A 144,179-nucleotide genomic window follows, 5' to 3' on the forward strand; every position below is an offset into this window, starting at 1 on the left:
AAACCCTAACCCTAATGTAAAACCCTAGTTTGAAGCAGTAACCCTAATGTAAAACCCTAGTTTGAAACTCTAACCCTAATTTGAAACCCTAGTTTGAAACTCTAACCCTAATTTGAAACCCTAGTTTGAAACCCTAACCCTAATGTAAAACCCTAGTTTGAAAGCGTAACCCTAATGTAAAACCCTAGTTTGAAGCATTAACCCTAATGTAAAACCCTAGGTTGAAACCCTAACCCTAACGTTAAACCCTAGTTTGAAACCCTAACCCGAATGTAAAACCCTAGTTTGAAAACCTAACCCTAATGATAAACCCTAGTTTGAAACCCTAACCCTAAATTGAAAACCTAGTTTGAAACCCTAACCCTAATGTAAAACCCTTGTTTGAAACCCTAACCCTAATGTAAAACCCTAGTTTGAAACCCTAAGCCCAATTTAAAACCCTAGTTTGAAACCCTAACCCTAATGTAAAACCCTAGTTTGAAGCAGTAACCCTAATGTAAAACCCCTGAGTTTGAAACTCTAACCCTAATTTGAAACCCTAGTTTGAAAGCGTAACCCTAATGTAAAACCCTAGTTTGAAAGCGTAACCCTAATGTAAAACCCTAGTTTGAAGCATTAACCCTAATGTAAAACCCTAGTTTGAAACCCTAACCATAATGTTAAACCCTAGTTTGAAAGCCTAATCCTAATGTAAAACCTTAGTTTGAAACCCTAACCATAATGATAAACCCTATTTTGAAACCCTAACCCTAAATTGAAAACCTAGTTTGAAACCCTAACCCTAATGTAAAACCCTAGTTTGAAACCCTAACCCTAATGATAAACCCTAGTTTGAAACCCCAAACCTAATTTGAATCCATAGTTTGAAACCCTAACCCTAATGTAAAACCCTACTTTGAAACCTGAACTCTAATGTAAAACCCTAGTGTGAAACCCTAACCCTAATTTTAAACCCCTGTTTTGAAACCCTAACCCTAATTTGAAACCCTAGTTTGTAACCCTAACCATAATGTAAAACCCTAGTTTGTAACCCTAACCATAATGTAAAACCCTAGTTTGAAACCCTAACCCTAATGTAAAACCCTAGTTTGAAACCCTAACCCTAATTTGAAACCCTAACCCTAATTTAAAACCCCTGTTTTGAAACCCTAACCCTAATGTAAAACCCTTGTTTGAAACCCTAACCCTAATGTAAAACCCTAGTTTGAAACCCTAACCCTAATGTTAAACCGTAGTTTGAAAGCGTAACCCGAATGTAAAACCCTAGTTTGAAGCACTAACCCTAATGTAAAACCCCTGAGTTTGAAACTCTAACCCTAATTTGAAACCCTAGTTTGAAAGCGTAACCCTAATGTAAAACCCTAGTTTGAAAGCGTAACCCTAATGTAAAACCCTAGTTTGAAGCATTAACCCTAATGTAAAACCCTAGTTTGAAACCCTAACCCTAACGTTAAACCCTACTTTGTAACCCTAACCCTAATGTAAAACCATAGTTTGAAACCCTTACCTTAATGTAAAACCCTAGTTTGAAACCCTAACCCTAAAGTAAAACCCTAGTTTGAAGCACTAACCCTAATGTCAAAGCCTAGTTTGAAACCCTAACCCTAATGTAAAACCCTAGTTTGAAACCCCAAACCTAATTTGAAACCATAGTTTGAAACCCTAACCCTAATGTAAAACCCTAGTTTGTAAACCTAATCCTAATGTAAAACCTCAAATTGAAACCCAAACCCTAATTTGAAACCCTAGTTTGAAACCCTAAACCTAATGTAAAACCCTAGTTTGAAACCCTAACCCTAATTTAAAACCCCTGTTTTGAAACCCTAACCCTAATGTAAAACCCTTGTTTGAAACCCTAACCCTAATGTAAAACCCTTGTTTGAAACACTAACCCTAAAATAAACCCTAGTTTATAACCTTAACCCTAATGTAAAACTCTAGTTTGAAACCCTAACCCTAATGTTAAACCCTAGTTTGAAACCCTAACCCTAATGTAAAACCCTAGTGTGAAACCCGAACCCTAATTTTAAACCCGTTTTGAAACACTAAACCTAATGTAAAACCCTTGTTTGAAACACTAACCCTAATGTAAAACCCTAGTTTGAAACCCTAACCCTAACGTTAAACCCTAGTTTGAAACCCTAACCCTAATGTAAAACCCTAGTTTGAAACCCTAACCCTAAATTGAAAACCTAGTTTGAAACCCTAACCCTAATGTAAAACCCTAGTTTGAAACCCTAACCCTAATTATAAACCCTAGTTTGAAACCCTAACCCTAAATTGAAAACCTAGTTTGAAACCCTAACCTTAATGTAAAACCCTAGTTTGAAACCCTAACCCTAATGTAAAACTTTAGTTTGAAGCACTAAACCTAATGTAAAACACTAGTTTGAAACCCTTACCCTAATGTAAAACCCTAGTTTGAAAACCTAACCTTAATGTAAAACCCTAGTTTGAAACCCTAACCCTAATGATAAACCCTAGTTTGAAACCCTAACCCTAATTTGAAACCCTAGTTTGAAACCCTAACCCTAATGTAAAACCCTAGTTTGAAACCCTAACCCTAATTTGAAACCCTAGTTTGAAACCTTAACCCTAATATAAAACCCTTGTTTGAAACCCTAACCCTAATGTAAAACCCTAGTTTGAAACCCTAACCTTAATGTTAAACCCTAGTTTGAAACCCTAACCCTAATGTAAAACCCTAGTGTGAAACCCTAACCCTAATTTTAAACCCCTGTTTTGAAACCCTAACACTAATGTAAAACCCTTGTTTGAAACCCTAACCCTAATGTAAAACCCTAGTTTGAAACCCTAAGCCTAATTTAAAACCCTAGTTTGAAACCCTAACCCTAATGTAAAACCCTAGTTTAAAGCAGTAACCCTAATGTAAAACCCCTGAGTTTGAAACTCTAACCCTAATTTGAAACCCTAGTTTGAAAGCGTAACCCTAATGTAAAACCCTAGTTTGAAAGCGTAACCCTAATGTAAAACCCTAGTTTAAAGCATTAACCCTAATGTAAAACCCTAGTTTGAAACACTAACCTTAATGTTAAACCCTAGTTTGAAACCCTAATCCTAATGTAAAACCCTAGTTTGAAACCCTAACCATAATGATAAACCCTATTTTGAAACCCTAATCCTAAATTGAAAACCTAGTTTGAAACCCTAACCCTAATGTAAAACCCGAGTTTGAAACCCCAAACCTAATTTGAAACCATAGTTTGAAACACTAACCCTAATGTAAAACCCTAGTTTGAAACCCTAACCTTAATGTAAAACCCTAGTTTGAAACCCCAAACCTAATTTGAAACCATAGTTTGAAACCCTAACCCTAATGTAAAACCCTACTTTGAAACCCGAACTCTAATGTAAAACCCTAGTGTGAAACCCTAACCCTAATTTTAAACCCCTGTTTTGAAACCCTAACCTTAATTTGAAACCCTAGTTTGTAACCCTAACCATAATGTAAAACCCTAGTTTGTAACACTAACCATAATGTAAAACCCTAGTTTGAAACCCTAACCCTAATGTAAAAGCCTAGTTTGAAACCCTAACCCTAATTTGAAACCCTAACCCTAATTTAAAACCCCTGTTTTGAAACCCTAACCCTAATGTAAAACCCTTGTTTGAAACCCTAACCCTAATGTAAAACCCTAGTTTGAAACCCTAACCCTAATGTAAAACGCTTGTTTGAAACCCTAACCCTAATGTCAAACCCTAGTTTGAAACCCTAACCCTAATGTTAAACCGTAGTTTGAAACCATAACCCTAATGTAAAAACCTAGTTTGAAGCACTAACCCTAATGTAAAACCCTAGTTTGAAGCACTAACCCTAATGTAAAACCCTAGTTTGAAACCCTAACCCTAATGTAAAACCCTAGTTTGAAACCCCAAACCTAATTTAAAACCATAGTTTGAAACCCTAACCCTTGTCAGAAGGCGGGGGCTTTAGGACCCAGATGCGGGAAAATAAATGGAACTAACAAAACATGAATCTATACATGGCAAAACAACTTAGGCAAAACAAACAGCATGACAAGGTTCCTGACAAGGCAAAAAGGTCAGCGTGACGTGACGTAGCGAAAGACTTACGACAATGGCAACAACAACAGCAACAATGAACCGACACAGACAGGGGGGAAAAAAGCTGACAAAATACACCAACACTAATGACATAACAAGACACACCTGGCTGAGGGCACTGATTGGATGACACATGAGGGTAATGGGGAAACAATCACGAATCAGGGTTTACACACACACAACATGAGGAAGGGCAAGTGACCAGAAACGAGAGGAATCAATTTTCAAACTAAAACAGGAAATGACAAGACAAGGGGAACACACAAGGAAAACAGAAGCTAAACATGACCAGACTAAACAAGACTGAAAATAAACATGACAACCCTAATGTAAAACCCTAGTTTGAAACCCCAAACCTAATTTGAAACCATAGTTTGAAACACTAACCCTAATGTAAAACCCTACTTTGAAACCCTAACCCTAATGTAAAACCCGTGTGAAACCCTAACCCTAATTTTAAACCCCTGTTTTGAAACCCTAACCGTAATGTAAAACCCTAGTTTGAAACCCTACCCCTAATTTGAAACCCGAGTTTGAAACCCTAACGCTAATGTAAAACCCTAGTTTGCAACCCTAACCCTAATTTGAAACCCTAGTTTGAAACCCCAACCCTAATGTAAAACCCTAGTTTGAAACCCCAAACCTAATTTGAAACCATAGTTTGAAACCCTAACCCTAATGTAAAACCCTAGTTTGTAACCCTAATCCTAATGTAAAACCTCAATTTGAAACCCAAACCCTAATTTGAAACCCTAGTTTTAAACCCAAATCTAATGTAAAAGCCTAGTTTGAAACCCTAACCCTAATTTAAAACCCCTGTTTTGAAACCCTAACCCTAATGTAAAACCCTTGTTTGAAATCCTAACCCTAATGTAAAACCCTTGTTTGAAACCCAAACCCTAATTTGAAACCCTAGTTTGAAACCCTAACCCTAATATAAAACCCTAGTTTGAAACCCTAACCCTAATTAGAAACCCTAGTTTGAAACCCTAACCCTAATGTAAAACCCTAGTTTGAAACCCTAACCCTAATGATAAACCCTAGTTTAAAACCCTAACCCTAATTTGAAACCCTAGTTTGAAACCCTAACCCTAATGTAAAACGCTAGTTTGAAACCCTAACCCTAATGTAAAACCCTAGTTTGTAACCCTAACCCTAATGTAAAACCCTAGTTTGAAAGCCTAACCCTATTGTAAAACCCTAGTTTGAAGCATTAACCCTAATGTAAAACCCTAGTTTGAAACCCTAACCCTAATGTTAAACCCTAGTTTGAAACCCTAACCCTAATGTAAAACCCTAGTTTGAAACGCTAACCCTAATGATAAACCCTAGTTTGAAACCCTAACCCTAAATTGAAACCCTAGTTTGAAACACTAACCCTAATGTAAAACCCTAGTTTGAAACCCTAACCCTAATGTAAAACCCTAATTTGTAACCCTAACCCTAATGTAAAACCCTAGTTTGAAACCCTAACCCTAATGATAAACCCTAGTTTGAAACCCTAAACCTTAATTGAAAACCTAGTTTGAAACCCTAACCTTAATGTAAAACCCTAGTTTGAAACCCCAAACCTAATTTGAAACCATAGTTTGAAACCCTAACCCTAATGTAAAACCCTACTTTGAAACCCGAACTCTAATGTAAAACCCTAGTGTGAAACCCTAACCCTAATTTGAAACCCTAGTTTGTAACACTAACCATAATGTAAAACCCTAGTTTGTAACCCTAACCATAATGTAAAACCCTAGTTTGAAACCCTAACCCTAATGTAAAAGCCTAGTTTGAAACCCTAACCCTAATTTGAAACCCTAACCCTAATTTAAAACCCCTGTTTTGAAACCCTAACCCTAATGTAAAACCCTTGTTTGAAACCCTAACCCTAATGTAAAACCCTAGTTTGAAACCCTAACCCTAATGTTAAACCGTAGTTTGAAACCATAACCCTAATGTAAAACCATAGTTTGAAGCACTAACCCTAATGTAAAACCCCTGAGTTTGAAACTCTAACCCTAATTTGAAACCCTAGTTTGAAAGCGTAACCCTAATGTAAAACCCTAGTTTGAAAGCGTAACCCTAATGTAAAACCCTAGTTTGAAGCATTAACCCTAATGTAAAACCCTAGTTTGAAACCCTAACCCTAACGTTAAACCCTACTTTGTAACCCTAACCCTAATGTAAAACCATAGTTTGAAACCCTTACCTTAATGTAAAACCCTAGTTTGAAACCCTAACCCTAATTAAAACCTTAGTTTGAAGCACTAACCCTAATGTCAAAGCCTAGTTTGAAACCCTAACCCTAATGTAAAACCCTAGTTTGAAACCCCAAACCTAATTTGAAACCCTAGTTTGAAACCCTAACCCTAATGTAAAACCCTAGTTTGTAAACCTAATCCTAATGTAAAACCTCAAATTGAAACCCAAACCCTAATTTGAAACCCTAGTTTGAAACCCTAAACCTAATGTAAAACCCTAGTTTGAAACCCTAACCCTAATTTAAAACCCCTGTTTTGAAACCCTAACCCTAATGTAAAACCCTAGTTTGAAGCACTTATCCTAATGTAAAACCCTAGTTTGAACCCCTAAACCTAAATTGAAAACCTAGTTTGAAACTCTAACCCTAATGTTAAACCCTAGTTTGATACCCTAATCTTAATATAAAACCCTACTTTGAAACCCTAACTCTAATGTAAAACCCTAGTGTGAAACCCTAACCCTAATTTTAAACCCCTGTTTTGAAACCCTAACCCTAATTTGAAACCCTAGTTTGTAACCCTAACCATAATGTAAAACCCTAGTTTGTAACCCTAACCATAATGTAAAACCCTAGTTTGAAACCCTAACCCTAATGTAAAACCCTAGTTTGAAACCCTAACCCTAATTTGAAATCCTAACCCTTATTTAAAACCCCTGTTTTGAAACCCTAACCCTAATGTAAAACGCTTGTTTGAAACCCTAACCCTAATGTCAAACCCTAGTTTGAAACCCTAACCCTAATGTTAAACCGTAGTTTGAAACCATAACCCTAATGTAAAACCCTAGTTTGAAGCACTTATCCTAATGTAAAACCCTAGTTTGAAGCACTAACCCTAATGTAAAACCCTAGTTTGAAACCCTAATCCTAATTTGAAACCATAGTTTGAAACCCAAACCCTAATGTAAAACCCTAGTTTGTAACCCTAATCCTAATGTAAAACCTCAATTTGAAACCCTAACCCTAATTTGAAACCCTAGTTTGAAACCCTAATCCTAATTTGAAACCATAGTTTGAAACCCAAACCCTAATGTAAAACCCTAGTTTGTAACCCTAACCCTAATGTAAAACCCTAGTTTGAAAGCATAACCCTATCGTAAAACCCTAGTTTGAAGCATTAACCCTAATGTAAAACCCTAGTTTTAAACCCTAACCCTAATGTTAAACCCTAGTTTGAAACCCTAACCCTAATGTAAAACCCTCGTTTGAAACCCTAACCCTAATGATAAACCCTAGTTTGAAACCCTAACCCTAAATTGAAACCCTAGTTTGAAACACTAACCCTAATGTAAAACCCTAGTTTGAAACCCTAACCCTAATGTAAAACCCTAATTTGTAACCCTAACCCTAAATTGAAACCCTAGTTTGAAACACTAACCCTAATGTAAAACCCTAGTTTGAAACCCTAACCCGAATGTAAAACCTTAGTTTGAAGCACTAATCCTAATGTAAAACCCTAGTTTGAAACCCTAACCCTAATTTGAAACCCTAGTTTGAAACCCTAACCCTAATTTGAAACCCTAGTTTGAAACCCTAACCCTAATGTAAAACCCTACTTTGAAACCCTAACCCTAATGTAAAACCCGTGTGAAACCCTAACCCTAATTTTAAACCCCTGTTTTGAAACCCTTACCGTAATGTAAAACCCTAGTTTGAAACCCTACCCCTAATTTGAAACCCGAGTTTGAAACCCTAACGCTAATGTAAAACCCTAGTTTGCAACCCTAACCCTAATTTGAAACCCTAGTTTGAAACCCTAACCTTAATGTTAAACCCTATTTTGAAACCCTAACCCTAATGTAAAACCCTAGTTTGAAACCCCAACCCTAATGTAAAACCCTAGTTTGAAACCCCAAACCTAATTTGAAACCATAATTTGAAACCCTAACCCTAATGTAAAACCCTAGTTTGTAACCCTAATCCTAATGTAAAACCTCAATTTTAAACCCAAACCCTAATTTGAAACCCTAGTTTGAAACCCAAATCTAATGTAAAACCCTAGTTTGAAACCCTAAACCTAATTTAAAAGCCCTGTTTTGAAACCCTAACCCTAATGTAAAACCCTTGTTTGAAACCCTAACCCTAATGTAAAACCCTTGTTTGAAACCCAAACCCTAATTTGAAACCCTAGTTTGAAACCCTAACCCTAATATAAAACCCTAGTTTGAAACCCTAACCCTAATTAGAAACCCTAGTTTGAAACCCTAACCCTAATGTAAAACCCTAGTTTGAAACCCTAACCCTAATGATAAACCCTAGTTTAAAACCCTAACCCTAATTTGAAACCCTAGTTTGAAACCCTAACCCTAATGTAAATCCCTAGTTTGAAACCCTAACCCTAATGTAAAACCCTAGTTTGTAACCCTAACCCTAATGTAAAACCCTAGTTTGAAAGCCTAACCCTATCGTAAAACCCTAGTTTGAAGCATTAACCCTAATGTAAAACCCTAGTTTGAAACCCTAACCCTAATGTTAAACCCTAGTTTGAAACCCTAACCCTAATGATAAACCCTAGTTTGAAACCCTAACCCTAAATTGAAACCCTAGTTTGAAACACTAACCCTAATGTAAAACCCTAGTTTGAAACCCTAACCCTAATGTAAAACCCTAATTTGTAACCCTAACCCTAATGTAAAACCCTAGTTTGAAACCCTAACCCTAATGTAAAACCTTAGTTTGAAGCACTAATCCTAATGTAAAACCCTAGTTTGAAACCCTAACCCTAATTTGAAACCCTAGTTTGAAACCCTAACCCTAATTTGAAACCCTAGTTTGAAACGCTAACCCTAATGTAAAACCCTAGTTTGAAACCCTAACCCTAATTTGAAACCCTAGTTTGAAACCTTAACCCTAATATAAAACCCTAAATTGAAACCCTAACCCTAATTTGAAACCCTAGTTTGAAACCCTAACCCTAATGTAAAACCCTTTTTTGAAACCCTAACCCTAATGTAAAACCCTAGTTTGGCACCCTAACCCTAAAGTTAAACCCTAGTTTGAAACCCTAACCCTAATGTAAAACCCTATTGTGAAACCCTAACCCTAATTTTAAACCCCTGTTTTGAAACCCTAACCCTAATGTAAAACCCTAGTTTGAAGCAGTAACCCTAATGTAAAACCCTAGTTTGAAACTCTAACCCTAATTTGAAACCCTAGTTTGAAACTCTAACCCTAATTTGAAACCCTAGTTTGAAACCCTAACCCTAATGTAAAACCCTAGTTTGAAAGCGTAACCCTAATGTAAAACCCTAGTTTGAAGCATTAACCCTAATGTAAAACCCTAGGTTGAAACCCTAACCCTAACGTTAAACCCTAGTTTGAAACCCTAACCCGAATGTAAAACCCTAGTTTGAAAACCTAACCCTAATGATAAACCCTAGTTTGAAACCCTAACCCTAAATTGAAAACCTAGTTTGAAACCCTAACCCTAATGTAAAACCCTAGTTTGAAACCCTAACCCTAATGATAAACCCTAGTTTGAAACCCTAACCCTAAATTGAAAACCTAGTTTGAAACCCTAACCTTAATGTAAAACCCTAGTTTGAAACCCTAACCCTAATGTAAAACTTTAGTTTGAAGCACTAAACCTAATGTAAAACACTAGTTTGAAACCCTTACCCTAATGTAAAACCCTAGTTTGAAACCCTAACCTTAATGTAAAACCCTAGTTTGAAACCCTAACCCTAATGATAAACCCTAGTTTGAAACCCTAACCCTAATTTGAAACCCTAGTTTGAAACCCTATCCCTAATGTTAAACCCTAGTTTGAAACCCTAACCCTAATTTGAAACCCTAGTTTGAAACCTTAACCCTAATATAAAACCCTAGTTTGAAACCCCAACCCTAATTTGAAACCCTAACCCTAATGTAAAACCCTTGTTTGAAACCCTAACCCTAATGTAAAAACCCTAGTTTGTAACCTTAACCCTAATGTAAAACCCTAGTTTGAAACCCTAACCTTAATGTTAAACCCTAGTTTGAAACCCTAACCCTAATGTAAAACCCTAGTGTGAAACCCTAACCCTAAATTTAAACCCCTGTTTTGTAACCCTAACCCTAATGTAAAACCCTTGTTTGAAACCCTAACCCTAATGTAAAACCCTAGTTTGAAACCCTAAGCCCAATTTAAAACCCTAGTTTGAAACCCTAACCCTAATGTAAAACCCTAGTTTGAAGCAGTAACCCTAATGTAAAACCCCTGAGTTTGAAACTCTAACCCTAATTTGAAACCCTAGTTTGAAAGCGTAACCCTAATGTAAAACCCTAGTTTGAAAGCGTAACCCTAATGTAAAACCCTAGTTTGAAGCATTAACCCTAATGTAAAACCCTAGTTTGAAACCCTAACCATAATGTTAAACCCTAGTTTGAAAGCCTAATCCTAATGTAAAACCCTAGTTTGAAACCCTAACCATAATGATAAACCCTATTTTGAAACCCTAACCCTAAATTGAAAACCTAGTTTGAAACCCTAACCCTAATGTAAAACCCTAGTTTGAAACCCTAACCCTAATGATAAACCCTAGTTTGAAACCCCAAACCTAATTTGAATCCATAGTTTGAAACCCTAACCCTAATGTAAAACCCTACTTTGAAACCTGAACTCTAATGTAAAACCCTAGTGTGAAACCCTAACCCTAATTTTAAACCCCTGTTTTGAAACCCTAACCCTAATTTGAAACCCTAGTTTGTAACCCTAACCATAATGTAAAACCCTAGTTTGTAACCCTAACCATAATGTAAAACCCTAGTTTGAAACCCTAACCCTAATGTAAAACCCTAGTTTGAAACCCTAACCCTAATTTGAAACCCTAACCCTAATTTAAAACCCCTGTTTTGAAACCCTAACCCTAATGTAAAACCCTTGTTTGAAACCCTAACCCTAATGTAAAACCCTAGTTTGAAACCCTAACCCTAATGTTAAACCGTAGTTTGAAAGCGTAACCCGAATGTAAAACCCTAGTTTGAAGCACTAACCCTAATGTAAAACCCCTGAGTTTGAAACTCTAACCCTAATTTGAAACCCTAGTTTGAAAGCGTAACCCTAATGTAAAACCCTAGTTTGAAAGCGTAACCCTAATGTAAAACCCTAGTTTGAAGCATTAACCCTAATGTAAAACCCTAGTTTGAAACCCTAACCCTAACGTTAAACCCTACTTTGTAACCCTAACCCTAATGTAAAACCATAGTTTGAAACCCTTACCTTAATGTAAAACCCTAGTTTGAAACCCTAACCCTAAAGTAAAACCCTAGTTTGAAGCACTAACCCTAATGTCAAAGCCTAGTTTGAAACCCTAACCCTAATGTAAAACCCTAGTTTGAAACCCCAAACCTAATTTGAAACCATAGTTTGAAACCCTAACCCTAATGTAAAACCCTAGTTTGTAAACCTAATCCTAATGTAAAACCTCAAATTGAAACCCAAACCCTAATTTGAAACCCTAGTTTGAAACCCTAAACCTAATGTAAAACCCTAGTTTGAAACCCTAACCCTAATTTAAAACCCCTGTTTTGAAACCCTAACCCTAATGTAAAACCCTTGTTTGAAACCCTAACCCTAATGTAAAACCCTTGTTTGAAACACTAACCCTAAAATAAACCCTAGTTTATAACCTTAACCCTAATGTAAAACTCTAGTTTGAAACCCTAACCCTAATGTTAAACCCTAGTTTGAAACCCTAACCCTAATGTAAAACCCTAGTGTGAAACCCGAACCCTAATTTTAAACCCGTTTTGAAACACTAAACCTAATGTAAAACCCTTGTTTGAAACACTAACCCTAATGTAAAACCCTAGTTTGAAACCCTAACCCTAACGTTAAACCCTAGTTTGAAACCCTAACCCTAATGTAAAACCCTAGTTTGAAACCCTAACCCTAAATTGAAAACCTAGTTTGAAACCCTAACCCTAATTTGAAACCCTAGTTTGAAACCTTAACCCTAATATAAAACCCTAGTTTGAAACCCTAACCCTAATTTGAAACCCTAGTTTGAAACCTTAACCCTAATATAAAACCCTTGTTTGAAACCCTAACCCTAATGTAAAACCCTAGTTTGAAACCCTAACCTTAATGTTAAACCCTAGTTTGAAACCCTAACCCTAATGTAAAACCCTAGTGTGAAACCCTAACCCTAATTTTAAACCCCTGTTTTGAAACCCTAACACTAATGTAAAACCCTTGTTTGAAACCCTAACCCTAATGTAAAACCCTAGTTTGAAACCCTAAGCCTAATTTAAAACCCTAGTTTGAAACCCTAACCCTAATGTAAAACCCTAGTTTAAAGCAGTAACCCTAATGTAAAACCCCTGAGTTTGAAACTCTAACCCTAATTTGAAACCCTAGTTTGAAAGCGTAACCCTAATGTAAAACCCTAGTTTGAAAGCGTAACCCTAATGTAAAACCCTAGTTTAAAGCATTAACCCTAATGTAAAACCCTAGTTTGAAACACTAACCTTAATGTTAAACCCTAGTTTGAAACCCTAATCCTAATGTAAAACCCTAGTTTGAAACCCTAACCATAATGATAAACCCTATTTTGAAACCCTAATCCTAAATTGAAAACCTAGTTTGAAACCCTAACCCTAATGTAAAACCCGAGTTTGAAACCCCAAACCTAATTTGAAACCATAGTTTGAAACACTAACCCTAATGTAAAACCCTAGTTTGAAACCCTAACCTTAATGTAAAACCCTAGTTTGAAACCCCAAACCTAATTTGAAACCATAGTTTGAAACCCTAACCCTAATGTAAAACCCTACTTTGAAACCCGAACTCTAATGTAAAACCCTAGTGTGAAACCCTAACCCTAATTTTAAACCCCTGTTTTGAAACCCTAACCTTAATTTGAAACCCTAGTTTGTAACCCTAACCATAATGTAAAACCCTAGTTTGTAACACTAACCATAATGTAAAACCCTAGTTTGAAACCCTAACCCTAATGTAAAAGCCTAGTTTGAAACCCTAACCCTAATTTGAAACCCTAACCCTAATTTAAAACCCCTGTTTTGCAACCCTAACCCTAATGTAAAACCCTTGTTTGAAACCCTAACCCTAATGTAAAACCCTAGTTTGAAACCCTAACCCTAATGTAAAACGCTTGTTTGAAACCCTAACCCTAATGTCAAACCCTAGTTTGAAACCCTAACCCTAATGTTAAACCGTAGTTTGAAACCATAACCCTAATGTAAAAACCTAGTTTGAAGCACTAACCCTCATGTAAAACCCTAGTTTGAAGCACTAACCCTAATGTAAAACCCTAGTTTGAAACCCTAACCCTAATGTAAAACCCTAGTTTGAAACCCCAAACCTAATTTAAAACCATAGTTTGAAACCCTAACCCTTGTCAGAAGGCGGGGGCTTTAGGACCCAGATGCGGGAAAATAAATGGAACTAACAAAACATGAATCTATACATGGCAAAACAACTTAGGCAAAACAAACAGCATGACAAGGTTCCTGACAAGGCAAAAAGGTCAGCGTGACGTGACGTAGCGAAAGACTTACGACAATGGCAACAACAACAGCAACAATGAACCGACACAGACAGGGGGGAAAAAAGCTGACAAAATACACCAACACTAATGACATAACAAGACACACCTGGCTGAGGGCACTGATTGGATGACACATGAGGGTAATGGGGAAACAATCACGAATCAGGGTTTACACACACACAACATGAGGAAGGGCAAGTGACCAGAAACGAGAGGAATCAATTTTCAAACTAAAACAGGAAATGACAAGACAAGGGGAACACACAAGGAAAACAGAAGCTAAACATGACCAGACTAAACAAGACTGAAAATAAACATGACAACCCTAATGTAAAACCCTAGTTTGAAACCCCAAACCTAATTTGAAACCATAGTTTGAAACACTAACCCTAATGTAAAACCCTACTTTGAAACCCTAACCCTAATGTAAAACCCGTGTGAAACCCTAACCCTAATTTTAAACCCCTGTTTTGAAACCCTAACCGTAATGTAAAACCCTAGTTTGAAACCCTACCCCTAATTTGAAACCCGAGTTTGAAACCCTAACGCTAATGTAAAACCCTAGTTTGCAACCCTAACCCTAATTTGAAACCCTAGTTTGAAACCCCAACCCTAATGTAAAACCCTAGTTTGAAACCCCAAACCTAATTTGAAACCATAGTTTGAAACCCTAACCCTAATGTAAAACTCTAGTTTGTAACCCTAATCCTAATGTAAAACCTCAATTTGAAACCCAAACCCTAATTTGAAACCCTAGTTTTAAACCCAAATCTAATGTAAAAGCCTAGTTTGAAACCCTAACCCTAATTTAAAACCCCTGTTTTGAAACCCTAACCCTAATGTAAAACCCTTGTTTGAAATCCTAACCCTAATGTAAAACCCTTGTTTGAAACCCAAACCCTAATTTGAAACCCTAGTTTGAAACCCTAACCCTAATATAAAACCCTAGTTTGAAACCCTAACCCTAATTAGAAACCCTAGTTTGAAACCCTAACCCTAATGTAAAACCCTAGTTTGAAACCCTAACCCTAATGATAAACCCTAGTTTAAAACCCTAACCCTAATTTGAAACCCTAGTTTGAAACCCTAACCCTAATGTAAAACGCTAGTTTGAAACCCTAACCCTAATGTATAACCCTAGTTTGTAACCCTAACCCTAATGTAAAACCCTAGTTTGAAAGCCTAACCCTATTGTAAAACCCTAGTTTGAAGCATTAACCCTAATGTAAAACCCTAGTTTGAAACCCTAACCCTAATGTTAAACCCTAGTTTGAAACCCTAACCCTAATGTAAAACCCTAGTTTGAAACGCTAACCCTAATGATAAACCCTAGTTTGAAACCCTAACCCTAAATTGAAACCCTAGTTTGAAACACTAACCCTAATGTAAAACCCTAGTTTGAAACCCTAACCCTAATGTAAAACCCTAATTTGTAACCCTAACCCTAATGTAAAACCCTAGTTTGAAACCCTAACCCTAATGATAAACCCTAGTTTGAAACCCTAAACCTTAATTGAAAACCTAGTTTGAAACCCTAACCTTAATGTAAAACCCTAGTTTGAAACCCCAAACCTAATTTGAAACCATAGTTTGAAACCCTAACCCTAATGTAAAACCCTACTTTGAAACCCGAACTCTAATGTAAAACCCTAGTGTGAAACCCTAACCCTAATTTGAAACCCTAGTTTGTAACACTAACCATAATGTAAAACCCTAGTTTGTAACCCTAACCATAATGTAAAACCCTAGTTTGAAACCCTAACCCTAATGTAAAAGCCTAGTTTGAAACCCTAACCCTAATTTGAAACCCTAACCCTAATTTAAAACCCCTGTTTTGAAACCCTAACCCTAATGTAAAACCCTTGTTTGAAACCCTAACCCTAATGTAAAACCCTAGTTTGAAACCCTAACCCTAATGTTAAACCGTAGTTTGAAACCATAACCCTAATGTAAAACCATAGTTTGAAGCACTAACCCTAATGTAAAACCCCTGAGTTTGAAACTCTAACCCTAATTTGAAACCCTAGTTTGAAAGCGTAACCCTAATGTAAAACCCTAGTTTGAAAGCGTAACCCTAATGTAAAACCCTAGTTTGAAGCATTAACCCTAATGTAAAACCCTAGTTTGAAACCCTAACCCTAACGTTAAACCCTACTTTGTAACCCTAACCCTAATGTAAAACCATAGTTTGAAACCCTTACCTTAATGTAAAACCCTAGTTTGAAACCCTAACCCTAATTAAAACCTTAGTTTGAAGCACTAACCCTAATGTCAAAGCCTAGTTTGAAACCCTAACCCTAATGTAAAACCCTAGTTTGAAACCCCAAACCTAATTTGAAACCCTAGTTTGAAACCCTAACCCTAATGTAAAACCCTAGTTTGTAAACCTAATCCTAATGTAAAACCTCAAATTGAAACCCAAACCCTAATTTGAAACCCTAGTTTGAAACCCTAAACCTAATGTAAAACCCTAGTTTGAAATCCTAACCCTAATTTAAAACCCCTGTTTTGAAACCCTAACCCTAATGTAAAACCCTAGTTTGTAAACCTAATCCTAATGTAAAACCTCAAATTGAAACCCAAACCCTAATTTGAAACCCTAGTTTGAAACCCTAACCCTAATATAAAACCCTATTTTGAAACCCTAACCCTAATTTGAAACCCTAACCCTAATGTAAAACCCTTGTTTGAAACACTAACCCTAATGTAAACCCTAGTTTATAACATTAACCCTAATGTAAAACTCTAGTTTGAAACCCTAACCCTAATGTTAAACCCTAGTTTGAAACCCTTACCCTAATGTAAAACCCTAGTGTGAAACCCTAACCCTAATTTTAAACCCGTTTTGAAACACTAAACCTAATGTAAAACCCTTGTTTGAAACACTAACCCTAATGTAAAACCCTAGTTTGAAACCCTAACCCTAATTTGAAAACCTAGTTTGAAACCCTAACCCTAATATAAAACCCTAGTTTGAAACCCTAACCCTAATTTGAAAACCTAGTTTGAAACCTTAACCCTAATATAAAACCCTAGTTTGAAAGTCTAACCCTAATTTGAAACCCTAGTTTGAAACCCTAACCCTAATGTTAAACCCTAGTTTGAAACCCTAACCCTAATGTAAAACCCTAGGGTGAAACCCTAACCCTAATTTTAAACCCCTGTTTTGAAACCCTAACCCTAATGTAAAACCCTTGTTTGAAACCCTAACCCTAATGTAAAACCCTAGTTTGAAACCCTAAGCCTAATTTGAAACCCTTGTTTGAAACCCTAACCCTAATGTAAAACCCTAGTTTGAAACCCTAACCCTAATTTGAAACCCTAGTTTGAAACCTTAACCCTAATATAAAACCCTAGTTTGAAACCCTAACCCTAATGTTAAACCCTAGTTTGAAACCCTAACCCTAATGTAAAACCCTAGTGTGAAACCCTGACCCTAATTTTAAACCCGTTTTGAAACACTAAACCTAATGTAAAACCCTTGTTTGAAACACTAACCCTAATGTAAAACCCTAGTTTGAAACCCTAACCCTAACGTTAAACCCTTGTTTGAAACCCTAACCCTAATGTAAAACCCTAGTTTGAAACCCTAACCCTAATGATAAACCCTAGTTTGAAACCCTAACCCTAAATTGAAAACCTAGTTTGAAACCCTAACCCTAATGTAAAACCCTAGTTTGAAACACTAACCCTAATTATAAACCCTAGTTTGAAACCCTAACCTTAAATTGAAAACCTAGTTTGAAACCCTAACCTTAATGCAAAACCCTAGTTTGAAACACTTACCCTAATGTAAAACCCTAGTTTGAAAACCTAACCTTAATGTAAAACCCTAGTTTGAAACCCTAACCCTAATGATAAACCCTAGTTTGAAACCCTAACCCTAATTTGAAACCCTAGTTTGAAACCCTAACCCTAATGTAAAACCCTAGTTTGAAACCCTAACCCTAATTTGAAACCCTAGTTTGAAACCTTAACCCTAATATAAAACCCTTGTTTGAAACCCTAACCCTAATGTAAAACCCTAGTTTGAAACCCTAACCTTAATGTTAAACCCTAGTTTGAAACCCTAACCCTAATGTAAAACCCTAGTGTGAAACCCTAACCCTAATTTTAAACCCCTGTTTTGAAACCCTAACCCTAATGTAAAACCCTTGTTTGAAACCCTAACCCTAATGTAAAACCCTAGTTTGAAACCCTAAGCCTAATTTAAAACCCTAGTTTGAAACCCTAACCCTAATGTAAAACCCTAGTTTGAAGCAGTAACCCTAATGTAAAACCCCTGAGTTTGAAACTCTAACCCTAATTTGAAACCCTAGTTTGAAAGCGTAACCCTAATGTAAAACCCTAGTTTGAAAGCGTAACCATAATGTAAAACCCTAGTTTGAAGCATTAACCCTAATGTTAAACCCTAGTTTGAAACCCTAATCCTAATGTAAAACCCTAGTTTGAAACCCTAAACCTAAATTGAAAACCTAGTTTGAAACCCTAACCCTAATGTAAAACCCTAGTTTGAAACCCTAACCCTAATGATAAACCCTAGTTTGAAACCCTAAACCTAAATTGAAAACCTAGTTTGAAACCCTAACCCTAATGTAAAACCCTAGTTTGGAACCCTAACCTTAATGTAAAACCCTAGTTTGAAACCCCAAACCTAATTTGAAACCATAGTTTGAAACCCTAACCCTAATGTAAAACCCTACTTTGAAACCCGAACTCTAATGTAAAACCCTAGTGTGAAACCCTAACCCTAATTTTAAACCCCTGTTTTGAAACCCTAACCCTAATTTGAAACCCTAGTTTGTAACACTAACCATAATGTAAAACCCTAGTTTGTAACCCTAACCATAATGTAAAACCCTAGTTTGAAACCCTAACCCTAATGTAAAAGCCTAGTTTGAAACCCTAACCCTAATTTGAAACCCTAACCCTAATTTAAAACCCCTGTTTTGAAACCCTAACCCTAATGTAAAACCCTTGTTTGAAACCCTAACCCTAATGTAAAACCCTAGTTTGAAACCCTAACCCTAATGTTAAACCGTAGTTTGAAACCATAACCCTAATGTAAAACCATAGTTTGAAGCTCTAACCCTAATGTAAAACCCCTGAGTTTGAAACTCTAACCCTAATTTGAAACCCTAGTTTGAAAGCGTAACCCTAATGTAAAACCCTAGTTTGAAAGCGTAACCCTAATTTTAAACCCGTTTTGAAACACTAAACCTAATGTAAAACCCTTGTTTGAAACACTAACCCTAATGTAAAACCCTAGTTTGAAACCCTAAGCCTAATTTGAAACCCTAGTTTGAAACCCTAACCCTAATGTAAAACCCTAGTTTGAAACCCAAACCCTAATTTGAAACCCGAGTTTGAAACCCTAACCCTAATTTTAAACCCCTGTTTTGAAGCATTAACCCTAATGTAAAACCCTAGTTTGAAACCCTAACCCTAACGTTAAACCCTACTTTGTAACCCTAACCCTAATGTAAAACCATAGTTTGAAACCCTTACCTTAATGTAAAACCCTAGTTTGAAACCCTAACCCTAATGTAAAACCTTAGTTTGAAGCACTAACCCTAATGTCAAAGCCTAGTTTGAAACCCTAACCCTAATGTAAAACCCTAGTTTGAAACCCCAAACCTAATTTGAAACCCTAGTTTGAAACCCTAACCCTAATGTAAAACCCTAGTTTGTAAACCTAATCCTAATGTAAAACCTCAAATTGAAACACAAACCATAATTTGAAACCCTAGTTTGAAACCCTAAACCTAATGTAAAACCCTAGTTTGAAACCCTAACCCTAATTTAAAACCCCTGTTTTGAAACCCTAACCCTAATGTAAAACCCTTGTTTGAATCCCTAACCCTAATTTGAAACCCTAGTTTGAAACCCTAACCCTAATATAAAACCCTATTTTGAAACCCAAACCCTAATTTGAAACCCTAACCCTAATGTAAAACCCTTGTTTGAAACACTAACCCTAATGTAAACCCTAGTTTATAACATTAACCCTAATGTAAAACTCTAGTTTGAAACCCTAACCCTAATGTTAAACCCTAGTTTGAAACCCTAACCCTAATGTAAAACCCTAGTGTGAAACCCTAACCCTAATTTTAAACCTGTTTTGAAACACTAAACCTAATGTAAAACCCTTGTTTGAAACACTAACCCTAATGTAAAACCCTAGTTTGAAACCCTAAGCCTAATTTGAAACCCTAGTTTGAAACCCTAACCCTAATGTAAAACCCTAGTTTGAAACCCAAACCCTAATTTGAAACCCGAGTTTGAAACCCTAACCCTAATTTTAAACCCCTGTTTTGAATCCCTAACCCTAATGTAAAACCCTTGTTTGAAACCCTTACCCTAATGTAAAACCCTATTTTGAAACCCTAGTTTGAAACCCTAACCCTAATTTGAAAACCTAGTTTGAAACCTTAACCCTAATATAAAACCCTAGTTTGAAAGTCTAACCCTAATTTGAAACCCTAGTTTGAAACCCTAACCCTAATGTTAAACCCTAGTTTGAAACCCTAACCCTAATGTAAAACCCTAGGGTGAAACCCTAACCCTAATTTTAAACCCCTGTTTTGAAACCCTAACCCTAATGTAAAAACCTTGTTTGAAACCCTAACCCTAATGTAAAACCCTAGTTTGAAACACTAACCTTAATGTTAAAACCTAGTTTGAAACCCTAACCCTAATGTAAAACCCTAGTGTGAAACCCTAACCCTATTTTTAAACCCCTGTTTTGAAACCCTAACCCTAATGTAAAACCCTAGTTTGAAACCCTAAGCCTAATTTAAAACCCTAGTTTGAAAACCTAACCCTAATGTAAAACCCTAGTTTGAAACCCTAACCATAATGATAAACCCTATTTTGAAACCCTAACCCTAAATTGAAAACCTAGTTTGAAACCCTAACCCTAATGTAAAACCCTAGTTTGAAACCCTAACCCTAATGATAAACCCTAGTTTGAAACCCTAAACCTAAATTGAAAACCTAGTTTGAAACCCTAACCCTAATGTAAAACCCTAGTTTGAAACCCTAACCCTAATGTAAAACCCTAATTTGTAACCCTAACCCTAATGTAAAACCCTAGTTTGAAACCCTAACCCTAATTTGAAACCCTAGTTTGAAACCTTAACCCTAATATAAAACCCTTGTTTGAAACCCTAACCCTAATGTAAAACCCTAGTTTGAAACCCTAACCTTAATGTTAAACCCTAGTTTGAAACCCTAACCCTAATGTAAAACCCTAGTGTGAAACACTAACCCTAATTTTAAACCCCTGTTTTGAAACCCTAACCCTAATGTAAAACCCTAGTTTGAAACCCTAAGCCTAATTTAAAACCCTAGTTTGAAACCCTAACCCTAATGTAAAACCCTAGTTTGAAGCAGTAACCCTAATGTAAAACCCCTGAGTTTGAAACTCTAACCCTAATTTGAAACCCTAGTTTGAAAGCGTAACCCTAATGTAAAACCCTAGTTTGAAAGCGTAACCCTAATGTAAAACCCTAGTTTGAAGCATTAACCCTAATGTAAAACCCTAGTTTGAAACCCTAACCTTAATGTTAAACCCTAGTTTGAAACCCTAATCCTAATGTAAAACCCTAGTTTGAAACCCTAACCATAATGATAAACCCTATTTTGAAACCCTAACCCTAAATTGAAAACCTAGTTTGAAACCCTAACCCTAATGTAAAACCCGAGTTTGAAACCCTAACCCTAATGATAAACCCTAGTTTGAAACCCTTAACCTAAATTGAAAACCTAGTTTGAAACCCTAACCCTAATGTAAAACCCTAGTTTGAAACCCTAACCTTAATGTAAAACCCTAGTTTGAAACCCCAAACCTAATTTGAAACCCTAACCCTAATGTAAAACCCTACTTTGAAACCCGAACTCTAATGTAAAACCCTAGTGTGAAACCCTAACCCTAATTTTAAACCCCTGTTTTGAAACCCTAACCCTAATTTGAAACCCTAGTTTGTAACCCTAACCATAATGTAAAACCCTAGTTTGTAACCCTAACCATAATGTAAAACCCTAGTTTGAAACCCTAACCCTAATGTAAAAGCCTAGTTTGAAACCCTAACCCTAATTTGAAACCCTAACCCTAATTTAAAACCCCTGTTTTGAAACCCTAACCCTAATGTAAAACCCTTGTTTGAAACCCTAACCCTAATGTAAAACCCTAGTTTGAAACCCTACCCCTAATTTTAAACCGTAGTTTGAAACCATAACCCTAATGTTAAACCATAGTTTGAAGCACTAACCCTAATGTAAAACCCCTGAGTTTGAAACTCTAACCCTAATTTGAAACCCTAGTTTGAAAGCGTAACCCTAATGTAAAACCCTAGTTTGAAAGCGTAACCCTAATGTAAAACCCTAGTTTGAAGCATTAACCCTAATGTAAAACCCTAGTTTGAAACCCTAACCCTAACGTTAAACCCTACTTTGTAACCCTAACCCTAATGTAAAACCATAGTTTGAAACCCTTACCTTAATGTAAAACCCTAGTTTGAAACCCTAACCCTAATGTAAAACCTTAGTTTGAAGCACTAACCCTAATGTCAAAGCCTAGTTTGAAACCCTAACCCTAATGTAAAACCCTAGTTTGAAACCCCAAATCTAATTTGAAACCATAGTTTGAAACCCTAACCCTAATGTAAAACCCTAGTTTGTAAACCTAATCCTAATGTAAAACCTCAAATTGAAACCCAAACCCTAATTTGAAACCCTAGTTTGAAACCCTAAACCTAATGTAAAACCCTAGTTTGAAACCCTAACCCTAATTTAAAACCCCTGTTTTGAAACCCTAACCCTAATGTAAAACCCTTGTTTGAATCCCTAACCCTAATTTAAAACCCTAGTTGGAAACCCTAACCCTAATATAAAACCCTATTTTGAAACCCTAACACTAATTTGAAACCCTAACCCTAATGTAAAACCCTTGTTTGAAACACTAACCCTAATGTAAACCCTAGTTTATAACCCTAACCCTAATGTAAAACTCTAGTTTGAAACCCTAACCCTAACGTTAAACCCTACTTTGTAACCCTAACCCTAATGTAAAACCATAGTTTGAAACCCTTACCTTAATGTAAAACCCTAGTTTGAAACCCTAACCCTAATGTAAAACCTTAGTTTGAAGCACTAACCCTAATGTCAAAGCCTAGTTTGAAACCCTAACCCTAATGTAAAACCCTAGTTTGAAGCATTAACCCTAATGTAAAACCCTAGTTTGAAACCCTAACCTTAATGTTAAACCCTAGTTTGAAACCCTAATCCTAATGTAAAACCCTAGTTTGAAACCCTAACCATAATGATAAACCCTATTTTGAAACCCTAACCCTAAATTGAAAACCTAGTTTGAAACCCTAACCCTAATGTAAAACCCGAGTTTGAAACCCTAACCCTAATGATAAACCCTAGTTTGAAACCCTAAACCTAAATTGAAAACCTAGTTTGAAACCCTAACCCTAATGTAAAACCCTAGTTTGAAACCCTAACCTTAATGTAAAACCCTAGTTTGAAACCCCAAACCTAATTTGAAACCCTAACCCTAATGTAAAACCCTACTTTGAAACCCGAACTCTAATGTAAAACCCTAGTGTGAAACCCTAACCCTAATTTTAAACCCCTGTTTTGAAACCCTAACCCTAATTTGAAACCCTAGTTTGTAACCCTAACCATAATGTAAAACCCTAGTTTGTAACCCTAACCATAATGTAAAACCCTAGTTTGAAACCCTAACCCTAATGTAAAAGCCTAGTTTGAAACCCTAACCCTAATTTGAAACCCTAACCCTAATTTAAAACCCCTGTTTTGAAACCCTAACCCTAATGTAAAACCCTTGTTTGAAACCCTAACCCTAATGTAAAACCCTAGTTTGAAACCCTAACCCTAATTTTAAACCGTAGTTTGAAACCATAACCCTAATGTTAAACCATAGTTTGAAGCACTAACCCTAATGTAAAACCCCTGAGTTTGAAACTCTAACCCTAATTTGAAACCCTAGTTTGAAAGCGTAACCCTAATGTAAAACCCTAGTTTGAAAGCGTAACCCTAATGTAAAACCCTAGTTTGAAGCATTAACCCTAATGTAAAACCCTAGTTTGAAACCCTAACCCTAACGTTAAACCCTACTTTGTAACCCTAACCCTAATGTAAAACCATAGTTTGAAACCCTTACCTTAATTTAAAACCCTAGTTTGAAACCCTAACCCTAATGTAAAACCTTAGTTTGAAGCACTAACCCTAATGTCAAAGCCTAGTTTGAAACCCTAACCCTAATGTAAAACCCTAGTTTGAAACCCCAAATCTAATTTGAAACCATAATTTGAAACCCTAACCCTAATGTAAAACCCTAGTTTGTAAACCTAATCCTAATGTAAAATCTCAAATTGAAACCCAAACCCTAATTTGAAACCCTAGTTTGAAACCCTAAACCTAATGTAAAACCCTAGTTTGAAACCCTAACCCTAATTTAAAACCCCTGTTTTGAAAAACTAACCCTAATGTAAAACCCTTGTTTGAATCCCTAACCCTAATTTAAAACCCTAGTTGGAAACCCTAACCCTAATATAAAACCCTATTTTGAAACCCTAACCCTAATTTGAAACCCTAACCCTAATGTAAAACCCTTGTTTGAAACACTAACCCTAATGTAAACCCTAGTTTATAACCTTAACCCTAATGTAAAACTCTAGTTTGAAACCCTAACCCTAACGTTAAACCCTACTTTGTAACCCTAACCCTAATGTAAAACCATAGTTTGAAACCCTTACCTTAATGTAAAACCCTAGTTTGAAACCCTAACCCTAATGTAAAACCTTAGTTTGAAGCACTAACCCTAATGTCAAAGCCTAGTTTGAAACCCTAACCCTAATGTAAAACCCTAGTTTGAAACCCCAAACCTAATTTGAAGCCCTAGTTTGAAACCCTAACCCTAATGTAAAACCCTAGTTTGTAAACCTAATCCTAATGTAAAACCTCAAATTGAAACCCAAACCATAATTTGAAACCCTAGTTTGAAACCCTAAACCTAATGTAAAACCCTAGTTTGAAACCCTAACCCTAATTTAAAACCCCTGTTTTGAAACCCTAACCCTAATGTAAAACCCTTGTTTGAATCCCTAACCCTAATTTGAAACCCTAGTTTGAAACCCTAACCCTAATATAAAACCCTATTTTGAAACCCAAACCCTAATTTGAAACCCTAACCCTAATGTTAAACCCTAGTTTGAAACCCTAACCCTAATGTAAAACCCTAGTGTGAAACCCTAACCCTAATTTTAAACCTGTTTTGAAACACTAAACCTAATGTAAAACCCTTGTTTGAAACACTAACCCTAATGTAAAACCCTAGTTTGAAACCCTAAGCCTAATTTGAAACCCTAGTTTGAAACCCTAACCCTAATGTAAAACCCTAGTTTGAAACCCAAACCCTAATTTGAAACCCGAGTTTGAAACCCTAACCCTAATTTTAAACCCCTGTTTTGAATCCCTAACCCTAATGTAAAACCCTTGTTTGAAACCCTTACCCTAATGTAAAACCCTATTTTGAAACCCTATTTTGAAACCCTAACCCTAATTTGAAAACCTAGTTTGAAACCTTAACCCTAATATAAAACCCTAGTTTGAAAGTCTAACCCTAATTTGAAACCCTAGTTTGAAACCCTAACCCTAATGTTAAACCCTAGTTTGAAACCCTAACCCTAATGTAAAACCCTAGGGTGAAACCCTAACCCTAATTTTAAACCCCTGGTTTGAAACCCTAACCCTAATGTAAAAACCTTGTTTGAAACCCTAACCCTAATGTAAAACCCTAGTTTGAAACACTAACCTTAATGTTAAACCCTAGTTTGAAACCCTAACCCTAATGTAAAACCCTAGTGTGAAACCCTAACCCTATTTTTAAACCCCTGTTTTGAAACCCTAACCCTAATGTAAAACCCTAGTTTGAAACCCTAAGCCTAATTTAAAACCCTAGTTTGAAAACCTAACCCTAATGTAAAACCCTAGTTTGAAACCCTAACCATAATGATAAACCCTATTTTGAAACCCTAACCCTAAATTGAAAACCTAGTTTGAAACCCTAACCCTAATGTAAAACCCTAGTTTGAAACCCTAACCCTAATGATAAACCCTAGTTTGAAACCCTAAACCTAAATTGAAAACCTAGTTTGAAAACCTAACCCTAATGTAAAACCCTAGTTTGAAACCCTAACCCTAATGTAAAACCCTAATTTGTAACCCTAACCCTAATGTAAAACCCTAGTTTGAAACCCTAACCCTAATTTGAAACCCTAGTTTGAAACCTTAACCCTAATATAAAACCCTTGTTTGAAACCCTAACCCTAATGTAAAACCCTAGTTTGAAACCCTAACCTTAATGTTAAACCCTAGTTTGAAACCCTAACCCTAATGTAAAACCCTAGTGTGAAACACTAACCCTAATTTTAAACCCCTGTTTTGAAACCCTAACCCTAATGTAAAACCCTAGTTTGAAACCCTAAGCCTAATTTAAAACCCTAGTTTGAAACCCTAACCCTAATGTAAAACCCTAGTTTGAAGCAGTAACCCTAATGTAAAACCCCTGAGTTTGAAACTCTAACCCTAATTTGAAACCCTAGTTTGAAAGCGTAACCCTAATGTAAAACCCTAGTTTGAAAGCGTAACCCTAATGTAAAACCCTAGTTTGAAGCATTAACCCTAATGTAAAACCCTAGTTTGAAACCCTAACCTTAATGTTAAACCCTAGTTTGAAACCCTAATCCTAATGTAAAACCCTAGTTTGAAACCCTAACCATAATGATAAACCCTATTTTGAAACCCTAACCCTAAATTGAAAACCTAGTTTGAAACCCTAACCCTAATGTAAAACCCGAGTTTGAAACCCTAACCCTAATGATAAACCCTAGTTTGAAACCCTAAACCTAAATTGAAAACCTAGTTTGAAACCCTAACCCTAATGTAAAACCCTAGTTTGAAACCCTAACCTTAATGTAAAACCCTAGTTTGAAACCCCAAACCTAATTTGAAACCCTAACCCTAATGTAAAACCCTACTTTGAAACCCGAACTCTAATGTAAAACCCTAGTGTGAAACCCAAACCCTAATTTTAAACCCCTGTTTTGAAACCCTAACCCTAATTTGAAACCCTAGTTTGTAACCCTAACCATAATGTAAAACCCTAGTTTGTAACCCTAACCATAATGTAAAACCCTAGTTTGAAACCCTAACCCTAATGTAAAAGCCTAGTTTGAAACCCTAACCCTAATTTGAAACCCTAACCCTAATTTAAAACCCCTGTTTTGAAACCCTAACCCTAATGTAAAACCCTTGTTTGAAACCCTAACCCTAATGTAAAACCCTAGTTTGAAACCCTAACCCTAATTTTAAACCGTAGTTTGAAACCATAACCCTAATGTTAAACCATAGTTTGAAGCACTAACCCTAATGTAAAACCCCTGAGTTTGAAACTCTAACCCTAATTTGAAACCCTAGTTTGAAAGCGTAACCCTAATGTAAAACACTAGTTTGAAAGCGTAACCCTAATGTAAAACCCTAGTTTGAAGCAATAACCCTAATGTAAAACCCTAGTTTGAAACCCTAACCCTAACGTTAAACCCTACTTTGTAACCCTAACCCTAATGTAAAACCATAGTTTGAAACCCTTACCTTAATGTAAAACCCTAGTTTGAAACCCTAACCCTAATGTAAAACCTTAGTTTGAAGCACTAACCCTAATGTCAAAGCCTAGTTTGAAACCCTAACCCTAATGTAAAACCCTAGTTTGAAACCCCAAATCTAATTTGAAACCATAGTTTGAAACCCTAACCCTAATGTAAAACCCTAGTTTGTAAACCTAATCCTAATGTAAAACCTCAAATTGAAACCCAAACCCTAATTTTAATCCCTAGTTTGAAACCCTAAACCTAATGTAAAACCCTAGTTTGAAACCCTAACCCTAATTTAAAACCCCTGTTTTGAAACCCTAACCCTAATGTAAAACCTTTGTTTGAATCCCTAACCCTAATTTAAAACCCTAGTTGGAAACCCTAACCCTAATATAAAACCCTATTTTGAAACCCTAACCCTAATTTGAAACCCTAACCCTAATGTAAAACCCTTGTTTGAAACACTAACCCTAATGTAAACCCTAGTTTATAACCTTAACCCTAATGCAAAACTCTAGTTTGAAAGTCTAACCCTAATTTGAAACCCTAGTTTGAAACCCTAACCCTAATGTTAAACCCTAGTTTGAAACCCTAACCCTAATGTAAAACCCTTGTTTGAAACCCTTACCCTAATGTAAAACCCTATTTTGAAACCCTAGTTTGAAACCCTAACCCTAATTTGAAAACCTAGTTTGAAACCTTAACCCTAATATAAAACCCTAGTTTGAAAGTCTAACCCTAATTTGAAACCCTAGTTTGAAACCCTAACCCTAATGTTAAACCCTAGTTTGAAACCCTAACCCTAATGTAAAACCCTAGGGTGAAACCCTAACCCTAATTTTAAACCCCTGGTTTGAAACCCTAACCCTAATGTAAAAACCTTGTTTGAAACCCTAACCCTAATGTAAAACCCTAGTTTGAAACACTAACCTTAATGTTAAACCCTAGTTTGAAACCCTAACCCTAATGTAAAACCCTAGTGTGAAACCCTAACCCTATTTTTAAACCCCTGTTTTGAAACCCTAACCCTAATGTAAAACCCTAGTTTGAAACCCTAAGCCTAATTTAAAACCCTAGTTTGAAAACCTAACCCTAATGTAAAACCCTAGTTTGAAACCCTAACCATAATGATAAACCCTATTTTGAAACCCTAACCCTAAATTGAAAACCTAGTTTGAAACCCTAACCCTAATGTAAAACCCTAGTTTGAAACCCTAACCCTAATGATAAACCCTAGTTTGAAACCCTAAACCTAAATTGAAAACCTAGTTTGAAAACCTAACCCTAATGTAAAACCCTAGTTTGAAACCCTAACCCTAATGTAAAACCCTAATTTGTAACCCTAACCCTAATGTAAAACCCTAGTTTGAAACCCTAACCCTAATTTGAAACCCTAGTTTGAAACCTTAACCCTAATATAAAACCCTTGTTTGAAACCCTAACCCTAATGTAAAACCCTAGTTTGAAACCCTAACCTTAATGTTAAACCCTAGTTTGAAACCCTAACCCTAATGTAAAACCCTAGTGTGAAACACTAACCCTAATTTTAAACCCCTGTTTTGAAACCCTAACCCTAATGTAAAACCCTAGTTTGAAACCCTAAGCCTAATTTAAAACCCTAGTTTGAAACCCTAACCCTAATGTAAAACCCTAGTTTGAAGCAGTAACCCTAATGTAAAACCCCTGAGTTTGAAACTCTAACCCTAATTTGAAACCCTAGTTTGAAAGCGTAACCCTAATGTAAAACCCTAGTTTGAAAGCGTAACCCTAATGTAAAACCCTAGTTTGAAGCATTAACCCTAATGTAAAACCCTAGTTTGAAACCCTAACCTTAATGTTAAACCCTAGTTTGAAACCCTAATCCTAATGTAAAACCCTAGTTTGAAACCCTAACCATAATGATAAACCCTATTTTGAAACCCTAACCCTAAATTGAAAACCTAGTTTGAAACCCTAACCCTAATGTAAAACCCGAGTTTGAAACCCTAACCCTAATGATAAACCCTAGTTTGAAACCCTAAACCTAAATTGAAAACCTAGTTTGAAACCCTAACCCTAATGTAAAACCCTAGTTTGAAACCCTAACCTTAATGTAAAACCCTAGTTTGAAACCCCAAACCTAATTTGAAACCCTAACCCTAATGTAAAACCCTACTTTGAAACCCGAACTCTAATGTAAAACCCTAGTGTGAAACCCTAACCCTAATTTTAAACCCCTGTTTTGAAACCCTAACCCTAATTTGAAACCCTAGTTTGTAACCCTAACCATAATGTAAAACCCTAGTTTGTAACCCTAACCATAATGTAAAACCCTAGTTTGAAACCCTAACCCTAATGTAAAAGCCTAGTTTGAAACCCTAACCCTAATTTGAAACCCTAACCCTAATTTAAAACCCCTGTTTTGAAACCCTAACCCTAATGTAAAACCCTTGTTTGAAACCCTAACCCTAATGTAAAACCCTAGTTTGAAACCCTAACCCTAATTTTAAACCGTAGTTTGAAACCATAACCCTAATGTTAAACCATAGTTTGAAGCACTAACCCTAATGTAAAACCCCTGAGTTTGAAACTCTAACCCTAATTTGAAACCCTAGTTTGAAAGCGTAACCCTAATGTAAAACCCTAGTTTGAAAGCGTAACCCTAATGTAAAACCCTAGTTTGAAGCAATAACCCTAATGTAAAACCCTAGTTTGAAACCCTAACCCTAACGTTAAACCCTACTTTGTAACCCTAACCCTAATGTAAAACCATAGTTTGAAACCCTTACCTTAATGTAAAACCCTAGTTTGAAACCCTAACCCTAATGTAAAACCTTAGTTTGAAGCACTAACCCTAATGTCAAAGCCTAGTTTGAAACCCTAACCCTAATGTAAAACCCTAGTTTGAAACCCCAAATCTAATTTGAAACCATAGTTTGAAACCCTAACCCTAATGTAAAACCCTAGTTTGTAAACCTAATCCTAATGTAAAACCTCAAATTGAAACCCAAACCCTAATTTTAATCCCTAGTTTGAAACCCTAAACCTAATGTAAAACCCTAGTTTGAAACCCTAACCCTAATTTAAAACCCCTGTTTTGAAACCCTAACCCTAATGTAAAACCTTTGTTTGAATCCCTAACCCTAATTTAAAACCCTAGTTGGAAACCCTAACCCTAATATAAAACCCTATTTTGAAACCCTAACCCTAATTTGAAACCCTAACCCTAATGTAAAACCCTTGTTTGAAACACTAACCCTAATGTAAACCCTAGTTTATAACCTTAACCCTAATGTAAAACTCTAGTTTGAAACCCTAACCCTAATGTTAAACCCTAGTTTGAAACCCTAACCCTAATGTAAAACCCTAGTGTGAAACCCTAACCCTAATTTTAAACCCGTTTTGAAACACTAAACCTAATGTAAAACCCTTGTTTGAAACACTAACCCTAATGTAAAACCCTAGTTTGAAACCCTAAGCCTAATTTGAAACCCTAGTTTGAAACCCTAACCCTAATGTAAAACCCTAGTTTGAAACCCAAACCCTAATTTGAAACCCGAGTTTGAAACCCTAACCCTAATTTTAAACCCCTGTTTTGAATCCCTAACCCTAATGTAAAACCCTTGTTTGAAACCCTTACCCTAATGTAAAACCCTATTTTGAAACCCTAGTTTGAAACCCTAACCCTAATATAAAACCCTAGTTTGAAACCCTAACCCTAAGTTGAAAACCTAGTTTGAAACCTTAACCCTAATATAAAACCCTAGTTTGAAAGTCTAACCCTAATTTGAAACCCTAGTTTGAAACCCTAACCCTAATGTTAAACCCCTGTTTTGAAACCCTAACCCTAATGTAAAACCCTTCTTTGAAACCCTAACCCTAATGTAAAACCCTAGTTTGAAACCCTAAGCCTAATTTGAAACCCTTGTTTCAAACCCTAACCCTAATGTAAAACCCTAGTTTGAAACCCTAACCCTAATTTGAAACCCTAGTTTGAAACCTTAACCCTAATATAAAACCCTAGTTTGAAACCCTAACCCTAATGTTAAACCCTAGTTTGAAACCCTAACCCTAATGTAAAACCCTAGTGTGAAACCCTAACCCTAATTTTAAACCCGTTTTGAAACACTAAACCTAATGTAAAACCCTTGTTTGAAACACTAACCCTAATGTAAAACCCTAGTTTGAAACCCTAACCCTAAAGTTAAACCCTTGTTTGAAACCCTAACCCTAATTTTAAACCCCTGTTTTGAAACCCTAACCCTAATGTAAAACCCTAGTTTGAAACCCTAAGCCTAATTTAAAACCCTAGTTTGAAACCCTAACCCTAATGTAAAACCCTAGTTTGAAGCAGTAACCCTAATGTAAAACCCCTGAGTTTGAAACTCTAACCCTAATTTGAAACCCTAGTTTGAAAGCGTAACCCTAATGTAAAACCCTAGTTTGAAAGCGTAACCCTAATGTAAAACCCTAGTTTGAAGCATTAACCCTAATGTAAAACCCTAGTTTGAAACCCTAACCTTAATGTTAAACCCTAGTTTGAAACCCTAATCCTAATGTAAAACCCTAGTTTGAAGCATTAACCCTAATGTAAAACCCTAGTTTGAAACCCTAACCTTAATGTTAAACCCTAGTTTGAAACCCTAATCCTAATGTAAAACCCTAGTTTGAAACCCTAACCATAATGATAAACCCTATTTTGAAACCCTAACCCTAAATTGAAAACCTAGTTTGAAACCCTAACCCTAATGTAAAACCCGAGTTTGAAACCCTAACCCTAATGATAAACCCTAGTTTGAAACCCTAAACCTAAATTGAAAACCTAGTTTGAAACCCTAACCCTAATGTAAAACCCTAGTTTGAAACCCTAACCTTAATGTAAAACCCTAGTTTGAAACCCCAAACCTAATTTGAAACCCTAACGCTAATGTAAAACCCTACTTTGAAACCCGAACTCTAATGTAAAACCCTAGTGTGAAACCCTAACCCTAATTTTAAACCCCTGTTTTGAAACCCTAACCCTAATTTGAAACCCTAGTTTGTAACCCTAACCATAATGTAAAACCCTAGTTTGTAACCCTAACCATAATGTAAAACCCTAGTTTGAAACCCTAACCCTAATGTAAAAGCCTAGTTTGAAACCCTAACCCTAATTTGAAACCCTAACCCTAATTTAAAACCCCTGTTTTGAAACCCTAACCCTAATGTAAAACCCTTGTTTGAAACCCTAACCCTAATGTAAAACCCTAGTTTGAAACCCTAACCCTAATTTTAAACCGTAGTTTGAAACCATAACCCTAATGTTAAACCATAGTTTGAAGCACTAACCCTAATGTAAAACCCCTGAGTTTGAAACTCTAACCCTAATTTGAAACCCTAGTTTGAAAGCGTAACCCTAATGTAAAACCCTAGTTTGAAAGCGTAACCCTAATGTAAAACCCTAGTTTGAAGCATTAACCCTAATGTAAAACCCTAGTTTGAAACCCTAACCCTAACGTTAAACCCTACTTTGTAACCCTAACCCTAATGTAAAACCATAGTTTGAAACCCTTACCTTAATGTAAAACCCTAGTTTGAAACCCTAACCCTAATGTAAAACCTTAGTTTGAAGCACTAACCCTAATGTCAAAGCCTAGTTTGAAACCCTAACCCTAATGTAAAACCCTAGTTTGAAACCCCAAATCTAATTTGAAACCATAGTTTGAAACCCTAACCCTAATGTAAAACCCTAGTTTGTAAACCTAATCCTAATGTAAAACCTCAAATTGAAACCCAAACCCTAATTTGAAACCCTAGTTTGAAACCCTAAACCTAATGTAAAACCCTAGTTTGAAACCCTAACCCTAATTTAAAACCCCTGTTTTGAAACCCTAACCCTAATGTAAAACCCTTGTTTGAATCCCTAACCCTAATTTAAAACCCTAGTTGGAAACCCTAACCCTAATATAAAACCCTATTTTGAAACCCTAACCCTAATTTGAAACCCTAACCCTAATGTAAAACCCTTGTTTGAAACACTAACCCTAATGTAAACCCTAGTTTATAACCTTAACCCTAATGTAAAACTCTAGTTTGAAACCCTAACCCTAATGTTAAACCCTAGTTTGAAACCCTAACCCTAATGTAAAACCCTAGTGTGAAACCCTAACCCTAATTTTAAACCCGTTTTGAAACACTAAACCTAATGTAAAACCCTTGTTTGAAACACTAACCCTAATGTAAAACCCTAGTTTGAAACCCTAAGCCTAATTTGAAACCCTAGTTTGAAACCCTAACCCTAATGTAAAACCCTAGTTTGAAACCCAAACCCTAATTTGAAACCCGAGTTTGAAACCCTAACCCTAATTTTAAACCCCTGTTTTGAATCCCTAACCCTAATGTAAAACCCTTGTTTGAAACCCTTACCCTAATGTAAAACCCTATTTTGAAACCCTAGTTTGAAACCCTAACCCTAATATAAAACCCTAGTTTGAAACCCTAACCCTAAGTTGAAAACCTAGTTTGAAACCTTAACCCTAATATAAAACCCTAGTTTGAAAGTCTAACCCTAATTTGAAACCCTAGTTTGAAACCCTAACCCTAATGTTAAACCCCTGTTTTGAAACCCTAACCCTAATGTAAAACCCTTCTTTGAAACCCTAACCCTAATGTAAAACCCTAGTTTGAAACCCTAAGCCTAATTTGAAACCCTTGTTTCAAACCCTAACCCTAATGTAAAACCCTAGTTTGAAACCCTAACCCTAATTTGAAACCCTAGTTTGAAACCTTAACCCTAATATAAAACCCTAGTTTGAAACCCTAACCCTAATGTTAAACCCTAGTTTGAAACCCTAACCCTAATGTAAAACCCTAGTGTGAAACCCTAACCCTAATTTTAAACCCGTTTTGAAACACTAAACCTAATGTAAAACCCTTGTTTGAAACACTAACCCTAATGTAAAACCCTAGTTTGAAACCCTAACCCTAACGTTAAACCCTTGTTTGAAACCCTAACCCTAATTTTAAACCCCTGTTTTGAAACCCTAACCCTAATGTAAAACCCTAGTTTGAAACCCTAAGCCTAATTTAAAACCCTAGTTTGAAACCCTAACCCTAATGTAAAACCCTAGTTTGAAGCAGTAACCCTAATGTAAAACCCCTGAGTTTGAAACTCTAACCCTAATTTGAAACCCTAGTTTGAAAGCGTAACCCTAATGTAAAACCCTAGTTTGAAAGCGTAACCCTAATGTAAAACCCTAGTTTGAAGCATTAACCCTAATGTAAAACCCTAGTTTGAAACCCTAACCTTAATGTTAAACCCTAGTTTGAAACCCTAATCCTAATGTAAAACCCTAGTTTGAAGCATTAACCCTAATGTAAAACCCTAGTTTGAAACCCTAACCTTAATGTTAAACCCTAGTTTGAAGCCCTAATCCTAATGTAAAACCCTAGTTTGAAACCCTAACCATAATGATAAACCCTATTTTGAAACCCTAACCCTAAATTGAAAACCTAGTTTGAAACCCTAACCCTAATGTAAAACCCGAGTTTGAAACCCTAACCCTAATGATAAACCCTAGTTTGAAACCCTAAACCTAAATTGAAAACCTAGTTTGAAACCCTAACCCTAATGTAAAACCCTAGTTTGAAACCCTAACCTTAATGTAAAACCCTAGTTTGAAACCCCAAACCTAATTTGAAACCCTAACCCTAATGTAAAACCCTACTTTGAAACCCGAACTCTAATGTAAAACTCTAGTGTGAAACCCTAACCCTAATTTTAAACCCCTGTTTTGAAACCCTAACCCTAATTTGAAACCCTAGTTTGTAACCCTAACCATAATGTAAAACCCTAGTTTGTAACCCTAACCATAATGTAAAACCCTAGTTTGAAACCCTAACCCTAATGTAAAAGCCTAGTTTGAAACCCTAACCCTAATTTGAAACCCTAACCCTAATTTAAAACCCCTGTTTTGAAACCCTAACCCTAATGTAAAACCCTTGTTTGAAACCCTAACCCTAATGTAAAACCCTAGTTTGAAACCCTAACCCTAATTTTAAACCGTAGTTTGAAACCATAACCCTAATGTTAAACCATAGTTTGAAGCACTAACCCTAATGTAAAACCCCTGAGTTTGAAACTCTAACCCTAATTTGAAACCCTAGTTTGAAAGCGTAACCCTAATGTAAAACCCTAGTTTGAAAGCGTAACCCTAATGTAAAACCCTAGTTTGAAGCATTAACCCTAATGTAAAACCCTAGTTTGAAACCCTAACCCTAACGTTAAACCCTACTTTGTAACCCTAACCCTAATGTAAAACCATAGTTTGAAACCCTTACCTTAATGTAAAACCCTAGTTTGAAACCCTAACCCTAATGTAAAACCTTAGTTTGAAGCACTAACCCTAATGTCAAAGCCTAGTTTGAAACCCTAACCCTAATGTAAAACCCTAGTTTGAAACCCCAAATCTAATTTGAAACCATAGTTTGAAACCCTAACCCTAATGTAAAACCCTAGTTTGTAAACCTAATCCTAATGTAAAACCTCAAATTGAAACCCAAACCCTAATTTGAAACCCTAGTTTGAAACCCTAAACCTAATGTAAAACCCTAGTTTGAAACCCTAACCCTAATTTAAAACCCCTGTTTTGAAACCCTAACCCTAATGTAAAACCCTTGTTTGAATCCCTAACCCTAATTTAAAACCCTAGTTGGAAACCCTAACCCTAATATAAAACCCTATTTTGAAACCCTAACCCTAATTTGAAACCCTAACCCTAATGTAAAACCCTTGTTTGAAACACTAACCCTAATGTAAACCCTAGTTTATAACCTTAACCCTAATGTAAAACTCTAGTTTGAAACCCTAACCCTAATGTTAAACCCTAGTTTGAAACCCTAACCCTAATGTAAAACCCTAGTGTGAAACCCTAACCCTAATTTTAAACCCGTTTTGAAACACTAAACCTAATGTAAAACCCTTGTTTGAAACACTAACCCTAATGTAAAACCCTAGTTTGAAACCCTAAGCCTAATTTGAAACCCTAGTTTGAAACCCTAACCCTAATGTAAAACCCTAGTTTGAAACCCAAACCCTAATTTGAAACCCGAGTTTGAAACCCTAACCCTAATTTTAAACCCCTGTTTTGAATCCCTAACCCTAATGTAAAACCCTTGTTTGAAACCCTTACCCTAATGTAAAACCCTATTTTGAAACCCTAGTTTGAAACCCTAACCCTAATATAAAACCCTAGTTTGAAACCCTAACCCTAAGTTGAAAACCTAGTTTGAAACCTTAACCCTAATATAAAACCCTAGTTTGAAAGTCTAACCCTAATTTGAAACCCTAGTTTGAAACCCTAACCCTAATGTTAAACCCTAGTTTGAAACCCTAACCCTAATGTAAAACCCTAGGGTGAAACCCTAACCCTAATTTTAAACCCCTGTTTTGAAACCCTAACCCTAATGTAAAACCCTTCTTTGAAACCCTAACCCTAATGTAAAACCCTAGTTTGAAACCCTAAGCCTAATTTGAAACCCTTGTTTCAAACCCTAACCCTAATGTAAAACCCTAGTTTGAAACCCTAACCCTAATTTGAAACCCTAGTTTGAAACCTTAACCCTAATATAAAACCCTAGTTTGAAACCCTAACCCTAATGTTAAACCCTAGTTTGAAACCCTAACCCTAATGTAAAACCCTAGTGTGAAACCCTAACCCTAATTTTAAACCCGTTTTGAAACACTAAACCTAATGTAAAACCCTTGTTTGAAACACTAACCCTAATGTAAAACCCTAGTTTGAAACCCTAACCCTAACGTTAAACCCTTGTTTGAAACCCTAACCCTAATGTAAAACCCTAGTTTGAAACCCTAACCCTAATGATAAACCCTAGTTTGAAACCCTAACCCTAAATTGAAAACCTAGTTTGAAACCCTAACCCTAATGTAAAACCCTAGTTTGAAACCCTAACCCTAATTATAAACCCTAGTTTGAAACCCTAACCCTAAATTGAAAACCTAGTTTGAAACCCTAACCTTAATGTAAAACCCTAGTTTGAAACCCTAACCCTAATGTAAAACTTTAGTTTGAAGCACTAAACCTAATGTAAAACACTAGTTTGAAACACTTACCCTAATGTAAAACCCTAGTTTGAAACCCTAACCCTAATTTAAAACCCCTGTTTTGAAACCCTAACCCTAATGTAAAACCCTTGTTTGAATCCCTAACCCTAATTTAAAACCCTAGTTGGAAACCCTAACCCTAATATAAAACCCTATTTTGAAACCCTAACCCTAATTTGAAACCCTAACCCTAATGTAAAACCCTTGTTTGAAACACTAACCCTAATGTAAACCCTAGTTTATAACCTTAACCCTAATGTAAAACTCTAGTTTGAAACCCTAACCCTAATGTTAAACCCTAGTTTGAAACCCTAACCCTAATGTAAAACCCTAGTGTGAAACCCTAACCCTAATTTTAAACCCGTTTTGAAACACTAAACCTAATGTAAAACCCTTGTTTGAAACACTAACCCTAATGTAAAACCCTAGTTTGAAACCCTAAGCCTAATTTGAAACCCTAGTTTGAAACCCTAACCCTAATGTAAAACCCTAGTTTGAAACCCAAACCCTAATTTGAAACCCGAGTTTGAAACCCTAACCCTAATTTTAAACCCCTGTTTTGAATCCCTAACCCTAATGTAAAACCCTTGTTTGAAACCCTTACCCTAATGTAAAACCCTATTTTGAAACCCTAGTTTGAAACCCTAACCCTAATATAAAACCCTAGTTTGAAACCCTAACCCTAAGTTGAAAACCTAGTTTGAAACCTTAACCCTAATATAAAACCCTAGTTTGAAAGTCTAACCCTAATTTGAAACCCTAGTTTGAAACCCTAACCCTAATGTTAAACCCCTGTTTTGAAACCCTAACCCTAATGTAAAACCCTTCTTTGAAACCCTAACCCTAATGTAAAACCCTAGTTTGAAACCCTAAGCCTAATTTGAAACCCTTGTTTCAAACCCTAACCCTAATGTAAAACCCTAGTTTGAAACCCTAACCCTAATTTGAAACCCTAGTTTGAAACCTTAACCCTAATATAAAACCCTAGTTTGAAACCCTAACCCTAATGTTAAACCATAGTTTGAAACCCTAACCCTAATGTAAAACCCTAGTGTGAAACCCTAACCCTAATTTTAAACCCGTTTTGAAACACTAAACCTAATGTAAAACCCTTGTTTGAAACACTAACCCTAATGTAAAACCCTAGTTTGAAACCCTAACCCTAACGTTAAACCCTTGTTTGAAACCCTAACCCTAATTTTAAACCCCTGTTTTGAAACCCTAACCCTAATGTAAAACCCTAGTTTGAAACCCTAAGCCTAATTTAAAACCCTAGTTTGAAACCCTAACCCTAATGTAAAACCCTAGTTTGAAGCAGTAACCCTAATGTAAAACCCCTGAGTTTGAAACTCTAACCCTAATTTGAAACCCTAGTTTGAAAGCGTAACCCTAATGTAAAACCCTAGTTTGAAAGCGTAACCCTAATGTAAAACCCTAGTTTGAAGCATTAACCCTAATGTAAAACCCTAGTTTGAAACCCTAACCTTAATGTTAAACCCTAGTTTGAAACCCTAATCCTAATGTAAAACCCTAGTTTGAAGCATTAACCCTAATGTAAAACCCTAGTTTGAAACCCTAACCTTAATGTTAAACCCTAGTTTGAAACCCTAATCCTAATGTAAAACCCTAGTTTGAAACCCTAACCATAATGATAAACCCTATTTTGAAACCCTAACCCTAAATTGAAAACCTAGTTTGAAACCCTAACCCTAATGTAAAACCCGAGTTTGAAACCCTAACCCTAATGATAAACCCTAGTATGAAACCCTAAACCTAAATTGAAAACCTAGTTTGAAACCCTAACCCTAATGTAAAACCCTAGTTTGAAACCCTAACCTTAATGTAAAACCCTAGTTTGAAACCCCAAACCTAATTTGAAACCCTAACCCTAATGTAAAACCCTACTTTGAAACCCGAACTCTAATGTAAAACCCTAGTGTGAAACCCTAACCCTAATTTTAAACCCCTGTTTTGAAACCCTAACCCTAATTTGAAACCCTAGTTTGTAACCCTAACCATAATGTAAAACCCTAGTTTGTAACCCTAACCATAATGTAAAACCCTAGTTTGAAACCCTAACCCTAATGTAAAAGCCTAGTTTGAAACCCTAACCCTAATTTGAAACCCTAACCCTAATTTAAAACCCCTGTTTTGAAACCCTAACCCTAATGTAAAACCCTTGTTTGAAACCCTAACCCTAATGTAAAACCCTAGTTTGAAACCCTAACCCTAATTTTAAACCGTAGTTTGAAACCATAACCCTAATGTTAAACCATAGTTTGAAGCACTAACCCTAATGTAAAACCCCTGAGTTTGAAACTCTAACCCTAATTTGAAACCCTAGTTTGAAAGCGCAACCCTAATGTAAAACCCTAGTTTGAAAGCGTAACCCTAATGTAAAACCCTAGTTTGAAGCATTAACCCTAATGTAAAACCCTAGTTTGAAACCCTAACCCTAACGTTAAACCCTACTTTGTAACCCTAACCCTAATGTAAAACCATAGTTTGAAACCCTTACCTTAATGTAAAACCCTAGTTTGAAACCCTAACCCTAATGTAAAACCTTAGTTTGAAGCACTAACCCTAATGTCAAAGCCTAGTTTGAAACCCTAACCCTAATGTAAAACCCTAGTTTGAAACCCCAAATCTAATTTGAAACCATAGTTTGAAACCCTAACCCTAATGTAAAACCCTAGTTTGTAAACCTAATCCTAATGTAAAACCTCAAATTGAAACCCAAACCCTAATTTGAAACCCTAGTTTGAAACCCTAAACCTAATGTAAAACCCTAGTTTGAAACCCTAACCCTAATTTAAAACCCCTGTTTTGAAACCCTAACCCTAATGTAAAACCCTTGTTTGAATCCCTAACCCTAATTTAAAACCCTAGTTGGAAACCCTAACCCTAATATAAAACCCTATTTTGAAACCCTAACCCTAATTTGAAACCCTAACCCTAATGTAAAACCCTTGTTTGAAACACTAACCCTAATGTAAACCCTAGTTTATAACCTTAACCCTAATGTAAAACTCTAGTTTGAAACCCTAACCCTAATGTTAAACCCTAGTTTGAAACCCTAACCCTAATGTAAAACCCTAGTGTGAAACCCTAACCCTAATTTTAAACCCGTTTTGAAACACTAAACCTAATGTAAAACCCTTGTTTGAAACACTAACCCTAATGTAAAACCCTAGTTTGAAACCCTAAGCCTAATTTGAAACCCTAGTTTGAAACCCTAACCCTAATGTAAAACCCTAGTTTGAAACCCAAACCCTAATTTGAAACCCGAGTTTGAAACCCTAACCCTAATTTTAAACCCCTGTTTTGAATCCCTAACCCTAATGTAAAACCCTTGTTTGAAACCCTTACCCTAATGTAAAACCCTATTTTGAAACCCTAGTTTGAAACCCTAACCCTAATATAAAACCCTAGTTTGAAACCCTAACCCTAAGTTGAAAACCTAGTTTGAAACCTTAACCCTAATATAAAACCCTAGTTTGAAAGTCTAACCCTAATTTGAAACCCTAGTTTGAAACCCTAACCCTAATGTTAAACCCTAGTTTGAAACCCTAACCCTAATGTAAAACCCTAGGGTGAAACCCTAACCCTAATTTTAAACCCCTGTTTTGAAACCCTAACCCTAATGTAAAACCCTTCTTTGAAACCCTAACCCTAATGTAAAACCCTAGTTTGAAACCCTAAGCCTAATTTGAAACCCTTGTTTCAAACCCTAACCCTAATGTAAAACCCTAGTTTGAAACCCTAACCCTAATTTGAAACCCTAGTTTGAAACCTTAACCCTAATATAAAACCCTAGTTTGAAACCCTAACCCTAATGTTAAACCCTAGTTTGAAACCCTAACCCTAATGTAAAACCCTAGTGTGAAACCCTAACCCTAATTTTAAACCCGTTTTGAAACACTAAACCTAATGTAAAACCCTTGTTTGAAACACTAACCCTAATGTAAAACCCTAGTTTGAAACCCTAACCCTAACGTTAAACCCTTGTTTGAAACCCTAACCCTAATGTAAAACCCTAGTTTGAAACCCTAACCCTAATGATAAACCCTAGTTTGAAACCCTAAATTGAAAACCTAGTTTGAAACCCTAACCCTAATGTAAAACCCTAGTTTGAAACCCTAACCCTAATTATAAACCCTAGTTTGAAACCCTAACCCTAAATTGAAAACCTAGTTTGAAACCCTAACCTTAATGTAAAACCCTAGTTTGAAACCCTAACCCTAATGTAAAACTTTAGTTTGAAGCACTAAACCTAATGTAAAACACTAGTTTGAAACACTTACCCTAATGTAAAACCCTAGTTTGAAAACCTAACCTTAATGTAAAACCCTAGTTTGAAACCCTAACCCTAATGATAAACCCTAGTTTGAAACCCTAACCCTAATTTGAAACCCTAGTTTGAAACCCTAACCCTAATGTAAAACCCTAGTTTGAAACCCTAACCCTAATTTGAAACCCTAGTTTGAAACCTTAACCCTAATATAAAACCCTTGTTTGAAACCCTAACCCTAATGTAAAACCCTAGTTTGAAACCCTAACCTTAATGTTAAACCCTAGTTTGAAACCCTAACCCTAATGTAAAACCCTAGTGTGAAACCCCAACCCTAATTTTAAACCCCTGTTTTGAAACCCTAACCCTAATGTAAAACCCTTGTTTAAAACCCTAACCCTAATGTAAAAGCCTAGTTTGAAACCCTAAGCCTAATTTAAAACCCTAGTTTGAAACCCTAACCCTAATGTAAAACCCTAGTTTGAAGCAGTAACCCTAATGTAAAACCCCTGAGTTTGAAACTCTAACTCTAATTTGAAACCCTAGTTTGAAAGCGTAACCCTAATGTAAAACCCTAGTTTGAAAGCGTAACCCGAATGTAAAACCCTAATTTGAAGCATTAACCCTAATGTAAAACCCTAGTTTGAAACCCTAACCTTAATGTTAAACCCTAGTTTGAAACCCTAATCCTAATGTAAAACCCTAGTTTGAAACCCTAACCATAATGATAAACCCTATTTTGAAACCCTAACCCTAAATTAAAAACCTAGTTTGAAACCCTAACCCTAATGTAAAACCCGAGTTTGAAACCCTAACCCAAATGATAAACCCTAGTTTGAAACCCTAAACCTAAATTGAAAACCTAGTTTGAAACCCTAACCCTAATGTAAAACCCTAGTTTGAAACCCTAACCTTAATGTAAAACCCTAGTTTGAAACCCCAAACCTAATTTGAAACCATAGTTTGAAACCCTAACCCTAATGTAAAACCCTACTTTGAAACCCGAACTCTAATGTAAAACCCTAGTGTGAAACCCTAACCCTAATTTTAAACCCCTGTTTTGAAACCCTAACCCTAATTTGAAACCCTAGTTTGTAACACTAACCATAATGTAAAACCCTAGTTTGTAACCCTAACCATAATGTAAAACCCTAGTTTGAAACCCTAACCCTAATGTAAAAGCCTAGTTTGAAACCCTAACCCTAATTTGAAACCCTAACCCTAATTTAAAACCCCTGTTTTGAAACCCTAACCCTAATGTAAAACCCTAGTTTGAAACCCTAACCCTAATGTTAAACCGTAGTTTGAAACCATAACCCTAATGTAAAACCATAGTTTGAAGCACTAACCCTAATGTAAAACCCCTGAGTTTGAAACTCTAACCCTAATTTGAAACCCTAGTTTGAAAGCGTAACCCTAATGTAAAACCCTAGTTTGAAAGCGTAACCCTAATGTAAAACCCTAGTTTGAAGCATTAACCCTAATGTAAAACCCTAGTTTGAAACCCTAACCCTAACGTTAAACCCTACTTTGTAACCCTAACCCTAATGTAAAACCATAGTTTGAAACCCTTACCTTAATGTAAAACCCTAGTTTGAAACCCTAACCCTAATGTAAAACCTTAGTTTGAAGCACTAACCCTAATGTCAAAGCCTTGTTTGAAACCCTAACCCTAATGTAAAACCCTAGTTTGAAACCCCAAACCTAATTTGAAACCCTAGTTTGAAACCCTAACCCTAATGTAAAACCCTAGTTTGAAACCCCAAACCTAATTTGAAACCCTAGTTTGAAACCCTAACCCTAATGTAAAACCCTAGTTTGTAAACCTAATCCTAATGTAAAACCTCAAATTGAAACCCAAACCCCAATTTGAAACCCTAGTTTGAAACCCTAAACCTAATGTAAAACCCTAGTTTGAAACCCTAACCCTAATTTAAAACCCCTGTTTTGAAACCCTAACCCTAATGTAAAACCCTTGTTTGAATCCCTAACCCTAATTTGAAACCCTAGTTTGAAACCCTAACCCTAATATAAAACCCTATTTTGAAACCCTAACCCTAATTTGAAACCCTAACCCTAATGTAAAACCCTTGTTTGAAACACTAACCCTAATGTAAACCCTAGTTTATAACATTAACCCTAATGTAAAACTCTAGTTTGAAACCCTAACCCTAATGTTAAACCCTAGTTTGAAACCCTAACCCTAATGTAAAACCCTAGTGTGAAACCCTAACCCTAATTTTAAACCCGTTTTGAAACACTAAACCTAATGTAAAACCCTAGTTTGAAACCCTAAGCCTAATTTGAAACCCTAGTTTGAAACCCTTACCCTAATGTAAAACCCTAGTTTGAAACCCAAACCCTAATTTGAAACCCGAGTTTGAAACCCTAACCCTAATTTTAAACCCCTGTTTTGAATCCCTAGCCCTAATGTAAAACCCTTGTTTGAAACCCTTACCCTAATGTAAAACCCTAGTTTGAAACCCAAACCCTAATTTGAAACCCGAGTTTGAAACCCTAACCCTAATTTTAAACCCCTGTTTTGAATCCCTAACCCTAATGTAAAACCCTTGTTTGAAACCCTTACCCTAATGTAAAACCCTATTTTGAAACCCTATTTTGAAACCCTAACCCTAATATAAAACCCTAGTTTGAAACCCTAACCCTAATTTGAAAACCTAGTTTGAAACCTTAACCCTAATATAAAACCCTAGTTTGAAAGTCTAACCCTAATTTGAAACCCTAGTTTTAAACCCTAACCCTAATGTTAAACCCTAGTTTGAAACCCCAACCCTAATGTAAAACCCTAGGGTGAAACCCTAACCCTAATTTTAAACCCCTGTTTTGAAACCCTAACCCTAATGTAAAACCCTTGTTTGAAACCCTAACCCTAATGTAAAACCCTAGTTTGAAACCCTAAGCCTAATTTGAAACCCTTGTTTGAAACCCTAACCCTAATGTAAAACCCTAGTTTGAAACCCTAACCCTAATTTGAAACCCTAGTTTGAAACCTTAACCCTAATATAAAACCCTAGTTTGAAACCCTAACCCTAATTTGAAACCCTAGTTTGAAACCCTAACCCTAATGTAAAACCCTAGTTTGGAACCCAAACCCTAAAGTTAAACCCTAGTTTGAAACCCTAACCCTAATGTAAAACCCTAGTGTGAAACCCTAACCTTAATGTTAAACCCTAGTTTGAAACCCTAACCCTAATTTTAAACCCCTGTTTTGAAACACTAACCTTAATGTTAAACCCTAGTTTGAAACCCTAACCCTAATGTAAAACCCTAGTGTGAAACCCTAACCCTAATTTTAAACCCCTGTTTTGAAACCCTAACCCTAATGTAAAACCCTAGTTTGAAACCCTAAGCCTAATTTAAAACCCTAGTTTGAAACCCTAACCCTAATGTAAAACCCTAGTTTGAAACCCTAACCATAATGATAAACCCTATTTTGAAACCCTAACCCTAAATTGAAAACCTAGTTTGAAACCCTAACCCTAATGTAAAACCCTAGTTTGAAACCCTAACCCTAATGATAAACCCTAGTTTGAAACCCTAAACCTAAATTGAAAACCTAGTTTGAAACCCTAACCCTAATGTAAAACCCTAGTTTGAAACCCTAACCCTAATGTAAAACCCTAATTTGTAACCCTAACCCTAATGTAAAACCCTAGTTTGAAACCCTAACCCTAATTTGAAACCCTAGTTTGAAACATTAACCCTAATATAAAACCCTTGTTTGAAACCCTAACCCTAATGTAAAACCCTAGTTTGAAACCCTAACCTTAATGTTAAACCCTAGTTTGAAATCCTAACCCTAATGTAAAACCCTAGTTTGAAACCCTAACCCTAACGTTAAACCCTACTTTGTAACCCTAACCCTAATGTAAAACCATAGTTTGAAACCCTTACCTTAATGTAAAACCCTAGTTTGAAACCCTAACCCTAATGTAAAACCTTAGTTTGAAGCACTAACCCTAATGTCAAAGCCTAGTTTGAAACCCTAAACCTAATGTAAAACCCTAGTTTGAAACCCTAACCCTAATTTAAAACCCCTGTTTTGAAACCCTAACCCTAATGTAAAACCCTTGTTTGAATCCCTAACCCTAATTTGAAACCCTAGTTTGAAACCCTAACCCTAATATAAAACCCTATTTTGAAACCCTAACCCTAATTTGAAACCCTAACCCTAATGTAAACCCCTGTTTTGAATCCCTAACCCTAATGTAAAACCCTTGTTTGAAACCCTTACCCTAATGTAAAACCCTATTTTGAAACCCTAGTTTGAAACCCTAACCCTAATATAAAACGGATGCAGAAAAAGCTTTCGACAAAGTTAACTGGTCCTTCCTCTTTGCTGTTTTAAATAAATTTGGCTTTGGGAAATCATTTATCCACTGGGTATCAGTATTATATGATTCTCCAAAAGCTACAGTTACTACTAATGGGATTATATCTCAGAGCTTTACTTTACAGAGAGGCACAAGACAGGGATGCCCACTATCCCCTTTATTATTTGCAATATTTATTGAGCCACTTGCATTAGCCATACGCCAGGAAAGAAGGATTCAAGGAATTCACTCTGGGGTAACAGAACATAAAATTAATCTATATGCCGATGACATCTTACTTTATTTAGAAAAGCCGGCTACTTCGCTAGGGGAAGTATTTAATTTAACAACTAAATTCTCACAGTTATCAGATTATTCTATTAACTGGACAAAATCAACACTTCTACCTATTACAGAAAATTCATGGAACCCTGCAAGCCAGGACCCACACTACTCATTTCCTATAGGTAATTTAAAATACTTAGGCATAAAAATCTCACCTAAATTAACTGATTTAATTCATTTAAACTTTTCTCCACTTCTGGATAACATTTATAGTGACTTGGAGCGCTGGAATAATCTTCCTATTTCTCTAATAGGACGAATAGCCACCATTAAAATGAAAGTTTTACCTAAAATAAACTATTTTTTCTCAATGATTCCATTTAAACCTACGGCTAAATGGTTCCAGTTGTTGGACTCAGCCGTAACAAAATTTTACTGGAATAAAAAAAAAGCAAAGATTAGTCTATCTACTCTTCAGAAAAGCAAATCCAAAGGTGGTCTAGAGGCACCAAATTTTATGTACTACTATATAGCTAACCAGCTACAATATATCGTTCTATGGGCACAACCCAACAGAGACACTAACTGTTGGTTGGAACTAGAACAGAAGGATTGTAATAACCTCAGACTTCGAGATTTACTCTTTATTACAACATCGATTAAGCGCCATAATTGTTTTAAAAACCCAATGATTTCCGCCACCGTGACTGCCTGGTGGAAGGCACTAGAATTGACAAAAGCCCAAGTGGAGCCCTGTGGACTTTCTCCCCTATGGCATAACCCCGACTTTCAACTTAACAACCAACCGTTTCATTTAGCTGTGTGGGAGCAGAAAGGAATTACACATCTCCACCATCTCTTCTCAGATAATATGTTTATATCATATACATCCTTGCTCCAAAAATACAATATAAAAAACGGAAATTTTTTACATTATCTACAAGTTAAAAATATGATAAAGAAAAAAATTCCAACACTTCGGGGTACGCTCCAACCGCCTGTTTTAGCTAAAGATATTAACAAGCTTTCTCCGACAACAACAAAAAAACTTTCAAAAATATATAAGTTACTTTCATATACTGATAAAATGTCTTTACCCATCTCGAAATGGGAGACAGACTTGTCTATAGCACCGGAACCTGACTTTTGGATTCAAGTTTGTGAAAATGCATTTAAAATGACAAAACACACAAATTTACAACTTATCCAATATAAAGTTATTCACAGAACATACATTACTCAATATATGATGAAGAAAATGGGACTCTCAGACTCCGACATTTGTCTCCAATGCTTACAAAACACTACAGACACTTATGTTCATGCTTTATGGTTATGTACTCCGGTTATGTATTTCTGGACTAAAGTCTTAGAAAAACTTTCCGCTATTTTGGACTGTAGGATACCTTTATCTCCAAACTTGTGTTTGCTAGGTGACCTAACAACAACTGATTTACCACATAAACAATTTCAATCTACACTTGTAGCCCTTACTATCGCTAAAAAAACAATTCTTGTTAACTGGAAAAATAAACAAACTCTGAATATCGACCAATGGTCTAACCTCCTCATAAATCACATTTTAATGGAAAAAATATCTGCCTCAAATAAAAACCAAATATCAAAATTTATAGAAACATGGTCTACGTATATAGAATTTTTTAACCTAATTCCGGTTACTTAATTCTGTCTGTTAGAGAGAGCCACTACATCGTGATAACTTACATTGATGTTTCTGCATTTGGCAATTTATTATTATATTATATTATTAGTATGGGATTTTTTTTTAATGGGCTTTAGGTGAACTGATGAATACACACACGCTCGCACGCACGCACGCACACACACACGCACATACACATACTCACCCACATACAAAAAAAAAAGTATATATATGTATATATATATATATATATATATATATATATATATATATATGTGTGTATGTGTATATATATATGTATATGTATTTAAAAAAAAAAAAAAAAAAAAAAAAAACATTTATTAAAATTTTTTTAATTGATTTGTTGTTTTTTAAAAAAAAAAAAAAAAAGAGGAGAGCAATGATGATGTCAAATCGTATGAACAATACTGAGCTCTTCTGTAAAAAGAAAAAAAAAAAGAAAAAAATAAAAAAAATGAAAACCTAGTTTGAAACCTTAACCCTAATATAAAACCCTAGTTTGAAAGTCTAACCCTAATTTGAAACCCTAGTTTGAAACCCTAACCCTAATGTTAAACCCTAGTTTGAAACCCTAACCCTAATGTAAAACCCTAGGGTGAAACCCTAACCCTAATTTTAAACCCCTGTTTTGAAACCCTAACCCTAATGTAAAACCCTTGTTTGAAACCCTAACCCTAATGTAAAACCCTAGTTTGAAACCCTAAGCCTAATTTGAAACCCTTGTTTGAAACCCTAACCCTAATGTAAAACCCTAGTTTGAAACCCTAACCCTAATTTGAAACCCTAGTTTGAAACCTTAACCCTAATATAAAACCCTAGTTTGAAACCCTAACCCTAATTTGAAACCCTAGTTTGAAACACTAACCCTAATGTAAAACCCTAGTTTGGAACCCTAACCCTAAAGTTAAACCCTAGTTTGAAACCCTAACCCTAATGTAAAACCCTAGTGTGAAACCCTAACCTTAATGTTAAACCCTAGTTTGAAACCCTAACCCTAATGTAAAACCCTAGTGTGAAACCCTAACCCTAATTTTAAACCCCTGTTTTGAAACCCTAACCCTAATGTAAAACCCTTGTTTGAAACCTTAACCCTAATGTAAAACCCTAGTTTGAAACACTAACCTTAATGTTAAACCCTAGTTTGAAACCCTAACCCTAATGTAAAACCCTAGTGTGAAACCCTAACCCTAATTTTAAACCCCTGTTTTGAAACCCTAACCCTAATGTAAAACCCTAGTTTGAAACCCTAAGCCTAATTTAAAACCCTAGTTTGAAACCCTAACCCTAATGTAAAACCCTAGTTTGAAACCCTAACCATAATGATAAACCCTATTTTGAAACCCTAACCCTAAATTGAAAACCTAGTTTGAAACCCTAACCCTAATGTAAAACCCTAGTTTGAAACCCTAACCCTAATGTAAAACCCTAATTTGTAACCCTAACCCTAATGTAAAACCCTAGTTTGAAACCCTAACCCTAATTTGAAACCCTAGTTTGAAACATTAACCCTAATATAAAACCCTTGTTTGAAACCCTAACCCTAATGTAAAACCCTAGTTTGAAACCCTAACCTTAATGTTAAACCCTAGTTTGAAACCCTAACCCTAATGTAAAACCCTAGTGTGAAACCCTAACCCTAATTTTAAACCCCTGTTTTGAAACCCTAACCCTAATGTAAAACCCTTGTTTGAAACCCTAACCCTAATGTAAAACCCTAGTTTGAAACCCTAAGCCTAATATAAAACCCTAGTTTGAAACCCTAACCCTAATGTAAAACCCTAGTTTGAAGCAGTAACCCTAATGTAAAACCCCTGAGTTTGAAACTCTAACCCTAATTTGAAACCCTAGTTTGAAAGCGTAACCCTAATGTAAAACCCTAGTTTGAAAGCGTAACCCTAATGTAAAACCCTAGTTTGAAGCATTAACCCTAATGTAAAACCCTAGTTTGAAACCCTAACCTTAATGTTAAACCCTAGTTTGAAACCCTAATCCTAATGTAAAACCCTAGTTTGAAACCCTAACCATAATGATAAACCCTATTTTGAAACCCTAACCCTAAATTGAAAACCTAGTTTGAAACCCTAACCCTAATGTAAAACCCGAGTTTGAAACCCTAACCCTAATGATAAACCCTAGTTTGAAACCCTAAACCTAAATTGAAAACCTAGTTTGAAACCCTAACCCTAATGTAAAACCCTAGTTTGAAACCCTAACCTTAATGTAAAACCCTAGTTTGAAACCCCAAACCTAATTTGAAACCATAGTTTGAAACCCTAACCCTAATGTAAAACCCTACTTTGAAACCCGAACTCTAATGTAAAACCCTAGTGTGAAACCCTAACCCTAATTTTAAACCCCTGTTTTGAAACCCTAACCCTAATTTGAAACCCTAGTTTGTAACCCTAACCATAATGTAAAACCCTAGTTTGTAACCCTAACCATAATGTAAAACCCTAGTTTGAAACCCTAACCCTAATGTTAAAGCCTAGTTTGAAACCCTAACCCTAATTTGAAACCCTAACCCTAATTTAAAACCCCTGTTTTGAAACCCTAACCCTAATGTTAAACCGTAGTTTGAAACCATAACCCTAATGTAAAACCATAGTTTGAAGCACTAACCCTAATGTAAAACCCCTGAGTTTGAAACTCTAACCCTAATTTGAAACCCTAGTTTGAAAGCGTAACCCTAATGTAAAACCCTAGTTTGAAAGCGTAGCCCTAATGTAAAACCCTAGTTTGAAGCATTAACCCTAATGTAAAACCCTAGTTTGAAACCCTAACCCTAACGTTAAACCCTACTTTGTAACCCTAACCCTAATGTAAAACCATAGGTTGAAACCCTTACCTTAATGTAAAACCCTAGTTTGAAACCCTAACCCTAATGTAAAACCTTAGTTTGAAGCACTAACCCTAATGTAAAACCCTAGTTTGAAACCCCAAACCTAATTTGAAACCATAGTTTGAAACCCTAACCCTAATGTAAAACCCTAGTTTGTAAACCTAATCCTAATGTAAAACCTCAAATTGAAACCCAAACCCTAATTTGAAACCCTAGTTTGAAACCCTAAACCTAATGTAAAACCCTAGTTTGAAACCCTAACCCTAATTTAAAACCCCTGTTTTGAAACCCTAACCCTAATGGAAAACCCTTGTTTGAATCCCTAACCCTAATTTGAAACCCTAGTTTGAAACCCTAACCCTAATATAAAACCCTATTTTGAAACCCTAACCCTAATTTGAAACCCTAACCCTAATGTAAAACCCTTGTTTGAAACACTAACCCTAATGTAAACCCTAGTTTATAACCTTAACCCTAATGTAAAACTCTAGTTTGAAACCCTAACCCTAATGTTAAACCCTAGTTTGAAACCCTAACCCTAATGTAAAACCCTAGTGTGAAACCCTAACCCTAATTTTAAACCCGTTTTGAAACACTAAATCTAATGTAAAACCCTTGTTTGAAACACTAACCCTAATGTAAAACCCTAGTTTGAAACCCTAAGCCTAATTTGAAACCCTAGTTTGAAACCCTAACCCTAATGTAAAACCCTAGTTTGAAACCCAAACCCTAATTTGAAACCCGAGTTTGAAACCCTAACCCTAATTTTAAACCCCTGTTTTGAATCCCTAACCCTAATGTAAAACCCTTGTTTGAAACCCTTACCCTAATGTAAAACCCTATTTTGAAACCCTAGTTTGAAACCCTACACCTAATATAAAACCCTAGTTTGAAACCCTAACCCTAATTTGAAAACCTAGTTTGAAACCTTAACCCTAATATAAAACCCTAGTTTGAAAGTCTAACCCTAATTTGAAACCCTAGTTTGAAACCCTAACCCTAATGTTAAACCCTAGTTTGAAACCCTAACCTTAATGTAAAACCCTAGTTTGAAACCCCAAACCTAATTTGAAACCATAGTTTGAAACCCTAACCCTAATGTAAAACCCTACTTTGAAACCCGAACTCTAATGTAAAACCCTAGTGTGAAACCCTAACCCTAATTTTAAACCCCTGTTTTGAAACCCTAACCCTAATTTGAAACCCTAGTTTGTAACCCTAACCATAATGTAAAACCCTAGTTTGTAACCCTAACCATAATGTAAAACCCTAGTTTGAAACCCTAACCCTAATGTTAAAGCCTAGTTTGAAACCCTAACCCTAATTTGAAACCCTAACCCTAATTTAAAACCCCTGTTTTGAAACCCTAACCCTAATGTTAAACCGTAGTTTGAAACCATAACCCTAATGTAAAACCATAGTTTGAAGCACTAACCCTAATGTAAAACCCCTGAGTTTGAAACTCTAACCCTAATTTGAAACCCTAGTTTGAAAGCGTAACCCTAATGTAAAACCCTAGTTTGAAAGCGTAGCCCTAATGTAAAACCCTAGTTTGAAGCATTAACCCTAATGTAAAACCCTAGTTTGAAACCCTAACCCTAACGTTAAACCCTACTTTGTAACCCTAACCCTAATGTAAAACCATAGTTTGAAACCCTTACCTTAATGTAAAACCCTAGTTTGAAACCCTAACCCTAATGTAAAACCTTAGTTTGAAGCACTAACCCTAATGTAAAACCCTAGTTTGAAACCCCAAACCTAATTTGAAACCATAGTTTGAAACCCTAACCCTAATGTAAAACCCTAGTTTGTAAACCTAATCCTAATGTAAAACCTCAAATTGAAACCCAAACCCTAATTTGAAACCCTAGTTTGAAACCCTAAACCTAATGTAAAACCCTAGTTTGAAACCCTAACCCTAATTTAAAACCCCTGTTTTGAAACCCTAACCCTAATGGAAAACCCTTGTTTGAATCCCTAACCCTAATTTGAAACCCTAGTTTGAAACCCTAACCCTAATATAAAACCCTATTTTGAAACCCTAACCCTAATTTGAAACCCTAACCCTAATGTAAAACCCTTGTTTGAAACACTAACCCTAATGTAAACCCTAGTTTATAACCTTAACCCTAATGTAAAACTCTAGTTTGAAACCCTAACCCTAATGTTAAACCCTAGTTTGAAACCCTAACCCTAATGTAAAACCCTAGTGTGAAACCCTAACCCTAATTTTAAACCCGTTTTGAAACACTAAATCTAATGTAAAACCCTTGTTTGAAACACTAACCCTAATGTAAAACCCTAGTTTGAAACCCTAAGCCTAATTTGAAACCCTAGTTTGAAACCCTAACCCTAATGTAAAACCCTAGTTTGAAACCCAAACCCTAATTTGAAACCCGAGTTTGAAACCCTAACCCTAATTTTAAACCCCTGTTTTGAATCCCTAACCCTAATGTAAAACCCTTGTTTGAAACCCTTACCCTAATGTAAAACCCTATTTTGAAACCCTAGTTTGAAACCCTACACCTAATATAAAACCCTAGTTTGAAACCCTAACCCTAATTTGAAAACCTAGTTTGAAACCTTAACCCTAATATAAAACCCTAGTTTGAAAGTCTAACCCTAATTTGAAACCCTAGTTTGAAACCCTAACCCTAATGTTAAACCCTAGTTTGAAACCCTAACCCTAATGTAAAACCCTAGTGTGAAACCCTAACCCTAATTTTAAACCCCTGTTTTGAAACCCTAACCCTAATGTAAAACCCTTGTTTGAAACCCTAACCCTAATGTAAAACCCTAGTTTGAAACCCTAAGCCTAATTTGAAACCCTTGTTTGAAACCCTAACCCTAATGTAAAACCCTAGTTTGAAACCCTATCCCTGTTTTGAAACCCTAACCCTAATGTAAAACCCTTGTTTGAAACCCTAACCCTAATGTAAAACCCTAGTTTGAAACCCTAACCCTAATGTTAAACCGTAGTTTGAAACCATAACCCTAATGTAAAACCATAGTTTGAAGCACTAACCCTAATGTAAAACCCCTGAGTTTGAAACTCTAACCCTAATTTGAAACCCTAGTTTGAAAGCGTAACCCTAATGTAAAACCCTAGTTTGAAAGCGTAACCCTAATGTAAAACCCTAGTTTGAAGCATTAACCCTAATGTAAAACCCTAGTTTAAAACCCTAACCCTAACGTTAAACCCTACTTTATAACCCTAACCCTAATGTAAAACCATAGTTTGAAACCCTTACCTTAATGTAAAACCCTAGTTTGAAACCCTAACCCTAATGTAAAACCTTAGTATGAAGCACTAACCCTAATGTCAAAGCCTAGTTTGAAACCCTAACCCTAATGTAAAACCCTAGTTTGAAATCCCAAACCTAATTTGAAACCATAGTTTGAAACCCTAACCCTAATGTAAAACCCTAGTTTGTAAACCTAATCCTAATGTAAAACCTCAAATTGAAACCCAAACCCTAATTTGAAACCCTAGTTTGAAACCCTAAACCTAATGTAAAACCCTAGTTTGAAACCCTAACCCTAATTTAAAACCCCTGTTTTGAAACCCTAACCCTAATGTAAAACCCTTCTTTGAATCCCTAAGCCTAATTTGAAACCCTAGTTTGAAACCCTAACCCTAATGTAAAACCCTAGTTTGAAACCCAAACCCTAATTTGAAACCCGAGTTTGAAACCCTAACCCTAATTTTAAACCCCTGTTTTGAATCCCTATCCCTAATGTAAAACCCTTGTTTGAAACCCTTACCCTAATGTAAAACCCTATTTTGAAACCCTAGTTTGAAACCCTAACCCTAATATAAAACCCTAGTTTGAAACCCTAACCATAATTTGAAAACCTTGTTTGAAACCTTAACCCTAATATAAAACCCTAGTTTGAAAGTCTAACCCTAATTTGAAACCCTAGTTTGAAACCCTAACCCTAATGTTAAACCCTAGTTTGAAACCCTAACCCTAATGTAAAACCCTAGTGTGAAACCCTAACCCTAATTTTAAACCCCTGATTTGAAACCCTAACCCCAATTTAAAACCCTTGTTTGAAACCCTAACCCTAATGTAAAACCCTAGTTTGAAACCCTAACCCTAATTTGAAACCCTAGTTTGAAACCTTAACCCTAATATAAAACCCTAGTTTGAAACCCAAACCCTAATTTGAAACCCTAATTTGAAACCCTAACCCTAATGTAAAACCCTAGTTTGGAACCCTAACCCTAAAGTTAAACCCTAGTTTGAAACCCTAACCCTAATGTAAAACCCTAGTGTGAAACCCTAACCTTAATGTTAAACCCTAGTTTGAAACCCTAACCCTAATGTAAAACCCTAGTGTGAAACCCTAACCCTAATTTTAAACCCCTGTTTTGAAACCCTAACCCTAATGTAAAACCCTTGTTTGAAACCTTAACCCTAATGTAAAACCCTAGTTTGAAACACTAACCTTAATGTTAAACCCTAGTTTGAAACCCTAACCCTAATGTAAAACCCTAGTGTGAAACCCTAACCCTAATTTTAAACCCCTGTTTTGAAACCCTAACCCTAATGTAAAACCCTTGTTTGAAACCCTAACCCTAATGTAAAACCCTAGTTTGAAACCCTAGGCCTAATTTAAAACCCTAGTTTGAAACCCTAACCCTAATGTAAAACCCTAGTTTGAAACCCTAACCATAATGATAAACCCTATTTTGAAACCCTAACCCTAAATTGAAAACCTAGTTTGAAACCCTAACCCTAATGTAAAACCCTAGTTTGAAACCCTAACCCTAATGATAAACCCTAGTTTGAAACCCTAAACCTAAATTGAAAACCTAGTTTGAAACCCTAACCCTAATGTAAAACCCTAGTTTGAAACCCTAACTCTAATGTAAAACCCTAATTTGTAACCCTAACCCTAATGTAAAACCCTAGTTTGAAACCCTAACCCTAATTTGAAACCCTAGTTTGAAACCTTAACCCTAATATAAAACCCTTGTTTGAAACCCTAACCCTAATGTAAAACCCTAGTTTGAAACCCTAACCTTAATGTTAAACCCTAGTTTGAAACCCTAACCCTAATGTAAAACCCTAGTGTGAAACCCTAACCGTAATTTTAAACCCCTGTTTTGAAACACTAACCCTAATGTAAAACCCTTTTTTGAAACCCTAACCCTAATGTAAAACCCTAGTTTGAAACCCTAACCCTAATGTAAAACCCTAGTTTGAAGCAGTAACCCTAATGTAAACCCCCTGAGTTTGAAACTCTAACCCTAATTTGAAACCCTAGTTTGAAAGCGTAACCCTAATGTAAAACCCTAGTTTGAAAGCGTAACCCTAATGTAAAACCCTAGTTTGAAGCATTAACCCTAATGTAAAACCCTAGATTGAAACCCTAACCTTAATGTTAAACCCTAGTTTGAAACCCTAATCCTAATGTAAAACCCTAGTTTGAAACCCTAACCATAATGATAAACCCTATTTTGAAACCCAAACCCTAAATTGAAAACCTAGTTTGAAACCCTAACCCTAATGTAAAACCCGAGTTTGAAACCCTAACCCTAATGATAAACCCTAGTTTGAAACTCTAAACCTAAATTGAAAACCTAGTTTGAAACCCTAACCCTAATGTAAAACCCTAGTTTGAAACCCTAACCTTAATGTAAAACCCTAGTTTGAAACCCCAAACCTAATTTGAAACCATAGTTTGAAACCCTAACCCTAATGTAAAACCCTACTTTGAAACCCGAACTCTAATGTAAAACCCTAGTGTGAAACCCTAACCCTAATTTTAAACCCCTGTTTTGAAACCCTAACCCTAATTTGAAACCCTAGTTTGTAACCCTAACCATAATGTAAAACCCTAGTTTGTAACCCTAACCATAATGTAAAACCCTAGTTTGAAACCCTAACCCTAATGTAAAAGCCGAGTTTGAAACCCTAACCCTAATTTGAAACCCTAACCCTAATTTAAAATCCTAGTTTGAAACCTTAACCCTAATATAAAACCCTTGTTTGAAACCCTTACCCTAATGTAAAACCCTAGTTTGTAAACTTAATCCTAATGTAAAACCTCAAATTGAAACCCAAACCCTAATTTGAAACCCTAGTTTGAAACCCTAAACCTAATGTAAAACCCTAGTTTGAAACCCTAACCCTAATTTAAAACCCCTGTTTTGAAACCCTAACCCTAATGTAAAACCCTTCTTTGAATCCCTAACCCTAATGTAAAACCCTTGTTTGAAACACTAACCCTAATGTAAAACCCTAGTTTGAAACCCTAAGCCTAATTTGAAACCCTAGTTTGAAACCCTAACCCTAATGTAAAACCCTAGTTTGAAACCCAAACCCTAATTTGAAACCCGAGTTTGAAACCATAACCCTAATTTTAAACCCCTGTTTTGAATCCCTAACCCTAATGTAAAACCCTTGTTTGAAACCCTTACCCTAATGTAAAACCCTATTTTGAAACCCTAGTTTGAAACCCTAACCCTAATATAAAACCCTAGTTTGAAACCCTAACCATAATTTGAAAACCTTGTTTGAAACCTTAACCCTAATATAAAACCCTAGTTTGAAAGTCTAACCCTAATTTAAAACCCTAGTTTGAAACCCTAACCCTAATGTTAAACCCTAGTTTGAAACCCTAACCCTAATGTAAAACCCTAGTGTGAAACCCTACTCCTAATTTTAAACCCCTGATTTGAAACCCTAACCCCAATTTAAAACCCTTGTTTGAAACCCTAACCCTAATGTAAAACCCTAGTTTGAAACCCTAAGCCTAATTTGAAACCCTTGTTTGAAACCCTAACCCTAATGTAAAACCCTAGTTTGAAACCCTAACCCTAATTTGAAACCCTAGTTTGAAACCTTAACCCTAATATAAAACCCTAGTTTGAAACCCTAACCCTAATGTAAAAACCCTAGTTTGTAACCCTAACCCTAATTTGAAACCCTAGTTTGAAACCCTAACCCTAATATAAAACCCTAGTTTGAAACCCTAACCCTAATTAGAAACCCTAGTTTGAAACCCTAACCCTATTGTTAAACCCTAGTTTGAAACCCTAACCCTAATGTAAAACCCTAGTTTGAAGCACTAACCCTAAATTATAACCCTAGTTTGAAACTCTTACCCTAATGTAAAACCCCAGTTTGAAACCCTAACCGTAATGTAAAACCCTAGTTTGTAACCCTAACCCTAATGTTAAACCCTAGTTTGAAACCCTAACCCTAATGTAAAACCCTAGTTTGAAACCCTAACCCTAATGATAAACCCTAGTTTGAAACCCTAACCCTAATGCAAAACCCCAGTTTGAAACCCTAACCGTAGTGTAAAACCCTAGTTTGTAACCCTAACCCTAATGTTAAACCCTAGTTTGAAACCCTAACCCTAATGTAAAACCCTAGTTTGAAACCCTAACCCTAATGATAAACCCTAGTTTGAAACCCTAACCCTAATGCAAAACCCTAGTTTGAAACCCAACCCTAATGTAAAACCCTAGTTTGAAGCATTAACCCTAATGTAAAACACTAGTTTGAAACCCTAAACCTAATTATAAGCCCTAGTTTGAAACCCTAACCCTAATGTAAAACCCTAGTTTGAAACCCTAACCCTAATGATAAACCCTAGTTTGAAGCATTAACCCTAATGTAAAACCCTAGTTTGTAACCCTAACCCTAATGTAAAACCTTAGTGTGAAACCCTAACCCTAAATTGAAACCCTAGTTTGAAACCCTAGTTTGAAACCCTAACCCTAATGTAAAACCCTAGTTTGTAACCCTAACCCTAATGTAAATCCTTAGTGTGAAACCCTAACCCAAATTTGAAACCCTAGTTTGAAACCCTAACCCTAATGTAAAACCCTAGTTTGAAACCCTAACCCTAATGTAAAACCCTAGTTTATAACCCTAACCCTAATGTAAAATGACTGTTTTGAAACCCTAACCCTAATGTAAAACCCTTGTTTGAAACCCTAACCCTAATGTAAATCCCTAGTTTGAAAAACTAACCCTAATGTAAAACCCTAGTGTGAAACCCTAACCCTAATTTTTAACCCCTGTTTTGAAACACTTACCCTAATGTAAAACCGCTGTTTGAAACCCTAACCCTAATGTAAAACCCTAGTTTGAAACCCTAAGCCTTATTTGAAACCCTAGTTTGAAACCCTAACCCTAATGTAAAACCCTAGTTTGAAACCCTAACCCTAATGTAAAACCCTAGTTTGTAACCCTAACCCTAATGTAAAACCATAGTTTGAAACCCTAACCCTAATTTAAAACCCTAGTTTGAAACCCTATCCCTAATGTAAAACCCTAGTTTGAAGCACTAACCCTAAATTATAACCCTAGTTTGAAACTCTTACCCTAATGTAAAACCCCAGTTTGAAACCCTAACCGTAATGTAAAACCCTAGTTTGTAACCCTAACCCTAATGTTAAACCCTAGTTTGAAACCCTAACCCTAATGTAAAACCCTAGTTTGAAACCCTAACCCTAATGATAAACCCTAGTTTGAAACCCTAACCCTAATGCAAAACCCTAGTTTGAAACCCTAACCCTAATGTAAAACCCTTGTTTGTAACCCTAACCCAAATGTAAAACCCTAGTTTGAAACCCAACCCTAATGTAAAACCCTAGTTTGAAGCATTAACCCTAATGTAAAACACTAGTTTGAAACCCTAACCCTAACCCTAACCCTAACCCTAACCCTAACCCTAACCCCTAACCCTAACCCTAACCCTAATATAAGACCCTAGTTTGAAACCCTAACCCTAATTAGAAACCCTAGTTTAAAACCCTAACCCTAATGTAAAACCCTAGTTTGAAGCATTAACCCTAATGTAAAACACTAGTTTGAAACGCTAACCCTAATGTTAAACCCTAATTTGAAACCCTAACCCTAATGTAAAACCCTAGTTTGAAACCCTAACCCTAATGATAAACCCTAGTTTGAAACACTAACCCTAAATTTAAATCCTAGTTTGAAACCCTAACCCTAAATTTAAACCCTATTTTGAAACACTAACCCTAATGTAAAACCCTATTTTGAAACCCTAACACTAATATAAAACCCTAGTTTGTAACCCTAACCCTAATGTAAAACCCTAGTTTGAAACCCTAACCCTAATGTAAAACCCTAGTTTGAAGCCCTAACCGTAATTTGAAACCCTAGTTTGAAACCCTAACCCTAATGTAAAACCCTAGTTTGAAACCCTAACCCTAACGTTAAACCCTAGTTTGAAACCCTAACCGTAATGTAAAACCCTAGTTTGAAACCCTACCCCTAATTTGAAACCCGAGTTTGAAACCCTAGCGCTAATGTAAAACCCTAGTTTGCAACCCTAACCCTAATTTGAAACCCTAGTTTGAAACCCTAACCCTAATGTTAAACCCTATTTTGAAACCCTAACCCTAATGTAAAACCATATTTTGAAACCCTAACCCTAATGTAAAACCCTAGTTTGAAACCCTAACCCTAATGTAAAACCCTAGTTTGAAACCCCAAACCTAATTTGAAACCATAGTTTGAAACCCTAACCCTAATGTAAAACCCTAGTTTGTAACCCTAATCCTAATGTAAAACCTCAATTTGAATCCCAAACCCTAATTTGAAACCCTAGTTTGAAACCCTAAACCTAATGTAAAACCCAAGTTTGAAACCCTAACCCTAATTTAAAACCCCTGTTTTGAAACCCTAACCCTAATGTAAAACCCTTGTTTGAAACCCTAACCCTAATGTAAAACCCTTGTTTGAAACCCTAACCCTAATTTGAAACCCTAGTTTGAAACCCTAACCCTAATATAAAACCCTAGTTTGAAACCCTAACCCTAATTAGAAACCCTAGTTTGAAACCCTAACCCTATTGTTAAACCCTAGTTTGAAACCCTAACCCTAATGATAAACCCTAGTTTAAAACCCTAACCCTAATTAGAAAGCCTAGTTTGAAACCCTAACCCTAATGTAAAACCCTAGTTTGAAACCCTAACCCTAATGATAAACCCTAGTTTAAAACCCTAACCCTAATTTGAAACCCTTGTTTGAAACCCTAACCCTAATGTAAATCCCTAGTTTGAAAAACTAACCCTAAAGTAAAACCTTAGTGTGAAACCCTAACCCAAATTTGAAACCCTAGTTTGAAACCCTAACCCAAATGTAAAACCCTAGTTTGAAACCCTAACCCTAATGTAAAACCCTGGTTTAAAACCCTAAGCCTTATTTGAAACCCTAGTTTATAACCCTAACCCTAATGTAAAATGACTGTTTTGAAACCCTAACCCTAATGTAAAACCCTTGTTTGAAACCCTAACCCTAATGTAAATCCCTAGTTTGAAAAACTAACCCTAATGTAAAACCCTAGTGTGAAACCCTAACCCTAATTTTTAACCCCTGTTTTGAAACACTTACCCTAATGTAAAACCCCTGTTTGAAACCCTAACCCTAATGTAAAACCCTGGTTTGAAACCCTAAGCCTTATTTGAAACCCTAGTTTGAAACCCTAACCCTAATGTAAAACCCTAGTTTGAAACCCTAACCCTAATGTAAAACCCTAGTTTGTAACCCTAACCCTAATGTAAAATGACTGTTTTGAAACCCTAACCCTAATGTAAAACCCTTGTTTGAAACCCTAACCCTAATGTAAAACCCTAGTTTGAAACCCTAATCCTAATGTTAAACCCTAGTTTGTAACCCTAACCCTAATGTAAAACCCTAGTTTGAAACCCTAACCCTAATGTTAAACACTAGTTTGAAACCCTAACCCTAATGTAAAACCCTTGTTTGAATCCCTAACTCTAATGTAAAACCCTAGTTTGAAACCCTAAGCCTAATTTGAAACCCTAGTTTGAAACCCTAAACCTAATGTAAAACCCTAGTTTGTAACCCTAACCCAAATGTAAAAGCCTAGTTTGAAGCATTAACCCTAATGTAAAACCCTAGTTTGAAGCACTAACCCTAATGTAAAACACTAGTTTGAAACGCTAACCCTAATGTAAAACCCTAGTTTGAAACCCCAAATCTAATTTGAAACCATAGTTTAAAACCCTAACCCTAATGTAAAACCCTAGTTTGAAGCATTAACCCTAATGTAAAACACTAGTTTGAAACGCTAACCCTAATGTTAAACCCTAATTTGAAACCCTAACCCTAATGTAAAACCCTAGTTTGAAACCCTAACCCTAATGATAAACCCTAGTTTGAAACACTAACCCTAAATTTAAATCCTAGTTTGAAACCCTAACCCTAAATTTAAACCCTATTTTGAAACACTAACCCTAATGTAAAACCCTATTTTGAAACCCTAACACTAATATAAAACCCTAGTTTGTAACCCTAACCCTAATGTAAAACCCTAGTTTGAAACCCTAACCCTAATGTAAAACCCTAGTTTGAAGCCCTAACCGTAATTTGAAACCCTAACCCTAATGTAAAACCCTAGTTTGAAACCCTAACCCTAACGTTAAACCCTAGTTTGAAACCCTAACCGTAATGTAAAACCCTAGTTTGAAACCCTACCCCTAATTTGAAACCCGAGTTTGAAACCCTAGCGCTAATGTAAAACCCTAGTTTGCAACCCTAACCCTAATTTGAAACCCTAGTTTGAAACCCTAACCCTAATGTTAAACCCTATTTTGAAACCCTAACCCTAATGTAAAACCATATTTTGAAACCCTAACCCTAATGTAAAACCCTAGTTTGAAACCCTAACCCTAATGTAAAACCCTAGTTTGAAACCCCAAACCTAATTTAAAACCCCTGTTTTGAAACCCTAACCCTAATGTAAAACCCTTGTTTGAAACCCTAACCCTAATGTAAAACCCTTGTTTGAAACCCTAACCCTAATTTGAAACCCTAGTTTGAAACCCTAACCCTAATATAAAACCCTAGTTTGAAACCCTAACCCTAATTAGAAACCCTAGTTTGAAACCCTAACCCTATTGTTAAACCCTAGTTTGAAACCCTAACCCTAATGATAAACCCTAGTTTAAAACCCTAACCCTAATTAGAAAGCCTAGTTTGAAACCCTAACCCTAATGTAAAACCCTAGTTTGAAACCCTAACCCTAATGATAAACCCTAGTTTAAAACCCTAACCCTAATTTGAAACCCTTGTTTGAAACCCTAACCCTAATGTAAAACCCTAGTTTGAAGCAGTAACCCTAATGTAAAACCCTAGTTTGAAACTCTAACCCTAATTTGAAACCCTAGTTTGAAACCCTAACCCTAATGTTAAACCCTAGTTTGAAACCCTAACCCTAATGTAAAACCCTAGTTTGAAACCCTAACCCTAACCCTAATTTGAAACCCCTGTTTGAAATCCTAACTCTAATGTGAAACCTTAGTTTGAAACCCTAACCCTCATAAAAAACCCTAGTTTGTAACCCTAACCCTAATGTAAAATCCTAGTTTGAAACCCTAACACTAATGTTAAACCCTAGTTTGAAACCCTAACCCTAATGTAAAACCCTAGTTTGAAACCCTAACCCTAATGATAAACCCTAGTTTGAAACCCTAACCCTAATGCAAAACCCTAGTTTGAAGCATTAACCCTAAAGTAAACACTAGTTTGAAACCCTAACCCTAATGTTAAACCCTAGTTTGAAACCCTAACCCTAATGTAAAACCCTAGTTTGAAACCCTAACCCTAATGATAAACCCTAGTTTGCAACCCTAACCCTAAATTGAAACCCTAGTTTGAAACCCTAACCCTAATGTAAAACCCTAGTTTGAAACCCTAACCCTAATGTAAAACCCTAGTTTGTAACCCTAACCCTAATGTAAAACCCTAGTTTGAAACCCTAACCCTAATGTAAAACCCTAGTTTGAAACCCTAACCCTAATGTAAAACCCTAGTTTGAAGCACTAACCCTAATGTAAAACACTAGTTTGAAACGCTAACCCTAATGTAAAACCCTGGTTTGAAGAATTAACCCTAATGTTAAACCCTAGTTTGAAACCCTAACACTAAATTGAAACCCCAGTTTGAAACCCTAACCCTAATGTAAAACCCTAGTTTGAAATCCTAACCCTAATGTAAAACCCTAGTTTGTACCCCTAACCCTAATGTAAAACCTTAGTGTGAAACCCTAACCCTAATGTAAAACCCTAGTTTGAAACCCTAACCCTAATGTAAAACCCTAGTTTGTAACCATAACCCTAATGTAAAACCATAGTTTGAAACCCTAACCCTAATTTAAAACCCTAGTTTGAAACCCTAACCCTAATGTAAAACCCTAGTTTGAAACCCTAACCCTAATGTAAAGCCCTAGTTTGGAAATACCTAACCCTAGTTTGAAACCCGAGATTGAAACCCTAACCCTAATGTAAAACCCTAGTTTGAAACCCTAACCCTAATGTAAAACCCCTTGTTTGTAACCCTAACCCTAATTTGAAACCCTAGTTTGAAACCCTAACCCTAATGTTAAACCCTAGTTTGAAACCCTAACCCTAATGTAAAACCCTAGTTTGAAACCCTAACTCTAATTTGAAACCCTAGTTTGATAACCTAACCCTAATGTAAAACCCTAGTTTGAAACCTTAACCCTAATATAAAACCCTTGTTTGAAACCCTAACCCTAATGTAAAACCCTAGTTTGAAACCCTAACCTTAATGTTAAACCCTAGTTTGAAACCCTAACCCTAATGTAAAACCCTAGTGTGAAACCCTAACCGTAATTTTAAACCCCTGTTTTGAAACACTAACCCTAATGTAAAACCCTTTTTTGAAACCCTAACCCTAATGTAAAACCCTAGTTTGAAACCCTAACCCTAATGTAAAACCCTAGTTTGAAGCAGTAACCCTAATGTAAACCCCCTGAGTTTGAAACTCTAACCCTAATTTGAAACCCTAGTTTGAAAGCGTAACCCTAATGTAAAACCCTAGTTTGAAAGCGTAACCCTAATGTAAAACCCTAGTTTGAAGCATTAACCCTAATGTAAAACCCTAGATTGAAACCCTAACCTTAATGTTAAACCCTAGTTTGAAACCCTAATCCTAATGTAAAACCCTAGTTTGAAACCCTAACCATAATGATAAACCCTATTTTGAAACCCAAACCCTAAATTGAAAACCTAGTTTGAAACCCTTACCCTAATGTAAAACCCGAGTTTGAAACCCTAACCCTAATGATAAACCCTAGTTTGAAACTCTAAACCTAAATTGAAAACCTAGTTTGAAACCCTAACCCTAATGTAAAACCCTAGTTTGAAACCCTAACCTTAATGTAAAACCCTAGTTTGAAACCCCAAACCTAATTTGAAACCATAGTTTGAAACCCTAACCCTAATGTAAAACCCTACTTTGAAACCCGAACTCTAATGTAAAACCCTAGTGTGAAACCCTAACCCTAATTTTAAACCCCTGTTTTGAAACCCTAACCCTAATTTGAAACCCTAGTTTGTAACCCTAACCATAATGTAAAACCCTAGTTTGTAACCCTAACCATAATGTAAAACCCTAGTTTGAAACCCTAACCCTAATGTAAAAGCCGAGTTTGAAACCCTAACCCTAATTTGAAACCCTAACCCTAATTTAAAATCCTAGTTTGAAACCTTAACCCTAATATAAAACCCTTGTTTGAAACCCTAACCCTAATGTAAAACCCTAGTTTGTAAACTTAATCCTAATGTAAAACCTCAAATTGAAACCCAAACCCTAATTTGAAACCCTAGTTTGAAACCCTAAACCTAATGTAAAACCCTAGTTTGAAACCCTAACCCTAATTTAAAACCCCTGTTTTGAAACCCTAACCCTAATGTAAAACCCTTCTTTGAATCCCTAACCCTAATGTAAAACCCTTGTTTGAAACACTAACCCTAATGTAAAACCCTAGTTTGAAACCCTAAGCCTAATTTGAAACCCTAGTTTGAAACCCTAACCCTAATGTAAAACCCTAGTTTGAAACCCAAACCCTAATTTGAAACCCGAGTTTGAAACCATAACCCTAATTTTAAACCCCTGTTTTGAATCCCTAACCCTAATGTAAAACCCTTGTTTGAAACCCTTACCCTAATGTAAAACCCTATTTTGAAACCCTAGTTTGAAACCCTAACCCTAATATAAAACCCTAGTTTGAAACCCTAACCATAATTTGAAAACCTTGTTTGAAACCTTAACCCTAATATAAAACCCTAGTTTGAAAGTCTAACCCTAATTTGAAACCCTAGTTTGAAACCCTAACCCTAATGTTAAACCCTAGTTTGAAACCCTAACCCTAATGTAAAACCCTAGTGTGAAACCCTAACCCTAATTTTAAACCCCTGATTTGAAACCCTAACCCCAATTTAAAACCCTTGTTTGAAACCCTAACCCTAATGTAAAACCCTAGTTTGAAACCCTAAGCCTAATTTGAAACCCTTGTTTGAAACCCTAACCCTAATGTAAAACCCTAGTTTGAAACCCTAACCCTAATTTGAAACCCTGGTTTGAAACCTTAACCCTAATATAAAACCCTAGTTTGAAACCCTAACCCTAATGTAAAAACCCTAGTTTGTAACCCTAACCCTAATGTAAAACCCTTGTTTGAAACCCAAACCCTAATGTAAATCCCTAGTTTGAAAAACTAACCCTAATGTAAAACCCTAGTGTGAAACCCTAACCCTAATTTTTAACCCCTGTTTTGAAACACTTACCCTAATGTAAAACCGCTGTTTGAAACCCTAACCCTAATGTAAAACCCTAGTTTGAAACCCTAAGCCTTATTTGAAACCCTAGTTTGAAACCCTAACCCTAATGTAAAACCCTAGTTTGAAACCCTAACCCTAATGTAAAACCCTAGTTTGTAACCCTAACCCTAATGTAAAACCATAGTTTGAAACCCTAACCCTAATTTAAAACCCTAGTTTGAAACCCTATCCCTAATGTAAAACCCTAGTTTGAAGCACTAACCCTAAATTATAACCCTAGTTTGAAACTCTTACCCTAATGTAAAACCCCAGTTTGAAACCCTAACCGTAATGTAAAACCCTAGTTTGTAACCCTAACCCTAATGTTAAACCCTAGTTTGAAACCCTAACCCTAATGTAAAACCCTAGTTTGAAACCCTAACCCTAATGATAAACCCTAGTTTGAAACCCTAACCCTAATGCAAAACCCTAGTTTGAAACCCTAACCCTAATGTAAAACCCTTGTTTGTAACCCTAACCCAAATGTAAAACCCTAGTTTGAAACCCAACCCTAATGTAAAACCCTAGTTTGAAGCATTAACCCTAATGTAAAACACTAGTTTGAAACCCTAACCCTAACCCTAACCCTAACCCTAACCCTAACCCCTAACCCTAACCCTAACCCTAATATAAAACCCTAGTTTGAAACCCTAACCCTAATTAGAAACCCTAGTTTGAAACCCTAACCCTATTGTAAAACCCTAGTTTGAAACCCTAACCCTAATGATAAACCCTAGTTTAAAACCCTAACCCTAATTAGAAAGCCTAGTTTGAAACCCTAACCCTAATGTTAAACCCTAGTTTGAAACCCTAACCCTAATGATAAACCCTAGTTTAAAACCCTAACCCTAATTTGAAACCCTTGTTTGAAACCCTAACCCTAAGGTAAAACCCTAGTTTGAAGCAGAAACCCTAATGTAAAACCCTAGTTTGAAACTCTAACCCTAAATTGAAACCCTAGTTTGAAACCCCAAATCTAATTTGAAACCATAGTTTAAAACCCTAAACCTAATATAAAACCCTAGTTTGAAGCATTAACCCTAATGTAAAACACTAGTTTGAAACGCTAACCCTAATGATAAACCCTAGTTTGAAACCCTAACCCTAAATTTAAACCCTAGTTTGAAACCCTAACCCTAAGGTAAAACCCTAGTTTGAAACCCTAACCCTAATGTAAAAACCCTAGTTTGTAACCCTAACCCTAATGTAAAACCATAGTTTGAAACCCTAACCCTAATTTAAAACCCTAGTTTGAAACCCTATCCCTAATGTAAAACCCTAGTTTGAAGCACTAACCCTAAATTATAACCCTAGTTTGAAACTCTTACCCTAATGTAAAACCCCAGTTTGAAACCCTAACCGTAATGTAAAACCCTAGTTTGTAACCCTAACCCTAATGTTAAACCCTAGTTTGAAACCCTAACCCTAATGTAAAACCCTAGTTTGAAACCCTAACCCTAATGATAAACCCTAGTTTGAAACCCTAACCCTAATGCAAAACCCCAGTTTGAAACCCTAACCGTAATGTAAAACCCTAGTTTGTAACCCTAACCCTAATGTTAAACCCTAGTTTGAAACCCTAACCCTAATGTAAAACCCTAGTTTGAAACCCTAACCCTAATGATAAACCCTAGTTTGAAACCCTAACCCTAATGCAAAACCCTAGTTTGAAACCCAACCCTAATGTAAAACCCTAGTTTGAAGCATTAACCCTAATGTAAAACACTAGTTTGAAACCCTAACCCTAATTATAAGCCCTAGTTTGAAACCCTAACCCTAATGTAAAACCCTAGTTTGAAACCCTAACCCTAATGATAAACCCTAGTTTGAAGCATTAACCCTAATGTAAAACCCTAGTTTGTAACCCTAACCCTAATGTAAAACCTTAGTGTGAAACCCTAACCCTAAATTGAAACCCTAGTTTGAAACCCTAGTTTGAAACCCTAACCCTAATGTAAAACCCTAGTTTGTAACCCTAACCCTAATGTAAATCCTTAGTGTGAAACCCTAACCCAAATTTGAAACCCTAGTTTGAAACCCTAACCCTAATGTAAAACCCTAGTTTGAAACCCTAACCCTAATGTAAAACCCTAGTTTATAACCCTAACCCTAATGTAAAATGACTGTTTTGAAACCCTAACCCTAATGTAAAACCCTTGTTTGAAACCCTAACCCTAATGTAAATCCCTAGTTTGAAAAACTAACCCTAATATAAAACCCTAGTGTGAAACCCTAACCCTAATTTTTAACCCCTGTTTTGAAACACTTACCCTAATGTAAAACCGCTGTTTGAAACCCTAACCCTAATGTAAAACCCTAGTTTGAAACCCTAAGCCTTATTTGAAACCCTAGTTTGAAACCCTAACCCTAATGTAAAACCCTAGTTTGAAACCCTAACCCTAATGTAAAACCCTAGTTTGTAACCCTAACCCTAATGTAAAACCATAGTTTGAAACCCTAACCCTAATTTAAAACCCTAGTTTGAAACCCTATCCCTAATGTAAAACCCTAGTTTGAAGCACTAACCCTAAATTATAACCCTAGTTTGAAACTCTTACCCTAATGTAAAACCCCAGTTTGAAACCCTAACCGTAATGTAAAACCCTAGTTTGTAACCCTAACCCTAATGTTAAACCCTAGTTTGAAACCCTAACCCTAATGTAAAACCCTAGTTTGAAACCCTAACCCTAATGATAAACCCTAGTTTGAAACCCTAACCCTAATGCAAAACCCTAGTTTGAAACCCTAACCCTAATGTAAAACCCTTGTTTGTAACCCTAACCCAAATGTAAAACCCTAGTTTGAAACCCAACCCTAATGTAAAACCCTAGTTTGAAGCATTAACCCTAATGTAAAACACTAGTTTGAAACCCTAACCCTAACCCTAACCCTAACCCTAACCCTAACCCCTAACCCTAACCCTAACCCTAACCCTAACCCTAACCCTAACCCTAACCCTAACCCTATAAGCCCTAGTTTGAAACCCTAACCCTAATGTAAAACCCTAGTTTGAAACCCTAACCCTAAATTGAAACCCTAGTTTGAAACCCTAACCCTAATGTAAAACCCTAGTTTGAAACCCTAACCCTAATGTAAAACCCTAGTTTGAAGCATTAACCCTAATGTAAAACCCTAGTTTGTAACCCTAACCCTAATGTAAAACCTTAGTGTGAAACCCTAACCCTAAATTGAAACCCTAGTTTGAAACCCTAACCCTAAATTGAAACCCTAGTTTGAAACCCTAACCCTAATGTAAAACCCTAGTTTGTAACCCTAACCCTAATGTAAAACCTTAGTGTGAAACCCTAACCCAAATTTGAAACCCTAGTTTGAAACCCTAACCCTAATGTAAAACCCTAGTTTGAAACCCTAACCCTAATGTAAAACCCTAGTTTATAACCCTAACCCTAATGTAAAATGACTGTTTTGAAACCCTAACCCTAATGTAAAACCCTTGTTTGAAACCCTAACCCTAATGTAAATCCCTAGTTTGAAAAACTAAACCTAATGTAAAACCCTAGTGTGAAACCCTAACCCTAATTTTTAACCCCTGTTTTGAAACACTTACCCTAATGTAAAACCCCTGTTTGAAACCCTAACCCTAATGTAAAACCCTGGTTTGAAACCCTAAGCCTTATTTGAAACCCTAGTTTGAAACCCTAACCATAATGTAAAACCCTAGTTTGAAACCCTAACCCTAATGTAAAACCCTAGTTTGTAACCCTAACCCTAATGTAAAATGACTGTTTTGAAACCCTAACCCTAATGTAAAACCCTTGTTTGAAACCCTAACCCTAATGTAAAACCCTAGTTTGAAACCCTAATCCTAATGTTAAACCCTAGTTTGTAACCCTAACCCTAATGTAAAACCCTAGTTTGAAGCATTAACCCTAATGTAAAACCCTAGTTTGAAGCACTAACCCTAATGTAAAACACTAGTTTGAAACGCTAACCCTAATGTAAAACCCTACTTTGAAACCCCAAATCTAATTTGAAACCATAGTTTAAAACCCTAACCCTAACGTAAAACCCTAGTTTGAAGCATTAACCCTAATGTAAAACACTAGTTTGAAACGCTAACCCTAATGTTAAACCCTAATTTGAAACCCTAACCCTAATGTAAAACCCTAGTTTGAAACCCTAACCCTAATGATAAACCCTAGTTTGAAACACTAACCCTAAATTTAAATCCTAGTTTGAAACCCTAACCCTAAATTTAAACCCTATTTTGAAACACTAACCCTAATGTAAAACCCTATTTTGAAACCCTAACACTAATATAAAACCCTAGTTTGTAACCCTAACCCTAATGTAAAACCCTAGTTTGAAACCCTAACCCTAATGTAAAACCCTAGTTTGAAGCCCTAACCGTAATTTGAAACCCTAGTTTGAAACCCTAACCCTAATGTAAAACCCTAGTTTGAAACCCTAACCCTAACGTTAAACCCTAGTTTGAAACCCTAACCGTAATGTAAAACCCTAGTTTGAAACCCTACCCCTAATTTGAAACCCGAGTTTGAAACCCTAGCGCTAATGTAAAACCCTAGTTTGCAACCCTAACCCTAATTTGAAACCCTAGTTTGAAACCCTAACCCTAATGTAAAACCCTAGTTTGAAACCCCAAACCTAATTTGAAACCATAGTTTGAAACCCTAACCCTAATGTAAAACCCTAGTTTGTAACCCTAATCCTAATGTAAAACCTCAATTTGAATCCCAAACCCTAATTTGAAACCCTAGTTTGAAACCCTAAACCTAATGTAAAACCCAAGTTTGAAACCCTAACCCTAATTTAAAACCCCTGTTTTGAAACCCTAACCCTAATGTAAAACCCTTGTTTGAAACCCTAACCCTAATGTAAAACCCTTGTTTGAAACCCTAACCCTAATTTGAAACCCTAGTTTGAAACCCTAACCCTAATATAAAACCCTAGTTTGAAACCCTAACCCTAATTAGAAACCCTAGTTTGAAACCCTAACCCTATTGTTAAACCCTAGTTTGAAACCCTAACCCTAATGATAAACCCTAGTTTAAAACCCTAACCCTAATTAGAAAGCCTAGTTTGAAACCCTAACCCTAATGTAAAACCCTAGTTTGAAACCCTAACCCTAATGATAAACCCTAGTTTAAAACCCTAACCCTAATTTGAAACCCTTGTTTGAAACCCTAACCCTAATGTAAATCCCTAGTTTGAAAAACTAACCCTAAAGTAAAACCTTAGTGTGAAACCCTAACCCAAATTTGAAACCCTAGTTTGAAACCCTAACCCAAATGTAAAACCCTAGTTTGAAACCCTAACCCTAATGTAAAACCCTGGTTTGAAACCCTAAGCCTTATTTGAAACCCTAGTTTATAACCCTAACCCTAATGTAAAATGACTGTTTTGAAACCCTAACCCTAATGTAAAACCCTTGTTTGAAACCCTAACCCTAATGTAAATCCCTAGTTTGAAAAACTAACCCTAATGTAAAACCCTAGTGTGAAACCCTAACCCTAATTTTTAACCCCTGTTTTGAAACACTTACCCTAATGTAAAACCCCTGTTTGAAACCCTAACCCTAATGTAAAACCCTGGTTTGAAACCCTAAGCCTTATTTGAAACCCTAGTTTGAAACCCTAACCCTAATGTAAAACCCTAGTTTGAAACCCTAACCCTAATGTAAAACCCTAGTTTGTAACCCTAACCCTAATGTAAAATGACTGTTTTGAAACCCTAACCCTAATGTAAAACCCTTGTTTGAAACCCTAACCCTAATGTAAAACCCTAGTTTGAAACCCTAATCCTAATGTTAAACCCTAGTTTGTAACCCTAACCCTAATGTAAAACCCTAGTTTGAAACCCTAACCCTAATGTTAAACACTAGTTTGAAACCCTAACCCTAATGTAAAACCCTTGTTTGAATCCCTAACTCTAATGTAAAACCCTAGTTTGAAACCCTAAGCCTAATTTGAAACCCTAGTTTGAAACCCTAAACCTAATGTAAAACCCTAGTTTGTAACCCTAACCCAAATGTAAAAGCCTAGTTTGAAGCATTAACCCTAATGTAAAACCCTAGTTTGAAGCACTAACCCTAATGTAAAACACTAGTTTGAAACGCTAACCCTAATGTAAAACCCTAGTTTGAAACCCCAAATCTAATTTGAAACCATAGTTTAAAACCCTAACCCTAATGTAAAACCCTAGTTTGAAGCATTAACCCTAATGTAAAACACTAGTTTGAAACGCTAACCCTAATGTTAAACCCTAATTTGAAACCCTAACCCTAATGTAAAACCCTAGTTTGAAACCCTAACCCTAATGATAAACCCTAGTTTGAAACACTAACCCTAAATTTATATCCTAGTTTGAAACCCTAACCCTAAATTTAAACCCTATTTTGAAACACTAACCCTAATGTAAAACCCTATTTTGAAACCCTAACACTAATATAAAACCCTAGTTTGTAACCCTAACCCTAATGTAAAACCCTAGTTTGAAACCCTAACCCTAATGTAAAACCCTAGTTTGAAGCCCTAACCGTAATTTGAAACCCTAACCCTAATGTAAAACCCTAGTTTGAAACCCTAACCCTAACGTTAAACCCTAGTTTGAAACCCTAACCGTAATGTAAAACCCTAGTTTGAAACCCTACCCCTAATTTGAAACCCGAGTTTGAAACCCTAGCGCTAATGTAAAACCCTAGTTTGCAACCCTAACCCTAATTTGAAACCCTAGTTTGAAACCCTAACCCTAATGTTAAACCCTATTTTGAAACCCTAACCCTAATGTAAAACCATATTTTGAAACCCTAACCCTAATGTAAAACCCTAGTTTGAAACCCTAACCCTAATGTAAAACCCTAGTTTGAAACCCCAAACCTAATTTAAAACCCCTGTTTTGAAACCCTAACCCTAATGTAAAACCCTTGTTTGAAACCCTAACCCTAATGTAAAACCCTTGTTTGAAACCCTAACCCTAATTTGAAACCCTAGTTTGAAACCCTAACCCTAATATAAAACCCTAGTTTGAAACCCTAACCCTAATTAGAAACCCTAGTTTGAAACCCTAACCCTATTAATAAACCCTAGTTTGAAACCCTAACCCTAATGATAAACCCTAGTTTAAAACCCTAACCCTACTTAGAAAGCCTAGTTTGAAACCCTAACCCTAATGTAAAACCCTAGTTTGAAACCCTAACCCTAATGATAAACCCTAGTTTAAAACCCTAACCCTAATTTGAAACCCTTGTTTGAAACCCTAACCCTAATGTAAAACCCTAGTTTGAAGCAGTAACCCTAATGTAAAACCCTAGTTTGAAACTCTAACCCTAATTTGAAACCCTAGTTTGAAACCCTAACCCTAATGTTAAACCCTAGTTTGAAACCCTAACCCTAATGTAAAACCCTAGTTTGAAACCCTAACCCTAACCCTAATTTGAAACCCCTGTTTGAAATCCTAACTCTAATGTGAAACCTTAGTTTGAAACCCTAACCCTCATAAAAAACCCTAGTTTGTAACCCTAACCCTAATGTAAAATCCTAGTTTGAAACCCTAACACTAATGTTAAACCCTAGTTTGAAACCCTAACCCTAATGTAAAACCCTAGTTTGAAACCCTAACCCTAATGATAAACCCTAGTTTGAAACCCTAACCCTAATGCAAAACCCTAGTTTGAAACCCTAACCCTAATGTAAAACCCTAGTTTGAAGCATTAACCCTAAAGTAAACACTAGTTTGAAACCCTAACCCTAATGTTAAACCCTAGTTTGAAACCCTAACCCTAATGTAAAACCCTAGTTTGAAACCCTAACCCTAATGATAAACCCTAGTTTGCAACCCTAACCCTAAATTGAAACCCTAGTTTGAAACCCTAACCCTAATGTAAAACCCTAGTTTGAAACCCTAACCCTAATGTAAAACCCTAGTTTGTAACCCTAACCCTAATGTAAAACCCTAGTTTGAAACCCTAACCCTAATGTAAAACCCTAGTTTGAAACCCTAACCCTAATGTAAAACCCTAGTTTGAAGCACTAACCCTAATGTAAAACACTAGTTTGAAACGCTAACCCTAATGTAAAACCCTGGTTTGAAGAATTAACCCTAATGTTAAACCCTAGTTTGAAACCCTAACACTAAATTGAAACCCCAGTTTGAAACCCTAACCCTAATGTAAAACCCTAGTTTGAAATCCTAACCCTAATGTAAAACCCTAGTTTGTACCCCTAACCCTAATGTAAAACCTTAGTGTGAAACCCTAACCCTAATGTAAAACCCTAGTTTGAAACCCTAACCCTAATGTATAACCCTAGTTTGTAACCCTAACCCTAATGTAAAACCATAGTTTGAAACCCTAACCCTAATTTAAAACCCTAGTTTGAAACCCTAACCCTAATGTAAAACCCTAGTTTGTAACCCTTTTTCTAATGTAAAACCCTAGTTTGAAACCCTAACCCTAATGTAAAACCCTAGTTTGAAACCCTAACCCTAATGTAAAGCCCTAGTTTGGAAATACCTAACCCTAGTTTGAAACCCGAGATTGAAACCCTAACCCTAATGTAAAACCCTAGTTTGAAACCCTAACCCTAATGTAAAACCCCTTGTTTGTAACCCTAACCCTAATTTGAAACCCTAGTTTGAAACCCTAACCCTAATGTTAAACCCTAGTTTGAAACCCTAACCCTAATGTAAAACCCTAGTTTGAAACCCTAACTCTAATTTGAAACCCTAGTTTGATAACCTAACCCTAATGTAAAACCCTAGTTTGAAACCCTAACCCTAATGATAAACCCTAGTTTGAAACCGTAACCCTAATTTGAAACCCTAGTTTGAAACCCTAACCCTAATTTGAAACCCCTGTTTGAAATCCTAACTCTAATGTGAAACCTTAGTTTGAAACCCTAACCCTCATAAAAAACCCTAGTTTGTAACCCTAACCCTAATGTAAAATCCTAGTTTGAAACCCTAACACTAATGTTAAACCCTAGTTTGAAACCCTAACCCTAATGTAAAACCCTAGTTTGAAACCCTAACCCTAATGATAAACCCTAGTTTGAAACCCAAACCCTAATGCAAAACCCTAGTTTGAAACCCTAACCCTAATGTAAAACCCTAGTTTGAAGCATTAACCCTAAAGTAAAACACTAGTTTGAAACCCTAACCCTAATGTTAAACCCTAGTTTGAAACCCTAACCCTAATGTAAAACCCTAGTTTGAAACCCTAACCCTAATGATAAACCCTAGTTTGCAACCCTAACCCTAAATTGAAACCCTAGTTTGAAACCCTAACCCTAATGTAAAACCCTAGTTTGAAACCCTAACCCTAATGTAAAACCCTAGTTTGTAACCCTAACCCTAATGTAAAACCCTAGTTTGAAACCCTAACCCTAATGTAAAACCCTAGTTTGAAACCCTAACCCTAATGTAAAACCCTAGTTTGAAGCACTAACCCTAATGTAAAACACTAGTTTGAAACGCTAACCCTAATGTAAAACCCTGGTTTGAAGAATTAACCCTAATGTTAAACCCTAGTTTGAAACCCTAACACTAAATTGAAACCCCAGTTTGAAACCCTAACCCTAATGTAAAACCCTAGTTTGAAATCCTAACCCTAATGTAAAACCCTAGTTTGTACCCCTAACCCTAATGTAAAACCTTAGTGTGAAACCCTAACCCTAATGTAAAACCCTAGTTTGAAACCCTAACCCTAATGTAAAACCCTAGTTTGTAACCCTAACCCTAATGTAAAACCATAGTTTGAAACCCTAACCCTAATTTAAAACCCTAGTTTGAAACCCTAACCCTAATGTAAAACCCTAGTTTGTAACCCTTTTTCTAATGTAAAACCCTAGTTTGAAACCCTAACCCTAATGTAAAACCCTAGTTTGAAACCCTAACCCTAATGTAAAGCCCTAGTTTGGAAATACCTAACCCTAGTTTGAAACCCGAGATTGAAACCCTAACCCTAATGTAAAACCCTAGTTTGAAACCCTAACCCTAATGTAAAACCCCTTGTTTGTAACCCTAACCCTAATTTGAAACCCTAGTTTGAAACCCTAACCCTAATGTTAAACCCTAGTTTGAAACCCTAACCCTAATGTAAAACCCTAGTTTGAAACCCTAACTCTAATTTGAAACCCTAGTTTGATAACCTAACCCTAATGTAAAACCCTAGTTTGAAACCCTAACCCTAATGATAAACCCTAGTTTGAAACCGTAACCCTAATTTGAAACCCTAGTTTGAAACCCTAACCCTAATTTGAAACCCCTGTTTGAAATCCTAACTCTAATGTGAAACCTTAGTTTGAAACCCTAACCCTAATGATAAACCCTAGTTTGCAACCCTAACCCTAAATTGAAACCCTAGTTTGAAACCCTAACCCTAATGTAAAACCCTAGTTTGAAACCCTAACCCTAATGTAAAACCCTAGTTTGTAACCCTAACCCTAATGTAAAACCCTAGTTTGTAACCCTAACCCAAATGTAAAACCCTAGTTTAAAACCCTAACCCTAATGTAAAACCCTAGTTTGAAGCACTAACCCTAATGTAAAACACTAGTTTGAAACGCTAACCCTAATGTAAAACCCTGGTTTGAAGAATTAACCCTAATGTTAAACCCTAGTTTGAAACCCTAACACTAAATTGAAACCCCAGTTTGAAACCCTAACCCTAATGTAAAACCCTAGTTTGAAACCCTAACCCTAATGTAAAACCCTAGTTTGTACCCCTAACCCTAATGTAAAACCTTAGTGTGAAACCCTAACCCTAATGTAAAACCCTAGTTTGAAACCCTAACCCTAATGTAAAACCCTAGTTTGAAACCCTAACCCTAATTTGAAACCCTAGTTTAAAACCCTAACCCTAATGTAAAACCCTTGTTTGAAACCCTAACCCTAATGTAAAACCCTAGTTTGAAAACCTAACCCTAATGTTAAAGCCTAGTTTGTAACCCTAACCCTAATGTAAAACCCTAGTTTGAAACCCTAACCCTAATGTAAAACCCTAGTTTGTAACCCTAACCCTAATGTAAAATGACTGTTTTGAAACCCTAACCCTAATGTAAAACCCTTGTTTGAAACCCTAACCCTAATGTAAAACCCTAGTTTGAAACCCTAATCCTAATGTTAAACCCTAGTTTGTAACCCTAACCCTAATGTAAAACCCTAGTTTGAAACCCTAACCCTAATGTTAAACCCTAGTTTGAAACCCTAACCCTAATGTAAAACCCTTGTTTGAAACCCTAACCATAATGTAAAACCCTAGTTTGAAACCCTAAGCCTAATTTTAAACCCTAGTTTGAAACCCTAAACCTAATGTAAAACCCTAGTTTGTAACCCTAACCCAAATGTAAAACCCTAGTTTGAAACCCTAACCCTAATGTAAAACCCTAGTTTGAAGCATTAACCCTAATGTAAAACCCTAGTTTGAAGCACTAACCCTAATGTAAAACACTAGTTTGAAACGCTAACCCTAATGTAAAACCCTAGTTTGAAACCCCAAATCTAATTTGAAACCATAGTTTAAAACCCTAACCCTAATGTAAAACCCTAGTTTGAAGCATTAACCCTAAGGTAAAACCCTAGTTTGAAACCCTAACCCTAATGTAAAACCCTAGTTTGAAACACTAACCCTAAATTTAAACCCTAGTTTGAAACCCTAACCCTAAGGTAAAACCCTAGTTTGAAACCCTAACCCTAATGTAAAACCATAGTTTGAAACCCTAACCCGAATTTAAAACCCTAGTTTGAAACCCTAACCCTAATGTAAAACCCTAGTTTGTAACCCTAACCCTAATGTAAAACCATAGTTTGAAACCCTAACCCTAATTTAAAACCCTAGTTTGAAACCCTAACCCTAATGTAAAACCCTAGTTTGTAACCCTTTTTCTAATGTAAAACCCTAGTTTGAAACCCTAACCCTAATGTAAAACCCTAGTTTGAAATCCTAACCCTAATGTAAAACCCTAGTTTGAAATCCTAACCCTAATGTAAAACCCTAGTTTGTAACCCTAACCCTAATGTAAAACCATAGTTTGAAACCCTAACCCTAATTTAAAACCCTAGTTTGAAACCCTAACCCTAATGTAAAACCCTAGTTTGTAACCCTAACCCTAATGTAAAACCATAGTTTGAAACCCTAACCCTAATTTAAAACCCTAGTTTGAAACCCTAACCCTAATGTAAAACCCTAGTTTGTAACCCTTTTTCTAATGTAAAACCCTAGTTTGAAACCCTAACCCTAATGTAAAACCCTAGTTTGAAACCCTAACCCTAATGTAAAGCCCTAGTTTGGAAAACCCTAACCCTAGTTTGAAACCCGAGATTGAAACCCTAACCCTAATGTAAAACCCTAGTTTGAAACCCTAACCCTAATGTAAAACCCCTTGTTTGTAACCCTAACCCTAATTTGAAACCCTAGTTTGAAACCCTAACCCTAATGTTAAACCCTAGTTTGAAACCCTAACCCTAATGTAAAACCCTAGTTTGAAACCCTAACTCTAATTTGAAACCCTAGTTTGATAACCTAACCCTAATGTAAAACCCTAGTTTGAAACCCTAACCCTAATGATAAACCCTAGTTTGCAACCCTAACCCTAAATTGAAACCCTAGTTTGAAACCCTAACCCTAATGTAAAACCCTAGTTTGAAACCCTAACCCTAATGTAAAACCCTAGTTTGTAACCCTAACCCTAATGTAAAACCCTAGTTTGAAACCCTAACCCTAATGTAAAACCCTAGTTTGAAACCCTAACCCTAATGTAAAACCCTAGTTTGAAGCACTAACCCTAATGTAAAACACTGGTTTGAAACGCTAACCCTAATGTAAAACCCTGGTTTGAAGAATTAACCCTAATGTTAAACCCTAGTTTGAAACCCTAACACTAAATTGAAACCCCAGTTTGAAACCCTAACCCTAATGTAAAACCCTAGTTTGAAACCCTAACCCTAATTTGAAACCCTAGTTTGAAACCCTAACCCTAATGTAAAACCCTTGTTTGAAACCCTAACCCTAATGTAAAACCCTAGTTTGAAACCCTAACCCTAATGTTAAAGCCTAGTTTGTAACCCTAACCCTAATGTAAAACCCTAGTTTGAAACCCTAACCCTAATGTAAAACCCTAGTTTGTAACCCTAACCCTAATGTAAAATGACTGTTTTGAAACCCTAACCCTAATGTAAAACCCTTGTTTGAAACCCTAATCCTAATGTTAAACCCTAGTTTGTAACCCTAACCCTAATGTAAAACCCTAGTTTGAAACCCTAACCCTAATGTTAAACCCTAGTTTGAAACCCTAACCCTAATGTAAAACCCTTGTTTGAAACCCTAACCATAATGTAAAACCCTAGTTTGAAACCCTAAGCCTAATTTGAAACCCTAGTTTGAAACCCTAAACCTAATGTAAAACCCTAGTTTGTAACCCTAACCCAAATGTAAAACCCTAGTTTGAAACCCTAACCCTAATGTAAAACCCTAGTTTGAAGCATTAACCCTAATGTAAAACCCTAGTTTGAAGCACTAACCCTAATGTAAAACACTAGTTTGAAACGCTAACCCTAATGTAAAACCCTAGTTTGAAACCCCAAATCTAATTTGAAACCATAGTTTAAAACACTAACCCTAAATTTAAACCCTAGTTTGAAACACTAACCCTAAGGTAAAACCCTAGTTTGAAACCCTAACCCTAATGTAAAACCCTAGTTTGTAACCCTAACCCTAATGTAAAACCCTAGTTTGAAACCATAACCCTAATGTAAAACCCTAGTTTGAAGCAATAACCCTAAATTATAACCCTAGTTTGAAACTCTTACCCTAATGTAAAACCCTAGTTTGAAACCCTAACCGTAATGTAAAACCCTAGTTTGTAACCCTAACCCTAATGTTAAACCCTAGTTTGTAACCCTAACCCTAATGTAAAACCCTAGTTTGAAACCCTAACCCTAATGTAAAACCCTAGTTTGAAACCCTAACCCTAATGTAAAACCCTAGTTTGAAGCACTAACCCTAATGTAAAACACTAGTTTGAAACGCTAACCCTAATGTAAAACCCTGGTTTGAAGAATTAACCCTAATGTTAAACCCTAGTTTGAAACCCTAACACTAAATTGAAACCCCAGTTTGAAACCCTAACCCTAATGTAAAACCCTAGTTTGAAACCCTAACCCTAATGTAAAACCTTAGTTTGTACCCCTAACCCTAATGTAAAACCTTAGTGTGAAACCCTAACCCTAATGTAAAACCCTAGTTTGAAACCCTAACCCTAATGTAAAACCCTAGTTTGAAACCCTAACCCTAATTTGAAACCCTAGTTTGAAACCCTAACCCTAATGTAAAACCCTTGTTTGAAACCCTAACCCTAATGTAAAACCCTAGTTTGAAAACCTAACCCTAATGTTAAAGCCTAGTTTGTAACCCTAACCCTAATGTAAAACCCTAGTTTGAAACCCTAACCCTAATGTAAAACCCTAGTTTGTAACCCTAACCCTAATGTAAAATGACTGTTTTGAAACCCTAACCCTAATGTAAAACCCTTGTTTGAAACCCTAACCCTAATGTAAAACCCTAGTTTGAAACCCTAACCCTAATGTAAAACCATAGTTTGAAACCCTAACCCTAATGTAAAACCCTAGTTTGAAACCCTAACCCTAATGTAAAACCCTAGTTTGTAACCCTTTTTCTAATGTAAAACCCTAGTTTGAAACCCTAACCCTAATGTAAAACCCTAGTTTGAAACCCTAACCCTAATATAAAGCCCTAGTTTGGAAAACCCTAACCCTAGTTTGAAACCCGAGATTGAAACCCTAACCCTAATGTAAAACCCTAGTTTGAAACCCTAACCCTAATGTAAAACCCCTTGTTTGTAATCCTAACCCTAATTTGAAACCCTAGTTTGAAACCCTAACCCTAATGTTAAACCCTAGTTTGAAACCCTAACCCTAATGTAAAACCCTAGTTTGAAACCCTAACTCTAATTTGAAACCCTAGTTTGATAACCTAACCCTAATGTAAAACCCTAGTTTGAAACCCTAACCCTAATGATAAACCCTAGTTTGAAACCGTAACCCTAATTTGAAACCCTAGTTTGAAACCCTAACCCTAATTTGAAACCCCTGTTTGAAATCCTAACTCTAATGTGAAACCTTAGTTTGAAACCCTAACCCTAATGATAAACCCTAGTTTGCAACCCTAACCCTAAATTGAAACCCTAGTTTGAAACCCTAACCCTAATGTAAAACCCTAGTTTGAAACCCTAACCCTAATGTAAAACCCTAGTTTGTAACCCTAACCCTAATGTAAAACCCTAGTTTGAAACCCTAACCCTAATGTAAAACCCTAGTTTGAAACCCTAACCCTAATGTAAAACCCTAGTTTGAAGCACTAACCCTAATGTAAAACACTAGTTTGAAACGCTAACCCTAATGTAAAACCCTGGTTTGAAGAATTAACCCTAATGTTAAACCCTAGTTTGAAACCCTAACACTAATTTGAAACCCCAGTTTGAAACCCTAACCCTAATGTAAAACCCTTGTTTGAAACCCTAACCCTAATGTAAAACCCTAGTTTGAAACCCTAACCCTAATGTTAAAGCCTAGTTTGTAACCCTAACCCTAATGTAAAACCCTAGTTTGAAACCCTAACCCTAATGTAAAACCCTAGTTTGTAACCCTAACCCTAATGTAAAATGACTGTTTTGAAACCCTAACCCTAATGTAAAACCCTTGTTTGAAACCCTAATCCTAATGTTAAACCCTAGTTTGTAACCCTAACCCTAATGTAAAACCCTAGTTTGAAACCCTAACCCTAATGTTAAACCCTAGTTTGAAACCCTAACCCTAATGTAAAACCCTTGTTTGAAACCCTAACCATAATGTAAAACCCTAGTTTGAAACCCTAAGCCTAATTTGAAACCCTAGTTTGAAACCCTAAACCTAATGTAAAACCCTAGTTTGTAACCCTAACCCAAATGTAAAACCCTAGTTTGAAACCCTAACCCTAATGTAAAACCCTAGTTTGAAGCATTAACCCTAATGTAAAACCCTAGTTTGAAGCACTAACCCTAATGTAAAACACTAGTTTGAAACGCTAACCCTAATGTAAAACCCTAGTTTGAAACCCCAAATCTAATTTGAAACCATAGTTTAAAACCCTAACCCTAAATTTAAACCCTAGTTTGAAACACTAACCCTAAGGTAAAACCCTAGTTTGAAACCCTAACCCTAATGTAAAACCCTAGTTTGTAACCCTAACCCTAATGTAAAACCCTAGTTTGAAACCATAACCCTAATGTAAAACCCTAGTTTGAAGCAATAACCCTAAATTATAACCCTAGTTTGAAACTCTTACCCTAATGTAAAACCCTAGTTTGAAACCCTAACCGTAATGTAAAACCCTAGTTTGTAACCCTAACCCTAATGTTAAACCCTAGTTTGAAACCCTAACCCTAATGTAAAACCCTAGTTTGAAACCCTAACCCTAATGCAAAACCCTAGTTTGAAACCCTAACCCTAATGTAAAACCCTTGTTTGTAACCCTAACCCAAATGTAAAGCCCTAGTTTGAAACCCAACCCTAATGTAAAACCCTAGTTTGAAGCATTAACCCTAATGTAAAACACTAGTTTGAAACCCTAACCCTAATTATAAGCCCTAGTTTGAAACCCTAACCCTAATGTAAAACCCTAGTTTGAAACCCTAACCCTAATGTAAAACCCTAGTTTGTAACCCTAACCATAATGTAAAACCCTAGTTTGAAACCCTAAACCTAATGTAAAACCCTAGTTTGAAACCCTAACACTAATGTAAAACCCTTGTTTTAAACCCTAACCCTAAAACAAAACCCTAGATTGAAACCCTAAGCCTAATTTGAAACCCTAGTTTGAAAGCCTAACCCTAATTTGAAACCCTAGTTTGAAACCCTAACCCTAATGTAAAACCCTAGTTTGCAACCCTAACCCTAATGTAAAACCCTTGTTTGAAACCCTAACCCTAATGTAAAACCCTAGTTTGAAAACTTAACCCTAATGTAAAACCCTAGTGTGAAACCCTAACCCTAAATTTAAACCCTAGTCTGAAACCCTAACCCTAATGTAAAACCCTAGTTTGAAACCCTAAACCTAATGTAAAACCCTAGTTTAAAACCATAACCCTAATGTAAAACCCTAGTTTGAAACCCTAACCCTAATGTAAAACCCTAGTTTGCAACCCTAACCCTAATGTAAAATGACTGTTTTGAAACCCTTACCCCAATGTAAAACCCTTGTTTGAAAACCTAACCCTAATGTAAAACCCTAGTTTGAAACCCTAAGCCTAATTTGAAACCCTAGTTTGAAACCCTAACCCTAATGTAAAACCCTAGTTTGAAACCCTAACCCTAATGTAAAACCCTAGTTTGTAACCCTAACCCTAATGTAAAATGACATTTTTGAAATCCTAACCCTAATGTAAAACCCTTGTTTGAAACTCTAACCCTAATGTAAAACCCTAGTTTGAAACCCTAATCCTAATGTTAAACCCAAGTTTGTAACCCTAACCCTAATGTAAAACCCTAGTTTGAAACCCTAACCCTAATGTTAAACCCTAGTTTGAAACCCTAACCCTAATGTAAAACCCTAGTTTGAAACCCTAAGCCTAATTTGAAACCCTAGTTTGAAACCCTAACCCTAATGTAAAACCCTAGTTTGTAACCCTAACCAAAATGTAAAACCCTAGTTTGAAACCCTAACCCTAATGTAAAACCCTAGTTTGAAACCCTAACCCTAATGTAAAACCATAGTTTGAAGAATTAACCCGAATGTAATACCCTAGTTTGAAGCACTAACCCTAATGTAAAACACTAGTTTGAAACGCTAACCCTAATGTAAAACCCTAGTTTGAAACCCCAAATCTAATTTGAAACCATAGTTTAAAACCCTAACCCTAATGTAAAACCCTAGTTTGAAGCATTAACCCTAATGTAAAACACTAGTTTGAAACGCTAACCCTAATGTTAAACCCTAATTTGAAACCCTAACCCTAATGTAAAGCCCTAGTTTGAAACCCTAACCCTAATGATAAACCCTAGTTTGAAACACTAACCCTAAATTTAAACCCTAGTTTGAAACCCTAAACCTAAGGTAAAACCCTAGTTTGAAACCCTAACCCTAATGTAAAACCCTAGTTTGTAACCCTAACCCTAATGTAAAACCATAGTTTGAAACCCTAACCCTAATGTAAAACCCTAGTTTGAAACCCTAACCCTAATGTAAAACCCTAGTTTGTAACCCTAACTCTAATGTAAAACCCTAGTTTGAAACCCTAACCCTAATGTAAAACCCTAGTTTGAAAGCCTAACCCTAATGTAAAACCCTTGTTTGAAACCCTAACCCTAATTTTAAACCCGAGTTTGAAACCCTAACCCTAATGTAAAACCCTAGTTTGAAACCCTAACCCTAATGTAAAACCCCTTGTTTGTAACCCTAACCCTAATTTGAAACCCTAGTTTGAAACCCTAACCCTAATGTTAAACCCTAGTTTGAAACCCTAACCCTAATGTAAAACCCTAGTTTGAAACCCTAACCCTAATTTGAAACCCTAGTTTGAAACCCTAACCCTAATGTAAAACCCCTTGCTTGTAACCCTAACCCTAATTTGAAACCCTAGTTTGAAACCCTAACCCTAATGTTAAACCCTAGTTTGAAACCCTAACCCTAATGTAAAACCCTAGTTTGAAACCCTAACCCTAACCCTAATTTGAAACCCCTGTTTGAAATCCTAACTCTAATGTGAAACCTTAGTTTGAAACCCTAACCCTCATAAAAAACCCTAGTTTGTAACCCTAACCCTAATGTAAAATCCTAGTTTGAAACCCTAACACTAATGTTAAACCCTAGTTTGAAACCCTAACCCTAATGTAAAACCCTAGTTTGAAACCCTAACCCTAATGATAAACCCTAGTTTGAAACCCTAACCCTAATGCAAAACCCTAGTTTGAAACCCTAACCCTAATGTAAAACCCTAGTTTGTAAACCTAACCCAAATGTAAAACCCTAGTTTGAAACACTAACCCTAATGTAAAACCCTAGTTTGAAACGCTAAACCTAATGTAAAACCCTAGTTTGAAGCATTTACCCTAAAGTAAAACACTAGTTTAAAACCCTAACCCTAATGTTAAACCCTAGTTTGAAACTCTAACCCTAATGTAAAACCCTAGTTTGAAACCCTAACCCTAATGATAAACCCTAGTTTGAAACCCTAACCCTAAATTGAAACCCTAGTTTGAAACCCTAACCCTAATGTAAAACCCTAGTTTGAAACCCTAACCCTAATGTAAAACCCTAGTTTGAAACCCTAACCCTAATGTAAAACCATAGTTTGAAGCACTAACCCTAATGTAAAACACTAGTTTGAAACGCTAACCCTAATGTAAAACCCTAGTTTGAAGCATTAACCCTAATGTTAAACCCTAGTTTGAAACCCTAACACTAAATTGAAACCCCAGTTTGAAACCCTAACACTAATATAAAACCCTAGTTTGTAACCCTAACCCTAATGTAAAACCTTAGTGTGAAAGCCTAACCCTAATGTAAAACCCTAGTTTGAAACCCTAACCCTAATGTAAAACCCTAGTTTGAAACCCTAACCGTAATTTGAAACCCTAGTTTGAAACCCTAATCCTAATGTAAAACCCTAGTTTGAAACCCTAACCCTAACGTTAAACCCTAGTTTGAAACCCTAACCGTAATGTAAAACCCTAGTTTGAAACACTACCCCTAATTTGAAACCCGAGTTTGAAACCCTAGCGCTAATGTAAAACCCTAGTTTGCAACCCTAACCCTAATTTGAAACCCTAGTTTGAAACCCTAACCCTAATGTTAAACCCTATTTTGAAACCCTAACCCTAATGTAAAACCATATTTTGAAACCCTAACCCTAATGTAAAACCCTAGTGTGAAACCCTAACCCTAATGTAAAACTCTAGTTTGAAACCCCAAACCTAATTTGAAACCATAGTTTGAAACCCTAACCCTAATGTAAAACCCTAGTTTGTAACCCTAATCCTAATGTAAAACCTCAATTTGAAGCCCAAACCCTAATTTGAAACCCTAGTTTGAAACCCTAAACCTAATGTAAAACCCAAGTTTGAAACCCTAACCCTAATTTAAAACCCCTGTTTTGAAACCCTAACCCTGATGTAAAACCCTTGTTTGAAACCCTAACCCTAATGTCAAACCCTTGTTTGAAACCCTAACCCTAATTTGAAACCCTAGTTTGAAACCCTAACCCTAATATAAAACCCTAGTTTGAAACCCTAACCCTAATTAGAAACCCTAGTTTGAAACCCTAACCCTATTGTAAAACCCTAGTTTGAAACCCTAACCCTAATGATAAACCCTAGTTTAAAACCCTAACCCTAATTAGAAAGCCTAGTTTGAAACCCTAACCCTAATGTTAAACCCTAGTTTGAAACCCTAACCCTAATGATAAACCCTAGTTTAAAACCCTAACCCTAATTTGAAACCCTTGTTTGAAACCCTAAACCTAATATAAAACCCTAGTTTGAAGCATTAACCCTAATGTAAAACACTAGTTTGAAACGCTAACCCTAATGATAAACCCTAGTTTGAAACCCTAACCCTAAATTTAAACCCTAGTTTGAAACCCTAACCCTAAGGTAAAACCCTAGTTTGAAACCCTAACCCTAATGTAAAAACCCTAGTTTGTAACCCTAACCCTAATGTAAAACCATAGTTTGAAACCCTAACCCTAATTTAAAACCCTAGTTTGAAACCCTATCCCTAATGTAAAACCCTAGTTTGAAGCACTAACCCTAAATTATAACCCTAGTTTGAAACTCTTACCCTAATGTAAAACCCCAGTTTGAAACCCTAACCGTAATGTAAAACCCTAGTTTGTAACCCTAACCCTAATGTTAAACCCTAGTTTGAAACCCTAACCCTAATGTAAAACCCTAGTTTGAAACCCTAACCCTAATGATAAACCCTAGTTTGAAACCCTAACCCTAATGCAAAACCCCAGTTTGAAACCCTAACCGTAATGTAAAACCCTAGTTTGTAACCCTAACCCTAATGTTAAACCCTAGTTTGAAACCCTAACCCTAATGTAAAACCCTAGTTTGAAACCCTAACCCTAATGATAAACCCTAGTTTGAAACCCTAACCCTAATGCAAAACCCTAGTTTGAAACCCAACCCTAATGTAAAACCCAAGTTTGAAGCATTAACCCTAATGTAAAACACTAGTTTGAAACCCTAACCCTAATTATAAGCCCTAGTTTGAAACCCTAACCCTAATGTAAAACCCTAGTTTGAAACCCTAACCCTAATGATAAACCCTAGTTTGAAGCATTAACCCTAATGTAAAACCCTAGTTTGTAACCCTAACCCTAATGTAAAACCTTAGTGTGAAACCCTAACCCTAAATTGAAACCCTAGTTTGAAACCCTAGTTTGAAACCCTAACCCTAATGTAAAACCCTAGTTTGTAACCCTAACCCTAATGTAAAACCTTAGTGTGAAACCCTAACCCAAATTTGAAACCCTAGTTTGAAACCCTAACCCTAATGTAAAACCCTAGTTTGAAACCCTAACCCTAATGTAAAACCCTAGTTTATAACCCTAACCCTAATGTAAAATGACTGTTTTGAAACCCTAACCCTAATGTAAAACCCTTGTTTGAAACCCTAACCCTAATGTAAATCCCTAGTTTGAAAAACTAACCCTAATGTAAAACCCTAGTGTGAAACCCTAACCCTAATTTTTAACCCCTGTTTTGAAACACTTACCCTAATGTAAAACCGCTGTTTGAAACCCTAACCCTAATGTAAAACCCTAGTTTGAAACCCTAAGCCTTATTTGAAACCCTAGTTTGAAACCCTAACCCTAATGTAAAACCCTAGTTTGAAACCCTAACCCTAATGTAAAACCCTAGTTTGTAACCCTAACCCTAATGTAAAACCATAGTTTGAAACCCTAACCCTAATTTAAAACCCTAGTTTGAAACCCTATCCCTAATGTAAAACCCTAGTTTGAAGCACTAACCCTAAATTATAACCCTAGTTTGAAACTCTTACCCTAATGTAAAACCCCAGTTTGAAACCCTAACCGTAATGTAAAACCCTAGTTTGTAACCCTAACCCTAATGTTAAACCCTAGTTTGAAACCCTAACCCTAATGTAAAACCCTAGTTTGAAACCCTAACCCTAATGATAAACCCTAGTTTGAAACCCTAACCCTAATGCAAAACCCTAGTTTGAAACCCTAACCCTAATGTAAAACCCTTGTTTGTAACCCTAACCCAAATGTAAAACCCTAGTTTGAAACCCAACCCTAATGTAAAACCCTAGTTTGAAGCATTAACCCTAATGTAAAACACTAGTTTGAAACCCTAACCCTAACCCTAACCCTAACCCTAACCCTAACCCCTAACCCTAACCCTAACCCTAACCCTATAAGCCCTAGTTTGAAACCCTAACCCTAATGTAAAACCCTAGTTTGAAACCCTAACCCTAATGATAAACCCTAGTTTGAAACCCTAACCCTAAATTGAAACCCTAGTTTGAAACCCTAACCCTAATGTAAAACCCTATCTTGAAACCCTAACCCTAATGTAAAACCCTAGTTTGAAGCATTAACCCTAATGTAAAACCCTAGTTTGTAACCCTAACCCTAATGTAAAACCTTAGTGTGAAACCCTAACCCTAAATTGAAACCCTAGTTTGAAACCCTAGTTTGAAACCCTAACCCTAATGTAAAACCCTAGTTTGTAACCCTAACCCTAATGTAAAACCTTAGTGTGAAACCCTAACCCAAATTTGAAACCCTAGTTTGAAACCCTAACCCTAATGTAAAACCCTAGTTTGAAACCCTAACCCTAATGTAAAACCCTAGTTTATAACCCTAACCCTAATGTAAAATGACTGTTTTGAAACCCTAACCCTAATGTAAAACCCTTGTTTGAAACCCTAACCCTAATGTAAATCCCTAGTTTGAAAAACTAAACCTAATGTAAAACCCTAGTGTGAAACCCTAACCCTAATTTTTAACCCCTGTTTTGAAACACTTACCCTAATGTAAAACCCCTGTTTGAAACCCTAACCCTAATGTAAAACCCTGGTTTGAAACCCTAAGCCTTATTTGAAACCCTAGTTTGAAACCCTAACCATAATGTAAAACCCTAGTTTGAAACCCTAACCCTAATGTAAAACCCTAGTTTGTAACCCTAACCCTAATGTAAAATGACTGTTTTGAAACCCTAACCCTAATGTAAAACCCTTGTTTGAAACCCTAACCCTAATGTAAAACCCTAGTTTGAAACCCTAATCCTAATGTTAAACCCTAGTTTGTAAACCTAACCCTAATGTAAAACCCTAGTTTGAAGCATTAACCCTAATGTAAAACCCTAGTTTGAAGCACTAACCCTAATGTAAAACACTAGTTTGAAACGCTAACCCTAATGTAAAACCCTAGTTTGAAACCCCAAATCTAATTTGAAACCATAGTTTAAAACCCTAACCCTAATGTAAAACCCTAGTTTGAAGCATTAACCCTAATGTAAAACACTAGTTTGAAACGCTAACCCTAATGTTAAACCCTAATTTGAAACCCTAACCCTAATGTAAAACCCTAGTTTGAAACCCTAACCCTAATGATAAACCCTAGTTTGAAACACTAACCCTAAATTTAAATCCTAGTTTGAAACCCTAACCCTAAATTTAAACCCTATTTTGAAACACTAACCCTAATGTAAAACCCTATTTTGAAACCCTAACACTAATATAAAACCCTAGTTTGTAACCCTAACCCTAATGTAAAACCCTAGTTTGAAACCCTATCCCTAATGTAAAACCCTAGTTTGAAGCCCTAACCGTAATTTGAAACCCTAGTTTGAAACCCTAACCCTAATGTAAAACCCTAGTTTGAAACCCTAACCCTAACGTTAAACCCTAGTTTGAAACCCTAACCGTAATGTAAAACCCTAGTTTGAAACCCTACCCCTAATTTGAAACCCGAGTTTGAAACCCTAGCGCTAATGTAAAACCCTAGTTTGCAACCCTAACCCTAATTTGAAACCCTAGTTTGAAACCCTAACCCTAATGTTAAACCCTATTTTGAAACCCTAACCCTAATGTAAAACCATATTTTGAAACCCTAACCCTAATGTAAAACCCTAGTTTGAAACCCTAACCCTAATGTAAAACCCTAGTTTGAAACCCCAAACCTAATTTGAAACCATAGTTTGAAACCCTAACCCTAATGTAAAACCCTAGTTTGTAACCCTAATCCTAATGTAAAACCTCAATTTGAATCCCAAACCCTAATTTGAAACCCTAGTTTGAAACCCTAAACCTAATGTAAAACCCAAGTTTGAAACCCTAACCCTAATTTAAAACCCCTGTTTTGAAACCCTAACCCTAATGTAAAACCCTTGTTTGAAACCCTAACCCTAATGTAAAACCCTTGTTTGAAACCCTAACCCTATTTTGAAACCCTAGTTTGAAACCCTAACCCTAATATAAAACCCTAGTTTGAAACCCTAACCCTAATTAGAAACCCTAGTTTGAAACCCTAACCCTATTGTTAAACCCTAGTTTGAAACCCTAACCCTAATGATAAACCCTAGTTTAAAACCCTAACCCTAATTAGAAAGCCTAGTTTGAAACCCTAACCCTAATGTAAAACCCTAGTTTGAAACCCTAACCCTAATGATAAACCCTAGTTTAAAACCCTAACCCTAATTTGAAACCCTTGTTTGAAACCCTAACCCTAATGTAAATCCCTAGTTTGAAAAACTAACCCTAAAGTAAAACCTTAGTGTGAAACCCTAACCCAAATTTGAAACCCTAGTTTGAAACCCTAACCCAAATGTAAAACCCTAGTTTGAAACCCTAACCCTAATGTAAAACCCTAGTTTATAACCCTAACCCTAATGTAAAATGACTGTTTTGAAACCCTAACCCTAATGTAAAACCCTTGTTTGAAACCCTAACCCTAATGTAAATCCCTAGTTTGAAAAACTAACCCTAATGTAAAACCCTAGTGTGAAACCCTAACCCTAATTTTTAACCCCTGTTTTGAAACACTTACCCTAATGTAAAACCCCTGTTTGAAACCCTAACCCTAATGTAAAACCCTGGTTTGAAACCCTAAGCCTTATTTGAAACCCTAGTTTGAAACCCTAACCCTAATGTAAAACCCTAGTTTGAAACCCTAACCCTAATGTAAAACCCTAGTTTGTAACCCTAACCCTAATGTAAAATGACTGTTTTGAAACCCTAACCCTAATGTAAAACCCTTGTTTGAAACCCTAACCCTAATGTAAAACCCTAGTTTGAAACCCTAATCCTAATGTTAAACCCTAGTTTGTAACCCTAACCCTAATGTAAAACCCTAGTTTGAAACCCTAACCCTAATGTTAAACACTAGTTTGAAACCCTAACCCTAATGTAAAACCCTTTTTTGAATCCCTAACTCTAATGTAAAACCCTAGTTTGAAACCCTAAGCCTAATTTGAAACCCTAGTTTGAAACCCTAAACCTAATGTAAAACCCTAGTTTGTAACCCTAACCCAAATGTAAAAGCCTAGTTTGAAGCATTAACCCTAATGTAAAACCCTAGTTTGAAGCACTAACCCTAATGTAAAACACTAGTTTGAAACGCTAACCCTAATGTAAAACCCTAGTTTGAAACCCCAAATCTAATTTGAAACCATAGTTTAAAACCCTAACCCTAATGTAAAACCCTAGTTTGAAGCATTAACCCTAATGTAAAACACTAGTTTGAAACGCTAACCCTAATGTTAAACCCTAATTTGAAACCCTAACCCTAATGTAAAACCCTAGTTTGAAACCCTAACCCTAATGATAAACCCTAGTTTGAAACACTAACCCTAAATTTAAATCCTAGTTTGAAACCCTAACCCTAAATTTAAACCCTATTTTGAAACACTAACCCTAATGTAAAACCCTATTTTGAAACCCTAACACTAATATAAAACCCTAGTTTGTAACCCTAACCCTAATGTAAAACCCTAGTTTGAAACCCTAACCCTAATGTAAAACCCTAGTTTGAAGCCCTAACCGTAATTTGAAACCCTAACCCTAATGTAAAACCCTAGTTTGAAACCCTAACCCTAACGTTAAACCCTAGTTTGAAACCCTAACCGTAATGTAAAACCCTAGTTTGAAACCCTACCCCTAATTTGAAACCCGAGTTTGAAACCCTAGCGCTAATGTAAAACCCTAGTTTGCAACCCTAACCCTAATTTGAAACCCTAGTTTGAAACCCTAACCCTAATGTTAAACCCTATTTTGAAACCCTAACCCTAATGTAAAACCATATTTTGAAACCCTAACCCTAATGTAAAACCCTAGTTTGAAACCCTAACCCTAATGTAAAACCCTAGTTTGAAACCCCAAACCTAATTTGAAACCATAGTTTGAAACCCTAACCCTAATGTAAAACCCTAGTTTGTAACCCTAATCCTAATGTAAAACCTCAATTTGAATCCCAAACCCTAATTTGAAACCCTAGTTTGAAACCCTAAACCTAATGTAAAACCCAAGTTTGAAAACCTAACCCTAATTTAAAACCCCTGTTTTGAAACCCTAACCCTAATGATAAACCCTAGTTTAAAACCCTAACCCTAATTAGAAAGCCTAGTTTGAAACCCTAACCCTAATGTAAAACCCTAGTTTGAAACCCTAACCCTAATGATAAACCCTAGTTTAAAACCCTAACCCTAATTTGAAACCCTTGTTTGAAACCCTAACCCTAATGTAAAACCCTAGTTTGAAGCAGTAACCCTAATGTAAAACCCTAGTTTGAAACTCTAACCCTAATTTGAAACCCTAGTTTGAAACCCTAACCCTAATGTTAAACCCTAGTTTGAAACCCTAACCCTAATGTAAAACCCTAGTTTGAAACCCTAACCCTAACCCTAATTTGAAACCCCTGTTTGAAATCCTATTTCTAATGTGAAACCTTAGTTTGAAACCCTAACCCTCATAAAAAACCCTAGTTTGTAACCCTAACCCTAATGTAAAATCCTAGTTTGAAACCCTAACACTAATGTTAAACCCTAGTTTGAAACCCTAACCCTAATGTAAAACCCTAGTTTGAAACCCTAACCCTAATGATAAACCCTAGTTTGAAACCCTAACCCTAATGCAAAACCCTAGTTTGAAACCCTAACCCTAATGTAAAACCCTAGTTTGAAGCATTAACCCTAAAGTAAAACACTAGTTTGAAACCCTAACCCTAATGTTAAACCCTAGTTTGAAACCCTAACCCTAATGTAAAACCCTAGTTTGAAACCCTAACCCTAATGATAAACCCTAGTTTGCAACCCTAACCCTAAATTGAAACCCTAGTTTGAAACCCTAACCCTAATGTAAAACCCTAGTTTGAAACCCTAACCCTAATGTAAAACCCTAGTTTGTAACCCTAACCCTAATGTAAAACCCTAGTTTGAAATCCTAACCCTAATGTAAAACCCTAGTTTGAAACCCTTACCCTAATGTAAAACCCTAGTTTGAAGCACTAACCCTAATGTAAAACACTAGTTTGAAACGCTAACCCTAATGTAAAACCCTGGTTTGAAGAATTAACCCTAATGTTAAACCCTAGTTTGAAACCCTAAAACTAAATTGAAACCCCAGTTTGAAACCCTAACCCTAATGTAAAACCCTAGTTTGAAATCCTAACCCTAATGTAAAACCCTAGTTTGTACCCCTAACCCTAATGTAAAACCTTAGTGTGAAACCCTAACCCTAATGTAAAACCCTAGTTTGAAACCCTAACCCTAATGTAAAACCCTAGTTTGAAACCCTAACCCTAATGTAAAACCATAGTTTGAAACCCTAACCCTAATTTAAAACCCTAGTTTGAAACCCTAACCCTAATGTAAAACCCTAGTTTGTAACCCTTTTTCTAATGTAAAACCCTAGTTTGAAACCCTAACACTAATGTAAAACCCTAGTTTGAAACCCTAACCCTAATGTAAAGCCCTAGTTTGGAAATACCTAACCCTAGTTTGAAACCCGAGATTGAAACCCTAACCCTAATGTAAAACCCTAGTTTGAAACCCTAACCCTAATGTAAAACCCCTTGTTTGTAACCCTAACTCTAATTTGAAACCCTAGTTTGAAACCCTAACCCTAATGTTAAACCCTAGTTTGAAACCCTAACCCTAATGTAAAACCCTAGTTTGAAACCCTAACTCTAATTTGAAACCCTAGTTTGATAACCTAACCCTAATGTAAAACCCTAGTTTGAAACCCTAACCCTAATGATAAACCCTAGTTTGAAACCGTAACCCTAATTTGAAACCCTAGTTTGAAACCCTAACCCTAATTTGAAACCCCTGTTTGAAATCCTAACTCTAATGTGAAACCTTAGTTTGAAACCCTAACCCTAATGATAAACCCTAGTTTGCAACCCTAACCCTAAATTGAAACCCTAGTTTGAAACCCTAACCCTAATGTAAAACCCTAGTTTGAAACCCTAACCCTAATGTAAAACCCTAGTTTGTAACCCTAACCCTAATGTAAAACCCTAGTTTGTAACCCTAACCCTAATGTAAAACCCTAGTTTGAAACCCTAACCCTAATGTAAAACCCTAGTTTGAAACCCTAACCCTAATGTAAAACCCTAGTTTGAAGCACTAACTCTAATGTAAAACACTAGTTTGAAACGCTAACCCTAATGTAAAACCCTGGTTTGAAGAATTAACCCTAATGTTAAACCCTAGTTTGAAACCCTAACACTAAATTGAAACCCCAGTTTGAAACCCTAACCCTAATGTAAAACCCTAGTTTGAAACCCTAACCCTAATGTAAAACCCTAGTTTGTAACCCTAACCCTAATGTAAAACCCTAGTTTGTAACCCTAACCCTAATGTTAAACCCTAGTTTGTACCCCTAACCCTAATGTAAAACCTTAGTGTGAAACCCTAACCCTAATGTAAAACCCTAGTTTGAAACCCTAACCCTAATGTAAAACCCTAGTTTGAAACCCTAACCCTAATTTGAAACCCTAGTTTGAAACCCTAAGCCTAATGTAAAACCCTTGTTTTAAACCCTAACCCTAATGTAAAACCCTAGTTTGAAAACCTAACCCTAATGTTAAAGCCTAGTTTGTAACCCTAACCCTAATGTAAAACCCTAGTTTGAAACCCTAACCCTAATGTAAAACCCTAGTTTGTAACCCTAACCCTAATGTAAAATGACTGTTTTGAAACCCTAACCCTAATGTAAAACCCTTGTTTGAAACCCTAACCCTAATGTAAAACCCTAGTTTGAAACCCTAATCCTAATGTTAAACCCTAGTTTGTAACCCTAACCCTAATGTAAAACCCTAGTTTGAAACCCTAACCCTAATGTTAAACCCTAGTTTGAAACCCTAACCCTAATGTAAAACCCTTGTTTGAAACCCTAACCATAATGTAAAACCCTAGTTTGAAACCCTAAGCCTAATTTTAAACCCTAGTTTGAAACCCTAAACCTAATGTAAAACCCTAGTTTGTAACCCTAACCCAAATGTAAAACCCTAGTTTGAAACCCTAACCCTAATGTAAAACCCTAGTTTGAAGCATTAACCCTAATGTAAAACCCTAGTTTGAAGCACTAACCCTAATGTAAAACACTAGTTTGAAACGCTAACCCTAATGTAAAACCCTAGTTTGAAACCCCAAATCTAATTTGAAACCATAGTTTAAAACCCTAACCCTAATGTAAAACCCTAGTTTGAAGCATTAACCCTAAGGTAAAACCCTAGTTTGAAACCCTAACCCTAATGTAAAACCCTAGTTTGAAACACTAACCCTAAATTTAAACCCTAGTTTGAAACCCTAACCCTAAGGTAAAACCCTAGTTTGAAACCCTAACCCTAATGTAAAACCCTAGTTTGTAACCCTAACCCTAATGTAAAACCATAGTTTGAAACCCTAACCCTAATGTAAAACCCTAGTTTGAAACCCTAACCCTAATGTAAAACCCTAGTTTGTAACCCTAACTCTAATGTGAAACCCTAGTTTGAAACCCTAACCCTAATTTGAAACCCCTGTTTGAAATCCTAACTCTAATGTGAAACCTTAGTTTGAAACCCTAACCCTCATAAAAAACCCTAGTTTGTAACCCTAACCCAAATGTAAAACCCTAGTTTGAAACACTAACCCTAATGTAAAACCCTAGTTTGAAACGCTAACCCTAATGTAAAACCCTAGTTTTAAGCATTAACCCTAAAGTAAAACACTAGTTTGAAACCCTAACCCTAATGTTAAACCCTAGTTTGAAACCCTAACCCTAATGTAAAACCCTAGTTTGAAACCCTAACCCTAATGATAAACCCTAGTTTGCAACCCTAACCCTAAATTGAAACCCTAGTTTGAAACCCTAACCCTAATGTAAAACCCTAGTTTGAAACCCTAACCCTAATGTAAAACCCTAGTTTGTAACCCTAACCCTAATGTAAAACCCTAGTTTGAAACCCTAACCCTAATGTTAAACCCTAGTTTGAAACCCTAACACTAATGTAAAACCCTAGTTTGAAGCACTAATCCTAATGTAAAACACTAGTTTGAAACGCTAACCCTAATGTAAAACCCTGGTTTGAAGAATTAACCCTAATGTTAAACCCTAGTTTGAAACCCTAACACTAAATTGAAACCCCAGTTTGAAACCCTAACCCTAATGTAAAACCCTAGTTTAAAATCCTAACCCTAATGTAAAACCCTAGTTTGTACCCCTAACCCTAATGTAAAACCTTAGTGTGAAACCCTAACCCTAATGTAAAACCCTAGTTTGAAACCCTAACCCTAATGTAAAACCCTAGTTTGTAACCCTAACCCTAATGTAAAACCATAGTTTGAAACCCTAACCCTAATGTAAAACCCTAGTTTGTAACCCTAAATCTAATGTAAAACCCTAGTTTGAAACCCTAACCCTAATGTAAAACCCTAGTTTGAAACCCTAACCCTAATGTAAAGCCCTAGTTTGGAAAACCCTAACCCTAGTTTGAAACCCGAGATTGAAACCCTAACCCTAATGTAAAACCCTAGTTTGAAACCCTAACCCTAATGTAAAACCCCTTGTTTGTAACCCTAACCCTAATTTGAAACCCTAGTTTGAAACCCTAACCCTAATGTTAAACCCTAGTTTGAAACCCTAACCCTAATGTAAAACCCTAGTTTGAAACCCTAACTCTAATTTGAAACCCTAGTTTGAAAACCTAACCCTAATGTAAAACCCTAGTTTGAAACCCTAACCCTAATGATAAACCCTAGTTTGAAACCGTAACCCTAATTTGAAACCCTAGTTTGAAACCCTAACCCTAATTTGAAACCCCTGTTTGAAATCCTAACTCTAATGTGAAACCTTAGTTTGAAACCCTAACCCTCATAAAAAACCCTAGTTTGTAACCCTAACCCAAATGTAAAACCCTAGTTTGAAACACTAACCCTAATGTAAAACCCTAGTTTGAAACGCTAACCCTAATGTAAAACCCTAGTTTGAAGCATTAACCCTAAAGTAAAACACTAGTTTTTAACCCTAACCCTAATGTTAAACCCTAGTTTGAAACCCTAACCCTAATGATAAACCCTAGTTTGCAACCCTAACCCTAAATTGAAACCCTAGTTTGAAACCCTAACCCTAATGTAAAACCCTAGTTTGAAACCCTAACCCTAATGTTAAACCCTAGTTTGTAACCCTAACCCTAATGTAAAACCCTAGTTTGAAACCCTAACCCTAATGTAAAACCCTAGTTTGAAACCCTAACCCTAATGTAAAACCCTAGTTTGAAGCACTAACCCTAATGTAAAACACTAGTTTGAACTGCTAACACTAATGTAAAACCCTGGTTTGAAGAATTAACCCTAATGTTAAACCCTAGTTTGAAACCCTAACACTAAATTGAAACCCCAGTTTGAAACCCTAACCCTAATGTAAAACCCTAGTTTGAAATCCTAACCCTAATGTAAAACCCTAGTTTGTAACCCTAACCCTAATGTAAAACCATAGTTTGAAACCCTTACCCTAATTTAAAACCCTAGTTTGAAACCCTAACCCTAATGTAAAACCCTAGTTTGTAACCCTAACCCTAATGTAAAACCATAGTTTGAAACCCTAACCCTAATTTAAAACCCTAGTTTGAAACCCTAACCCTAATGTAAAACCCTAGTTTGTAACCCTTTTTCTAATGTAAAACCCTAGTTTGAAACCCTAACCCTAATGTAAAACCCTTGTTTGAAACCCTAACCCTAATGTAAATCCCTAGTTTGAAAAACTAACCCTAATGTAAAACCCTAGTGTGAAACCCTAACCCTAATTTTTAACCCCTGTTTTGAAACACTTACCCTAATGTAAAACCCCTGTTTGAAACCCTAACCCTAATGTAAAACCCTGGTTTGAAACCCTAAGCCTTATTTGAAACCCTAGTTTGAAACCCTAACCCTAATGTAAAACCCTAGTTTGAAACCCTAACCCTAATGTAAAACCCTAGTTTGTAACCCTAACCCTAATGTAAAATGACTGTTTTGAAACCCTAACCCTAATGTAAAACCCTTGTTTGAAACCCTAACCCTAATGTAAAACCCTAGTTTGAAACCCTAATCCTAATGTTAAACCCTAGTTTGTAACCCTAACCCTAATGTAAAACCCTAGTTTGAAACCCTAACCCTAATGTTAAACACTAGTTTGAAACCCTAACCCTAATGTAAAACCCTTGTTTGAATCCGTAACTCTAATGTAAAACCCTAGTTTGAAACCCTAAGCCTAATTTGAAACCCTAGTTTGAAACCCTAAACCTAATGTAAAACCCTAGTTTGTAACCCTAACCCAAATGTAAAAGCCTAGTTTGAAGCATTAACCCTAATGTAAAACCCTAGTTTGAAGCACTAACCCTAATGTAAAACACTAGTTTGAAACGCTAACCCTAATGTAAAACCCTAGTTTGAAACCCCAAATCTAATTTGAAACCATAGTTTAAAACCCTAACCCTAATGTAAAACCCTAGTTTGAAGCATTAACCCTAATGTAAAACACTAGTTTGAAACGCTAACCCTAATGTTAAACCCTAATTTGAAACCCTAACCCTAATGTAAAACCCTAGTTTGAAACCCTAACCCTAATGATAAACCCTAGTTTGAAACACTAACCCTAAATTTAAATCCTAGTTTGAAACCCTAACCCTAAATTTAAACCCTATTTTGAAACACTAACCCTAATGTAAAACCCTATTTTGAAACCCTAACACTAATATAAAACCCTAGTTTGTAACCCTAACCCTAATGTAAAACCCTAGTTTGAAACCCTAACCCTAATGTAAAACCCTAGTTTGAAGCCCTAACCGTAATTTGAAACCCTAACCCTAATGTAAAACCCTAGTTTGAAACCCTAACCCTAACGTTAAACCCTAGTTTGAAACCCTAACCGTAATGTAAAACCCTAGTTTGAAACCCTACCCCTAATTTGAAACCCGAGTTTGAAACCCTAGCGCTAATGTAAAACCCTAGTTTGCAACCCTAACCCTAATTTGAAACCCTAGTTTGAAACCCTAACCCTAATGTTAAACCCTATTTTGAAACCCTAACCCTAATGTAAAACCATATTTTGAAACCCTAATCCTAATGTAAAACCCTAGTTTGAAACCCTAACCCTAATGTAAAACCCTAGTTTGAAACCCCAAACCTAATTTGAAACCATAGTTTGAAACCCTAACCCTAATGTAAAACCCTAGTTTGTAACCCTAATCCTAATGTAAAACCTCAATTTGAATCCCAAACCCTAATTTGAAACCCTAGTTTGAAACCCTAAACCTAATGTAAAACCCAAGTTTGAAAACCTAACCCTAATTTAAAACCCCTGTTTTGAAACCCTAACCCTAATGTAAAACCCTTGTTTGAAACCCTAACCCTAATGTAAAACCCTTGTTTGAAACCCTAACCCTAATTTGAAACCCTAGTTTGAAACCCTAACCCTAATATAAAACCCTAGTTTGAAACCCTAACCCTAATTAGAAACCCTAGTTTGAAACCCTAACCCTATTGTTAAACCCTAGTTTGAAACCCTAACCCTAATGATAAACCCTAGTTTAAAACCCTAACCCTAATTAGAAAGCCTAGTTTGAAACCCTAACCCTAATGTAAAACCCTAGTTTGAAACCCTAACCCTAATGATAAACCCTAGTTTAAAACCCTAACCCTAATTTGAAACCCTTGTTTGAAACCCTAACCCTAATGTAAAACCCTAGTTTGAAGCAGTAACCCTAATGTAAAACCCTAGTTTGAATTCTAACCCTAATTTGAAACCCTAGTTTGAAACCCTAACCCTAATGTTAAACCCTAGTTTGAAACCCTAACCCTAATGTAAAACCCTAGTTTGAAACCCTAACCCTAACCCTAATTTGAAACCCCTGTTTGAAATCCTAACTCTAATGTGAAACCTTAGTTTGAAACCCTAACCCTCATAAAAAACCCTAGTTTGTAACCCTAACCCTAATGTAAAATCCTAGTTTGAAACCCTAACACTAATGTTAAACCCTAGTTTGAAACCCTAACCCTAATGTAAAACCCTAGTTTGAAACCCTAACCCTAATGATAAACCCTAGTTTGAAACCCTAACCCTAATGCAAAACCCTAGTTTGAAACCCTAACCCTAATGTAAAACCCTAGTTTGAAGCATTAACCCTAAAGTAAAACACTAGTTTGAAACCCTAACCCTAATGTTAAACCCTAGTTTGAAACCCTAACCCTAATGTAAAACCCTAGTTTGAAACCCTAACCCTAATGATAAACCCTAGTTTGCAACCCTAACCCTAAATTGAAACCCTAGTTTGATACCCTAACCCTAATGTAAAACCCTAGTTTGAAACCCTAACCCTAATGTAAAACCCTAGTTTGTAACCCTAACCCTAATGTAAAACCCTAGTTTGAAACCCTAACCCTAATGTAAAACCCTAGTTTGAAACCCTTACCCTAATGTAAAACCCTAGTTTGAAGCACTAACCCTAATGTAAAACACTAGTTTGAAACGCTAACCCTAATGTAAAACCCTGGTTTGAAGAATTAACCCTAATGTTAAACCCTAGATTGAAACCCTAACACTAAATTGAAACCCCAGTTTGAAACCCTAACCCTAATGTAAAACCCTAGTTTGAAATCCTAACCCTAATGTAAAACCCTAGTTTGTACCCCTAACCCTAATGTAAAACCTTAGTGTGAAACCCTAACCCTAATGTAAAACCCTAGTGTGAAACCCTAACCCTAATTTTTAACCCCTGTTTTGAAACACTTACCCTAATGTAAAACCCCTGTTTGAAACCCTAACCCTAATGTAAAACCCTGGTTTGAAACCCTAAGCCTTATTTGAAACCCTAGTTTGAAACCCTAACCCTAATGTAAAACCCTAGTTTGAAACCCTAACCCTAATGTAAAACCCTAGTTTGTAACCCTAACCCTAATGTAAAATGACTGTTTTGAAACCCTAACCCTAATGTAAAACCCTTGTTTGAAACCCTAACCCTAATGTAAAACCCTAGTTTGAAACCCTAATCCTAATGTTAAACCCTAGTTTGTAACCCTAACCCTAATGTAAAACCCTAGTTTGAAACCCTAACCCTAATGTTAAACACTAGTTTGAAACCCTAACCCTAATGTAAAACCCTTGTTTGAATCCCTAACTCTAATGTAAAACCCTAGTTTGAAACCCTAAGCCTAATTTGAAACCCTAGTTTGAAACCCTAAACCTAATGTAAAACCCTAGTTTGTAACCCTAACCCAAATGTAAAAGCCTAGTTTGAAGCATTAACCCTAATGTAAAACCCTAGTTTGAAGCACTAACCCTAATGTAAAACACTAGTTTGAAACGCTAACCCTAATGTAAAACCCTAGTTTGAAACCCCAAATCTAATTTGAAACCATAGTTTAAAACCCTAACCCTAATGTAAAACCCTAGTTTGAAGCATTAACCCTAATGTAAAACACTAGTTTGAAACGCTAACCCTAATGTTAAACCCTAATTTGAAACCCTAACCCTAATGTAAAACCCTAGTTTGAAACCCTAACCCTAATGATAAACCCTAGTTTGAAACACTAACCCTAAATTTAAATCCTAGTTTGAAACCCTAACCCTAAATTTAAACCCTATTTTGAAACACTAACCCTAATGTAAAACCCTATTTTGAAACCCTAACACTAATATAAAACCCTAGTTTGTAACCCTAACCCTAATGTAAAACCCTAGTTTGAAACCCTAACCCTAATGTAAAACCCTAGTTTGAAGCCCTAACCGTAATTTGAAACCCTAACCCTAATGTAAAACCCTAGTTTGAAACCCTAACCCTAACGTTAAACCCTAGTTTGAAACCCTAACCGTAATGTAAAACCCTAGTTTGAAACCCTACCCCTAATTTGAAACCCGAGTTTGAAACCCTAGCGCTAATGTAAAACCCTAGTTTGCAACCCTAACCCTAATTTGAAACCCTAGTTTGAAACCCTAACCCTAATGTTAAACCCTATTTTGAAACCCTAACCCTAATGTAAAACCATATTTTGAAACCCTAATCCTAATGTAAAACCCTAGTTTGAAACCCTAACCCTAATGTAAAACCCTAGTTTGAAACCCCAAACCTAATTTGAAACCATAGTTTGAAACCCTAATCCTAATGTAAAACCCTAGTTTGAAACCCTAACCCTAATGTAAAACCCTAGTTTGAAACCCCAAACCTAATTTGAAACCATAGTTTGAAACCCTAACCCTAATGTAAAACCCTAGTTTGTAACCCTAATCCTAATGTAAAACCTCAATTTGAATCCCAAACCCTAATTTGAAACCCTAGTTTGAAACCCTAAACCTAATGTAAAACCCAAGTTTGAAAACCTAACCCTAATTTAAAACCCCTGTTTTGAAACCCTAACCCTAATGTAAAACCCTTGTTTGAAACCCTAACCCTAATGTAAAACCCTTGTTTGAAACCCTAACCCTAATTTGAAACCCTAGTTTGAAACCCTAACCCTAATATAAAACCCTAGTTTGAAACCCTAACCCTAATTAGAAACCCTAGTTTGAAACCCTAACCCTATTGTTAAACCCTAGTTTGAAACCCTAACCCTAATGATAAACCCTAGTTTAAAACCCTAACCCTAATTAGAAAGCCTAGTTTGAAACCCTAACCCTAATGTAAAACCCTAGTTTGAAACCCTAACCCTAATGATAAACCCTAGTTTAAAACCCTAACCCTAATTTGAAACCCTTGTTTGAAACCCTAACCCTAATGTAAAACCCTAGTTTGAAGCAGTAACCCTAATGTAAAACCCTAGTTTGAAACTCTAACCCTAATTTGAAACCCTAGTTTGAAACCCTAACCCTAATGTTAAACCCTAGTTTGAAACCCTAACCCTAATGTAAAACCCTAGTTTGAAACCCTAACCCTAACCCTAATTTGAAACCCCTGTTTGAAATCCTAACTCTAATGTGAAACCTTAGTTTGAAACCCTAACCCTCATAAAAAACCCTAGTTTGTAACCCTAACCCTAATGTAAAATCCTAGTTTGAAACCCTAACACTAATGTTAAACCCTAGTTTGAAACCCTAACCCTAATGTAAAACCCTAGTTTGAAACCCTAACCCTAATGATAAACCCTAGTTTGAAACCCTAACCCTAATGCAAAACCCTAGTTTGAAACCCTAACCCTAATGTAAAACCCTAGTTTGAAGCATTAACCCTAAAGTAAAACACTAGTTTGAAACCCTAACCCTAATGTTAAACCCTAGTTTGAAACCCTAACCCTAATGTAAAACCCTAGTTTGAAACCCTAACCCTAATGATAAACCCTAGTTTGAAACCCTAACCCTAATGTAAAACCCTAGTTTGAAACCCCAAACCTAATTTGAAACCATAGTTTGAAACCCTAACCCTAATGTAAAACCCTAGTTTGTAACCCTAATCCTAATGTAAAACCTCAATTTGAATCCCAAACCCTAATTTGAAACCCTAGTTTGAAACCCTAAACCTAATGTAAAATCCAAGTTTGAAAACCTAACCCTAATTTAAATCCCCTGTTTTGAAACCCTAACCCTAATGTAAAACCCTTGTTTGAAACCCTAACCCTAATGTAAAACCCTTGTTTGAAACCCTAACCCTAATTTCAAACCCTAGTTTGAAACCCTAACCCTAATATAAAACCCTAGTTTGAAACCCTAACCCTAATTAGAAACCCTAGTTTGAAACCCTAACCCTATTGTTAAACCCTAGTTTGAAACCCTAACCCTAATGATAAACCCTAGTTTAAAACCCTAACCCTAATTAGAAAGCCTAGTTTGAAACCCTAACCCTAATGTAAAACCCTAGTTTGAAACCCTAACCCTAATGATAAACCCTAGTTTAAAACCCTAACCCTAATTTGAAACCCTTGTTTGAAACCCTAACCCTAATGTAAAACCCTAGTTTGAAGCAGTAACCCTAATGTAAAACCCTAGTTTGAAACTCTAACCCTAATTTGAAACCCTAGTTTGAAACCCTAACCCTAATGTTAAACCCTAGTTTGAAACCCTAACCCTAATGTAAAACCCTAGTTTGAAACCCTAACCCTAACCCTAATTTGAAACCCCTGTTTGAAATCCTAACTCTAATGTGAAACCTTAGTTTGAAACCCTAACCCTCATAAAAAACCCTAGTTTGTAACCCTAACCCTAATGTAAAATCCTAGTTTGAAACCCTAACACTAATGTTAAACCCTAGTTTGAAACCCTAACCCTAATGTAAAACCCTAGTTTGAAACCCTAACCCTAATGATAAACCCTAGTTTGAAACCCTAACCCTAATGCAAAACCCTAGTTTGAAACCCTAACCCTAATGTAAAACCCTAGTTTGAAGCATTAACCCTAAAGTAAAACACTAGTTTGAAACCCTAACCCTAATGTTAAACCCTAGTTTGAAACCCTAACCCTAATGTAAAACCCTAGTTTGAAACCCTAACCCTAATGATAAACCCTAGTTTGCAACCCTAACCCTAAATTGAAACCCTAGTTTGATACCCTAACCCTAATGTAAAACCCTAGTTTGAAACCCTAACCCTAATGTAAAACCCTAGTTTGTAACCCTAACCCTAATGTAAAACCCTAGTTTGAAACCCTAACCCTAATGTAAAACCCTAGTTTGAAACCCTTACCCTAATGTAAAACCCTAGTTTGAAGCACTAACCCTAATGTAAAACACTAGTTTGAAACGCTAACCCTAATGTAAAACCCTGGTTTGAAGAATTAACCCTAATGTTAAACCCTAGATTGAAACCCTAACACTAAATTGAAACCCCAGTTTGAAACCCTAACCCTAATGTAAAACCCTAGTTTGAAATCCTAACCCTAATATAAAACCCTAGTTTGTACCCCTAACCCTAATGTAAAACCTTAGTGTGAAACCCTAACCCTAATGTAAAACCCTAGTTTAAAACCCTAACCCTAATGTAAAACCCTAGTTTGTAACCCTAACCCTAATGTAAAACCATAGTTTGAAACCCTAACCCTAATTTAAAACCCTAGTTTGAAACCCTAACCCTAATGTAAAACCCTAGTTTGTAACCCTTTTTCTAATGTAAAACCCTAGTTTGAAACCCTAACACTAATGTAAAACCCTAGTTTGAAACCCTAACCCTAATGTAAAGCCCTAGTTTGGAAATACCTAACCCTAGTTTGAAACCCGAGATTGAAACCCTAACCCTAATGTAAAACCCTAGTTTGAAACCCTAACCCTAATGTAAAACCCCTTGTTTGTAACCCTAACTCTAATTTGAAACCCTAGTTTGAAACCCTAACCCTAATGTTAAACCCTAGTTTGAAACCCTAACCCTAATGTAAAACCCTAGTTTGAAACCCTAACTCTAATTTGAAACCCTAGTTTGATAACCTAACCCTAATGTAAAACCCTAGTTTGAAACCCTAACCCTAATGATAAACCCTAGTTTGAAACCGTAACCCTAATTTGAAACCCTAGTTTGAAACCCTAACCCTAATTTGAAACCCCTGTTTGAAATCCTAACTCTAATGTGAAACCTTAGTTTGAAACCCTAACCCTAATGATAAACCCTAGTTTGCAACCCTAACCCTAAATTGAAACCCTAGTTTGAAACCCTAACCCTAATGTAAAACCCTAGTTTGTAACCCTAACCCTAATGTAAAACCCTAGTTTGAAACCCTAACCCTAATGTAAAACCCTAGTTTGAAACCCTAACCCTAATGTAAAACCCTAGTTTGAAGCACTAACCCTAATGTAAAACACTAGTTTGAAACGCTAACCCTAATGTAAAACCCTGGTTTGAAGAATTAACCCTAATGTTAAACCCTAGTTTGAAACCCTAACACTAAATTGAAACCCCAGTTTGAAACCCTAACCCTAATGTAAAACCCTAGTTTGAAACCCTAAGCCTAATTTTAAACCCTAGTTTGAAACCCTAAACCTAATGTAAAACCCTAGTTTGTAACCCTAACCCAAATGTAAAACCCTAGTTTGAAACCCTAACCCTAATGTAAAACCCTAGTTTGAAGCATTAACCCTAATGTAAAACCCTAGTTTGAAGCACTAACCCTAATGTAAAACACTAGTTTGAAACGCTAACCCTAATGTAAAACCCTAGTTTGAAACCCCAAATCTAATTTGAAACCATAGTTTAAAACCCTAACCCTAATGTAAAACCCTAGTTTGAAGCATTAACCCTAAGGTAAAACCCTAGTTTGAAACCCTAACCCTAATGTAAAACCCTAGTTTGAAACACTAACCCTAAATTTAAACCCTAGTTTGAAACCCTAACCCTAAGGTAAAACCCTAGTTTGAAACCCTAACCCTAATGTAAAACCCTAGTTTGTAACCCTAACCCTAATGTAAAACCATAGTTTGAAACCCTAACCCTAATGTAAAACCCTAGTTTGAAACCCTAACCCTAATGTAAAACCCTAGTTTGTAACCCTAACTCTAATGTGAAACCCTAGTTTGAAACCCTAACCCTAATTTGAAACCCCTGTTTGAAATCCTAACTCTAATGTGAAACCTTAGTTTGAAACCCTAACCCTCATAAAAAACCCTAGTTTGTAACCCTAACCCAAATGTAAAACCCTAGTTTGAAACACTAACCCTAATGTAAAACCCTAGTTTGAAACGCTAACCCTAATGTAAAACCCTAGTTTGAAACCCTAACCCTAATGTAAAACCCTAGTTTGAAACCCTAACCCTAATGTAAAACCCTAGTTTGAAACCCTAACCCTAATGTTAAACCCTAGTTTGTAACCCTAACCCTAATGTAAAACCCTAGTTTGAAACCCTAACCCTAATGTTAAACCCTAGTTTGAAACCCTAACACTAATGTAAAACCCTAGTTTGAAGCACTAATCCTAATGTAAAACACTAGTTTGAAACGCTAACCCTAATGTAAAACCCTGGTTTGAAGAATTAACCCTAATGTTAAACCCTAGTTTGAAACCCTAACACTAAATTGAAACCCCAGTTTGAAACCCTAACCCTAATGTAAAACCCTAGTTTGAAATCCTAACCCTAATGTAAAACCCTAGTTTGTACCCCTAACCCTAATGTAAAACCTTAGTGTGAAACCCTAACCCTAATGTAAAACCCTAGTTTGAAACCCTAACCCTAATGTAAAACCCTAGTTTGTAACCCTAACCCTAATGTAAAACCATAGTTTGAAACCCTAACCCTAATGTAAAACCCTAGTTTGAAACCCTAACCCTAATGTAAAACCCTAGTTTGTAACCATAACTCTAATGTAAAACCCTAGTTTGAAACCCTAACCCTAATGTAAAACCCTAGTTTGAAACCCTAACCCTAATGTAAAGCCCTAGTTTGGAAAACCCTAACCCTAGTTTGAAACCCGAGATTGAAACCCTAACCCTAATGTAAAACCCTAGTTTGAAACCCTAACCCTAATGTAAAACCCCTTGTTTGTAACCCTAACCCTAATTTGAAACCCTAGTTTGAAACCCTAACCCTAATGTTAAACCCTAGTTTGAAACCCTAACCCTAATGTAAAACCCTAGTTTGAAACCCTAACTCTAATTTGAAACCCTAGTTTGATAACCTAACCCTAATGTAAAACCCTAGTTTGAAACCCTAACCCTAATGATAAACCCTAGTTTGAAACCGTAACCCTAATTTGAAACCCTAGTTTGAAACCCTAACCCTAATTTGAAACCCCTGTTTGAAATCCTAACTCTAATGTGAAACCTTAGTTTGAAACCCTAACCCTAATGATAAACCCTAGTTTGCAACCCTAACCCTAAATTGAAACCCTAGTTTGAAACCCTTACCCTAATGTAAAACCCTAGTTTGAAACCCTAACCCTAATATAAAACCCTAGTTTGTAACCCTAACCCTAATGTAAAACCCTAGTTTGAAACCCTAACCCTAATGTAAAACCCTAGTTTGAAACCCTAACCCTAATGTAAAACCCTAGTTTGAAGCACTAACCCTAATGTAAAACACTAGTTTGAAACGCTAACCCTAATGTAAAACCCTGGTTTGAAGAATTAACCCTAATGTTAAACCCTAGTTTGAAACCCTAACACTAAATTGAAACCCCAGTTTGAAACCCTAACCCTAATGTAAAACCCTAGTTTGAAACCCTAACCCTAATGTAAAACCCTAGTTTGTACCCCTAACCCTAATGTAAAACCTTAGTGTGAAACCCTAACCCTAATGTAAAACCCTAGTTTGAAACCCTAACCCTAATGTAAAACCCTAGTTTGAAACCCTAACCCTAATTTGAAACCCTAGTTTGAAACCCTAACCCTAATGTAAAACCCTTGTTTGAAACCCTAACCCTAATGTAAAACCCTAGTTTGACACCCTAACCCTAATGTAAAACCCTAGTTTGTAACCCTAACCCTAATGTAAAATGACTGTTTTGAAACCCTAACCCTAATGTAAAACCCTAGTTAGAAACCCTAACCCTAATGTTAAAGCCTAGTTTGTAACCCTAACCCTAATGTAAAACCCTAGTTTAAAACCCTAACCCTAATGTTAAACCCTAGTTTGAAACCCTAACCCTAATGTAAAACCCTTGTTTGAAACCCTAACCCTAATGTAAAACCCTAGTTTGAAACCCTAACCCTAATGTAAAACCCTAGTTTGAAACCCTAACCCTAATGTAAAACCCTAGTTTGTAACCCTAACCCAAATGTAAAACCCTAGTTTGAAACCCTAACCCTAATGTAAAACCCTAGTTTGAAGCATTAACCCTAATGTAAAACCCTAGTTTGAAGCACTAACCCTAATGTAAAACACTAGTTTGAAACGCTAACCCTAATGTAAAACCCTAGTTTGAAACCCCAAATCTAATTTGAAACCATAGTTTAAAACCCTAACCCTAAATTTAAACCCTAGTTTGAAACACTAACCCTAAGGTAAAACCCTAGTTTGAAACCCTAACCCTAATGTAAAACCCTAGTTTGTAACCCTAACCCTAATGTAAAACCCTAGTTTGAAACCATAACCCTAATGTAAAACCCTAGTTTGAAGCAATAACCCTAAATTATAACCCTAGTTTGAAACTCTTACCCTAATGTAAAACCCTAGTTTGAAACCCTAACCGTAATGTAAAACCCTAGTTTGTAACCCTAACCCTAATGTTAAACCCTAGTTTGAAACCCTAACCCTAATATAAAACCCTAGTTTGAAACCCTAACCCTAATGTAAAACCCTAGTTTGTAACCCTAACCCTAATGTAAAACCTTAGTGTGAAACCCTAACCCTAATGTAAAACCCTAGTTTGAAACCCTAACCCTAATGTAAAACCCTAGTTTGTAACCCTAACCCTAATGTAAAACCATAGTTTGAAACCCTAACCCTAATGTAAAACCCTAGTTTGAAACCCTAACCCTAATGTAAAACCCTAGTTTGTAACCCTAACTCTAATGTAAAACCCTAGTTTGAAACCCTAACCCTAATGTAAAACCCTAGTTTGAAACCCTAACCCTAATGTAAAGCCCTAGTTTGGAAAACCCTAACCCTAGTTTGAAACCCGAGATTGAAACCCTTACCCTAATGTAAAACCCTAGTTTGAAACCCTAACCCTAATGTAAAACCCCTTGTTTGTAACCCTAACCCTAATTTGAAACCCTAGTTTGAAACCCTAACCCTAATGTTAAACCCTAGTTTGAAACCCTAACCCTAATGTAAAACCCTAGTTTGAAACCCTAACTCTAATTTGAAACCCTAGTTTGAAAACCTAACCCTAATGTAAAACCCTAGTTTGAAACCCTAACCCTAATGATAAACCCTAGTTTGAAACCGTAACCCTAATTTGAAACCCTAGTTTGAAACCCTAACCCTAATTTGAAACCCCTGTTTGAAATCCTAACTCTAATGTGAAACCTTAGTTTGAAACCCTAACCCTCATAAAAAACCCTAGTTTGTAACCCTAACCCAAATGTAAAACCCTAGTTTGAAACACTAACCCTAATGTAAAACCCTAGTTTGAAACGCTAACCCTAATGTAAAACCCTAGTTTGAAGCATTAACCCTAAAGTAAAACACTAGTTTTTAACCCTAACCCTAATGTTAAACCCTAGTTTGAAACCCTAACCCTAATGATAAACCCTAGTTTGCAACCCTAACCCTAAATTGAAACCCTAGTTTGAAACCCTAACCCTAATGTAAAACCCTAGTTTGAAACCCTAACCCTAATGTAAAACCCTAGTTTGTAACCCTAACCCTAATGTAAAACCCTAGTTTGAAACCCTAACCCTAATGTAAAACCCTAGTTTGAAACCCTAACCCTAATGTAAAACCCTAGTTTGAAGCACTAACCCTAATGTAAAACACTAGTTTGAACTGCTAACCCTAATGTAAAACCCTGGTTTGAAGAATTAACCCTAATGTTAAACCCTAGTTTGAAACCCTAACACTAAATTGAAACCCCAGTTTGAAACCCTAACCCTAATGTAAAACCCTAGTTTGAAATCCTAACCCTAATGTAAAACCCTAGTTTGTAACCCTAACCCTAATGTAAAACCATAGTTTGAAACCCTAACCCTAATTTAAAACCCTAGTTTGAAACCCTAACCCTAATGTAAAACCCTAGTTTGTAACCCTAACCCTAATGTAAAACCATAGTTTGAAACCCTAACCCTAATTTAAAACCCTAGTTTGAAACCCTAACCCTAATGTAAAACCCTAGTTTGTAACCCTTTTTCTAATGTAAAACCCTAGTTTGAAACCCTAACCCTAATGTAAAACCCTAGTTTGAAACCCTAACCCTAATGTAAAGCCCTAGTTTGGAAAACCCTAACCCTAGTTTGAAACCCGAGATTGAAACCCTAACCCTAATGTAAAACCCTAGTTTGAAACCCTAACCCTAATGTAAAACCCCTTGTTTGTAACCCTAACCCTAATTTGAAACCCTAGTTTGAAACCCTAACCCTAATGTTAAACCCTAGTTTGAAACCCTAACCCTAATGTAAAACCCTAGTTTGAAACCCTAACTCTAATTTGAAACCCTAGTTTGATAACCTAACCCTAATGTAAAACCCTAGTTTGAAACCCTAACCCTAATGATAAATCCTAGTTTGAAACCGTAACCCTAATTTGAAACCCTAGTTTGAAACCCTAACCCTAATTTGAAACCCCTGTTTGAAATCCTAACTCTAATGTGAAACCTTAGTTTGAAACCCTAACCCTAATGATAAACCCTAGTTTGCAACCCTAACCCTAAATTGAAACCCTAGTTTGAAACCCTTACCCTAATGTAAAACCCTAGTTTGAAACCCTAACCCTAATGTAAAACCCTAGTTTGTAACCCTAACCCTAATGTAAAACCCTAGTTTGAAACCCTAACCCTAATGTAAAACCCTAGTTTGAAACCCTAACCCTAATGTAAAACCCTAGTTTGAAGCACTAACCCTAATGTAAAACACTAGTTTGAAACGCTAACCCTAATGTAAAACCCTGGTTTGAAGAATTAACCCTAATGTTAAACCCTAGTTTGAAACCCTAACACTAAATTGAAACCCCAGTTTGAAACCCTAACCCTAATGTAAAACCCTAGTTTGAAACCCTAACCCTAATGTAAAACCCTAGTTTGTACCCCTAACCCTAATGTAAAACCTTAGTGTGAAACCCTAACCCTAATGTAAAACCCTAGTTTGAAACCCTAACCCTAATGTAAAACCCTAGTTTGAAACCCTAACCCTAATTTGAAACCCTAGTTTGAAACCCTAACCCTAATGTAAAACCCTTGTTTGAAACCCTAACCCTAATGTAAAACCCTAGTTTGAAACCCTAACCCTAATGTTAAAGCCTAGTTTGTAACCCTAACCCTAATGTAAAACCCTAGTTTGAAACCCTAACCCTAATGTAAAACCCTAGTTTGTAACCCTAACCCTAATGTAAAATGACTGTTTTGAAACCCTAACCCTAATGTAAAACCCTAGTTAGAAACCCTAACCCTAATGTTAAAGCCTAGTTTGTAACCCTAACCCTAATGTAAAACCCTAGTTTGAAACCCTAACCCTAATGTTAAACCCTAGTTTGAAACCCTAACCCTAATGTAAAACCCTTGTTTGAAACCCTAACCATAATGTAAAACCCTAGTTTGAAACCCTAAGCCGAATTTGAAACCCTAGTTTGAAACCCTAAACCTAATGTAAAACCCTAGTTTGTAACCCTAACCCAAATGTAAAACCCTAGTTTGAAACCCTAACCCTAATGTAAAACCCTAGTTTGAAGCATTAACCCTAATGTAAAACCCTAGTTTGAAGCACTAACCCTAATGTAAAACACTAGTTTGAAACGCTAACCCTAATGTAAAACCCTAGTTTGAAACCCCAAATCTAATTTGAAACCATAGTTTAAAACCCTAACCCTAAATTTAAACCCTAGTTTGAAACACTAACCCTAAGGTAAAACCCTAGTTTGAAACCCTAACCCTAATGTAAAACCCTAGTTTGTAACCCTAACCCTAATGTAAAACCCTAGTTTGAAACCATAACCCTAATGTAAAACCCTAGTTTGAAGCAATAACCCTAAATTATAACCCTAGTTTGAAACTCTTACCCTAATGTAAAACCCTAGTTTGAAACCCTAACCGTAATGTAAAACCCTAGTTTGTAACCCTAACCCTAATGTTAAACCCTAGTTTGAAACCCTAACCCTAATGTAAAACCCTAGTTTGAAACCCTAACCCTAATGCAAAACCCTAGTTTGAAACCCTAACCCTAATGTAAAACCCTTGTTTGTAACCCTAACCCAAATGTAAAGCCCTAGTTTGAAACCCAACCCTAATGTAAAACCCTAGTTTGAAGCATTAACCCTAATGTAAAACACTAGTTTGAAACCCTAACCCTAATTATAAGCCCTAGTTTGAAACCCTAACCCTAATGTAAAACCCTAGTTTGAAACCCTAACCCTAATGATAAACCCTAATTTGAAACCCTAACCCTAAATTGAAACCCTAGTTTGAAACCCTAACCCTAATGTAAAACCCTAGTTTGAAACCCTAACCCTAATGTAAAACCCTAGTTTGTAACCCTAACCATAATGTAAAACCCTAGTTTGAAACCCTAAACCTAATGTAAAACCCTAGTTTGAAACCCTAACACTAATGTAAAACCCTTGTTTTAAACCCTAACCCTAAAACAAAACCCTAGATTGAAACCCTAAGCCTAATTTGAAACCCTAGTTTGAAAGCCTAACCCTAATTTGAAACCCTAGTTTGAAACCCTAACCCTAATGTAAAACCCTAGTTTGCAACCCTAACCCTAATGTAAAACCCTTGTTTGAAACCCTAACCCTAATGTAAAACCCTAGTTTGAAAACTTAACCCTAATGTAAAACCCTAGTGTGAAACCCTAACCCTAAATTTAAACCCTAGTCTGAAACCCTAACCCTAATGTAAAACCCTAGTTTGAAACCCTAAACCTAATATAAAACCCTAGTTTAAAACCATAACCCTAATGTAAAACCCTAGTTTGAAACCCTAACCCTAATGTAAAACCCTAGTTTGTAACCCTAACCCTAATGTAAAATGACTGTTTTGAAACCCTTACCCTAATGTAAAACCCTTGTTTGAAACCCTAACCCTAATGTAAAACCCTAGTTTGAAACCCTAAGCCTAATTTGAAACCCTGGTTTGAAACCCTAACCCTAATGTAAAACCCTAGTTTGAAACCCTAACCCTAATGTAAAACCCTAGTTTGTAACCCTAACCCTAATGTAAAATGACATTTTTGAAACCCTAACCCTAATGTAAAACCCTTGTTTGAAACTCTAACCCTAATGTAAAACCCTAGTTTGAAACCCTAACCCTAATGTTAAACCCTAGTTTGAAACCCTAACCCTAATGTTAAACCCTTGTTTGAAACCCTAACCCTAATGTAAAACCCTAGTTTGAAACCCTAAGCCTAATTTGAAACCCTAGTTTGAAACCCTAACCCTAATGTAAAACCCTAGTTTGTAACCCTAACCAAAATGTAAAACCCTAGTTTGAAACCCTAACCCTAATGTAAAACCCTAGTTTGAAACCCTAACCCTAATGTAAAACCATAGTTTGAAGAATTAACCCGAATGTAATACCCTAGTTTGAAGCACTAACCCTAATGTAAAACACTAGTTTGAAACGCTAACCCTAATGTAAAACCCTAGTTTGAAACCCCAAATCTAATTTGAAACCATAGTTTAAAACCCTAACCCTAATGTAAAACCCTAGTTTGAAGCATTAACCCTAATGTAAAACACTAGTTTGAAACGCTAACCCTAATGTTAAACCCTAATTTGAAACCCTAACCCTAATGTAAAACCCTAGTTTGAAACCCTAACCCTAATGATAAACCCTAGTTTGAAACACTAACCCTAAATTTAAACCCTAGTTTGAAACCCTAAACCTAAGGTAAAACCCTAGTTTGAAACCCTAACCCTAATGTAAAACCCTAGTTTGTAACCCTAACCCTAATGTAAAACCATAGTTTAAAACCCTAACCCTAATGTAAAACCCTAGTTTGTAACCCTAACTCTAATGTAAAACCCTAGTTTGAAACCCTAACCCTAATGTAAAACCCTAGTTTGAAAGCCTAACCCTAATGTAAAACCCTTGTTTGAAACCCTAACCCTAATTTTAAACCCGAGTTTGAAACCCTAACCCTAATGTAAAACCCTAGTTTGAAACCCTAACCCTAATGTAAAACCCCTTGTTTGTAACCCTAACCCTAATTTGAAACCCTAGTTTGAAACCCTAACCCTAATGTTAAACCCTAGTTTGAAACCCTAACCCTAATGTAAAACCCTAGTTTGAAACCCTAACCCTAATTTGAAACCCTAGTTTGAAACCCTAACCCTAATGTAAAACCCCTTGCTTGTAACCCTAACCCTAATTTGAAACCCTAGTTTGAAACCCTAACCCTAATGTTAAACCCTAGTTTGAAACCCTAACCCTAATGTAAAACCCTAGTTTGAAACCCTAACCCTAACCCTAATTTGAAACCCCTGTTTGAAATCCTAACTCTAATGTGAAACCTTAGTTTGAAACCCTAACCCTCATAAAAAACCCTAGTTTGTAACCCTAACCCTAATGTAAAATCCTAGTTTGAAACCCTAACACTAATGTTAAACCCTAGTTTGAAACCCTAACCCTAATGTAAAACCCTAGTTTGAAACCCTAACCCTAATGATAAACCCTAGTTTGAAACCCTAACCCTAATGCAAAACCCTAGTTTGAAACCCTAACCCTAATGTAAAACCCTAGTTTGTAAACCTAACCCAAATGTAAAACCCTAGTTTGAAACACTAACCCTAATGTAAAACCCTAGTTTGAAACGCTAAACCTAATGTAAAACCCTAGTTTGAAGCATTAACCCTAAAGTAAAACACTAGTTTAAAACCCTAACCCTAATGTTAAACCCTAGTTTGAAACCCTAACCCTAATGTAAAACCCTAGTTTGAAACCCTAACCCTAATGATAAACCCTAGTTTGAAACCCTAACCCTAAATTCAAACCCTAGTTTGAAACCCTAACCCTAATGTAAAACCCTAGTTTGAAACCCTAACCCTAATGTAAAACCCTAGTTTGAAACCCTAACCCTAATGTAAAACCATAGTTTGAAGCACTAACCCTAATGTAAAACACTAGTTTGAAACGCTAACCCTAATGTAAAACCCTAGTTTGAAGCATTAACCCTAATGTTAAACCCTAGTTTGAAACCCTAACACTAAATTGAAACCCCAGTTTGAAACCCTAACACTAATATAAAACCCTAGTTTGTAACCCTAACCCTAATGTAAAACCTTAGTGTGAAACCCTAACCCTAATGTAAAACCCTAGTTTGAAACCCTAACCCTAATGTAAAACCCTAGTTTGAAACCCTAACCGTAATTTGAAACCCTAGTTTGAAACCCTAATCCTAATGTAAAACCCTAGTTTGAAACCCTAACCCTAACGTTAAACCCTAGTTTGAAACCCTAACCGTAATGTAAAACCCTAGTTTGAAACACTACCCCTAATTTGAAACCCGAGTTTGAAATCCTAGCGCTAATGTAAAACCCTAGTTTGCAACCCTAACCCTAATTTGAAACCCTAGTTTGAAACCCTAACCCTAATGTTAAACCCTATTTTGAAACCCTAACCCTAATGTAAAACCATATTTTGAAACCCTAACCCTAATGTAAAACCCTAGTGTGAAACCCTAACCCTAATGTAAAACTCTAGTTTGAAACCCCAAACCTAATTTGAAACCATAGTTTGAAACCCTAACCCTAATGTAAAACCCTAGTTTGTAACCCTAATCCTAATGTAAAACCTCAATTTGAAGCCCAAACCCTAATTTGAAACCCTAGTTTGAAACCCTAAACCTAATGTAAAACCCAAGTTTGAAACCCTAACCCTAATTTAAAACCCCTGTTTTGAAACCCTAACCCTAATGTAAAACCCTTGTTTGAAACCCTAACCCTAATGTCAAACCCTTGTTTGAAACCCTAACCCTAATTTGAAACCCTAGTTTGAAACCCTAACCCTAATATAAAACCCTAGTTTGAAACCCTAACCCTAATTAGAAACCCTAGTTTGAAACCCTAACCCTATTGTAAAACCCTAGTTTGAAACCCTAACCCTAATGATAAACCCTAGTTTAAAACCCTAACCCTAATTAGAAAGCCTAGTTTGAAACCCTAACCCTAATGTTAAACCCTAGTTTGAAACCCTAACCCTAATGATAAACCCTAGTTTAAAACCCTAACCCTAATTTGAAACCCTCGTTTGAAACCCTAACCCTAAGGTAAAACCCTAGTTTGAAGCAGAAACCCTAATGTAAAACCCTAGTTTGAAACTCTAACCCTAATTTGAAACCCTAGTTTGAAACCCCAAATCTAATTTGAAACCATAGTTTAAAACCCTAAACCTAATATAAAACCCTAGTTTGAAGCATTAACCCTAATGTAAAACACTAGTTTGAAACGCTAACCCTAATGATAAACCCTAGTTTGAAACCCTAACCCTAAATTTAAACCCTAGTTTGAAACCCTAACCCTAAGGTAAAACCCTAGTTTGAAACCCTAACCCTAATGTAAAAACCCTAGTTTGTAACCCTAACCCTAATGTAAAACCATAGTTTGAAACCCTAACCCTAATTTAAAACCCTAGTTTGAAACCCTATCCCGAATGTAAAACCCTAGTTTGAAGCACTAACCCTAAATTATAACCCTAGTTTGAAACTCTTACCCTAATGTAAAACCCCAGTTTGAAACCCTAACCGTAATGTAAAACCCTAGTTTGTAACCCTAACCCTAATGTTAAACCCTAGTTTGAAACCCTAACCCTAATGTAAAACCCTAGTTTGAAACCCTAACCCTAATGATAAACCCTAGTTTGAAACCCTAACCCTAATGCAAAACCCCAGTTTGAAACCCTAACCGTAATGTAAAACCCTAGTTTGTAACCCTAACCCTAATGTTAAACCCTAGTTTGAAACCCTAACCCTAATGTAAAACCCTAGTTTGAAACCCTAACCCTAATGATAAACCCTAGTTTGAAACCCTAACCCTAATGCAAAACCCTAGTTTGAAACCCAACCCTAATGTAAAACCCTAGTTTGAAGCATTAACCCTAATGTAAAACACTAGTTTGAAACCCTAACCCTAATTATAAGCCCTAGTTTGAAACCCTAACCCTAATGTAAAACCCTAGTTTGAAACCCTAACCCTAATGATAAACCCTAGTTTGAAGAATTAACCCTAATGTAAAACCCTAGTTTGTAACCCTAACCCTAATGTAAAACCTTAGTGTGAAACCCTAACCCTAAATTGAAACCCTAGTTTGAAACCCTAGTTTGAAACCCTAACCCTAATGTAAAACCCTAGTTTGTAACCCTAACCCTAATGTAAAACCTTAGTGTGAAACCCTAACCCAAATTTGAAACCCTAGTTTGAAACCCTAACCCTAATGTAAAACCCTAGTTTGAAACCCTAACCCTAATGTAAAACCCTAGTTTATAACCCTAACCCTAATGTAAAATGACTGTTTTGAAACCCTAACCCTAATGTAAAACCCTTGTTTGAAACCCTAACCCTAATGTAAATCCCTAGTTTGAAAAACTAACCCTAATGTAAAACCCTAGTGTGAAACCCTAACCCTAATTTTTAACCCCTGTTTTGAAACACTTACCCTAATGTAAAACCGCTGTTTGAAACCCTAACCCTAATGTAAAACCCTAGTTTGAAACCCTAAGCCTTATTTGAAACCCTAGTTTGAAACCCTAACCCTAATGTAAAACCCTAGTTTGAAACCCTAACCCTAATGTAAAACCCTAGTTTGTAACCCTAACCCTAATGTAAAACCATAGTTTGAAACCCTAACCCTAATTTAAAACCCTAGTTTGAAACCCTATCCCTAATGTAAAACCCTAGTTTGAAGCACTAACCCTAAATTATAACCCTAGTTTGAAACTCTTACCCTAATGTAAAACCCCAGTTTGAAACCCTAACCGTAATGTAAAACCCTAGTTTGTAAACCCTAACCCTAATGTTAAACCCTAGTTTGAAACCCTAACCCTAATGTAAAACCCTAGTTTGAAACCCTAACCCTAATGATAAACCCTAGTTTGAAACCCTAACCGTAATGTAAAACACTAGTTTGAAACCCTAACCCTAATTATAAGCCCTAGTTTGAAACCCTAACCCTAATGTAAAACCCTAGTTTGAAACCCTAACCCTAATGATAAACCCTAGTTTGAAGCATTAACCCTAATGTAAAACCCTAGTTTGTAACCCTAACCCTAATGTAAAACCTAAGTGTGAAACCCTAACCCTAAATTGAAACCCTAGTTTGAAACCCTAGTTTGAAACCCTAACCCTAATGTAAAACCCTAGTTTGTAACCCTAACCCTAATGTAAAACCTTAGTTTGAAACCCTAACCCTAATGTAAAACCCTAGTTTATAACCCTAACCCTAATGTAAAATGACTGTTTTGAAACCCTAACCCTAATGTAAAACCCTTGTTTGAAACCCTAACCCTAATGTAAATCCCTAGTTTGAAAAACTAACCCTAATGTAAAACCCTAGTGTGAAACCCTAACCCTAATTTTTAACCCCTGTTTTGAAACACTTACCCTAATGTAAAACCGCTGTTTGAAACCCTAACCCTAATGTAAAACCCTAGTTTGAAACCCTAAGCCTTATTTGAAACCCTAGTTTGAAACCCTAACCCTAATGTAAAACCCTAGTTTGAAACCCTAACCCTAATGTAAAACCCTAGTTTGTAACCCTAACCCTAATGTAAAACCATAGTTTGAAACCCTAACCCTAATTTAAAACCCTAGTTTGAAACCCTATCCCTAATGTAAAACCCTAGTTTGAAGCACTAACCCTAAATTATAACCCTAGTTTGAAACTCTTACCCTAATGTAAAACCCCAGTTTGAAACCCTAACCGTAATGTAAAACCCTAGTTTGTAACCCTAACCCTAATGTTAAACCCTAGTTTGAAACCCTAACCCTAATGTAAAACCCTAGTTTGAAACCCTAACCCTAATGATAAACCCTAGTTTGAAACCCTAACCCTAATGCAAAACCCTAGTTTGAAACCCTAACCCTAATGTAAAACCCTTGTTTGTAACCCTAACCCAAATGTAAAACCCTAGTTTGAAACCCAACCCTGATGTAAAACCCTAGTTTGAAGCATTAACCCTAATGTAAAACACTAGTTTGAAACCCTAACCCTAACCCTAACCCTAACCCTAACCCTAACCCCTAACCCTAACCCTAACCCTAACCCTAACCCTAACCCTATAAGCCCTAGTTTGAAACCCTAACCCTAATGTAAAACCCTAGTTTGAAACCCTAACCCTAATGATAAACCCTAGTTTGAAACCCTAACCCTAAATTGAAACCCTAGTTTGAAACCCTAACCCTAATGTAAAACTCTAGTTTGAAACCCTAACCCTAATGTAAAACCCTAGTTTGAAGCATTAACCCTAATGTAAAACCCTAGTTTGTAACCCTAACCCTAATGTAAAACCTTAGTGTGAAACCCTAACCCTAAATTGAAACCCTAGTTTGAAACCCTAGTTTGAAACCCTAACCCTAATGTAAAACCCTAGTTTGTAACCCTAACCCTAATGTAAAACCTTAGTGTGAAACCCTAACCCAAATTTGAAACCCTAGTTTGAAACCCTAACCCTAATGTAAAACCCTAGTTTGAAATCCTAACCCTAATGTAAAACCCTAGTTTATAACCCTAACCCTAATGTAAAATGACTGTTTTGAAACCCTAACCCTAATGTAAAACCCTGGTTTGAAACCCTAAGCCTTATTTGAAACCCTAGTTTGAAACCCTAACCCTAATGTAAAACCCTAGTTTGAAACCCTAACCCTAATGTAAAACCCTAGTTTGTAACCCTAACCCTAATGTAAAATGACTGTTTTGAAACCCTAACCCTAATGTAAAACCCTTGTTTGAAACCCTAACCCTAATGTAAAACCCTAGTTTGAAACCCTAATCCTAATGTTAAACCCTAGTTTGTAACCCTAACCCTAATGTAAAACCCTAGTTTGAAACCCTAACCCTAATGTTAAACACTAGTTTGAAACCCTAACCCTAATGTAAAACCCTTGTTTGAATCCCTATCTCTAATGTAAAACCCTAGTTTGAAACCCTAAGCCTAATTTGAAACCCTAGTTTGAAACCCTAAACCTAATGTAAAACCCTAGTTTGTAACCCTAACCCAAATGTAAAAGCCTAGTTTGAAGCATTAACCCTAATGTAAAACCCTAGTTTGAAGCACTAACCCTAATGTAAAACACTAGTTTGAAACGCTAACCCTAATGTAAAACCCTAGTTTGAAACCCCAAATCTAATTTGAAACCATAGTTTAAAACCCTAACCCTAATGTAAAACCCTAGTTTGAAGCATTAACCCTAATGTAAAACACTAGTTTGAAACGCTAACCCTAATGTTAAACCCTAATTTGAAACCCTAACCCTAATGTAAAACCCTAGTTTGAAACCCTAACCCTAATGATAAACCCTAGTTTGAAACACTAACCCTAAATTTAAATCCTAGTTTGAAACCCTAACCCTAAATTTAAACCCTATTTTGAAACACTAACCCTAATGTAAAACCCTATTTTGAAACCCTAACACTAATATAAAACCCTAGTTTGTAACCCTAACCCTAATGTAAAACCCTAGTTTGAAACCCTAACCCTAATGCAAAACCCTAGTTTGAAACCCTAACCCTAATGTAAAACCCTTGTTTGTAACCCTAACCCAAATGTAAAGCCCTAGTTTGAAACCCAACCCTAATGTAAAACCCTAGTTTGAAGCATTAACCCTAATGTAAAACACTAGTTTGAAACCCTAACCCTAATTATAAGCCCTAGTTTGAAACCCTAACCCTAATGTAAAATGCTAGTTTGAAACCCTAACCCTAATGATAAACCCTAATTTGAAACCCTAACCCTAAATTGAAACCCTAGTTTGAAACCCTAACCCTAATGTAAAACCCTAGTTTGAAACCCTAACCCTAATGTAAAACCCTAGTTTGTAACCCTAACCATAATGTAAAACCCTAGTTTGAAACCCTAAACCTAATGTAAAACCCTAGTTTGAAACCCTAACACTAATGTAAAACCCTTGTTTTAAACCCTAACCCTAAAACAAAACCCTAGATTGAAACCCTAAGCCTAATTTGAAACCCTAGTTTGAAAGCCTAACCCTAATTTGAAACCCTAGTTTGAAACCCTAACCCTAATGTAAAACCCTAGTTTGCAACCCTAACCCTAATGTAAAACCCTTGTTTGAAACCCTAACCCTAATGTAAAACCCTAGTTTGAAAACTTAACCCTAATGTAAAACCCTAGTGTGAAACCCTAACCCTAAATTTAAACCCTAGTCTGAAACCCTAACCCTAATGTAAAACCCTAGTTTGAAACCCTAAACCTAATATAAAACCCTAGTTTAAAACCATAACCCTAATGTAAAACCCTAGTTTGAAACCCTAACCCTAATGTAAAACCCTAGTTTGTAATCCTAACCCTAATGTAAAATGACTGTTTTGAAACCCTTACCCTAATGTAAAACCCTTGTTTGAAACCCTAACCCTAATGTAAAACCCTAGTTTGAAACCCTAAGCCTAATTTGAAACCCTGGTTTGAAACCCTAACCCTAATGTAAAACCCTAGTTTGAAACCCTAACCCTAATGTAAAACCCTAGTTTGTAACCCTAACCCTAATGTAAAATGACATTTTTGAAACCCTAACCCTAATGTAAAACCCTTGTTTGAAACTCTAACCCTAATGTAAAACCCTAGTTTGAAACCCTAATCCTAATGTTAAACCCAAGTTTGTAACCCTAACCCTAATGTAAAACCCTAGTTTGAAACCCTAACCCTAATGTTAAACCCTAGTTTGAAACCCTAACCCTAATGTTAAACCCTTGTTTGAAACCCTAACCCTAATGTAAAACCCTAGTTTGAAACCCTAAGCCTAATTTGAAACCCTAGTTTGAAACCCTAACCCTAATGTAAAACCCTAGTTTGTAACCCTAACCAAAATGTAAAACCCTAGTTTGAAACCCTAACCCTAATGTAAAACCCTAGTTTGAAACCCTAACCCTAATGTAAAACCATAGTTTGAAGAATTAACCCGAATGTAATACCCTAGTTTGAAGCACTAACCCTAATGTAAAACACTAGTTTGAAACGCTAACCCTAATGTAAAACCCTAGTTTGAAACCCCAAATCTAATTTGAAACCATAGTTTAAAACCCTAACCCTAATGTAAAACCCTAGTTTGAAGCATTAACCCTAATGTAAAACACTAGTTTGAAACGCTAACCCTAATGTTAAACCCTAATTTGAAACCCTAACCCTAATGTAAAACCCTAGTTTGAAACCCTAACCCTAATGATAAACCCTAGTTTGAAACACTAACCCTAAATTTAAACCCTAGTTTGAAACCCTAAACCTAAGGTAAAACCCTAGTTTGAAACCCTAACCCTAATGTAAAACCCTAGTTTGTAACCCTAACCCTAATGTAAAACCATAGTTTAAAACCCTAACCCTAATGTAAAACCCTAGTTTGTAACCCTAACTCTAATGTAAAACCCTAGTTTGAAACCCTAACCCTAATGTAAAACCCTAGTTTGAAAGCCTAACCCTAATGTAAAACCCTTGTTTGAAACCCTAACCCTAATTTTAAACCCGAGTTTGAAACCCTAACCCTAATGTAAAACCCTAGTTTGAAACCCTAACCCTAATGTAAAACCCCTTGTTTGTAACCCTAACCCTAATTTGAAACCCTAGTTTGAAACCCTAACCCTAATGTTAAACCCTAGTTTGAAACCCTAACCCTAATGTAAAACCCTAGTTTGAAACCCTAACCCTAATTTGAAACCCTAGTTTGAAACCCTAACCCTAATGTAAAACCCCTTGCTTGTAACCCTAACCCTAATTTGAAACCCTAGTTTGAAACCCTAACCCTAATGTTAAACCCTAGTTTGAAACCCTAACCCTAATGTAAAACCCTAGTTTGAAACCCTAACCCTAACCCTAATTTGAAACCCCTGTTTGAAATCCTAACTCTAATGTGAAACCTTAGTTTGAAACCCTAACCCTCATAAAAAACCCTAGTTTGTAACCCTAACCCTAATGTAAAATCCTAGTTTGAAACCCTAACACTAATGTTAAACCCTAGTTTGAAACCCTAACCCTAATGTAAAACCCTAGTTTGAAACCCTAACCCTAATGATAAACCCTAGTTTGAAACCCTAACCCTAATGCAAAACCCTAGTTTGAAACCCTAACCCTAATGTAAAACCCTAGTTTGTAAACCTAACCCAAATGTAAAACCCTAGTTTGAAACACTAACCCTAATGTAAAACCCTAGTTTGAAACGCTAAACCTAATGTAAAACCCTAGTTTGAAGCATTAACCCTAAAGTAAAACACTAGTTTAAAACCCTAACCCTAATGTTAAACCCTAGTTTGAAACCCTAACCCTAATGTAAAACCCTAGTTTGAAACCCTAACCCTAATGATAAACCCTAGTTTGAAACCCTAACCCTAAATTGAAACCCTAGTTTGAAACCCTAACCCTAATGTAAAACCCTAGTTTGAAACCCTAACCCTAATGTAAAACCCTAGTTTGAAACCCTAACCCTAATGTAAAACCATAGTTTGAAGCACTAACCCTAATGTAAAACACTAGTTTGAAACGCTAACCCTAATGTAAAACCCTAGTTTGAAGCATTAACCCTAATGTTAAACCCTAGTTTGAAACCCTAACACTAAATTGAAACCCCAGTTTGAAACCCTAACACTAATATAAAACCCTAGTTTGTAACCCTAACCCTAATGTAAAACCTTAGTGTGAAACCCTAACCCTAATGTAAAACCCTAGTTTGAAACCCTAACCCTAATGTAAAACCCTAGTTTGAAACCCTAACCGTAATTTGAAACCCTAGTTTGAAACCCTAATCCTAATGTAAAACCCTAGTTTGAAACCCTAACCCTAACGTTAAACCCTAGTTTGAAACCCTAACCGTAATGTAAAACCCTAGTTTGAAACACTACCCCTAATTTGAAACCCGAGTTTGAAATCCTAGCGCTAATGTAAAACCCTAGTTTGCAACCCTAACCCTAATTTGAAACCCTAGTTTGAAACCCTAACCCTAATGTTAAACCCTATTTTGAAACCCTAACCCTAATGTAAAACCATATTTTGAAACCCTAACCCTAATGTAAAACCCTACTGTGAAACCCTAACCCTAATGTAAAACTCTAGTTTGAAACCCCAAACCTAATTTGAAACCATAGTTTGAAACCCTAACCCTAATGTAAAACCCTAGTTTGTAACCCTAATCCTAATGTAAAACCTCAATTTGAAGCCCAAACCCTAATTTGAAACCCTAGTTTGAAACCCTAACCCTAATATAAAACCCTAGTTTGAAACCCTAACCCTAATTAGAAACCCTAGTTTGAAACCCTAACCCTATTGTAAAACCCTAGTTTGAAACCCTAACCCTAATGATAAACCCTAGTTTAAAACCCTAACCCTAATTAGAAAGCCTAGTTTGAAACCCTAACCCTAATGTTAAACCCTAGTTTGAAACCCTAACCCTAATGATAAACCCTAGTTTAAAAACCTAACCCTAATTTGAAACCCTTGTTTGAAACCCTAACCCTAAGGTAAAACCCTAGTTTGAAGCAGAAACCCTAATGTAAAACCCTAGTTTGAAACTCTAACCCTAATTTGAAACCCTAGTTTGAAACCCCAAATCTAATTTGAAACCATAGTTTAAAACCCTAAACCTAATATAAAACCCTAGTTTGAAGCATTAACCCTAATGTAAAACACTAGTTTGAAACGCTAACCCTAATGATAAACCCTAGTTTGAAACCCTAACCCTAAATTTAAACCCTAGTTTGAAACCCTAACCCTAAGGTAAAACCCTAGTTTGAAACCCTAACCCTAATGTAAAAACCCTAGTTTGTAACCCTAACCCTAATGTAAAACCATAGTTTGAAACCCTAACCCTAATTTAAAACCCTAGTTTGAAACCCTATCCCTAATGTAAAACCCTAGTTTGAAGCACTAACCCTAAATTATAACCCTAGTTTGAAACTCTTACCCTAATGTAAAACCCCAGTTTGAAACCCTAACCGTAATGTAAAACCCTAGTTTGTAACCCTAACCCTAATGTTAAACCCTAGTTTGAAACCCTAACCCTAATGTAAAACCCTAGTTTGAAACCCTAACCCTAATGATAAACCCTAGTTTGAAACCCTAACCCTAATGCAAAACCCCAGTTTGAAACCCTAACCGTAATGTAAAACCCTAGTTTGTAACCCTAACCCTAATGTTAAACCCTAGTTTGAAACCCTAACCCTAATGTAAAACCCTAGTTTGAAACCCTAACCCTAATGATAAACCCTAGTTTGAAACCCTAACCCTAATGCAAAACCCTAGTTTGAAACCCAACCCTAATGTAAAACCCTAGTTTGAAGCATTAACCCTAATGTAAAACACTAGTTTGAAACCCTAACCCTAATTATAAGCCCTAGTTTGAAACCCTAACCCTAATGTAAAACCCTAGTTTGAAACCCTAACCCTAATGATAAACCCTAGTTTGAAGCATTAACCCTAATGTAAAACCCTAGTTTGTAACCCTAACCCTAATGTAAAACCTTAGTGTGAAACCCTAACCCTAAATTGAAACCCTAGTTTGAAACCCTAGTTTGAAACCCTAACCCTAATGTAAAACCCTAGTTTGTAACCCTAACCCTAATGTAAAACCTTAGTGTGAAACCCTAACCCAAATTTGAAACCCTAGTTTGAAACCCTAACCCTAATGTAAAACCCTAGTTTGAAACCCTAACCCTAATGTAAAACCCTAGTTTATAACCCTAACCCTAATGTAAAATGACTGTTTTGAAACCCTAACCCTAATGTAAAACCCTTGTTTGAAACCCTAACCCTAATGTAAATCCCTAGTTTGAAAAACTAACCCTAATGTAAAACCCTAGTGTGAAACCCTAACCCTAATTTTTAACCCCTGTTTTGAAACACTTACCCTAATGTAAAACCGCTGTTTGAAACCCTAACCCTAATGTAAAACCCTAGTTTGAAACCCTAAGCCTTATTTGAAACCCTAGTTTGAAACCCTAACCCTAATGTAAAACCCTAGTTTGAAACCCTAACCCTAATGTAAAACCCTAGTTTGTAACCCTAACCCTAATGTAAAACCATAGTTTGAAACCCTAACCCTAATTTAAAACCCTAGTTTGAAACCCTATCCCTAATGTAAAACCCTAGTTTGAAGCACTAACCCTAAATTATAACCCTAGTTTGAAACTCTTACCCTAATGTAAAACCCCAGTTTGAAACCCTAACCGTAATGTAAAACCCTAGTTTGTAACCCTAACCCTAATGTTAAACCCTAGTTTGAAACCCTAACCCTAATGTAAAACCCTAGTTTGAAACCCTAACCCTAATGATAAACCCTAGTTTGAAACCCTAACCGTAATGTAAAACACTAGTTTGAAACCCTAACCCTAATTATAAGCCCTAGTTTGAAACCCTAACCCTAATGTAAAACCCTAGTTTGAAACCCTAACCCTAATGATAAACCCTAGTTTGAAGCATTAACCCTAATGTAAAACCCTAGTTTGTAACCCTAACCCTAATGTAAAACCTAAGTGTGAAACCCTAACCCTAAATTGAAACCCTAGTTTGAAACCCTAGTTTGAAACCCTAACCCTAATGTAAAACCCTAGTTTGTAACCCTAACCCTAATGTAAAACCTTAGTTTGAAACCCTAACCCTAATGTAAAACCCTAGTTTATAACCCTAACCCTAATGTAAAATGACTGTTTTGAAACCCTAACCCTAATGTAAAACCCTTGTTTGAAACCCTAACCCTAATGTAAATCCCTAGTTTGAAAAACTAACCTTAATGTAAAACCCTAGTGTGAAACCCTAACCCTAATTTTTAACCCCTGTTTTGAAACACTTACCCTAATGTAAAACCGCTGTTTGAAACCCTAACCCTAATGTAAAACCCTAGTTTGAAACCCTAAGCCTTATTTGAAACCCTAGTTTGAAACCCTAACCCTAATGTAAAACCCTAGTTTGAAACCCTAACCCTAATGTAAAACCCTAGTTTGTAACCCTAACCCTAATGTAAAACCATAGTTTGAAACCCTAACCCTAATTTAAAACCCTAGTTTGAAACCCTATCCCTAATGTAAAACCCTAGTTTGAAGCACTAACCCTAAATTATAACCCTAGTTTGAAACTCTTACCCTAATGTAAAACCCCAGTTTGAAACCCTAACCGTAATGTAAAACCCTAGTTTGTAACCCTAACCCTAATGTTAAACCCTAGTTTGAAACCCTAACCCTAATGTAAAACCCTAGTTTGAAACCCTAACCCTAATGATAAACCCTAGTTTGAAACCCTAACCCTAATGCAAAACCCTAGTTTGAAACCCTAAACCTAATGTAAAACCCTTGTTTGTAACCCTAACCCAAATGTAAAACCCTAGTTTGAAACCCAACCCTAATGTAAAACCCTAGTTTGAAGCATTAACCCTAATGTAAAACACTAGTTTGAAACCCTAACCCTAATTATAAGCCCTAGTTTGAAACCCTAACCCTAATGTAAAACCCTAGTTTGAAACCCTAACCCTAATGATAAACCCTAGTTTGAAACCCTAACCCTAAATTGAAACCCTAGTTTGAAACCCTAACCCTAATGTAAAACCCTAGTTTGAAACCCTAACCCTAAATTGAAACCCTAGTTTGAAGCATTAACCCTAATGTAAAACACTAGTTTGAAACCCTAACCCTAATTTGAAACCCTAGTTTGAAATGCTAACCCTAATTTAAAACCTAGTTTGAAACCCTAACCCTAATGTAAAACCCTAGTTTGAAACCCTAACCCTAATTTGAAACCCTAGTTTGCAAACCTAACCCTAATTTGAAAACCTAGTTTGAAACCCTAACCCTAATGTAAAACCCTAGTTTGAAACCCTAACCCTAATGTAAAACACTAATTTGTAACCGTAACCCTAATGTAAAACCCTAGTTTGAAACCCTAACCCTAATGTAAAACCCTTGTTTGAAACCCTAAAGCTAATGTAAAAACCTTAGTTTGAAACCCTAACCCTAATGTAAAACCCAAGTTTGAAACCCTAACCCTATTATAAACCCTAGTTTGAAACCCTAACCCTAAATTGAAACCCTAGTTTGAAACCCTAACCCTAATGTAAAACCCTAGTTTGAAACCCTAACCCTAATGTAAAACACTAATTTGTAACCGTAACCCTAATGTAAAACCCTAGTTTGAAACCCTAACCCTAATGTTAAACCCTAGTTTGAAACCCTAACCCTAACGTAAAACCCTAGTTTGAAACCTTAACTCTAATTTGAAACCCTAGTTTGAAACCTTAACCCTAATATAAAACCCTAGTTTGAATCCCTAACCCTAATTTTAAACCCTAGTTTGAAACCCTAATTCTAATGTAAAACCCTTGTTTGAAACCCTAACCCTAATGATAAACCCTAGTTTGAAACCCTAACCCTAATGTAAAACCCTAGTTTGAAGCACTAACCCTAATGTAAAACACTAGTTTAAACCCTAACCTTAATTTGAAACCCTAGTTTGAAACCCTAACCCTAATTTAAAACCCCTGTTTGAAATCCTAACTCTAATGTGAAACCTTAGTTTGAAACCCTAACCCTAATGTAAAATCCTAGTTTGAAACCCTAACCCTAATGCAAAACCCTAGTTTGAAACCCTAACCCTAATGTAAAACCTTAGTTTGAAACCCTAACCCTAATGTAAAACCCTAGTTTGAAACCCTAACCCTAATGTAAAACCCTAGTTTGAAACCCTAACCCTAATGAAAAACCCTAGTTTGAAGCATTAACCCTAATGTTAAACCCTAGTTTGAAACCCTAACCCTAAATTGAAACCCTAGTTTGAAACCCTAACCCTAATGTAAAACCCTAGTTTGAAACCCTAACCCTAATGTAAAACCCTAGTTTGAAACCCTAACCCTAATTTGAAACCCTAGTTTGAAACCCTAACCCTAATGTAAAACCTAGTTTGAAACCCTAACCCTAATGTAAAACCCTAGTTTGAAACCCTAACCCTAATTTGAAACCCTAGTTTGAAAACCTAACCCTAATTTGAAAACCTAGTTTGAAACCCTTACCTAATGTAAAACCCTTGTTTGAAGCACTAACCCTAAATTATAACCCTAGTTTGAAACTCTTACCCTAATGTAAAACCCCAGTTTGAAACCCTAACCGTAATGTAAAACCCTAGTTTGTAACCCTAACCCTAATGTTAAACCCTAGTTTGAAACCCTAACCCTAATGTAAAACCCTAGTTTGAAACCCTAACCCTAATGATAAACCCTAGTTTGAAACCCTAACCCTAATGCAAAACCCTAGTTTGAAACCCTAAACCTAATGTAAAACCCTTGTTTGTAACCCTAACCCAAATGTAAAACCCTAGTTTGAAACCCAACCCTAATGTAAAACCCTAGTTTGAAGCATTAACCCTAATGTAAAACACTAGTTTGAAACCCTAACCCTAATTATAAGCCCTAGTTTGAAACCCTAACCCTAATGTAAAACCCTAGTTTGAAACCCTAACCCTAATGATAAACCCTAGTTTGAAACCCTAACCCTAAATTGAAACCCTAGTTTGAAACCCTAACCCTAATGTAAAACCCTAGTTTGAAACCCTAACCCTAAATTGAAACCCTAGTTTGAAGCATTAACCCTAATGTAAAACACTAGTTTGAAACCCTAACCCTAATTTGAAACCCTAGTTTGAAATGCTAACCCTAATTTAAAACCTAGTTTGAAACCCTAACCCTAATGTAAAACCCTAGTTTGAAACCCTAAACCTAATTTGAAACCCTAGTTTGCAAACCTAACCCTAATTTGAAAACCTAGTTTGAAACCCTAACCCTAATGTAAAACCCTAGTTTGAAACCCTAACCCTAATGTAAAACACTAATTTGTAACCGTAACCCTAATGTAAAACCCTAGTTTGAAACCCTAACCCTAATGTAAAACCCTTGTTTGAAACCCTAAAGCTAATGTAAAAACCTTAGTTTGAAACCCTAACCCTAATGTAAAACCCAAGTTTGAAACCCTAACCCTATTATAAACCCTAGTTTGAAACCCTAACCCTAAATTGAAACCCTAGTTTGAAACCCTAACCCTAATGTAAAACCCTAGTTTGAAACCCTAACCCTAATGTAAAACACTAATTTGTAACCGTAACCCTAATGTAAAACCCTAGTTTGAAACCCTAACCCTAATGTTAAACCCTAGTTTGAAACCCTAACCCTAACGTAAAACCCTAGTTTGAAACCTTAACTCTAATTTGAAACCCTAGTTTGAAACCTTAACCCTAATATAAAACCCTAGTTTGAATCCCTAACCCTAATTTTAAACCCTAGTTTGAAACCCTAATTCTAATGTAAAACCCTTGTTTGAAACCCTAACCCTAATGATAAACCCTAGTTTGAAACCCTAACCCTAATGTAAAACCCTAGTTTGAAGCACTAACCCTAATGTAAAACACTAGTTTAAACCCTAACCTTAATTTGAAACCCTAGTTTGAAACCCTAACCCTAATTTAAAACCCCTGTTTGAAATCCTAACTCTAATGTGAAACCTTAGTTTGAAACCCTAACCCTAATGTAAAATCCTAGTTTGAAACCCTAACCCTAATGCAAAACCCTAGTTTGAAACCCTAACCCTAATGTAAAACCTTAGTTTGAAACCCTAACCCTAATGTAAAACCCTAGTTTGAAACCCTAACCCTAATGTAAAACCCTAGTTTGAAACCCTAACCCTAATGAAAAACCCTAGTTTGAAGCATTAACCCTAATGTTAAACCCTAGTTTGAAACCCTAACCCTAAATTGAAACCCTAGTTTGAAACCCTAACCCTAATGTAAAACCCTAGTTTGAAACCCTAACCCTAATGTAAAACCCTAGTTTGAAACCCTAACCCTAATTTGAAACCCTAGTTTGAAACCCTAACCCTAATGTAAAACCTAGTTTGAAACCCTAACCCTAATGTAAAACCCTAGTTTGAAACCCTAACCCTAATTTGAAACCCTAGTTTGAAAACCTAACCCTAATTTGAAAACCTAGTTTGAAACCCTTACCTAATGTAAAACCCTTGTTTGAAACCCTAAAGCTAATGTAAAACCCTAGTTTGAAACCCTAACCCTATTATAAACCCTAGTTTGAAACCCTAACCCTAAATTGAAACCCTAGTTTGAAACCCTAACCCTATTATAAACCCTAGTTTGAAACCCTAACCCTAAATTGAAACCCTAGTTTGAAACCCTAACCCTAATGTAAAACCCTAGTTTGAAACCCTAACCCTAATGTAAAACCCTAGTTTGAAGCACTAACCCTAATGTAAAACCCTAGTTTGAAACCCTAACCCTAATTTGAAACCCTAGTTTGAAAACCTAACCCTAATTTAAAAACCTAGTTTGAAACCCTTACCTAATGTAAAACCCTTGTTTGAAACCCTAAAGCTAATGTAAAAACCTTAGTTTGAAACCCTTTCCCTAATGTAAAACCCTAGTTTGAAACCCTAACCCTATTATAAAGCCTAGTTTGAAACCCTAACCCTAAATTGAAACCCTAGTTTAAAACCCTAACCTTAATGTAAAACCCTAGTTTGAAACCCTAACCCTAATTTGAAACCCTAGTTTGAAACCTTAACTCTAATATAAAACCCTAGTTTGAAACCCTAACCCTAATTTGAAACCCTAATTTGAAACCCTAACCCTAATGTAAAACCCTTGTTTGAAACCCTAACCCTAATGTAAAACCCTAGTTTGGAACGCTAACCCTAATGTTAAACCCTAGTTTGAAACCCTAACCCTAATGAAAAACCATAGTGTGAAACCCTAACACTAATTTTAAACCCCTGTTTTGAAACCCTAACCCTAATGTAAAACCCTAGTTTGAAGCAGTAACCCTAATGTAAAACCCTAGTTTGAAACTCTAACCCTAATTTGAAACCCTAGTTTGAAACTCTTACCCTAATTTGAAACCCTAATTTGAAAACCTAGTTTGAAATCCTAACCCTAATGTAAAATCCTAGTTTGAAAGCGTAACCCTAATGTAAAACCCTAGTTTGAAACCCTAACCCTAACGTTAAACCCTAGTTTGAAACCCTAACCCTAACGTTAAACCCTAGTTTGAAACCATAACCCTAATGTAGAACCCTAGTTTGAAACCCTAACCCTAATGATAAACCCTAGTTTGAAACCCTAACCCTAAATTGAAAACCTAGTTTGAAACCCTAACCCTAAAGTAAAACCCTAGTTTGAAACCCTAACCCTAATGATAAACCCTAGTTTGAAACCCTAACCCTAAATTGAAAACCTAGTTTTAAACCCTAACCCTAATGTAAATCCCTAGTTTGAAACTCTAACCCTAATGTAAAACCCTAATTTGTAACCCTAACCCTAATGTAAAACCCTAGTTTGAAACCCTAACCTTAATGTAAAACCCTAGTTTGAAACCTTAACCCTAATGTAAAACCTTAGTTTGAAGCACTAACCCTAATGTAAAACCCTCGTTTGAAACCCTAACCCTAATGTAAAACCCTAGTGTGAAACCCTAACCCTAATTTTAAACCCCTGTTTTGAAACCCTAACCCTAATTTTAAACCCCTGTTTTGAAACCCTAACCCTAATTTGAAACCCTAGTTTGTAACCCTAACCATAATGTAAAACCCTAGTTTGTAACCCTAACCATAATGTAAAACCCTAGTTTGTAACCCTAACGCTAATGTAAAACCCTAGTTTGAAAGTCTAACCCTAATGTAAAACCCTAGTTTGAAGCATTAACCCTAATGTAAAACCCTAGTTTGAAAACCTAACCCTAATGTAAAACCCTAGTTTGTAATCCTAACCGAAATGAAAAACCCTTGTTTGAAGCATTAACCCTAATGTTAAACCCTAGTTTGAAACCCTAACCCTAAATTGAAACCCTAGTTTGAAACCCTAACCCTAATGTAAAACCCTAGTTTGAAACCCTAACCTTAATGTAAAACCCTAGTTTGTAACCCTAACCCTAATGTAAAACCTTAGTTTGAAACCCTAACCCTAATGTAAAACCCTAGTTTGAAATCCTAACCCTAATTTAAAACCTAGTTTGAAACCCTAACCCTAATGTAAAACCCTAGTTTGAAGCACTAACCCTAATGTAAAACACTAGTTTAAACCCTAACCTTAATTTGAAACCCTAGTTTGAAACCCTAACCCTAATTTAAAACCCCTGTTTGAAATCCTTTCTCTAATGTGAAACCCTAGTTTGAAACCCTAACCCTAATGTAAAACCCTAGTTTGTAACCCTAACCCAAATGTAAAACCCTAGTTTGAAACCCTCACCCTAATGTAAAACCCTAGTTTGAAACCCTAACCCTAATTTGAAACCCTAGTTTGAAAACCTAACCCTAATTTGAAAACCTAGTTTGAAACCCTAACCCTAATGTAAAACCCTAGTTTGAAACCCTAACCCTAATGTAAAACACTAATTTGTAACCGTAACCCTAATGTAAAACCCTAGTTTGAAACCCTAACCCTAATGTAAAACCCTTGTTTGAAACCCTAAAGCTAATGTAAAAACCTTAGTTTGAAACCCTAACCCTAATGTAAAACCCAAGTTTGAAACCCTAACCCTATTATAAACCCTAGTTTGAAACCCTAACCCTAAATTGAAACCCTAGTTTGAAACCCTAACCCTAATGTAAAACCCTAGTTTGAAACCCTAACCCTAATGTAAAACACTAATTTGTAACCCTAACCCTAATGTAAAACCCTAGTTTGAAATCCTAACCCTAATGTAAAACCCTAGTTTGAAGCACTAACCCTAATGTAAAACACTAGTTTAAACCCTAACCTTAATTTGAAACCCTAGTTTGAAACCCTAACCCTAATTTAAAACCCCTGTTTGAAATCCTAACTCTAATGTGAAACCTTAGTTTGAAACCCTAACCCTAATTTAAAATCCTAGTTTGAAACCCTAACCCTAATGCAAAACCCTAGTTTGAAACCCTAACCCTAATGTAAAACCCTAGTTTGTAACCCTAACCCAAATGTAAAACCCTAGTTTGAAACCCTCACCCTAATGTAAAACCCTAGTTTGAAACCCTAACCCTAATTTGAAACCCTAGTTTGAAAACCTAACCCTAATTTGAAAACCTAGTTTGAAACCCTAACCCTAATGTAAAACCCTAGTTTGAAACCCTAACCCTAATGTAAAACACTAATTTGTAACCGTAACCCTAATGTAAAACCCTAGTTTGAAACCCTAACCCTAATGTAAAACCCTTGTTTGAAACCCTAAAGCTAATGTAAAAACCTTAGTTTGAAACCCTAACCCTAATGTAAAACCCAAGTTTGAAACCCTAACCCTATTATAAACCCTAGTTTGAAACCCTAACCCTAAATTGAAACCCTAGTTTGAAACCCTAACCCTAATGTAAAACCCTAGTTTGAAACCCTAACCCTAATGTAAAACACTAATTTGTAACCGTAACCCTAATGTAAAACCCTAGTTTGAAACCCTAACCCTAATGTTAAACCCTAGTTTGAAACCCTAACCCTAACGTAAAACCCTAGTTTGAAACCTTAACTCTAATTTGAAACCCTAGTTTGAAACCTTAACCCTAATATAAAACCCTAGTTTGAATCCCTAACCCTAATTTTAAACCCTAGTTTGAAACCCTAATTCTAATGTAAAACCCTTGTTTGAAAGCCTAACCCTAATGATAAACCCTAGTTTGAAACCCTAACCCTAATGTAAAACCCTAGTTTGAAGCATTAACCGTAATGTAAAACAATAGTTTGAAACCCTAACCCTAATGTTAAACCCTAGTTTGAAACCCTAACCCTAATTTAAAACCCCTGTTTGAAATCCTAACTCTAATGTGAAACCTTAGTTTGAAGCCCTAACCCTAATGTAAAATCCTAGTTTGAAACCCTAACCCTAATGCAAAACCCTAGTTTGAAACCCTAACCCTAATGTAAAACCCTAGTTTGTAACCCTAACCCAAATGTAAAACCCTAGTTTGAAACCCTAACCCTAATGTAAAACCCTAGTTTGAAACCCTAACCCTAATGAAAAACCCTAGTTTGAAGCATTAACCCTAATGTTAAACCCTAGTTTGAAACCCTAACCCTAAATTGAAACCCTAGTTTGAAACCCTAACCCTAATGTAAAACCCTAGTTTGAAACCCTAACCCTAATGTAAAACCCTAGTTTGTAACCCTAACCCTAATGTAAAACCTTAGTTTGAAACCCCAACCCTAATGTAAAACCCTAGTTTGAAACCCTAACCCTAATGTAAAACCCTAGTTTGAAACCCTAACCCTAATTTGAAACCCTAGTTTGAAACCCTAACCCTAATGTAAAACCTAGTTTGAAACCCTAACCCTAATGTAAAACCCTAGTTTGAAACCCTAACCCTAATGTAAAACCCTAGTTTGAAACCCTAACCCTAATTTGAAACCCTAGTTTGAAACCCTAACCCTAATGTAAAACCTAGTTTGAAACCCTAACCCTAATGTAAAACCCTAGTTTGAAACCCTAACCCTAATTTGAAACTCTAGTTTGAAAACCTAACCCTAATTTGAAAACCTAGTTTGAAACCCTTACCCTAATGTAAAATCCTTGTTTGAAATCCTAACCCTAATGTAAAACCCTAATTTGTAACCCTAACCCTAATGTAAAACCCTAGTTTGAAACCCTAACCTTAATGTAAAATCCTAGTTTGAAACCCTAACCCTAATGTAAAACCTTAGTTTGAAGCACTAACCCTAATGTTAAAACCTAGTTTGAAACCCTAACCCTAATTTGAAACCCTAGTTTGAAACCTTAACTCTAATATAAAACCCTAGTTTGAAACCCTAACCCTAATGATAAACCCTAGTTTGAAACCCTAACCCTAAATTACAACCCTAGTTTGAAACCCTAACCCTAATGTAAAACCCTACTTTGAAACCTTAACCCTAATGTAAAACCCTAGTTTGAAGCACTAACCCTAATGTAAAACACTAGTTTAAACCCTAACCTTAAATTGAAACCCTAGTTTGAAACCCTAACCCTAATTTAAAACCCCTGTTTGAAATCCTAACTCTAATGTGAAACCTTAGTTTGGAACCCTAACCCTAATGTAAAATCCTAGTTTGAAACCCTAACCCTAATGCAAAACCCTAGTTTGAAACCCTAACCCTAATGTAAAACCCTAGTTTGTAACCCTAACCCAAATGTAAAACCCTAGTTTGAAACCCTCACCCTAATGTAAAACCCTAGTTTGAAACCCTAACCCTAATTTGAAACCCTAGTTTGAAAACCTAACCCTAATTTGAAAACCTAGTTTGAAACACTAACCCTAATGTAAAACCCTAGTTTGAAACCCTAACCCTAATGTAAAACACTAATTTGTAACCGTAACCCTAATGTAAAACCCTAGTTTGAAACCCTAACCCTAATGTAAAACCCTTGTTTGAAACCCTAAAGCTAATGTAAAAACCTTAGTTTGAAACCCTAACCCTAATGTAAAACCCAAGTTTGAAACCCTAACCCTATTATAAACCCTAGTTTGAAACCCTAACCCTAAATTGAAACCCTAGTTTGAAACCCTAACCCTAATGTAAAACCCTAGTTTGAAACCCTAACCCTAATGTAAAACACTAATTTGTAACCGTAACCCTAATGTAAAACCCTAGTTTGAAACCCTAACCCTAATGTTAAACCCTAGTTTGAAACCCTAACCCTAACGTAAAACCCTAGTTTGAAACCTTAACTCTAATTTGAAACCCTAGTTTGAAACCTTAACCCTAATATAAAACCCTAGTTTGAATCCCTAACCCTAATTTTAAACCCTAGTTTGAAACCCTAATTCTAATGTAAAACCCTTGTTTGAAAGCCTAACCCTAATGATAAACCCTAGTTTGAAACCCTAACCCTAATGTAAAACCCTAGTTTGAAGCATTAACCGTAATGTAAAACAATAGTTTGAAACCCTAACCCTAATGTTAAACCCTAGTTTGAAACCCTAACCCTAATTTAAAACCCCTGTTTGAAATCCTAACTCTAATGTGAAACCTTAGTTTGAAACCCTAACCCTAATGTAAAATCCTAGTTTGAAACCCTAACCCTAATGCAAAACCCTAGTTTGAAACCCTAACCCTAATGTAAAACCCTAGTTTGTAACCCTAACCCAAATGTAAAACCCTAGTTTGAAACCCTAACCCTAATGTAAAACCCTAGTTTGAAACCCTAACCCTAATGAAAAACCCTAGTTTGAAGCATTAACCCTAATGTTAAACCCTAGTTTGAAACCCTAACCCTAAATTGAAACCCTAGTTTGAAACCCTAACCCTAATGTAAAACCCTAGTTTGAAACCCTAACCCTAATGTAAAACCCTAGTTTGTAACCCTAACCCTAATGTAAAACCTTAGTTTGAAACCCTAACCCTAATGTAAAACCCTAGTTTGAAACCCTAACCCTAATGTAAAACCCTAGTTTGAAACCCTAACCCTAATTTGAAACCCTAGTTTGAAACCCTAACCCTAATGTAAAACCTAGTTTGAAACCCTAACCCTAATGTAAAACCCTAGTTTGAAACCCTAACCCTAATGTAAAACCCTAGTTTGAAACCCTAACCCTAATTTGAAACCCTAGTTTGAAACCCTAACCCTAATGTAAAACCTAGTTTGAAACCCTAACCCTAATGTAAAACCCTAGTTTGAAACCCTAACCCTAATTTGAAACTCTAGTTTGAAAACCTAACCCTAATTTGAAAACCTAGTTTGAAACCCTTACCCTAATGTAAAATCCTTGTTTGAAATCCTAACCCTAATGTAAAACCCTAATTTGTAACCCTAACCCTAATGTAAAACCCTAGTTTGAAACCCTAACCTTAATGTAAAATCCTAGTTTGAAACCCTAACCCTAATGTAAAACCTTAGTTTGAAGCACTAACCCTAATGTTAAACCCTAGTTTGAAACCCTAACCCTAATTTGAAACCCTAGTTTGAAACCTTAACTCTAATATAAAACCCTAGTTTGAAACCCTAACCCTAATGATAAACCCTAGTTTGAAACCCTAACCCTAAATTGAAACCCTAGTTTGAAACCCTAACCCTAATGTAAAACCCTACTTTGAAACCCTAACCCTAATGTAAAACCCTAGTTTGAAGCACTAACCCTAATGTAAAACACTAGTTTAAACCCTAACCTTAAATTGAAACCCTAGTTTGAAACCCTAACCCTAATTTAAAACCCCTGTTTGAAATCCTAACTCTAATGTGAAACCTTAGTTTGGAACCCTAACCCTAATGTAAAATCCTAGTTTGAAACCCTAACCCTAATGCAAAACCCTAGTTTGAAACCCTAACCCTAATGTAAAACCCTAGTTTGTAACCCTAACCCAAATGTAAAACCCTAGTTTGAAACCCTCACCCTAATGTAAAACCCTAGTTTGAAACCCTAACCTTAATTTGAAACCCTAGTTTGAAAACCTAACCCTAATTTGAAAACCTAGTTTGAAACACTAACCCTAATGTAAAACCCTAGTTTGAAACCCTAACCCTAATGTAAAACACTAATTTGTAACCGTAACCCTAATGTAAAACCCTAGTTTGAAACCCTAACCCTAATGTAAAACCCTTGTTTGAAACCCTAAAGCTAATGTAAAAACCTTAGTTTGAAACCCTAACCCTAATGTAAAACCCAAGTTTGAAACCCTAACCCTATTATAAACCCTAGTTTGAAACCCTAACCCTAAATTGAAACCCTAGTTTGAAACCCTAACCCTAATGTAAAACCCTAGTTTGAAACCCTAACCCTAATGTAAAACACTAATTTGTAACCGTAACCCTAATGTAAAACCCTAGTTTGAAACCCTAACCCTAATGTTAAACCCTAGTTTGAAACCCTAACCCTAACGTAAAACCCTAGTTTGAAACCTTAACTCTAATTTGAAACCCTAGTTTGAAACCTTAACCCTAATATAAAACCCTAGTTTGAATCCCTAACCCTATTTTTAAACCCTAGTTTGAAACCCTAATTCTAATGTAAAACCCTTGATTGAAACCCTAACCCTAATGATAAACCCTAGTTTGAAACCCTAACCCTAATGTAAAACCCTAGTTTGAAGCATTAACCCTAATGTAAAACAATAGTTTGAAACCCTAACCCTAATGTTAAACCCTAGTTTGAAACCCTAACCCTAATGTAAAACCCTAGTTTGAAGCACTAACCCTAATGTAAAACACTAGTTTAAACCCTAACCTTAATTTGAAACCCAATTTGAAATCCTAACTCTAATGTGAAACCTTAGTTTGAAACCCTAACCCTAATGTAAAATCCTAGTTTGAAACCCTAACCCTAATGCAAAACCCTAGTTTGAAACCCTAACCCTAATGTAAAACCCTAGTTTGTAACCCTAACCCAAATGTAAAACCCTAGTTTGAAACCCTAACCCTAATTTAAAACCCTAGTTTGAAACCCTAACCCTAATGAAAAACCCTAGTTTGAAGCATTAACCCTAATGTTAAACCCTAGTTTGAAACCCTAACCCTAAATTTAAACCCTAGTTTGAAACCCTAACCCTAATGTAAAACCCTAGTTTGAAACCCTAACCCTAATGTAAAACCCTAGTTTGTAACCCTAACCCTAATGTAAAACCTTAGTTTGAAACCCTAACCCTAATGTAAAACCCTAGTTTGAAACCCTAACCCTAATGTAAAACCCTAGTTTGAAACCCTAACCCTAATTTGAAACCCTAGTTTGAAACCCTAACCCTAATGTAAAACTTAGTTTGAAACCCTAACCCTAATGTAAAACCCTAGTTTGAAACCCTAACCCTAATGTAAAACCCTAGTTTGAAACCCTAACCCTAATTTGAAACCCTAGTTTGAAACCCTAACCCTAATGTAAAACCTAGTTTGAAACCCTAACCCTAATGTAAAACCCTAGTTTGAAACCCTAACCCTAATTTGAAACCCTAGTTTGAAAACCTAACCCTAATTTGAAAATCTAGTTTGAAACCCTTACCCTAATGTAAAATCCTTGTTTGAAATCCTAACCCTAATGTAAAACCCTAATTTGTAACCCTAACCCTAATGTAAAACCCTAGTTTGAAACCCTAACCTTAATGTAAAACCCTAGTTTGAAACCCTAACCCTAATGTAAAACCTTAGTTTGAAGCACTAACCCTAATGTTAAACCCTAGTTTGAAACCCTAACCCTAATTTGAAACCCTAGTTTGAAACCTTAACTCTAATATAAAACCCTAGTTTGAAACCCTAACCCTAATTTGAAACCCTAATTTGAAACCCTAACCGTAATGTAAAACCCTTGTTTGAAACCCTAACCCTAATGTAAAACCCTAGTTTGTAACATTAACACTAATGTAAAACCCTAGTTTGGAACGCTAACCTTAATGTTAAACCCTAGTTTGAAACCCTAACCCTAATGTAAAACCCTAGTGTGAAAACCTAACCCTAATTTTAAACCCCTGTTTTGAAACCCTAACCCTAATGTAAAACCCTAGTTTGAAGCAGTAACCCTAATGTAAAACCCTAGTTTGAAACTCTAACCCTAATATGAAACCCTAGTTTGAAACTCTAACCCTAATTTGAAACCCTAATTTGAAAACCTAGTTTGAAATCCTAACCCTAATGTAAAATCCTAGTTTGAAAGCGTAACCCTAATGTAAAACCCTAGTTTGAAGCATTAACCCTAATGTAAAACCCTAGTTTGAAACCCTAACCCTAACGTTAAACCCTAGTTTGAAACCCTAACCCTAACGTTAAACCCTAGTTTGAAACCATAACCCTAATGTAGAACCCTAGTTTGAAACCCGAAACCCTAATGATAAACCCTAGTTTGAAACCCTAACCCTAAATTGAAAACCTAGTTTGAAACCCTAACCCTAATGTAAATCCCTGGTTTGAAACTCTAACCCTAATGTAAAACCCTAGTTTGTAACCCTAACCCAAATGTAAAACCCTAGTTTGAAACCCTCACCCTAATGTAAAACCCTAGTTTGAAACCCTAACCCTAATTTGAAACCCTAGTTTGAAAACCTAACCCTAATTTGAAAACCTAGTTTGAAACCCTAACCCTAATGTAAAACCCTAGTTTGAAACCCTAACCCTATTGTAAAACACTAATTTGTAACCGTAACCCTAATGTAAAACCCTAGTTTGAAACCCTAACACTAATGTAAAACCCTTGTTTGAAACCCTAAAGCTAATGTAAAAACCTTAGTTTGAAACCCTAACCCTAATGTAAAACCCAAGTTTGAAACCCTAACCCTATTATAAACCCTAGTTTGAAACCCTAACCCTAAATTGAAACCCTAGTTTGAAACCCTAACCCTAATGTAAAACCCTAGTTTGAAACCCTAACCCTAATGTAAAACACTAATTTGTAACCGTAACCCTAATGTAAAACCCTAGTTTGAAACCCTAACCCTAATGTTAAACCCTAGTTTGAAACCCTAACCCTAACGTAAAACCCTAGTTTGAAACCTTAACTCTAATTTGAAACCCTAGTTTGAAACCTTAACCCTAATATAAAACCCTAGTTTGAATCCCTAACCCTAATTTTAAACCCTAGTTTGAAACCCTAATTCTAATGTAAAACCCTTGTTTGAAAGCCTAACCCTAATGATAAACCCTAGTTTGAAACCCTAACCCTAATGTAAAACCCTAGTTAGAAGCATTAACCGTAATGTAAAACAATAGTTTGAAACCCTAACCCTAATGTTAAACCCTAGTTTGAAACCCTAACCCTAATTTAAAACCCCTGTTTGAAATCCTAACTCTAATGTGAAACCTTAGTTTGAAACCCTAACCCTAATGTAAAATCCTAGTTTGAAACCCTAACCCTAATGCAAAACCCTAGTTTGAAACCCTAACCCTAATGTAAAACCCTAGTTTGTAACCCTAACCCAAATGTAAAACCCTAGTTTGAAACCCTAACCCTAATGTAAAACCCTAGTTTGAAACCCTAACCCTAATGAAAAACCCTAGTTTGAAGCATTAACCCTAATGTTAAACCCTAGTTTGAAACCCTAACCCTAAATTGAAACCCTAGTTTGAAACCCTAACCCTAATGTAAAACCCTAGTTTGAAACCCTAACCCTAATGTAAAACCCTAGTTTGTAACCCTAACCCTAATGTAAAACCTTAGTTTGAAACCCTAACCCTAATGTAAAACCCTAGTTTGAAACCCTAACCCTAATGTAAAACCCTAGTTTGAAACCCTAACCCTAATTTGAAACCCTAGTTTGAAACCCTAACCCTAATGTAAAACCTAGTTTGAAACCCTAACCCTAATGTAAAACCCTAGTTTGAAACCCTAACCCTAATGTAAAACCCTAGTTTGAAACCCTAACCCTAATTTGAAACCCTAGTTTGAAACCCTAACCCTAATGTAAAACCTAGTTTGAAACCCTAACCCTAATGTAAAACCCTAGTTTGAAACCCTAA

Source organism: Vanacampus margaritifer, unplaced genomic scaffold (assembly GCF_051991255.1).
Source record: "Vanacampus margaritifer isolate UIUO_Vmar unplaced genomic scaffold, RoL_Vmar_1.0 HiC_scaffold_23, whole genome shotgun sequence".
Taxonomy (NCBI): Eukaryota; Metazoa; Chordata; class Actinopteri; order Syngnathiformes; family Syngnathidae; genus Vanacampus; species Vanacampus margaritifer.